Source organism: Aptenodytes patagonicus, chromosome W (assembly GCF_965638725.1).
Source record: "Aptenodytes patagonicus chromosome W, bAptPat1.pri.cur, whole genome shotgun sequence".
NCBI lineage: Eukaryota > Metazoa > Chordata > Aves > Sphenisciformes > Spheniscidae > Aptenodytes > Aptenodytes patagonicus.
In genome coordinates this window covers 48,180,639-48,324,817 of record NC_134981.1, presented here as the reverse complement: position 1 = coordinate 48,324,817, position 144,179 = coordinate 48,180,639, and the positions used below count along the sequence as shown (strand labels likewise).

At 45.7% G+C, this 144,179-nt stretch overlaps 1 protein-coding gene and 1 pseudogene across 4 annotated transcripts; one reads left to right on the top strand and one right to left on the bottom strand.

The window, feature by feature from the left end:
• Window positions 1-24,951: 24,951 nt before the first annotated feature.
• Window positions 24,952-143,469, top strand: LOC143172049 (zinc finger protein 462-like). 4 transcript variants are annotated; one of them, XM_076361270.1, is made up of 13 exons: window positions 24,952-25,050; window positions 61,663-61,914; window positions 62,403-67,867; window positions 69,370-69,534; window positions 70,931-71,034; window positions 83,391-83,509; window positions 96,520-96,711; window positions 120,377-120,638; window positions 123,811-123,947; window positions 130,882-131,105; window positions 134,684-134,810; window positions 141,947-142,061; window positions 143,223-143,469. In XM_076361270.1, exons 2-13 carry the CDS (start codon window positions 61,695-61,697, stop codon window positions 143,425-143,427), a joined length of 7,335 nt encoding a protein of 2,444 aa, XP_076217385.1. In that variant the 5' UTR covers window positions 24,952-25,050; window positions 61,663-61,694; the 3' UTR covers window positions 143,428-143,469. The 4 variants fall into 4 exon arrangements, with proteins under 4 accessions (XP_076217385.1, XP_076217384.1, XP_076217386.1 ...); XM_076361269.1 differs by having other exon boundaries at window positions 70,763-71,034; XM_076361271.1 differs by lacking the exons at window positions 123,811-123,947; window positions 134,684-134,810; window positions 141,947-142,061; window positions 143,223-143,469 and having other exon boundaries at window positions 70,763-71,034; window positions 130,882-130,937.
• Window positions 110,390-111,010, bottom strand: LOC143172157 (uncharacterized; annotated as a pseudogene).
• Window positions 143,470-144,179: the final 710 nt, after the last annotated feature.

Genomic DNA, 144,179 nt, shown 5'->3' with positions numbered 1-144,179 from the left:
TGACCCCAACAATTGGCATATACATTTTACTTAAGGGCCCTTTACAACTAGTTACTACCGAATGGGTTGCCCCGCTATCTACTAAGAAATCTATAACCTCGTTTCCCAGCTTTACGGGAACCAGGGGATCGGCTGGGGAAATCTTGATATTCTCCCCTGGTCCCCTTCATTCAGTATCAGATGTCCCTAACATGATCAGGTTAGCATCTGATTCTTGCCCCGCTTCTCCTGAGGATTCAGCAAATGATTTTCTTCTCTGTGGGCATTCAGATTTCCAGCGTCCTTCCTTTCTACGATAAGCACACTGATTAGGACCCAAAGGAGTACGGTTCGAGGAATTAACTCCCCACCCCACTCCGCTCCGTCCCCCTTTTCCCCTGTCTCTACCTCGGTCCCTACCTCTACCCCTGTTGGGGTTTCCTGCAACTGCTGCTGCCAACAGCGAGGCTTGTAATTTTATTCCTTTTTGCTTTTCTTTAAGTCTTTCCCTCTTCTCTCTCATCTCTATTATTATAAACCTTGTATGCTATTTTTATCAACTGTGATACAGACATTCCTCCAGCTCCATCTACCCATTGCAGTTTCTTTCTAATGTCAGGGGCTGACTGTCCTATAAACAGCATACTAAACAATTTTTTATTGGCCTCGTCCTCAGGATCTAAATCAGTCCACTTGAGGGCAGCCTTGCACAATCTTTCATAAAAGGCCGAAGGGTTTTCCTCTGGCTCTTGTCTTACCTCATACAATTTTGACACATTTTTAGGCTTTGGAACTCCATGCTGGACTCCATATAAAATTAGTTGTTGATATTATTTTAGCATTGTTTTCCCGATTCCTCTATTTGGGTCCCAGTCAGGCTTTGTCTTTGGCATGTATTCATCTACCCTTCCGTTTACATTTCTCCTCTCCCCTTCCTCCTTCACCTTTTCCAACACCATTCGTCTCTCTTCCTTTGTTAAGAAAGTATTCAACATAGCTTGTATATCTCCCCAGTTGGGATTATGAGTCAACATAATAGTCTCTAGTAATTGATACATTCCTTCCGCATTTTCACAATAAGACCCCACTGACTGCTTCCAGTTCAATAGATCTGAAGTAGTAAACGGGACAAGTACTGGTTGTCCCTCCATTTCTATTTCCTGTCTCAAGGGAGCTTGTATAACGGGACACTGTCCCCTCGTTCTCCCGGAGACTGGACTAAAGTTTTCTTTACTATCACCATCATCACTACTATACCTCCCTCTTTCAGCCCTTCTTTCCACATTTGCCGGGTCCCCCTTCAGGGTCAACATCTGCACATCCTCAGCCTCCCCACTGTCCTCAATGCATTTCTTTTCACCTTCTTTGCAACAATCCTTTTTCTTTCCTTTCCCATTAACACTTTCTGCTAATACATACATCCCATCAACATCTTTCATCATCAATCTACATTTTTGACGAATTTCATGATCACGCCTCAGAATGAAAAACAAATCAACATATGCAACCTCATCCCATTTATCCATCCTTCTACAAAACAGCATTAACTGCAAAATAGTGTTATAATTCAATGATCCATTCTCTGGCCATTTTTCTCCATCATCCAGTTCATACATCGGCCACCATTGGGTACAATAAGCTTTTAATTTATCTTCCTTTAGGGAATCCCCTCCAAACCTTCTCCAATTTTTCAGGATGCATCCTAAGGGAGTACACAGGGGCACTTCGATAGAGGCAGCCGCACCCATATAACCAGATGTCCTGGTTTCGGCAGGGATAGAGTTAATTTCCTTTCTAGTAGCTGGTACAGTGTTTTGGATTTAGGATGAGAACAAAGTTGATAACGCACCGATGTTTTAGTTGTTGCTAGGTAATGCTTACACTAGCCAAGGACTTTTCAGCTTCCCATGCTCTACCCACTGAGAAGGCTGGAGGTGCACAAGAAGCTGGGAGGGGGCACAGCCAGGAGAGCTGACCCAAACTGGCCAAAGGGCTATTCCATACCATGTGACGTCATGCTCAGTACATAAACTGGGGGAAAGCTGGCCGGGGGGGCCACTGCTCGGGGACTGGCTGGGCATCGGTCGGTGGGTGGTGAGCAATTGTACTGTGCATCACTTGTTTTGTGTATTATTATTATTATCATATTATTATTATTATTTTATTTCAATTATTAAACTGTTTTTATCTCAACCCACGACTTTTTTCTCACTTGTGCTCTTCCAATTCTCTCCCCCATCCCACCGGGGTCGGGGGGGAGTGAGCGAGCGGCTGCGTGGTGCTTAGTTGCCGACTGAGATTAAACCATGACACCAGATTATGACCCCCTGTCGGAATAAGATTCCTCTGAGCTCTCACTGCGGGCCTCTCTTGGCGCGTCTTATGTAGAGCAAATTTAAGCCACTCGGATACCAGATTCCAACCCCCTGTCAGAATAGGAATAATCTTTAAGCTCCTGCTGCGGGCCTTGGCGCGTCTTATGCAGAGCAATTCCACAAAAGTGGCTACTTACCTCCATAGTCCCTTGCCTCCTTTTAAATATCTCGTATTGGTGTTGCACCGTTGAGTTGCCTGTTGTCTGTCTGCAGAGAGGAACCTGTGGATTGCCCGATCAAAAAGGTCGGTGCGCGCTGGAGTCCTTCCTGGTCCCATCTCTCGTCCGGAGCAGCAGGACAATCCGGGCAAGGCTTAAAATAGCGGTCCCATCTAGGTCGCCAGAAACTGTTGTCCCACAAGTGGAGTCCGGTACCCGGTGTGCAATAAGCCAATCTTACTATCCTGGTTTCGGCTGGGATAGAGTTAATTTTCTTCCTAGTGGCTGGTACAGTGCTGTGTTTTGGATTTGGGATGAGAATAACACCCAGGTCCTTTTCCGACAGGCAGCTTTCCAGCCACTCTTCCCCAAGCCTGTAGCGCTGCATGGGGTTGTTGTGGCCCAAGTGCAGGACCCGGCACTTGGCCTTGTTGAATCTCATACAATTGGCCTCGGCCCATCGATCCAGCCTGTCCAGGTCCCTCTGCAGAGCCTTCCTACCCTCGAGCAGATCAACACTCCCGCCCAACTTGGTGTCACCTGCAAACTTACTGAGGGTGCACTTGATCCCCTCATCCAGATCATTGATAAAGATATTGAACAAGACTGGCCCCAAAACTGAGCCCTGGGGAACACCACTCGTGACCGGCCGCCAGCTGGATTGAACTCCATTCACCACAACTCTCTGGGCCCGGCCATCCAGCCAGTTTTTGACCCAGCGCAGAGTACACCTGTCTAAGCCGTGAGCCGCCAGCTTCTCTAGGAGAATGCTGTGGGAGGCAGTGTCAAAGGCCTTGCTGAAGTCCAGGTGGACCACATCCACAGCCTTTCCCTCATCCACTAGGCGGGTCACCTGGTCATAGAAGGAGATCAGGTTGGTCAAGCAGGACTTGCCTCTCATGAACCCCTGCTAGCTGGGCCTGATGCCCTGGTTGTCCCGCTCATGCCTTGTGAGCGCCCTCAAGATGAACCACTCCATAATTTTCCCCAGCACCGAGGTCAGGCTGACAGGCCTGTAGTTGCCCGGATCCTCCTTCCGGCCCTTCTTGTAGATGGGCGTCACATTGGCAAGCCTCCAGTCATCCGGGACCTCCCCCGTTAACCAGGACTGCTGATAAATGATGGAGAGTGGCTTGGCGAGCACCTCCGCCAGCTCCCTCAGCACTCTCGGGTGGATCCCATCCGGCCCCATAGACTTGTGAGCGTCCAGGTGGCGTAGCAGGTCATTGACTGCTTCCTCTTGGATTATGGGGGGTTCATCCTGCTCGCCGTCCCTGTCTTCCAGCTCAGGGGGCTGAGTACCCTGAGGATAACTGGTCTGCCTGTTAAAGACTGAGGCAAAGAAGGCATTGAGTACCTCAGCCTTTTCCTCATCCTCGGTGACAATGTTCCCCCCCGCATCCAATAAAGGATGGAGATTCTCCCTGGCTCTCTTCTTGTCATTAATATATTTGTAAAAACTTTTTTTGTTGTCTTTAACAACAGCAGCCAGATTGCGTTCTAGCTGGGCTTTTGCCTTTCTCATTTCCTCTCTGCACAACCTTACGAGATCCCTGTACTCTTCTTGAGTCGCCTGCCCCTTCTTCCACAAGTGGTAAACTCAATTACAGTCCTTCCTCTGAGAGGTTTTTTATGGAGGAAATACAGAATGGCAGCGTCGCTACCTTCTTCTATGATGTTTCCTCCTTCATTACAGTAACTCTTCAGTATCTTGATCATCCTTGGGTAGTTAAGATACTTCTATTGGTATCTCTTGGGAATATTGTTTTGGTTTTGTCTAAAGTTGGTAAGCAATTTAAGAATATCATCCAGAGATCTGCCCCAAGGCTGAATAATTATGAGTGGCAGGGTGTGTGGGACAAGATGGGCAAGTACCTAGGCCAATGGGCACCCCCAGTGTTTTGGAACTTCACCCCTGAGCAAGTGCAGAATCCTGAAAAGTTAGGAGAATATTTGGACAAAGTATGCTGTCACCCTGGCAACTCCAGAGAGATGCAGCTCATTGCAACGTGCTGGGGCCTGGCCCATGCCTACCGAGCCCTGTTCAACACCATTCAGTATCCTCAAAGGTAAGAGAAGGTCTCTGGATCTGACGATAAATCGACAGGCCCTGCGGCCACTCCGACCCCAGCGACAGGCCCTGCGGCTGAACCAAAGAACCAGCCTGTGCCGGTATCAGTCGCCCCTATACACAAGAAGAAATTTTGGAAGCGGAAGTCGGCTCATTTAGTAAGGGAGGAAGAAGCTTCTTCTAAAAGGGAGCTGGAGGAAGAAGTGGACGAGGCAGACTACCCTGGAGAAGGGCCAGCACAAGAACAGGGGGAGGAGAGCCGGCCGCTGCTCGGGGAGGAAGAAGAGGAAGAACTCATAAACGAGGCAGTGACCACCCGATCTCTATCCCTGAGTGAGCTGCGAAATATACGAAAAGATTTCAGCTGTCCTCGAGGCGAGCATATTGTCACCTGGCTGCTCCGATGCTGGGATAATGGGGCCAGTAGCCTAGAATTAGAGGGTAAAGAAGCCAAGCAGCTGGGATCCCTTTCTAGGGAAGGGGGCATTGACAAAGCGATTGGAAAAGGGACACGAGTCCTCAGCCTTTGGAGGCAACTCTTGTCAAGCGTGAAGGAAAGGTATCCCTTTAAGGAAGATGTCATATGTCACCCAGGCAAGTGGGCCACCATGGAGAAGGGTATCCAGTTTCTGAGAGAATTAGCTGTGCTGGAGGTGATTTATGGTGACCTGAACAATGAACAACTATCCAAAGACCCAGATGAAGTCAAGTGCACGCGACCCATGTGGCGGAAGTTTATAAGGAGCTCACCATCGTCATACGCCAATTCATTGGCAGTGATGACCTGGAAAGATGGAGAGGGACAAACGGTGGATGAATTGGCTGGTCAACTCTGGCAATATGAGGAAAGTCTCTCTTCCTCCCTCATCTCGGCTGTGGAGAAACTGTCCCGGGAGATCCAGCAACTCAGAGAGGATAGGTCCTACTCCCCACCTGTACGGACCAGTATCTCGGCTATTAGGAGTCAGCATTATTTTGCTCAAGAGAGAGAGTATAAGGGGTACACACCACGGGGCACCCTATGGTTTTACCTGCGTGACCACGGAGAGGACATGAGGAAGTGGGATGGAAAACCTACCGCAGCCCTAGGGGCACAGGTATGTGAATTGCAAGGGAAAACAATCACAAAAGGGGGTTCTTCCAGGAAAATTGCTGCTCCAGTTTCCAGCGGGCAGTTCCCCAGACAAAATAGAAGGGCTGATTTTACTCCTGATCTTAATGAAGAAACTTCTGACTCGTACGTACAAGAAATGAGAAACGAGTACTGTGATGAGGATTAGAGGGGCCCTGCCTCCAGCCAGGGGGAGGAAAGGGACAACCGGGTTTACTGGGCTGTGTGGATTCGGTGGCCTGGCACATCAGATCCACAGGAGTATAAGGCTCTAGTAGACACCGGTGCACGGTGTACCCTAATGCCATCAAGCTATATAGGGGCAGAACCCATCTGTATTTCTGGGGTGACGGGGGGATCCCAACAGCTAACTGTATTGGAAGCCGAAGTGAGTCTAACTGGGAATGGGTGGCAGAAGCACCCCATTGTGACTGGCCCAGAGGCTCCGTGCATCCTTGGCATAGACTACCTCAGGAGAGGGTATTTCAAGGACCCAAAAGGGTACCGGTGGGCTTTTGGTATAGCTGCCTTGGAGACGGAAGAAATTAAACAGCTGTCCACCTTGCCTGGTCTCTCGGAGGACCCCTCTGTTGTGGGGTTGCTGAAGGTCGAAGACCAACAGGTGCCAATCGCTACCACCACGGTGCAGTGGCGGCAATATCGCACCAACCGAGACTCCCTGATTCCCATTCATGAGCTGATTCGTCGACTGGAGAGCCAAGGAGTAATCAGCAAGACTCGCTCACCCTTTAACAGTCCCATATGGCCAGTGCGGAAGTCTAATGGAGAGTGGAGACTAACAGTAGACTATCGTGGCCTAAATGAAGGCACGTCACCGCTGAGTGCTGCTGTGCCAGACATGCTAGAACTTCAATATGAACGGGAGGCAAAGGCAGCCAAGTGGTATGCCACAATTGATATCGCTAATGCGTTTTTCTCAATCCCTTTGGCAGCAGAGTGCAGGCCACAATTTCCTATCACTTGGAGGGGTGTCCAGTACACCTGGAACCGACTGCCCCAGGGGTGGAAACACAGCCCCACCATTTGCCATGGACTGATCCAGACTGCACTGGAGCAGGGTGCAGCTCCAGAACACCTACAATACATTGATGACATCATCGTGCGGGGCAACACAGCAGGAGAAGATTTTGAAAAAGGGAAGGAAATTAAGTTCTACATAATATTATATGCCATACTAATGATATTACAATAAGAATCACCCAGACTAATGAAGAATAACTTCAGTGAAACCAAGCAAAGCACAGTGATGATGGTACCAGAACTGACTTCAACATGAAACAATCCAACACCACATACCATCTCCATCTTTCCTGTCCTGGAAGATTATTATGACAGATGGAGCCCGAAGTCATGGACTAAATGAATTCAACGAACATTTTAAAGGGATGGCCCAGAGACTAAGGGAATGATATCTGTGTGTATATATATCAAAAAACAGGAAAAGGGGTGGTGATTAATGAAAATGTACTGGAAAATATGACACTTGAGCACAACGTAGATGGTATAGAATACAGGGTGGATACTGTCCTGGTTTCAGCTGGGATATAGTTAATTTTCTTTCTAGTAGCTGGTATAGTCCTCTGTTTTGGATTTAGAATGAGAATAATGTTGATAAATGTCATGGTTTAACCTCAGTCGGCAACTGAGCACGACACAGCTGCTCGCTCACTACTCCCCCCCGCCCCTCCGATGGGATGGGGGAGAGAATTGGAAGAGCACAAGTGAGAAAAACTCGTGGGTTGAGATAAAAACAGTTTAATAATTGAAATAATATGATAATAATAATACTACACAAAGCAAGTGATGCACAGTTGTCGTGGTTTAACTTCAGTCGGCAACTAAGCACCACGCAGCCGCTCGCTCACTCCCCCCACCCGGTGGGATGGGGGAGAGAATTGGAAGAGCACAAGTTAGAAAAACTCGTGGGTTGAGATAAAAACAGTTTAATAATTGAAATAAAATGATAATAATAATAATATGATAATAATAATAATAATAATACACAAAGCAAGTGATGCACAGTACAATTGCTCACCACCCGCCGACCGATGCCCAGTCAGTCCCCGAGCAGCGGCCCCCCCGGCCAGCTTTCCCCAGTTTATGTACTGAGCATGACGTCACATGGTATGGAATGTCCCTTTGGCCAGTTTGGCTGTGCCCCCTCCCAGCTTCTTGTGCACCTCCAGCCTTCTCAGTCGGTAGAACATGGGAAGCTGAAAAGTCCTTGGCTAGTGTAAGCATTACCTAGCAACAACTAAAACATCGGTGCGTTATCAACTTTGTTCTCATCCTAAATCCAAAACACTGTACCAGCTACTAGAAAAGAAATTAACTCTATCCCTGCCGAAACCAGGACAATATCCACCCCTTATTCTATACCATCTGCGTCATGCTCGTCTCATATTTTCCAGTACATTTTCATTAATCACCACCCCCTTTTTATATATATATATATATATATATACACACACAGAGATATCATTCCCTTCGTCTGTGGGCCATCCCTCTAAAATGTTCGGTGAGTTCATTTAGTCCATGACTTCGGGCTCCATCTGTCATAATAATCTTTCAGGGCAGGAAAAATGGAGATGGTATGTGGTGTTGGATTGTTCCATGTTGAAGTCAGTTCTGGTACCATCATCACTGTGCTTTGCTTGGTTTCACTGAAGTTATTCTTCATTAGTCTGGGTGATTCTTATTGTAATAACATTAGTATGGCATATAATATTATTAGTATTATTAGTATATCTGTGTATTATTAGTATAACTATTATAACTATAATTAGTACTTAACATCACATAATTCAGATCATTGGCTATTCTCACCCAAAATCAAATCCCCTTGAGGTACACATCGGACTTCCCCATCCTTCCGCATCACCCACCAAGTGCACCCAGGTCCTTGAGCAAAAGCAATCCCACGGATGGGTCTGCCTCTGCCTGAGGCAGGAATAACCCAGACTGTCTTCCCCAGCATATTTTTTATGTGCACTACAGGAACTTTATTCCCATCTACAGTACGTAAAAGTTCTGACTGGGCAGGGCCTGCTCGATTGGCAGATCCCCTAGTGTTGACTAACCAGGTGGCCTTTGCTAAATGCGTATCCCAATGTTTGAACGTCCCGCCACCCATTGCTCTCAGCGTAGTCTTTAACAGTCCATTGTATCGTTCAATTTTCCCAGAGGCTGGTGCATGATAGGGGATGTGATACACCCACTCAATGCCGTGCTCTTTGGCCCAGGTGTCTATGAGGTTGTTTCGGAAATGAGTCCCATTGTCTGACTCAATTCTTTCTGGGGTGCCATGTCGCCATAGGACTTGCTTTTCAAGGCCCAGGATAGTGTTCCGGGCGGTGGCATGGGGCACAGGATATGTTTCCAGCCATCCGGTGGTTGCCTCCACCATTGTAAGCACGTGGCGCTTGCCTTGGCGGGTTTGTGGGAGTGTGATATAATCGATCTGCCAGGCCTCCCCATATTTATATTTCAACCATCGTCCTCCATACCAGAGAGGCTTTAACCGCTTGGCTTGTTTGATTGCAGCGCATGTTTCGCATTCATGGATAACCTGCGCAATAGTGTCCATGGTCAAGTCCACCCCTCGATCACGAGCCCATCTGTATGTTGCATCTCTTCCTTGGTGACCTGAGGTGTCATGGGCCCACCGAGCTAGAAATAATTCACCCTTATGTTGCCAGTCCAGATCCACCTGAGCCACTTCAATCTTAGCAGCCTGATCCACCTGCTGGTTATTTTGATGTTCTTCAGTGGCCCGACTCTTGGGTACGTGAGCATCTACGTGACGGACTTTTACAACCAGGTTCTCCACCCGGGCAGCAATACCTTGCCACAATGCGGCAGCCCAGATGGGTTTGCCTCTGCGCTGCCAGTTGCTCTGCTTCCATTGCTGCAACCACCCCCACAGGGCATTTGCCACCATCCATGAGTCAGTATAGAGATAGAGCACTGGCCACTTTTCTCGGTCAGCAATGTCTAAAGCCAGCTGGATGGCCTTTACTTCTGCAAATTGGCTCGATTCACCTTCTCCTTCAGCAGTTTCTACAACTTGTCGCATAGGACTCCATACAGCAGCTTTCCACCTCCGATGTTTTCCCACAAGACGACAGGACCCATCAGTGAACAGGGCATATTGCTTCTCATTTTCTGGTAGTTCATTATACATTGGGGCCTCTTCAGCACGCGTTACCTCCTCCTCTGGCAATATTCCAAAATCTTTGCCCTCTGGCCAATCCATGATCACTTCCAGGATTCCTGGGCGACTGGGGTTTCCTATTCGAGCCCGTTGTGTTATCAGTGCAACCCACTTACTCCATGTAGCATCAGTTGCATGATGTGTACAGGGGACCCTCCCTCTGAACATCCAGCCCAGCACCGGCAGTCGTGGTGCCAGGAGGAGCTGTGCTTCAGTGCCGATCACTTCTGAAGCAGCTCGAACCCCTTCATATGCTGCTAATATCTCTTTTTCAGTTGGAGTATAGCGGGCCTCGGATCCTCTGTATCCCCGACTCCAAAACCCTAGGGGTCGACCTCGAGTCTCCCCTGGTGCTTTCTGCCAGAGGCTCCAGGTAGGGCCGTTCTCCCCGGCTGCGGTATAGAGCACATTTTTTACCTCTTGCCCTGCCCAGACTGGCCCCAGGGCTACTGCATGAACTATCTCCCGTTTAATTTGTTCAAAAGCTTGTCGTTGCTCAGGGCCCCATTTGAAATCGTTCTTCTTCCGGGTCACTTGATAGAGAGGGTTTACAATCAGACTGTAATTTGGAATGTGCATTCTCCAAAAACCCATGACGCCTAAGAAAGCTTGTGTTTCCTTTTTGCTAGTTGGTGGAGACATGGCTGTTATTTTGTTGATCACATCCATTGGGATCTGACGACGTCCATCTTGCCATTTTATTCCTAAAAATTGGATCTCCTGTGCAGGTCCCTTGACCTTACTTTGTTTTATGGCAAAACCGGCCTTCAGCAGGATTTGGACTATTTCCTTCCCTTTCTCAAAAACTTCTCCTGCTGTGTTGCCCCACACGATGATATCATCAATGTATTGCAGGTGTTCTGGAGCCTCACCCTGTTCCAGTGCAGTCTGGATTAGTCCATGGCAAATGGTAGGGCTGTGTTTCCAGCCCTGGGGCAGTCGGTTCCAGGTGTACTGGACACCCCTCCAAGTGAAAGCAAACTGTGGCCTGCACTCCGCTGCCAAAGGGATTGAGAAAAACGCATTAGCAATATCAACTGTGGTATACCACTTGGCTGCCTTTGACTCCAGTTCGTATTGAAGTTCTAGCATGTCTGGCACAGCAGCACTCAGCGGTGGCGTGACTTCATTTAGGCCACGATAGTCTACTGTTAGTCTCCACTCTCCATTAGACTTCCGCACTGGCCATATGGGACTGTTAAAGGGTGAGCGGGTCTTGCTGATCACTCCTTGGCTCTCCAGTCGACGAATCAGCTTATGGATGGGAATCAGGGAGTCTTGGTTGGTGCGATATTGCCGCCGGTGCACTGTGGTGGTAGCAACTGGCACTTGTTGGTCTTCGACCTTCAGCAACCCCACAACAGAGGGGTCCTCCGAAAGACCAGGCAAGGTGGACAGCTGTTTAATTTCCTCCATCTCCAAGGCAGCTATACCAAAAGCCCACCGGTACCCTTTTGGGTCCTTGAAATACCCTCTCCTGAGGTAGTCTATGCCAAGGATGCACGGAGCATCTGGGCCAGTCACAATGGGGTGCTTCTGCCACCCGTTCCCAGTTAAACTCACTTCGGCTTCCAATACAGTTAGCTGTTGGGATCCCCCCGTCACCCCAGAAATACAGATGGGTTCTGCCCCTATATAGCTTGATGGCATTAGGGTACACTGTGCACCGGTGTCTACCAGAGCCTTATACTTCTGTGGGTCTGACGTGCCAGGCCACCGAATCCACACAGTCCAGTAAACCCGGTTGTCCCTTTCCTCCCCCTGGCTGGAGGCAGGGCCCCTCTAATCCTCATCACAGTACTCATTTCTCATTTCTTGTACGTACGGGTCAGAAGTTTCTTCATTAAGATCAAGAGTAAGATCAGCCCTTCTACTCTCTCTGGGGAACTGCCCGCTGGAAACTGGAGCAGCAATTTTCCTGAAAGAACCTCTTTCTGTGATTGTTTTCCCTTGCAATTCGCGTACCCGTGCCCCTAGGGCTGCGGTAGGTTTCCCATCCCACTTCCTCATGTCCTCTCCGTGGTCACGCAGATAAAACCATAGGGTGCCCCGTGGTGTGTACCCTTTATATTCTCTCTCTTGAGCAAAAGAACGCTTACTTCTAATAGCCGAGATACTGGTCCGTACAGGTGAGGAGTAGGACCTATCCTCTCTGAGTTGCTGGATCTCCCGGGACAGTTTTTCGGACAATTTCTCCACAGCCGAGACGATGGAGGAAGAAAGACTTTCCTCGTATTGCCGGAGTTGACTAGCCAATTCATCCACTGTTTGTTCCTCTCCATCTTTCCAGGTCATCACTGCCAATGAATTGGCGTATGACGATGGTGAGCTCCTTATAAACTTCCGCCACATGGGTTGTGTGCACTTGACTTCGTCTGGATCTTTGGATAGTTGTTCATTGTTCAGGTCACCATAAATCACCTCCAGCACAGCTAATTCTCTCAGAAACTGGATACCCTTCTCCATGGTGGCCCACTTGCTTGGGCGACATATGACATCTTCCTTAAAGGGATACCTTTCCTTCACGCTTGACAAGAGTCGCCTCCAAAGGCTGAGGATACGTGTCCCTTTTCCAATTGCTTTATCAATGCCCCCTTCCCTAGAAAGGGATCCCAGCTGCTTGGCTTCCCTACCCTCTAATTCCAGGCTACTGGCCCCATTATCCCAGCATCGGAGCAGCCAGGTGACAATATGCTCACCTGGACGACGGCTGAAATCTTTTTGTATATCTCGCAGCTCACTCAGGGATAGAGATCGGGTGGTCACTGCCTCGTTTATGAGTTCTTCCTCTTCCTCCTCCCCGATCAGCGGCCGGGTCTCCTCCTCCCGTTCTCGTGATGGCCCTTCTCCAGGGTACTCGTACAGTTCTTCCTCCAGTTCCCTTTTGGAAGAAGCTTCTGCCTCCCTTACTAAACGAGCCGACTTCCGCTTCCAAAATTTCTTCTTGTGTACAGGGGCGACTGATACCGGCACAGGCTGGTTCTTTGGTTCAGCCACAGGGCCTGTTGCCAGGGTTGGAGTGGCCGCAGTGCATGTCGCCGGGGTTGGAGTGGCCGCAGTGCAAGTGCATGTCACCGGAGTCCGAGTAGCCGCAGGGCCTGTTGCCGGGGTCTGAGTGACTGCAGTGCAAGTGCATGTCACCGGAGTCTGAGTGGCCGCAGGGCCTGTCGCCGGGGTTGGAGTGGCCACAGTGCAAGTGCATGTCACCGGAGTCTGAGTGGCCGCAGGGCCTGTCGCCGGGGTTGGAGTGGCCACAGTGCAAGTGCATGTCACTGGAGTCTGAGTGGCCGCAGGGCCTGTTGCCGGGGTTGGAGTGGCCACAGTGCACGTGCATGCCACCGGAGCCTGAGTGGCCGCAGGGCCTGTTGCCGGGGTTGGAGTGGCCACAGTGCACGTGCATGCCACCGGAGCCTGAGTGGCCGCAGGGCCTGTTGCCGGGGTCTGAGTGACCGCAGTGCATGTCGCCGGGGTCTGAGTGGCCTCAGTGCATGTCGCTGGGATTGGAGTGGCTGCAGTGCATGTCGCCGGGATTGGAGTGGCCGCAGTGCATGTCGCTGGGGTCTGAGTGGCCGCAGTGCATGTCGCCGGGGTCTGAGTGGCTGCAGTGCATGTCGCCGGGATTGGAGTGGCCGCAGTGCATGTCGCCAGGGTCTGAGTGGCCGCAGTGCATGTCGCCGGGGTCTGAGTGGCCGTAGTGCATGTCGCTGGGGTTGGAGTGGCCGTAGTGCGTGTTGCCCGGGTTTGAGTGGCTGCAGGGCCTGTTGCCGGGGTCTGAGTGGCTGCACGGCCTGTCGCTGGGGTCGGAGTGGCCGCAGGGCGCGTTGCCCGGGTCTGAGTGGCCGCAGTGCGTGTCGTTTTACTGTCAGAGCCAGAGACCTTCCCTTCCCTTTGAGGGCACTGAATGGTGTTGAACAGGGCTCGGTAGGCATGGGCCAGGCCCCAGCACGTTGCAATGAGCTGCATCTCTCTGGAGTTGCCAGGGTGACAGCATACTTTTTCCAAATATTCTACTAACTTTTCAGGATTCTGCACTTGCTCAGGGGTGAAGTTCCAAAACACTGGGGGTGCCCATTGGCCTAGGTACTTGCCCATCTTGTCCCACACACCCTGCCACTCATAATTATTCACCCTTGGGGCAGATCTCTGGATGATATTCTTAAATTGCTTACCAACTTTAGACAAAACCGAAACAGTATTCCCAAGAAGTATTAATAGAAGTATCTTAACTGCCCAAGGATGTTCAAAATACTGAAAAATTACTGTAATGAAGGAGGAAACATTATAGAAGAAGGTAGTGACACTGCCATTCTGTATTTCCTCCGTAAAAAAACTCTCAGAAAAGTTACTGCAATTGCTAGTTGTCTCCACGAAATGATCTCCGTGGTACAGTAACGGCTTCATTGCAAAGTTTACATACCACACTAACGTCAAGGTCAATGTTCTAAAAACAAACCTCACAAGCGAGACATTACTATTCACTGCAGACCACAGCAAACTGCAAAACCCAACACCAATCTTTAACATGTACAGCAGGAAAAAGAGCGCGATGCAGATTATACAAATCAATATTGAGAACAGAGAAACCAACATTGTGACCCACAACTACTAACAGATATAAGTTCTTTAATACGCTCCAGTTAACCTGTTATTATCTCAAACCCTTCGAGCCCCACGTTGGGCGCCAAAAAGGACTGTCGTGGTTTAACTTCAGTCGGCAACTAAGCACCAAGCAGCCGCTCGCTCACTCCCCCCCACCCGGTGGGATGGGGGAGAGAATTGGAAGAGCACAAGTTAGAAAAACTCGTGGGTTGAGATAAAAACAGTTTAATAATTGAAATAAAATGATAATAATAATAATATGATAATAATAATAATAATAATACACAAAGCAAGTGATGCACAGTACAATTGCTCACCACCCGCCGACCGATGCCCAGCCAGTCCCCGAGCAGCGGCCCCCCCGGCCATCTTTCCCCAGTTTATGTACTGAGCATGACGTCACATGGTATGGAATGTTTCTTTGGCCAGTTTGGCTGTGCCCCCCCTCTCAGCTTCTTGGGAACCTCCAGCCTTCTCAGTCGGTAGAGCATGGGAAGCTGAAAAGTCCTTGGCTAGTGTAAGCATTACCTAGCAACAACTAAAACATCGGTGTGTTATCAACTTTGTTCTCATCCTAAATCCTAAACACAGCATTGTACCAGCTACTAGGAAGGAAATGAACTCTATCCCTGCCGAAACCAGGACAATATCCACCCCTTATTCTATACCATCTGTGTCATGCTCAAGTCTCATATTTTCCAGTACATTTTCATTAATCACCACCCCCTTTTTAAATATATATACACATACACAGAGATATCATTCCCTTCGTCTGTGGGCCATCCCTCCAAAATGTTCGGTGAGCTCATTTAGTCCATGACTTCGGGCTCCATGTTTCATAATAATGTTCCAGGGCAGGAAAAATGGAGATGGTATGTGGTGTTGGATTGTTTCATGTTGAAGTCAGTTCTGGTACCATCATCACTGTGCTTTGCTTGGTTTCACTGAAGTTATTCTTCATTAGTCTGGGTGATTCTTATTGTAATAACATTAGTAGGCCATATAATATTATGTAGTACTTAACATCACATAATTCAGATCATTGGCTATTCTCACCCAAAATCCAATCCCCTTGAGGTACACATCGGACTTCCCCATCCTTCCGCATCACCCACCAAGTGCACCCAGGTCCTTGAGCAAAAGCAATCCCACGGATGGGTTTGCCTTTGCCCGAGGCAGGAATAACCCAAACTGTCTTCCCCAGCATATTTTTTATGTGCACTACAGGGACTTTATTCCCATCTACAGTACGTAAAAGTTCTGACTGGGCAGGGCCAGCTCGATTGGCAGATCCCCTCGTGTTGACTAACCAGGTGGCCTTTGTTAAATGTGTGTCCCAATGTTTGAACGTCCCGCCACCCATTGCTCTCAGCGTAGTCTTTAACAGTCCATTGTATCGTTCAATTTTCCCAGAGGCTGGTGCATGACAGGGGATGTGATACACCCACTCAATGCCGTGCTCTTTGGCCCAGGTGTCTATGAGGTTGTTTCGGAAATGAGTCCCGTTGTCTGTCTCAATTCTTTCTGGGGTGCCATGTCGCCATAGGACTTGCTTTTCAAGGCCCAGGATAGTGTTCCGGGCAGTGGCATGGGGCACGGGATATGTTCCCAGCCATCCGGTGGTTGCCTCCACCATTGTAAGCACGTGGCGCTTGCCTTGGCGGGTTTGTGGGAGTGTGATATAATCGATCTGCCAGGCCTCCCCATATTTATATTTCAACCATCGTCCTCCATACCAGAGAGGCTTTAACCGCTTGGCTTGTTTGATTGCAGCGCATGTTTCGCATTCATGGATAACCTGCGCAATAGTGTCCATGGTCAAGTCCACCCCTCGATCACGAGCCCATCTGTATGTTGCATCTCTTCCTTGGTGACCTGAGGTGTCATGGGCCCACCGAGCTAGAAATAACTCACCCTTATGTTGCCAGTCCAGATCCCCCTGAGCCACTTCAATCTTAGCAGCCTGATCCACCTGCTGGTTGTTCTGATGGTCTTCAGTGGCCTGACTCTTCGGTACGTGAGCATCTACGTTCTCCACCCGGGCAGCAATATCTTGCCACAATGCGGCAGCCCAGATGGGTTTGCCTCTGCGCTGCCAGTTGCTCCGCTTCCATTGCTGCAACCACCCCCACAGGGCATTTGCCACCATCCATGAATCCGTATAGAGATAGAGCACTGGCCACTTTTCTCGGTCAGCAATGTCTAAAGCCAGCTGGATGGCCTTTACTTCTGCAAATTGGCTCGATTCACCTTCTCCTTCAGCAGTTTCTACAACTTGTCGCATAGGACTCCATACAGCAGCTTTCCACCTCCGATGCTTTCCCACAAGGCAACAGGACCCATCAGTGAACAGGGCATATTGCTTCTCATTTTCTGGAAGTTCATTATACATTGGGGCCTCCTCAGCACGCGTCACCTCCTCCTCTGGCGATATTCCAAAATCTTTGCCCTCTGGCCAATCCATGATCACTTCCAGGATTCCTGGGCGACTGGGGTTTCCTATTCGAGCCCGTTGTGTGATCAGTGCGACCCACTTACTCCACGTAGCATCAGTTGCATGATGTGTACAGGGGACCCTCCCTCTGAACATCCAGCCTAGCACCGGCAGTCGGGGTGCCAGGAGGAGCTGTGCTTCAGTGCCGATCACTTCCGAAGCAGCTTGAACCCCTTCATATGCTGCCAATATCTCTTTTTCAGTTGGAGTATAGCGGGCCTCGGATCCTCTGTATCCCCGACTCCAAAACCCTAGGGGTCGACCTCGAGTCTCCCCTGGTGCTTTCTGCCAGAGGCTCCAGGCAGGGCCGTTCTCCCCGGCTGCGGCGTAGAGCACATTTTTTACATCTTGCCCTGCCCAGACTGGCCCCAGGGCTACTGCATGAACTATCTCCTCTTTAATTTGTTCAAAAGCTTGTTGTTGCTCAGGGCCCCATTTGAAATCATTCTTCTTCCGGGTCACTTGATAGAGAGGGTTTACAATCAGACTGTAATTTGGAATATGCATTCTCCAAAAACCCATGACACCTAAGAAAGCTTGTGTTTCCTTTTTGCTAGTTGGTGGAGACATGGCTGTTATTTTGTTGATCACATCCATTGGGATCTGATGACATCCATCTTGCCATTTTATTCCTAAAAACTGGATCTCCTGTGCAGGTCCCTTGACTTTACATTGTTTTATGGAAAACCCGGCCTTCAGCAGGATTTGGACTATTTCCTTCCCTTTTTCAAAATCTTCTCCTGCTGTGTTGCCCCACACGATGATGTCATCAATGTATTGCAGGTGTTCTGGAGCTCCACCCTGTTCCAGTGCAGTCTGGATCAGTCCATGGCAAATGGTGGGGCTGTGTTTCCACCCCTGGGGCAGTCGGTTCCAGGTGTACTGGATGCCCCTCCAAGTGAAAGCAAATTGTGGCCTGCACTCCGCTGCCAAAGGGATTGAGAAAAACGCGTTAGCAATATCAACTGTGGCATACCACTTGGCTGCCTTTGACTCCCGTTCATATTGAAGTTCTAGCATGTCTGGCACAGCAGCACTCAGCGGTGGCGTGACTTCATTTAGGCCACGATAGTCTACTGTTAGTCTCCACTCTCCATTAGACTTCCGCACTGGCCATATGGGACTGTTAAAGGGTGAGCGAGTCTTGCTGATTACTCCTTGGCTCTCCAGTCGACGAATCAGCTCATGAATGTGAATCAGGGACTCTCGGTTGGTGCAATATTGCCGCCACTGCACCGTGGTGGTAGTGATTGGCACCTCTTTGTCTTCGACCTTCAGCAACCCCATAACAGAAGGGTCCTCCGAGAGACCAGGCAAGGTGGACAGCTGTTTAATTTCTTCCGTCTCCAAGGCAGCTATACCAAAAGCCCACCGGTACCCTTTTGGGTCCTTGAAATACCCTCTCCTGAGGTAGTCTATGCCAAGGATGCACGGAGCCTCTGGGCCAGTCACAATGGGGTGCTTCTGCCACCCATTCCCAGTTAGACTCACTTCAGCCTCCAATACAGTTAGCTGTTGGGATCCCCCCGTCACCCCAGAAATACAGATGGGTTCTGCCCCTATATAGCTTGATGGCATTAGGGTACACCGTGCACCGGTGTCTACTAGAGCCTTATACTCCTGTGGATCTGATGTGCCAGGCCACCGAATCCACACAGCCCAGTAAACCCGGTTGTCCCTTTCCTCCCCCTGGCTGGAGGCAGGGCCCCTCTAGTCCTCATCACAGTACTCATTTCTCATTTCTTGTACGTACGAGTCAGAAGTTTCTTCATTAAGATCAGGAGTAAAATCAGCCCTTCTATTTTGTCTGGGGAACTGCCCGCTGGAAACTGGAGCAGCAATTTTCCTGGAAGAACTCCCTTTTGTGATTGTTTTCCCTTGCAATTCACGTACCCGTGCCCCTAGCGCTGCGGTAGGTTTTCCATCCCACTTCCTCATGTCCTCTCCGTGGTCACGCAGGTAAAACCATAGGGTGCCCCGTGGTGTGTACCCCTTATACTCTCTCTCTCGAGCAAAAGGATGCTGACTCCTAATAGCCGAGATACTGCTCCGTACAGGTGGGGAGTAGGACCTATCCTCTCTGAGTTGCTGGACCTCCCGGGACAGTTTCTCCACAGCCGAGATGAGGGATGAAGAGAGACTTTCCTCGTATTGCCAGAGTTGACCAGCCAATTCATCCACCGTTTCTCCCTCTCCATCTTTCCAGGTCATCACTGCCAATGAATTGGCATATGACGATGGTATGCTCCTTATAAACTTCCGCCACATGGGTCGCGTGCACTTGACTTCATCTGGGTCTTTGGATAGCTGTTCATTGTTCAGATCACCATAAATCACCTCCAGCACAGCTAATTCTCTCAGAAACTGGATACCCTTCTCCATGGTGGCCCACTTGCCTGGGTGACATATGACATCTTCCTTAAAGGGATACCTTTCCTTCACGCTTGACAAGAGTCGCCTCCAAAGGCTGAGGACTCGTGTCCCTTTTCCAATCGCTTTGTCAATGCCCCCTTCCCTAGAAAGGGATCCCAGCTGCTTGGCTTCTTTACCCTCTAATTCTAGGCTAATGGCCCCATTATCCCAGCATCAGAGCAGCCAGGTGACAATATGCTTGCCTGGACGACGGCTGAAATCTTTTCGTATATCTCGCAGCTCACTCAGGGATAGAGATCGGGTGGTCACTGCCTCGTTTATGAGTTCTTCATCTTCTTCCTCCCCGATCAGCGGCCGGCTCTCCTCCTCCTGTTCTCGTGCTGGCCCTTCTCCAGGGTAGTCTGCCTCGTCCACTTCTTCCTCCGGCTCCCTTTTAGAAGAAGCTTCTTCCTCCCTTACTAAACGAGCCGACTTCCGCTTCCAAAATTTCTTCTTGTGTACAGGGGCGACTGATACCGGCACAGGCTGGTTCTTTGGTTCAGCCACAGGGCGTATCACTGGGGTCTGAGTGGCCGCAGGGCCTGTCGCTGGGGTCTGAGTAGCCACAGAGCATGTTGCTTGGGTCGGAGTGGCCGCAGGGCCAGTTGCTGGGGTCTGAGTGGCTGCACGGCATGTCGCTGCGGTCGGAGTGGCCACAGGGCGTGTCACCCGGCTCTGAGTGGCAGCAGTGCGTGTCGTTTTATCATCAGATCTGGAGACCTTCTCTTACCTTTGAGGGTACTGAATGGTGTTGAACAGGGCTCGGTAGGCACGGGCCAGGCCCCAGCACGTTGCAATGATCTGCATCTCTCTGGAGTTGCCAGGGTGACAGCATACTTTTTCCAAATATTCTACTAACTTTTCAGGATTCCGCACTTGCTCAGGGGTGAAGTTCCAAAACACTGGGGGTGCCCATTGGCCTAGGTACTTGCCCATCTTGTCCCACACACCCTGCACTCATAACTATCCAGCCTTGGGGCAGATCTCTGGATGATATTCTTAAATTGCTTACCAACTTTAGACAAAACCAAAACAATATTCCCAAGAAGTACCAAGAGTAGTATCTTAACTGCCCAAGGCTGTTCAAAATACTGAAAAGTTACTGTAATGAAGGAGGGAACATCATAGAAGAAGGTAGTGACACTGCCATTCTGTATTTCCTCCGTAAAAAAACTCTCAGAAAAGTCACTGTAATTGCTAGTTGTCTCCATGAAATGGTATCCGTGGTACAGTAACGGCTTCATTGCGAAACTTACATACCACACTAACGCCAAGGTCAATGTTCTAAAAACAAACCTCACAAGCGAGACATCACTAATCACTGCAGACCACAGCAAACTGCAAAAACCAACACCAATCTTTAACATGTACAGCAAAAAAAAGGAGCACGATGCAGATTATACAAATCAATATCGAGAACAGAGAAACCAACATTGTGACCCACAACTATTAACAGATATAAGTTCCTTAATACACTCCAGTTAATCTGTTATTATCTCAAACCCTTCGAGCCCCACGTTGAGCGCCAAAAAGGACTGTCGTGGTTTAACCTCAGTTGGCAACTGAGCACCACGCAGCCGCTCACTCACTCCTCCCCCCCCGCCCCCCCGGTGGAATGGGGGAGAGAATCGGAAGAGTAGAAGTGAGAAAAAACTCGTGGGTTGAGATAAAAACAGTTTAATAATTGAAATAAAATTATAATAATAATATGATGATAATAATAATAATACACAAACCAAGTGATGCACAGTGCAATTGCTCACCACCCACCGACCGATGCCCAGCCAGTCCCCGAGCAGTGGCCCCCCCAGCCAGCTTTCCCCAGTTTATGTACTGAGCATGACGTCCCATGGTATGGAATGTTTCTTTGGCCAGTTTGGCTGTGCCCCCCCTCTCAGCTTCTTGGGCACCTCCAGCCTTCTCAGTCGGTAGAGCACGGGAAACTAAAAAGTCCTTGACCAGTGTAAGCATTACCTAGCAACATCTAAAACATCGGTGTGTTATCAACATTGTTCTCATCCTAAATCCAAAACACTGTACCAGCTACTAGGAAGGAAATTAACTCTATCCCTGCCGAAACCAGGACAATAACACACCGATGGTTTAGTTGTTGCTAAGTAGTGCTTACACTAGTCAAGGACTTTTCAGCTTCCCATGTTCTACCGACTGAGAAGGCTGGAGGTGCACAAGAAGCTGGGAGGGGGCACAGCCAGGACAGCTGACCCAAACTGGCCAACGGGATATTCCATACCATGTGACGTCATGCTCAGTACATAAACTGGGGAAAGCTGGCCGGCGGGGCTGCTGCTCGGGGACTGGCTGGGCCTCGGTTGGCGGGTGGTGAGCAATTGCATTGTGCATCACTTGCTTTGTATATTCTTATTCTTCTTCTTATTATTATTATTAGCATTTTATTTTATTTCAATTATTAAACTGTTTTTATCTCAACCCATGAGTTTTCTCACTTTTACTCTTCTGATTCTCTCCCCCATCCCACCGGGGGAGGGGGGATTGAGCGAGCAGCTGTGTGGTGCTCAGTTGCCGACTGAGGTTAAACTACGACACTTACACACAGAGCCGAGATATTTATTTTGCTCATGTTTGTGCAAAGATGGGTGCTAGGTGGTAATTCCACAAAGCTAGCACACCACACACAAGAACTACAGCGTATTTATCTTGTTACATGATTAGCAAAAACCTGCCTAAGTTCATGCTCATTGGTTAGTTATGTTCAAATTAGCCTCGCTTGCCATGTAAATTAGCACGCATGCTCCTTGCAGGTGTGGGGGGGGAAGTCTTTCCAGTCTTGAACTGAGTCGGTGGTTGCGATCTCTCCCTGTCGCCTTCACCTTTCCCCTAGTTACCACAGTTTTTTGATGACTTCTTGTTTCTTTGGCAATCATCTAGCCTCCGGTGCCTTCTAGGGCTGGATGTTCCCCTTTTATCAGTCTTCTAGTTCTTCTTCAAGGGCATAGTCGTTGTAAGGCATGCGTTGTTTATACAAGGCAATCAGGCTAGAAAAATGAAGACTACAGTCTAGGATAGGTATTAACCAAAACATATGGCTACACCATGGCTCTTGCACATTCCTGTAAAGTTCTTTTAACTTTTCTTTCCTTTTTTTCCACTGTGACTGCTCTTTGGTGGAGCATGGGCTAACAGTGTTCAGAACTAGTGTGAGATGGAAGAAACTCTCCAGAAGAAATTATGGATTAATTTACCCATGTTGAAAAAATTTCCTCCCAATATCCATGAGGAAGTGCTTGGCTTCTGTGAGGGTTTCTGTGAATGAAAACTCCTTGCAAAACTTGACCATGTGTTAAAGGAGAGCTAATGGGCAGATCATGACTGCATTTGATTCCCTGGAACTAGTGGGAGGAAGGGGAGAGAGAGTGTTGAAACATTTCCAGACTACCTCCATGAAGACCTTTTTTTCCTAGGCTTGATGCCAGGTTCTCACAAGAGCCTTCATTTTGAAATGGGATTGTTTCCCTGGAGGGTAGCTTGATAGAAGTCGGGTGTTTTCAGTTTGTGGTTGTGTGTGTGGGGTTTTGTTTGTTTTTTAATTTAAAATGTAATATTAAAAGACAAAGAAGCAAATTATCTGCCTTGGTGCTGATGGTACGTCAAAGATTGCAAAGCCCAGGCGCTCTCTTACTGCGAAGAGGATGATTTATAGAAAATTGCAGGCAGAACACATGCATGTTCTGGCAGCTGTAAAGACAGTCCCTCCTTAAATTTGCTAAATCCAACAGTGCTCCTTCTGTCCAGAAATTATTCTTCCTCCTATTTCTTACAACCCTTCATTGAAGGGAGAGGGAAAGGACGGAAAGGGAAGGAGGGATAAGAATTTGGTCCTGTTTAGTAATCAACTTGTATGGCTCAAAGAAAGATTTGGGAGAGACCCTGTTTGTGTGCTTTGTACTCACTACAATTTGGTCTGTAACTGAGCTGGGATAGTTTTAAGAATAAAGTTCTAATGTACCTGATCTATTCTGTGGCCAATAAAATCTGGGCTCCTTTAAGAAGATTATCTCAGCTTCACCACTCAGATAAAACTTCCTCAGACCAGAGGAGGGATCTTCCCCTTCACTGTGACAGAAGCTTTATGGTTCTACTCTCTCTTCCATCCATATAAATTGCAGTGCTTGAGGGCTCAAGAAATCCCAGCAATGTTCCAATACTAGTCATGCCCTTGTGCTCAAATTGGTTTTTGCCTCACTCCAATACATTGTTTTGGTGAGTATGCATATAACCCCTAATCTCCCCCTGCACACACATACTCTCCAGTGCTAGATGTAAAACTGGAAAGAATTTGATGGTGCTGTAGGAAGAAGTGTGTGTGTGTGAAGATGTTCAAAAGAGGTACCTCGGGACAATGATTATTATCAATGCAAGCAACACTAAATAAAAATTCAGACTAAGGCAGCTTTGTCTTTGCTTTTTTACCTCCATTACCAATGACACCATTTCATTATGAACCTTGATTGTTACTTTCCACGGTTTTAAATGATCAATCACAAAAGTGCAGAAACTTGGGGTTGGAGGGCCTGTTGTTTTAAATAGGATTACTTATTTTATTTTGCAGCCAAACCATTTCACAAATCTAGGAAATATTTTTGGTGCTTGGTAGTATTCCTCTACATGCTTATGAGACAAAAAAATAGAGATGACCCTGTCTTTATTTCTGGTAGAAGACTTCAAAATACATGCCAGAAATGGACAATTTGAGTTTCTTTTCTCTACATCAAATGTAAGTTGGAAGGGGAATTTGAAACTGGCCACATAGTAGATCTGGTTTTATATTTTACAACCTACAGCACCCATTATGCCTCCACCCCATTTTATAGGGTAAAAAACCTTGCTTAGGGAAGATTAGCTTCTAGATGGATGTGTCTGAGGGATCACCAAATGCAGAAACCATTTTTTGCCATGGCTGGAAGAGAGCTATGACCTAGCATAGCGCTCCTCCCGAGCAGCTCCCCCAGCACTGCAGGAGCTGCTGAGTGCCCCTGTGCAGGAAGCTTTGAGAATCTTGGAAGGGGCTCTTCAGATCTTTCCCCCTTCTTCTCCTCCTTCCTGGCCTGTGAGTGACTCAGTGCCCCAAACCTTAACTTTTTGTTAGCATCTTCCTCCTTTTAATCTCCTTCATTTTCAACACCTCCCATCTCTACCATCTTCTCTTACATCTGTTCTGCCTCATAGATCTCTTCCTTGTTTTCCTTCTTTCTTCCCTCCTCTCCCATCTCCTTCCTCCTTTTTATTCTTGCTCTTTCCTCTTGTTTTCTTACTTTTTCCTTCTCTTCCCCTACACGTTGTTGTTAGAAAGGATTCTTGCACCCCCTGGTGCTCTTGCATTTTGTGTGGTAGGAGAGGAGACTGTCTTCTTTCTTTCTCTCCCCCTGGTAGATCATTATTCAGAGACAGAATGTGAGAGACGGATATCTCAGGTCATCCGCAGCAAACCAGTGAAAGCGGGGGGGGGGGGGGATCAGGGAAAAGATGGCGATCCTCCATTGCCTGCCAAGGAGCACGAGACTCACAAAGCAACTTCCACAGCAATAACAAGAAGAGCTAGGCAGAGAGAAGGAGGTGGCAGTGGCGTCGGGATGCTGCTGTAAGTTCTTGCAAGTAAAACCCATCTCTGGTTTGGCATGAGAGAGATTCTCTCATTCGTGTGTGCGTGTGTGTATGCCGTTTTTTCCACCATGTTTCTGTGAAATCCATTCATTCGGCCAGGGGAGGAAAGAGGAAGAGGGGGAAAAAAAAAGCAAAGAAAAAAAAAAGCGGCGTGTTTTGTTTGAGAGAGAGGTCTCTTGCATGAAGGAGGAGGTGCTGGTAGTGGGAGGAGGAAAGCGGTTAATTAATTTTTGTTGTTACATTAAAGGGGAATATGGAGAGATAAGTGAGATACAAGCAGCGCTTTTGGGGTGGGGGTGTTTGCGCGCGCTCGTGTGTGTGTGTGCGCGCGCGCGCGCGCTATGTCTGGATGGTGCTGTGTGTGTGAACTTGGATGAGACGGGAGAGCCACAGAGGAGAGAAAAGCTCCGTGCTAGCACGACTCAGGCAATCGGGTGACCTTCTTTCTGTCTTTGTCCCCGTCCCCCCCCCCTTCCCTCTTGCAAAGCTGGTCCCTCACACAGATATTTATGCTCCCCCCCCCGCCCCGCTCTCCTGACATTGGGATGTGAGGGCTTCTGGCTCCGTCTTGGGTGTGCGGGGGGGGGGGGCAGTGGTTTCTTTGAAGGACATTGTTTGGAGGAGGACGACAGCGTTCAGCTGGAGAGCAGAAGCCATTACACACGCTTTTGCTCCCTTTTCGAGAAAGAGAAGGGAAGGGAAGAAAGGAAGAAGCCCGCTTCTTGTTCGGTCCCCCGATGTCTCTAAGTCAGACAAGGAAGGAGTTCTCTCCCGCGCCTTTCTCCATCACCCGGAGCAATTTTCTCTCTGGCTCTCTCACTCTTTCCATTTCTTTATTTCCCTGTCCTCCATTTGTAAGCTGTTTGCTTTGGTTTCAGTTTAGACTCCACAACACAAATCTTCTCTCCCATACATGCATGCAGTCTACAGTCTTTTTATGTCTTTTGGAGTAAACTCCCCCCCCCCCCAACATTGTGGTTTCTGTCCTACACACGGATCATCCTGGAGTTTCCTATAGATGTGATCTGTTAAGATTCCCACCCCCCGGCCGCCACCAAGGGGCGGGGGGGCTTTGCATTCGTTTTCTAATGTTTGGAAACAGAAAGACCTTCAAGTTTGAGTGCTTCCTACTGCTGCCTTTGTGTGACTGTGTGTGTGTGTCTCATGAAGCTGCTTGCATGTATAAGAGGAAGTGACTAATTTGGCAGAGAGCTGTGATCTGAGTCAGGTAAGCCATGTCATGTTCTCTAGCTCCACCAGAAAATGGAGGAGAGCAAGCGGGCTTCCAATAGACAAAGCTGAGATGGGAAGTGCTCCTAACATTATGGATCTCTCCATTTTTTAATTTTTTTTTTTAAGCTTTGCTGGCAATTCTCCCCCCCCGGATTTCTTCAGTTTTTCACTGTACAAGACTGTGATGGGTATTCTTTCTGATTTCATGCTATCAGGAAATGAGAACTGGAGGAAATTGCCTGGATTGTCCTTCACATAAGGAAAACCTTTTATTTTGTTGTTTTTAACTCTTATGCTTTCATGTTGAGGTCACTTTTCTATATATTTTTCTTTGGTTAAAGTTAATAGGATTTAAGGGTTTGATCGGTTAGCTAAAGAAATAGCATGTGTGCATAATGCATACAATATTTGGAGGCAAGTGCTTGTAGCCTGAGGCTGCTCAGGTTCTTCCGGAGAACATCGTGAAATCTCATTCTTTCTATGTGGTGACGATGGCCTGAGTTTTGGCATTTTACCTTCTGATGCTCAAAAGCATTCTTTTTTTCTGGATGTGCTTTAATATGGAACATTTTCCTTCAGTCACTAGGTTGCATATTTATAATACTGGAAAGCTTTCAGGAAGCTTCTCGGTACCATAAAATGCATAATTCCTTGTGGTGGTGGTGGGGGAATGGCAACTTTCATGGTGCTCTTTTTTGCCATCTTACAATATGCTTTTTTGAAAAACATAACAAGGATGTTGCTGGAAGCTTTTATGTCATGGCAGTTGAACAGGAAGTTTTTTGTTGTGGTTTTTTTTTTTAAACCTACCTTTTCATCTGGAATAGTTTAGGGTGGTCTCACACGTCGCCTTACTTTTTTTCCCACCAACATCAATTTGCACATCGGTTGCATAGTAGATTTGCCAATCTTAGTATGGGCCTAAATCAGCTCCCATTGAAGGAAATTAAAAGTTCCTCACTGAACTGTGTTGGTTTGGGTCAGATTCTAAATGCCCATCCTCTCTGTTATGTATAGAGTATTCTTAGATATTTATCTTTATTTTATATTGTGAATTGCCTCATACTTTGAGAGATCAACTCAGTGCTAGTGCTATAATGTGACGTACAGATGCATTGCACTTGAACATGAAATGTGCTATCCAAGAGCAAATGAGATTTAAGATTAAGATCTTTATGGGAGGGCCTATATATTCCTCGCACCTGGTGACAGACACCCTAGAAAACCAAAGGTCATCACAACAGATATAATGTTTGAGTTGTGGTGAATGTGGTTTCATTTCCATGAGGGTATTCTTCCTTGTTCTCTAAAGAGATTTCAGGATTTCAGTCTCATAATTTCTGCTAATGATGTTGCTTTCTGTAATTATACCCAGACTGAAATTGAAGTTTACCTTCCTGTCAGAAAACTAGCTGAGACTTTTTTTTTTTAAATTTTACAAACCAGTAAGCTAAAGGAACTTTGGAAAGATGGTATTGAAAACTGCTAGTCACTGTTAGCTCATGAATTTTGCAATTGGACATTAATTTTTTGGTTCAAACCAATGGTTTGTAATAGCTTCTGATTTGTGGGCATTCAGAAACTTTCCACAGTGCTAGCCCTTTTAGAAAATTTTCATTCATAATTTATTCTATAGTATATGAACTTGAATTTCTTGATTACCTTTTTTAGGCCCATTAGAAATCAGATCACACTTAAAAACAGTACTTTAAACAATTGATTTCCTTATATGTTACCATTAGACTTGTAATTAATTACATTGTTGAGAAACATCGGATTTAAAAGGTCACACTTAGCATTTATTTCTTCCATCAATTTGAAATTATATTTTGATATGTGGGGGAAAGTAAAAAATGTTGTGTATGGGTGATTAGGATATGAAGAATGCAAGTACATAATTGGATGATGGATGGAAAGTAGAGCTACTGCAAGCAGAAGTGTTGGGGGTTGTTTGGGTTTTTTTTGAATGATTATTATAATTCACTAAAGATAGAATCAAATTTAATAGTGTTGTGGCCTTTGACTTAAAGGAAGATTGATGGTTGGAAGCCATGAGTGGATTGTAAGAGAGCTAGCTAAGAAACATTGGATGGGAATTGTAACATCTGTCAGATGTCCAAACATATATGTAGAGTACATTTGGACGTAAGGAATGGACAAGTTGAATTTTTAGGCTTACAAAGGAAATTGGAAGCACTACAATTTTATTATAGTACAAGCTACAGTTTGAGGAAGGTTACTTAAAAAACCCCGAGATATTTCTTAAAGTTTGGAACTCTCAGGAACAAGTATAAATACTCTATTCCTCTGATGGTTTTTGGTTTACAAATAAAACCTGTAGGATTACAATATTATTTGAGACTGTTCTAACTTGTAGTAACACTTTCTCTGTGTGTTCTGGCAGATAACTTCTCAAATAAGCAAAACACTGCTTTGTAGTATGAAACTGTGGGGGAAAAGGACTTAAATCTGTGAAATTGGTGAATAGCTATGTAATATTCATTAGCTAGCTTTGTGCTTTTATGAAACCATCACTAACCAAACATATAGACAAAAATATGGATGTATAATTTAAAAAAACCCAACCCACTGAAATATTGAAAAAAATAATTTGAAATAATGTAGAGGAAGGAGATCCTCTTTTGACAGATCAGGAACAGTCTACAAAGAATGTTAAGTTGTAAAATGTTTTTGTGTCTTAGTTATTTTGTTGTTCTAGATGTTGTTTTGTACTTACAGTGCATCATAGTAGGAAGTCATATAAACAATATTGGAATATTCTCTCTATTGGACTAAAATAGTCCACTTTGTAAACTTGTTCCAGATAAAAACTATTCTGCTAGTGACAGAACTGAATGGTTTGCTTAACAATTTGTTATGGGTTAGCCTTGGCTAAGGGCCAAACACCCACCCAGCTGCTCACTCACTCCCCCTCCTCAGGGGACAGGGGGAGAATAGGATGAGAAGGCTTGTGGGTCAAGGTAAAGACAAGGAGATTGCTTACCAATTACCGTCATGGGCAAAACAGAATTGACTTGGGGAAAATTAATTGTAAGTTATTGCCAATTAAAATAGATTTGGGTAGTGAGAAACAAAAAGACAAACATTAAAACAACACCTTTCCTCCCCCCTTTCTCATGCCTAGCTTCACTCCTTCATTTCAGACTCCTCTACTCCCCATGAGCAGTGCAAGGGGGAGTATGGTCAGTACATATCATTTCCTCTCTGCTGTTCCTTCCCTTTCACACTTTTCTCCTGCTCTGGTGTGGGCTCTCCCACAGGTTACAGTCCTTCAGGAAAAAAGTCTGCTCTGGTGTGGGCTCTCCACACGGGCCGCAGTTCCTTCACGAAGTATCCATCTGTTCTGGCATGGATCCTCCATGGGCTGCAGTGAATATCTGCTCTAGTACCATGGAGATGACTCTTCCTCCTTCTCACACAGAGGTGCTACAAATTCTTTAATCGAGGTGGAGAAGGTGGTGTGATGCTGCTGGCAGATGCAGTTAACATTATAAACAGTTGAATGTCAGCATAGTATTCCTCCAAACTTGTTGACTGTTGAAAATAAAATGTTCCAGAAGACCTAGGAGAACAGGAAAAGAGATAAAATAGCATGGTTTGTATGCCAGTACTGAAAGAAGAAAAGGGGGAGGAAGTGAGATGATTATCATAAGTTGAGCTATCTTGTTAGTTGTAGTGAAAAGGCTTTAATAGAAGTTTCTGAATGAGGGGATTTGATTTATAAGAATAATTCAGTCTTCATTTATGTCCTGAGCTTTGGAAGTATTATTCTGCCTGTTAAGCTTGTGTTTGAGAAGCTGAATACATGAGTAAATAAAAAGTCAACTGAGATTATTTTGGGTTTTGTACTGTTTTGTTTTTTTAACTTTAGAAGCAGTAGCAAAGATTCCAAGTCTGCTACTTGTGTCTTTAGTTTTATGAAGCTATCCCAGAAGCTTGTTCAACTTGAGATGGTAGTGTCTAATTATTGCAGTATCCTTTAAAATATTCTCGCCTAATCACTTATTGAAGAAACTTTTCTTTAAGTAATGTTTTGAAAAAAAAAAATTTCCTCCCACCATGGGAGGTCGTGTTTGCTCTGTAGTCATTTTTGAGATGTGATGGTTAACTGAACATCAGTCCAAGATACAGCAATAAAAGCCATGCCTTCCGTTTCCCTTTGATCTAGAAACCTCTTCATTTTTGAGTAGTATTCACGATGTAATCATGGACAGTTGGTTTCTAGAAGAAATATATTAAGTGATTGGGGCTAAGTTCATTCTGTGAAGAGGAGGGAAAGGTCCTTCAAGGAAGACAAGCAGTTTGGGTCAGCATTAGTAGAAATAGAAAATAGGCCAAACTCTTCAGCAAAAAGAAGACTAGGATAAGGTATGCCATAATTACATGTATTGGAAACTTGCTGTTAATAGAGTGATTGCATGGGATAGAGAGGCAGGAGAATGATTTTGCAAGAGAAAACAAAGCAGATATTACAAAGATTGATAAAGACAGAATTCAATGTGCTCCTGATAATATGAAAGAGAAGATTTTGTATCGAAAGATACTGAAAATGCTGTAAATCAGATATGGATGTTTCTCTATCATTTCCAAAGATGACTTGTGTTGCATTGGGCAGATTGCTTCTGTCCAGAACTTAGAGTGACCTCTGAATATTTATTTATTTAAACTTAAATTTGAATTCTTCAGGTCCTTTCAGATTCAGCTGGAATTGTGGGCATGTGACTCTCTTCATAATTGGGTTTTAAGGGTATCTGACCAACCACCTAAGAGACTAAAGAAGTAGTGGTCATCTCTGGAAATCTTGCTCTTAATTTGTTGCATTCCTTTAACCCTGTGCTCCCCAGCAGTAAAATAGGCATAATATAGGATTTCAGAGGAATATTGGCAATTAAGGCCATGGTGCTGGATTCTACTGCTTTGTGTGTTGAAATATAAAAGAAGGGGGCAAAAAACCCCCAACCCTTCAGAGTGTGGTTCTGGTTAGTGAGAGTGGCAGATCTGGTCCATTGTTTGCAGAGTACCTGAGAATGGAGAAAACTGTCACTTTTTCACTGTGTCACTTTGGTCATTCTGACTAATTATCAGTTCTCAGATATGTTGCTAACTATGGTGTGTATGGAAGAGGAGACTAATTGTATATGATATCTACATAGTTTAGTTGGTAATGCAGTAAAGTCTAGGAGGGAAATAACCATAAAGCGTGTCTCATCCTACTGGGATCTATTTTTGTGTGTGTTGTATGATGAGCAATAGTTGGAAAATAAATAAATGGCAATATAAATAAATAAGAGATAGTTTGTCTTGCCTAGGTTAATTAGAAACTCCTATCTCACATTCTAGTTTTTTCCTTGCTTTTCTACATTTGTGTGGCTTTGGCTATAGGGTATATAACTTCTAGTGCTGATGTGCTCTGAAATCCATTCTTCTATTATACCCGGTTAAAGAACTTGACAAGTGTAAAAATGTTAACAAATGGCTGATAGAAAATTGAGAGTAGCCAGACAGCTCTCAGTCTAGTTAATTAACTCTCAACTGCTGAATTGTTACTATCCTCTCATACAGTTGTAAAAGCCAGAACTTGCAACAGTGCAAGAAAGGGTTTGAGTTCTTGGCCAGGAGTGCATCTCAAAAGTTAAATTAATGTAATTTGAAGTCAATGTGGACCAATTCCTTTTGGTCTATTGACCTTTTATCTTTGGTGGGAGAAGTAGAGCAGGGAGACAGCATGTTGCCTTTCAGGTCATATAGAGGTTAAGTTTTTTTGCCTATGATCAAGCATAGGGTGTAAAACAGCACTGTCCAATAGTACAGTGACCTAAGGAGAGTAAGACTTTATCAAACCTTCAGAAAGTAAATGTAATGGAAAGCCATTATGTGAATCTGCATATCTGATGCCTCTTGGCTCAGGGATTGTTGGAATCATGCATTTAACCCTTCAAAAGTGGTAGATACCTATGTAAGCTATTAGTTTCCTGGGCCTCATTCTGTTAGGTCAAGAAGAAGCTGTTGTTTCTCAAGAGCACAAGGGTTCTGCCATCAGAGTAATTGCTCTCACATAAGACACTTTGGATTCTCTTACTCTAAGGGCATAACCTTATTACTCAGTAGAGCTGCTGAAAGTGTGAGCCAATATATTTGAGTCTCCCAGCTGCATGAATAAACCTGAATTATTTTTAAATGATCAGATTACAGAGGTGATAATGTACTACAATGAATTTTCCATTTCACACTCTCTCTGCAAATTTTCTGCATCGCTTCCACCCTGGAGGGGGGATACAAGATTTTCCATGTGCTATGCTTCCAAGGAATCATGTTAAAACTGCTGATGTCATAACCAGAAAATGTCATTCAAGACAAAGCTTTGAGTCAGAAGTTGCTTGGTGTAGGATGTTGGTCAAACATTGGAAGAGATTGCCCAGAGAGGTTGTGGAGTCTCCATCTTTGGAGATATTCAAAATCTGACTGGACATGGCCCTGAGCAACCTGCTTTAGCTGACCCTGCTTTGAGTAGAGGGATTGGACTAGATGATCTCCAGAGGTCACTTTCAACCTCAACCATTCTATGATTCTATGACAGGTAGATTGGCCAAACCTTGCATGTGGTGTTTTCTTGCAAATGAATATGAAATGCTGGTTGTCCTCCGTGATTCTTCAGTGCTTCCATAAGTTCACCAATATCACTTCAGTGGTTTATGTGAGTATAATTTATTTGCTGGTGTTCTGGTTGTATCTGTGTTTATTTTAAGAATTCATGTCTACTTAGGTTTGCTAATGTACTGTAAGATCAGATGAGCTGCTAAGATCTCAAGGGAGTGAACAATCTATTTTTAATGTGTTTGAAGGATAGATGATGTTACCATATAGTGATTTTTTTCTGTCTTGTGGCAGTGAAGCCCAGTCATATGATGAGGTAGTAACTTAGATGGGATGTTAACATTTTCTCAGAGTAGGGTGTGTTTTTTAAGATGGATGGAGGTAAAATGCCACGCTGTCTATTTCTATATTTGCTACCTCGACATGCAGCAGACTAATCCTCTTTACAGGTGAAATAAGCAGCCTGCTTATGGGCTGATGGCAATGCCTGCTGATCTGTTGACATCCAAATTGGAGAGAAATTCATGTCCAAGTGATGTTTCTAATAATGGTTAAATTAAAAAAGGATATATTTTTTCTTGAAATTGCCTAAGGGATGCTAAGAGGTTGATTTGTGACCTCTTTTCATGTCAGAACTTAGCCGTGTGGGTGTTGTGGTTTAGGTCAGGACAGACTAAATGCATGCATTAATTTCTACTCAACAATTGGATCCGTGTAAAGGAGTTCGGATATTTATTGCCTCTGTGAAAGAATGATTAATAATGCAAAGAACACTTCAGAGCTACAAAAAAGTGGTTATCTCTACTTCCCCTTTCCTTGCTGACAGGAGCGGCAATTGTCAGTAGGTGGAAAGAGCAGGGTGCTGAGCATGTCGGTTATGACCATATGAGCTTGGTCCCAAGCGTCACTGGAGGGCCTCCACAATCAGGCATCCCTGAAGGTAGAGATGTGCTGCTCCCCTTCAGGTTGAGGTAGATGAGTTTTATGAGGTGGACAGCATCTTCCAGATCATCTGATTTTTATTGGTTGGTGGGTCACTCTGAGCTGTTGCTCGTTGATTGGTGTAACAAGTCATTGGGCAAATATTCTTGTATAAGTTTAATTTTCCTATATCTGCCAATTATGCTTTTTTTTTTCTTTTTCATAACCTATCTAACTGCGCTTAATTACATCTTTAACAACTAGAGAGAAACATACCGAAGGTCAAACTGTGAGCCTCTGACATTGGCCTAACTACTTGACTGATGTCAGCTCAGTAGGCCAACACAGCGGAGGAAACTGGATAGTAGTAGTGCTCTAATGCTTGTTTGAACATGTTTGAGATCCCAGGTCTGCAGAGATTGGGAGCTTTAGGATGAAGAAACCTCGTTTAACAAATGTGTGCTTGCAACAAACTGAACAGTGAATCCAGCACTGCTTTGGAGACACTGCAGGGTAGTGGTAGCCATGAGGAACAGATTTTTATGATTTTTATTATGACTAGATTTTATATGAATTGGCTTCCTATTTTCTTTGGAAGACAGTGAAACTGCAACCTCTACAGGACTCTTCTTACATTTCTGGGATTTTGTTTTGTGGGCAAGTGCATATGCTTTATTAAATTCTTACTGCCACTGTTAGGATCATAAACAAAGACTTTTTATTAGGTCAGAAGTCAGCTACCCTTGTATATTCTTGTTACCATAGTACATTTGGCAGATAATAAAGATAGGGGCCTGAAGCCCTTATCCTGCAAAAACTTATTTCTGTGAATAGTCCCCATGATTTAATTTTGAGTTTTACTGCAATTAATCATGTGATTAAACATTCAGAGGATCAGGTTCTTAGCTACGTGGATTGATTACCTTGAAGTTTTTGGTGAAGCATTTGGAAATAATCTTATGTATGAGATGCCCTTGGTTTTTAACAACTGCCACTTCATGTAAGTGAGGTGCTAGTTTGTGGTTGTGTGAGGGCATGGTTGTAGTTCATTTGTAAGAGACAATGGGTGCTAATGCACTAGATAATTCTTTCACTTCCAAATCTTTCGCTCTCCAAATCTGGAGAAATAAGTGTTCAGTCATGTGGAAGTCCCGAGCTTCAGATGAAGTTTCATTGTAGAGCCTTTTGGCTTTAGCACAGAGATAGCTTGCTCAAAAGCTGTAATCATTTAAGAGCATTGCACTGCAGTTGTGAAACAAAGAATAGTATGAAATTCCGCAAGTGATACTGCATAGACTTTATAATTATGTAGCTACTAAGAAACCATATAAACATGTTGCGGTTGCTTCTGCTTTCTTCTTAGTAGGAATGTCCTATTATTTAGAAATTTTTTTTCTATTTGATTAAAGCTAAATTAACCATGGCACCAGTTTTTATGAGCCAAATACTGGAGTGTCTAAATCTGCAGAGGAAGAGTTCATAAATAAACTTCCCAGGTGTTCTGTGAACTCTTTAAGTCTTAAAAATCCAGTGATTGGTCTTTTGTCAACTTGATGGGAGATGGTGGTGGCAGGTGGGGTTGCTTTTCCCCCAAGTTCAGGGACATCTTCCTATACTTGAAGCTTGGGAAGCTCTAGTATACTAGAACTTGCTCTGTGACAGGCATGCCAGAGCTGGACTTCCTAACCAGAACTCTTGCAATTTGTTGCCTATTTGGCAGGATTTTAAAAGAATAATATTATAGTTCCCCTTGAATGAATTCTCATCTTAAATGCTATTCTGTGATAGCTCTGCAAAAGTATGACTGTCTTCATATGCTCCTAAGAGCTGAATGACTGGATTAAGGAACCCACAGGTGTTTTTTCCCCATAACAATTTGGTGATGGGAAGAGGGAATGCATATAAACAATGTTTTGTCTATGAAGACTGTTCAGATCTGCAGTAACTTCATCCCTATACTTTCCTACTTCCTCAATGGCCCCATTCAGGAGATTTTTGGTTGAAGCTAAGTCTAGCACTTGTGCATATGATGCACTTGCAGTTGTTTTTGAAACTTGCAAAGAAATAGCACTGAAGAGTTGTGTGGAATTTGAACACCGTTTCCCAAGGTAGGACTTTTTCTTGGTTACATAGCTACAAGAACATGGAGTTATCTATTTCAGCATTAGAAAGTATCAAGGGTACCATCAAGATATATTTTTTTTTAATGTATGGTTGCTCTGTTGTGTCTATATAATTTTCCTTGCAGGTTTCATTTTCTAGTAGTTGGTAACCTTGAGGGGTTTTTTTTGTTTGGTGGTTTTGGTTTGTTTTTTGGTTTTGGCTTGGGCTTTTTTTGTGTGGGTTTTTTTTTAGTAGCAGTGTTGGACAATTTTTAGAGGGCACTGGGTTGAACTTTCATCAGAAGTGTTTCTTCATATGTAATGCTTCCAGAATTTGTCTGCACCTTTTCTTAGCCAAACCAGAACATCTCTGTAGTGCAAAGAAAATGCATTGTTCTTGACTTTTCCATACCAAAAAGGTGCTATTTGTAATAAACTATCTTCAGCAAATAACTACTAAGATGATAATCTTATCACAGGAGACTTGGCAGCCTTCCATTGAGTTAGTCTGTCTCAGCAAGGAGCTGTTGCTTAAGGTGCAAAGCAGTCTACAGGAAAATATGATTGTGTGCATACACACACACACACACAAACACACACACTCTGTGTTTTCTCTGTTCATAGATGCATCATCATTTCCTGTCTGATAATTAGGAACTGGAATTATTATTTGGGAGACTAGCAGGATCTAGCACCAGAGAGATGGACCTGACTTCTCATCTCATAAGTATTAGATGCTAGGGAAGTTTTTGGGTTTGGAGACCCTGGTAGGTTTTGTGCAGTAATCCTGTAAGTGAGAACATTGGGCATGTTTTGTGTGTTTCTGTCATCAGGTACTCCAAACCAGTAATGTTTGTTAATGGATATCTTCATGAATGGCCATGTAAACTCCTGGTGAAACTGTGATTTATACCTAATCCCAACATGCTTTCCTGTTAGAAATGATGAGGAAACACAGATCTGCTACCTGCAATTAAAAAAAAAATATAGAGAATTTTTTGTTTGCTTTCTTCGAATAAATAAAACAATGGCTTCAAAATCTGTGGGATTTTAAAATAAAAGTATTACCCAAAAAGAAAGACAATTATATAAAAAGATAAGAGTCCATATCCATCTTTGAGGGCATCAGAAGACCAATGTTAATGTTGTTGCACATTCAAATTCAAGATTTGATTATAGTCTCATGGCTTGATAATGACTTATTTCAAGTTTGAAAAGCGTGGTACTGGTTTGTACCAGAGGCCTTCTAATGTGGGTGACCTTGTAGCTTTAAAGAAAATAATTTGAAACTGTTAGCTTCAACTTTACTGAAGGACACATTCTGAAGAGTTAGCCCCTTAAGCAAGCTTTTGAAGGGTGTGCTCTGCAGAGCAGCTTCCTGTTATTTGGTTAGTGGTTGACCTAGTTCTATTGCCATATGCTTCTTGGAACGCATTCTAATATAAAATATGTGTTAAAACAAGACTGGGATCATAGCAGGAAAGTCAAAGCCTTTATGAAACAGAAACCATATAATAATATTGCATTTTGGAGGGCTTTTTAACTAAAAATATCAATATCTTCATGGAACTACTTACTGATTATAGTTGCAAACCCAGGAGTATTTTTTAGACCCATATATTTAATTGTTTTCACAGATGCCTTGTAAAAAAGGTTTGTATCTGTAATTCTCTGTGCTGTGTATAAAGCTAAAGTTAGTGAAATTGGAGTGAAGTTATAGCTGTGGGGAAAGATTAGATGAGATAAGGTTTAGTTAAAGGCTAGAGCCAAAAGCTGGAACCAAAATTGTGAATTGTGGATTCAGACTTTTACCTGATATCAGATACAATGGAGCACACGCATTCAAGGTTAAATAAAAATACAGGAAATTTGGAAGTCATAGATACAGTGTAACCTCCAACCTGAGTGAGTAACTTTGTGACAGACTGAAGTTCTGAAGAACCTATGGGCTGTTTTCTGGTTAATATGGTTTTGTTTACTAGGAAAAAGGAGGGTGTGTGAAAACAGTTGTTCCCCCTGTTATGGTAAGAGAGGAAGAAGGGAAAAGTAAAGCTATCCTTTGTAACCTTTTGAGAGCTCATAGCAGTATCAGTAGATGTGCTGATTTAGTACTCTGCTGTCAGTGTGGGAAAATGAACTGTTTACTATACTTATTGCTTTGAATATTCATATAACCTGGCAGTGGCTAACCTGTTTCTTCACTTGCAGATGGCTTACAAGCACTCAGTGTGTGAGTTCTAGGCAAAGGTATGTTATCTGACAGGCAGAGGTGCCAGTGTGGGGGCTGCTGGGCCAGCCAAATTCCTAGCTGTGGGAAGAAGTGTGAGCTGGCAGTATCCTTAAAGGCTGCTGTTGCTGATCAGTGTGGGGGTAGCACATCAGATAAATGGTGAGACCTCTTGTAAGTTATTTGTTCCTGATTGGGACTTGTTCCTAGAGCTTCTTTGACTCAGTGATACTCTTCATATGGATCTTGCAACACTGGGCCAGATGAAAATTTTGGTCGATAGGGCCAGGATACAAGTCATGGCTGAGTGTGATGCAGTTTTGCCCTTCTGTCCTTCCCTGATTCTTAACACTGAATGGTATTTTTACCATTTATAGAACTAGTTTTATAGAACTAAGACTAACTGCAAACAAAAAGCATTCTACAGGTTAGACAAGAAAGGAATCTGACAGCATTTAAAGACACTTTTCTTCTCTTTTTTTTTTTTGTCCTCTGTACCAGTAGTTTATATTTAAATGTAAAACAAACTAAGCAGCTCTTCAGTCACCTGAAGGGGCAGGCGACTCAAGAAGAGTACAGGGATCTCGTAAGGTTGTGCAGAGAAGAAATGAGAAAGGCAAAAGCCCAGCTAGAACGCAATCTGGCCGCTGTCGTTAGAGACAACAAAAAAAGTTTTTACAAATATATTAATGACAAGAAGAGAGCCAGGGAGAATCTCCATCCTTTATTGGATGCGGGGGGGAACATTGTCACCGAGGATGAGGAAAAGGCTGAGGTACTCAATGCCTTCTTTGCCTCAGTCTTTAACAGGCAGACCAGTTATCCTCAGGGTACTCGGCCCCCCGAGCTGGAAGACAGGGACGGCGAGCAGGATGAACCCCCCATAATCCAAGAGGAAGCAGTCAATGACCTGCTACGCCACCTGGACGCTCACAAGTCTATGGGGCCGGATGGGATCCACCCGAGAGTGCTGAGGGAGCTGGCGGAGGTGCTCGCCAAGCCGCTCTCCATCATTTATCAGCAGTCCTGGTTAACGGGGGAGGTCCCGGATGACTGGAGGCTTGCCAATGTGACGCCCATCTACAAGAAGGGCCGGAAGGAGGAACTACAGGCCTGTCAGCCTGACCTCGGTGCCGGGGAAGATTATGGAGCGGTTCATCTTGAGGGCGCTCACAAGGCATGAGCAGGACAACCAGGGGATCAGGCACAGCCAGCACGGATTCATGAAAGGCAGGTCCTGCCTGACCAACCTAATCTCCTTCTATGACCAGGTGACCCGCCTAGTGGATGAGGGAAAGGCTGTGGATGTGGTCTACCTGGACTTCAGCAAGGCCTTTGACACTGCCTCCCACAGCATTCTCCTAGAGAAGCTGGCGGCTCACGGCTTAGACAGGTGTACTCTGCGCTGGGTCAAAAACTGGCTGGACGGCTGGGCCCAGAGAGTTGTGGTGAATGGAGTTCAATCCAGTTGGCGGCCGGTCTCGAGTGGTGTTCCCCAGGGCTCAGTTTTGGGGCCGGTCTTGTTCAATATCTTTATCAATGATCTGGACGAGGGGATCGAGTGCACCCTCAGTAAGTTTGCAGGCGACACCAAGTTGGGCGGGAGTGTTGATCTGCTCGAGGGTAGGAAGGCTCTGCAGAGGGACCTGGACAGGCTGGATGGATGGGCCGAGGCCAACTGTATGAGGTTCAACAAGGACAAGTGCCGGGTCCTGCATTTCGGCCACAACAACCCCATGCAGCGCTACAGGCTTGGGGAAGAGTGGCTGGAAAGCTGCCTGTCGGAAAAGGACCTGGGGGTGTTGGTCGACAGCCGGCTGAACATGAGCCGGCAGTGTGCCCAGGCGGCCAAGAAGGCCAATGGCATCCTGGCCTGTATCAGAAATAGTGTGGCCAGCAGGAGTAGGGAAGTGATTGTGCCCCTGTACTCGGCCCTGGTGAGGCCCCACCTCGAATACTGTGTTCAGTTTTGGGCCCCTCACTACAAGAAGGACGTCGAGGTGCTGGAGCGTGTCCAGAGAAGGGCAACGAGGCTGGTGAGGGGTCTGGAGAACAAGTCTTATGAGGAGCGGCTGAGGGAACTGGGGTTGTTTAGCCTGGAGAAAAGGAGGCTGAGGGGAGACCTCATCGCTCTCTACAACTACCTGAAAGGAGGCTGTAGCGAGGTGGGTGTCGGTCTCTTCTCCCAAGTAACTAGCGATAGGACGAGAGGAAATGGCCTCAAGTTGCGTCAGGGGAGGTTTAGATTGGATGTGAGGAAAAATTTCTTTACTGAAAGAGTGGTGAAACATTGGAACAGGCTGCCCAGGGAAGTGGTTGAGTCCCCATCCCTGGAGGTATTTAAAAGACGAGTAGATGAGGCACTTAGGGACATGGTTTAGTGGGTGGTGGTGTTGGGTCGACGGTTGGACTTGATGATCTTAGAGGTCTTTTCCAACCTCAATGATTCTATGATTCTATGATTCATTCAGTTTATATCTTTAATGGATAGAAAATGTGGATCAAACTATTCTCTGACTTGCTTAAGAAATGACTTTACTTTATTTCTTATGTCCTGACTTCTTCATAAATCAGTGATACTGAGTAGCAGTAGATATCATTCAAAATGGCTGGAATGGATAAATGGAATAATGTAGATATGTTCTACAGAAGGAGATATTATCATCTAGCTTACCTATCTGTATATGTGTTCTTCCTGAGATACTGAATCCATTTGTGAAGTCAGCACTTTCTTAAATAGAGGGTGGAAATGTTGGGATTCAGGGGAATGCAATGGTATGAAGCCTGAAAAATCATGCTTCAGAGTAAGAGCCTTCAGCAAGTTCAGTCTCCTTAGCTTTTCAAAGATTTTTTAGAAGTGACATTTAGAGGACTAATGTAGTTACTTTGCCAGTCTGTGCCTGATACTATAGGAATCTGTACTAAGCTATAACAAGATGCGGTAGCTAGAATGTAATACTAGAAAATGGTTGCTATATAAATAGTTCTTATTTAACAGTAGAAGAAAAGTATGAACCATTGGAATAATTTATGGACTCAGAAAAAGTAAGGCATCAAGTAAGGCCGCCAGGTGCCCACCAAGGCGCTCAACTGGACAGGGGAGAGAAAATATGATGAAAGGCTTGTGGGTCGAGATAAGAAGAGGGAGATCACTCAGCAATTACCATCACGGACAAAACAGACCTGACTTGGGGAAATTAATTTAATTTATTGCCAATTAACAACAGAGTAGGATAATGAGAAATAAGAACAAATCTTAAAACACCTTCCCCCCACCCCTCCCTTCTTCCTGGGCTCAACTTCTCTCCTGGCTCTTCTACCTCTTCCTCCCGAGTGGTGCAGGGGGATGGGGAATGGTGGTTGCAGTCAGTTCATTACACATTGTCTTTGCCACTCCTTCCTCCTCACGCTCTTCCTCTGCTCCAGCGTGGGGTCCCACCCACGGGAGACAGTCCTTCACAAACTTCTCCAATGCGGGCCTTTCCCAAGTGCTGCAGTTCTTCAAGAACTGCTCCAGCATGGGTCCTTTCCACGGGGTGCAGTCCTTCAGGAAGGGACTGACCATGGTGTCTGCAGAGTTGTTTATCTCACATTTTCTCACTCCTCTCTCCCAGCTGCTGTTGCACAGCAGTTTCTACCCCTTAAATATGTTATCACAGAGGCGCTACCACCGTCGCTGATGGGCTCAGCTTTGGCCAGCGGCAGGTCTGTCTTGGAGCCAGCTGTCGGACCTGGGGGCAGCTTCTGGCATCTTCTCACAGAAGCCACCCCTGCAGCCCTCCCCTGCTACCAAAACCTTGCCATGTAAACCCAATACACACAGCATCAAGGCTGTCTCTCCAACACCCCCCCCAAAGGCTGGGGGTGGGCAAGAGGCTGGGAGGGGACATAGCCAGGACAGCTGACCCAAACTGACCAAAGGGATATTCCATACCGTATGACGTCATGCTCAGCAATAAAAGCTAAGAGAAGGGGGAGGGGGCATTCATTATTAAGGTGTTTGTCTTCCGAAGCAACCGCTACACGTACTGAGGCCCTACTGAGTCTGGACATCGCCTGCTGATGGGAAGTAGAGAATAAAATCTTTTTGTTTTCCTTTGCTACTGTCCGTGGCCTTTGCTTTTCTTTATTAAACTGCCTTTATCTCAACCCATGAGGTTTTTTTCCATCTTATTTTCTCCCCCCCCGTCCTGCTGAGGAGGGGGAGTGATAGAGCGGCTTGGTGGGCACCTGACGGCTAGCCAAGGTCAACCCACCACAATGCCTAATACTTTAGACTGTTAATGTTAGGTTAGCCATGGACAGCTGTCTAGCTGTTGACAGTTAACATTAGATAAGATGATCATTACCCCCCATATCTTGTGTCAGGTCAGGGATAAGTTGTCTCAAAGAATAGATGATGGAAATGCCATAATATTTGTGGGGTAAGGGGTAGGCAATTGAGGTTTACCAAAAACACACTCTAAATGCCATCTAGTAGCCCTAGTGTAGCAAGGTTTTCCTACCCACAGAAATTGGCTGGATGGCCATGTCCAAAGAGATACAGTCAATGGCTCAATGTCCAAGTGGAAACCAGTGATGAGTGGTGTCCCTCAGGGGTCCGTACTGGGACCAGTACTGTTTAATATCTTCATCAACGACATAGACAGTGGGATCAAGTGCACCCTCAGCAAGTTTGCAGATGACACCAAGTTGAGTGGTGCAGTTGATACGCATGAGGGAAGGGATGCCATCCAGAGGGACCTTGACAGGCTGGAGGAGTGGGCCCATGTGAACCTCATGAGGTTTAACAAGGCCAAGTGCAAGGTCCTGCACCCTGGTCAGGGCAATCACCAGTATCAGTATAGACTGGGGGGTGAATGGATTGAGAGCAGCCCTGCAGAGAAGGACTTGGGGTTACTGGTGGTTGAAAAAATGGACATGAGCTGGCACTGTGCGCTTGCAGCCCAGAAAGTCAAGTGTGGCCAGCGGGTCGAGGGTGGTGATTCTGCCCCTCTACTCCGCTCTGGTGAGACCCCACCTGGAGTACTGCATCCACCTCTGGGGCCCACAGTACAAGACAGACATGGACCTGTTGGAGCGGGTCCAGAGGAGGGCCACAAAAATGATGAGAGGGCTGGAACACCTCTCCTCTGAAGAAAGGCTGAGAGTTGGGGTTGTTCAGCCTGGAGAAGAGAAGGCTCCGGGGAGACCTTATTGCAGCCTATCAGTACTTAAAGGGGGCTTATAAAAAACATGGAGAGAGACTTTTTACCAAGGCCTGTAGTGACAGGACAAGGGGCAACAGTTTTAAACTTGAAAGAGGGTAGATTTAGATTGGACATAAGGAAGAGATTTTTTATGATGAGGGTGGTGAGATACTGGAACAGGTTGCCCAGAGAAGTTGTGGATGTTCCATCATTGGAAGTGTTCAAGGTCAGGCTGGACGGGGCTTTGAGCAACCTGATCTAGTTGAAGATGTCCCTGCCCACAGCAGGGGGGTTGGACTAGATGATCTTTGAAGGTCCCTTCCAACCCAAACCATTCTATAATTCTATATCAAAGTTGAATGAAATAAGAAGTCTAACTGCAGGCTTGTGGTATCTGTTTTATGATTTCTGATTATTTCTCTACCTCCCCATGTAGGCTCAAACCTATAGAAATGATTTGCATTTTGGTCTCAAAGTGGAATCTATTAACATGGTTAGCGAAAGCTGCCTTCCTCATGGATTTATGTGCTTTTCTGTTTTCTCATTTTCATAGTGGAAATAAGAAATAGAACAGGGTATTGGTAGCAGCACTACTGTAGCCTTTCAGATTGTTGTTTCCAAGGACAGTAATCCCCCAAATGGAAGAGACTTCAGGTTTCCTCAGGAGTCTGCAATTGAGCACTTTGGTTATCCCAAGCTTCAGTCTTGCTTTGACAGCTAGGAACTAGAGATTTTGGTCTTTCAGTTATCATAGGTAATTGTTGCATTAAAAACCCAAGTAGAATTCAACAACATGTCAGTTTCCTGGAGAGACCAAACTCTTTTTAAAAAAAAAAAGTATATTAAAAAATCACTTCTATTATCAGAACATTTTGCACATATCTAAAAGACCTGTCAGTTCTAATGTGTTTCAGTTTTCTGTCAGGCATCTCTCAAGGTCTGAGACTTTTGTCTGTTATGAAAGATATCTAGGAAACATAGGGACTAACTCGTCTGCTGTTCCTACTAATCAAGAGCTTTGAATGTGAGTTGGGTCTTCAGATCCTCTCTGTTTTTTTGTTATGTTTTGATTTTCTTGTGTGGTGTTTTTGCTTTTTTTTTAGCAGCTGTTGTGCAATCCAGTCTGTTACTGAGAAAAATGATACATTAGCCTGGTTCTGGAGGTCATGCTGTAGTAAACGCTTCACTCAGTGTGTGTGTTTGCATATGTATATGCATGTGTGTGTGTATCTATATTTTCATTTTTATAAAGCAATTACCTCAGCAGGAGGAAAGAGGGTTATGATTCTCAAATTGACAAAATATTTTGGGGTTTTAACTTGTAGTTTCAATTTTGGGGCATTGTTTTCAGGATTTGGAATATTGTATTGCAGTAGTCTAATTGGAGGAGTTAGAAGGAAATGGGGGAACAAAGGAATTCAGGAATGAAGAAGGGGGAAGAGGTCTGAGTTGTTTCCTTTGTCTTTCTTGGTTTGAATGAGTGATTATTTTAATCCATGAGTAATGCTTGGATCAATGGTTGTCTTTCATTGTGAAATGCAGAATAAGGTTAAGGTAAGCAAGTAAAAACTACTCTTCAACCTATTGTCTCCCTGCTTCTCTTATACTTCTTAATAAAATCTCTACTTTCAGAGAGAAGTTGTAAAGGAATCTTTTTTGTCTTTAACGTTTCCTTCTAGTATGCAAGTCTACAAACATAGCTCCATGTGCTCATCTGAAAAGGAAACCCTTTCCTTTTTTAGACAGCAAAGCTTCATTGCCAAAATGTTCTTGTGCTGCACATGGCTACAGGTATATGATACAAGTTAGTTTGTCAGCTTTGGAACACATTTGAAAGGCAGGTTCTTCAAAGGGGGTGAACTTAGCATCAATACTATGATTAACAGGTCTGGTTCTGCCTTCTTCAGCTTCTGAGACCTTAGAGACCCATTGCAGATTCTACTTTGAAGTAAGGAACAACTTTTTCCTATTTTAATCCTCCACTTGACAATAAAAGGCTCTAATAAATACTGTGCCACTTTACCCCAGTTGAGGATCTGACCTTAACTAGCAGAACTCCATTAAATTTCTAGAAATAAAAATTGGAGAAATCTCTAAAAGCATATCAGTTACCAAGACTTGTAATAATTCTGCAGCTAATAAGGTAGAGGAGCACGAGGGTGGAATGATACTCATGGCTTAATCTTTCAGTGACCTCTTATTTTTGAGGGGAAGAAATGTTTAGGAGAAAATTTTGTTCTTGATCTGCTTGGTGGTATAGGCTTGTGTGACTTTCTTTTTCCTCTGGATACTCTTCAACCATTTTTCAACCTTCAGGATTGGAGCTATTGCATGTGGAGCTTTGCAACAGGAGCTTAAGTTTAAAAATAAAATATCAGGCTGCCTTTCTGAAGACCCAGACATAGCATACACGCACAGACGCGATGTCCTGGTTTCGGCTGGGATAGAGTTAATTTTCTTCCTAGTAGCTGGTACAATGCTGTGTTTTGGATTTAGCATGAGAATAATGTTGATCACACACTGATGTTTCAGTTGTTGCTAAGTAGTGCTTACACTAGTCAAGGACTTTTCAGCTCCTCATGCCCTGCCAGCGAGAAGTGGGGGGGGGGGGGGGCACAGCCAGGACAGCTGACCCAAACTGGCCAAAGGGGTATTCCATACCATATGACGTCATGCTCAGTATATAAACTGGGGGGAGTTAGCTGGGGGAGGGGTGACTGCTGCTCGGGAACTGGCTGGGCATCGGTCAGTGGGTGGTGAGCAATTGCATTGTGCATCACTTATTTTGTATATTCTTTTATCATTATTATTATTCTTATTATTTTCCCTTCCTTTTCTGTCCTATTAAACTGCCTTGATCTCAACCCACGAATTTTACTTTTTTTTTTTTCTGATTCTCTCCCCCGTCCCACTGCGGGGATGGAAGTGAGCAAATGGCTGTGTGGTATTTAGCTGCCTGCCGGGTTAAACCACAACACGCGATATCTTGACTGACTACAGTTATATCCATTACTGAGTTCAGAGCAATGGACAATGAAAGCTGAAGAATCTTGTTCCTCAAAACAAAAGAGGAAGAAATGTAATGCTTCTGCACCACTGGATACCAGTTTGTAAAGAGTGTGAGAGACCCCTCCTCAGCAAGAGGACTGAAAAGCAGTAAAGCCACATGACTGTCAGGCATTCTTCATGCTGTTTTCTGCAGCTCCTGATGTAGGTGCTGTAATCAAGATAAAAACATTCAGTACTCTCCCTTCCTCCACCAAGCCAGTCATTTTATCATAGAAGGCAATCAGGTTAGTCAGGCATGACTGTTCCCAATCATGTTGTTTGTCCTCCATATGTGTGGGCATAGCTTCCAGGAGAATTTGCTTCATAACTTTCCCAGGATATCTAGGGTATTCTTATGCATAAAAAAAAAAAAAGGAAAAAAAAAAGCCAACAAACAAACAACCCCCCCAACACCCCCCCCCAAACCAAAAACAAAAAAACCCCAAAACCCAACCCCCAAAGAAGAACAAAAAGGGGGGGGGAGCTACAAACAAGATACCCCTTTTCAGTTGCTAATAAGTTTTGAATTTTTTTCCCCCCTGGAACTCTGCTGGACAGTAAGTTGTCCAATTGTTAGAAGTTTGAGAACAGAGTAAAAGGATTGAGCAGTTTGGGTACAATGGTTTTGAGAGAAAAGCCTCCCAGAGCCTACAATGTTTTGGGTTTGTTGCTAGCTGTCAGTCCTTTGTAAGAAAACTCTTCCCCCCCATCCCCATTATAAAACTCCCTTTTAAAATTGTGTATCCCTTTTCCATCTTCCTCCTCCCCCATGGGCTCTAATTCTAGGCTCTGCAGACATTTGGTTGAGTTGGCCTAAATTCTTTAGCAAAAGGCCTGGATTCTGTACAGCATACTGAAAATGGCAACTTCATTAAAAAAACCAAACAAAACACAAACAAAAAAACCCAAACAAAAAACCACAAAGAACAAAAGTTGTTACCTTGTGTGTGGTGTATGATTTACCTACCTGCTGCCAAACTGTAAACTTCCAGTGTGCTACAGAAACTTCCATTTGTAACTGTTGCAATGAGTTAATGTTGGGATTTTGGAGATCCAGGCACAGAAAGGTTAAGTGGTGTAACAGGGAGGGGCTGGAATCTGGAATCCCACATTGAGTTTCTGGCTCTGCCAGACACCAGCTGTGTGATCTGGAGCCAGGCCAGTTCACCAGTCTGTGCTTCTGTCTGATTAGTTGAAGGAGTAAGATTCTTCATGGTAAAGATGCTCACTTAGCTTGTTTTTCACACAGAGCCTAACACAAGTGTGGGCTCAACCTATATCATTCAAATAAATGGGTATCAACTTCACAGAATATAAATGGGATATTAGATGTGCTACTTAGAATATATAATTCTGCCTTTTTGTTTCTCACATACTACCAACAGGTTATGAGTCTTCAGATTATGTTCAATAATTTGAAGCTGTTTGAAAACCAGCTTTTGTCTTTTGTCTCTGTGAGATACTAATTTCTGTTGTTTTACTGTATTTTAAATGGTTTATTTGTAGTACGAGTGGAAACTTGAGTTGCATCATATTGTCTTGTTTCCTTTTGGTATTCCATAAACAATTTCCTCTTCCTGCCTCTCTCCTTCCTTCTGTCCCCTGTGGGCTCCCTTTCTCCTTCCCCCTCCCTCCCTCTTGCATGCACGCCCTCGCTCACACATTCTCTTGCTCTCCTGTTCTATCTGGCTGTCCCCCTCACACACCCCCACCCCCCCCCCCCCCCCATTTCTGTCAATCCAAATAAAGCCATGACTAACATGGCAGTGGAGATTGAGAACTACTTAGTCTGCTTTCCAAGTATTGATGAACCTCTGGTAGTGGTGAACAGCATTGACAGCAAAGAGTTTATGTCCAGCAGCACTGTATCTTCTACTACATGTTTGGAGTTGCAGTAAAATAAGGGACTTTCTCAGGCCAAAGCTTAAGAAGACTTTTTCTTGACATTTTATATAGTGCCTCTCTTTAGACTTCACTACATTGCTTCTTCATAAATATATATATAAACAAAATCCTGGTCAAGTTTAGGGTTTTCCTGCCTTTGGACCCTTTGACTTTTCTTGAATTTATCTAAATACCTTGATGTATTTTTGGGGCATTTTTTTTCCTTCTTTTGAGAAGTTCCCATTGTCAAGTAAGCATATTCATGTGAGCTTTCCAAAAAGTCCTTCTTCCTGGGACTCATTCTTTCAGTTTCTCTTCTTAGGCCTGGAAAACTGAAAATCTCTTCCTGTATTTACCTTGCTTTAAGACTAAGTGCTCTCTGGGGAACTGTGTTGGATTCTTTACTTTTTCTGCCTTAAAAATATCAAGGTTTGGGGTTAGTCTCCAGATTACACATTTCCTAAGGTTAAGGAAACTTAATCCAAGACCTTTCTCTGAAGTTCACTGTCCCATGATTTTCTTTTTCCATAATGATGTACCTTTCTCCTTCAGAGAATTTAAATAAAACATATGAGGGTCAGGTTTGAAGTTGGTGATGGCCTGAGGTGGCTAAGATCATTAATGATCCATTTGTAAATTACAAGAAGCTATTTGTTTAGTTCATAGGGTTAAGTAGAAAGTAAGAACAATATATTCTGAATTGGAGGGGGAGGGTACTTCTCTCTTGATAAACTAGTCTTGATCTTAACCCTTCTTGAGACAAGAAAGGTAATTTTCCTCATATGTAGTTTGTTTATTTATACATATTACCAGGAATAAAGTTTTTGGGAAACTGCTGTTAATTTTATCTTTCCCAACTTTTACCCATATTTTGAGGATGAAACCAATGTAGTCCCACTATTCTCAAAGTGAAAGTAAGCCTAAGGCAGTAGAAAACCATTTCTTAATTTTAAATTTATTTTTTCTTACTACTTTGGTTCAAATGCTTGAAATTCTGAAGTATTTATAATGGCAGGAAAAATAAGATGTTATACAATGAATTTGTAAAAAGGGGAAAATAGCCACAATATATTTCTAGTGTCTACATGTAGGGACTGTAGCTTTTTTAAAGACACAATTGGTTATAATTTCTGTCCCCCTAGTTATGGGCCTCATTTACATGAAGAAAGTCTTAGTTGTCTTTTTTTTTTCTTTTTTTTCCTTCTTTGTGATCCATTTCCTGTTTGGTATTTCTCAGGAGGAAGAAAAAGAAAATGTATCTTGGTGATTAACCCTCAAAGAGCTTATTTAAGGCAAGAAGTAATGAACTGGGACAGAAGAACACCATTAGAAGCTTTAACATCTTGCCACTTTTGATATAACTCAGCTTTAATAATAGATCTCTTCTTAATTTGAATGCTGGAAAGAGCAGGAGCCACAAGTTTAGTATGCTAACTATTTGAGAGATGAGATGCAAGGTTAACAGAGGGTTGGTTTGTTTCCTGCATTAAAAAAAAAACCAAACATGCTTCTTTTATAGACAGGACTTTTTCTTGAAGTGCACTGTGGATGTTCCATTTAGTTTCTGCTAGATATGAATATCTGTGTATTGCATAAATGATGACGGTTGAGCCAATATACTTGCCTTATCTTAAATATTTTATATCTAGGCTTGTTAAAAACTACAGAAAATAGTGTTTCTTGAAAGGAGCAAGTGGGTGGAGACAGAAGTTGAGGGGGAGGAGAAAGAAGCAAGGTTATTTCTTCCCAATGTATTGTATTTCAGTGTGTGTATATATGAAATTAAAATTTGGTACAGAGTAAAGAGTTTTGGACAGCATGTAAATGTTAGTGTCAAAGTTCTGTTCCTTCCATTCAGGGATGTCATTGTTCAGCAAAGCTGTGACCAGCAGATTGCTATCACTGTCCCAAATGGACAGAGGCCTTGCACTTGCACAGAGGGAGAGGATCTTTTGGGAGTGAAGGAGTTTTTTTTGCAATCTAGTGATAATCACTGGTGTGAGATAACTGTTAAAGGCAATTTGTCAAATACTGCAGAAGTGTATATTCTCATACCTGGGGCAAAGATGCTGGCAGTGGGCAAATAATAGAATAATAGAATGATTTGGGTTGGAAGGGACCTTTAAAGATCATCTAGTCCAACCCCCTTGCCATGGGCAGGGACATTTTTCACTAGATTGGGTTGCTCAAAGCCCCGTCCAACCTTATTTTGAGCACTTCTAAGGATGGGGCATCCACAGCTTCTCTGGACAACGTGTTCCAGTGTCCCACCACCCCACACCACTTTCAATCTTCTCCCAAATTTTGCTGTTAGTACTATTTGGAAATGACATTGATTAGGGAATGCAAGTTTTATTTAAGTAACTGAAATGCACAGACAGCATGACCTTAGCACATCTCAGTGCACAAATGTGCAAATCTTCCTCTTTGTCTCCTTTATTTGCTGTGTCTTGACACAGAATCACAGAATGGTTGAGGGTGGAAGGGACCTCTGGAGGTCATCTGGTCCAAACCCCCTGCTCAAGTGGAGCCACCTAGAGCCAGTTGCCCAGGATTATGTCCAAATGGCTTCTGAATATCTCCAAGGAGGAAAACTCGACAACCTCTGGGCAACCTGTTCCAGTGCTCAGTCACCTTCGTAGTTAAAAAAGAGTTTCTTTAAGTTCAGATGGAACCTCCTGTGTTTCCATTTGTGTCCATTGCCTCTGGTCCTGTCACTGGGCACCACTGGCTCCCCCTTCTTTGTACCCTCCCTTCAGGTATTTATATACATTAATAAGATCCTCCCTGAGCCTTCTCTTCTCTAGGCTGAACAGTCCCAGCTCTCTCAGCCTTTCCTCATAGAAGAGATGCTCCAGTCCCTTCATCATCTTTGTGGCCCTTTGCTGGACTGTCTCCAGTAGTTCCATCTCTTTCTTGTACTGGGGAGCCCAGAACTGGACACAGTACTTCATGTGTGGCCTCACCAGTGCTGAGTAGAGGGGAAGGATCACCTCCCTTGACCTGCTGGCAACACTTCTCCTGATGCAACCCAGGATATCATTAGCCCTCTTTGTAGCAAGGGCACATTGCTGGCTCATGTTCAACTTGGTGTCCACCAGGACCCCCAGGGCCTTTTCTGCAAAGCTGTTTTCCAGCTGGGTGGCCCCCAGCATACATTGGTGCCTGGGGTTGTTCCTCCCCAGGTGCAGGACTTGGCACTTCCCCTTGTTGAACTACATGAGGTTGCTGTCAGCCCATTTCTCCAGCCTGTCGAGGTCCCTCTGGATGGCAGCACAACCCTCTGTCGTATCAGCCGCTCCTCACAATTTTGTGCCATCAGCAAACTTGCTGAGGGTACACTCTGCCCCATCATCCAGATCATTAATGAAGATGTTGAACAGGACTGGATCCAGTATTGACCCCTGGAGTACATTGCTAGTGACTGGCCTCCAACTAGACTTTGTGCCACTGATCACCACCCTCTGGGCCTGGCCGTTCAGCCAGTTTTCAGTCCCCCTCGCTGTCTGCTCATCCAGCCCATACTTCATCAGCTTCCCTATGAGGATCTTATGGGAGACAGTGTCAAAGGCCTTCCTGAAGTCCAGGTAGACAATATCCACTGCCGACTACACCAGGGAAGAAGGAGGAAGGCGGGGATGTTCATCTACCAGGCCAGTCCCTTCATCGTAGAAGGTTATCAAGTTGGTCAAGCATAACTTCCCCTTGGTGAATCCATGCTGGCTACTCCTGATCACCTTCTTGCCCTTGATGTGCCTGGAAATGGTTTCCAGGATTAGCTGCTCCATCACCTTCCCAGGGATCAAGGTGAGGCTGACCGTCCTCTAGTTCCTTGGATCCTCCTTCTTGCCCTTCTTGCCCTTCTTGAAGACAGGAGTGACATTTGCTTTCCTCCAGTCTTCGGGCACTTCTCCCAGTCACCATGATTGATCAAATACTATTGAGAGTGGCCTTGCAATGACATCAGCCAGCCCCCTCAGCACTCGTGAGTGCATCCCATCAGGGCCCATGGACTTATGTTTGTCCAGTTTGCTTAAGTATTCTCTGACCTGATCCTCGTCCACCAAGCGTATGTCTTTCTCCACATTTTCCCCCTGGTCTCTGGGACCTGGGATTCCTGAAGGTTGGTCTTGCTAGTAAAGCCTGAGGCAAAGAAGGCATTCAGTACCTCAGCTTTTTCCATGTCCTGTGTCACCAGGTCCCCTGTCTCATTCAGTAAGGGGCCCACATTTTCCCTAGCCTTCCTTTTGTAACCTGTGTTCTTAGAGAAGCCCTTCTTGTTGTTTTTGACATCCCTGACCAGATTCAATTAGATTTGAATTTTAACTTTCCTAACTTCATCCCTGGATGCTCGGATAGTGTTTCTGTATTCCTCCCTGGTTACCCATTCTTGCTTCCACCCTCTGTAGGCTTCCTTTTTGTGTTTGAGTTTGGCCAGGAGCTCCTTGTTCATCCATGCAGGCCTCCTGGCATTTTTGCCTGACTTACTACTCCTTGGGATGGAGCTCTCTTGAGCTTGAAGGAGGTGATCCTTGAATATTAACCAGCTTTCTTGGGCGTCTCTTCCCTCCAGGGCCTTATCCCATGGGACCCTTCCAAGCAGAACCTTGAAGAGGCCTAAGTCTGCTCCCCTCAAGTCCAGGTCTGTGACCTTGCTTTTTACCCTCCTCCCTGCCCTCAGGATCCTGAACTCCACCATCTCATGGTCACTGCGGCCAAGGCTGCCTTTGACCTTCACATCCCCAACAAGCCCCTCCTTGTTGGTGAGTATGAGGTCCAGCAGAGCACCTCTCCTCGTTGGCTCCTCTGTCACTTGGAGGAGGCAGTTATCATCAATGCACTCCAGGAACCTCCTGGATTGCTTATGTCCTGCTGTGTTATCCCTCCAGCAGATATTGGGGTGGTTGAAGTCCCCCATGAGGACCAGGGCCTGTGAACGTGAGGCTGCTTCTAGCTGTCTGTAGAAGGCCTCATCCACTTGTTATTCCTGGTCAGGCAACCTGTAGCAGACCCCCACTATGTGCTAGCGAGGTCCTTTGGTCTGCCATGTCAGTGGAGGTAGGGGAATTAGGGCTTCTCCCCTAAAAAAGGTGGCGGGATCAATAGCCCAACTGAAGTGCATCTACACCAATGCACGCAGCATGGGCAACAAACAGGAGGAGCTGGAAGCCATTGTGCAGCGGGAAAACTATGATATAGTTGCCATCACGGAAACATGGTGGGATGACTCGCACAACTGGAGTGCTGCAATGGATGGCTATAAACTCTTCAGAAGGGATAGGCAAGGAAGAAGAGGCAGTGGGGTAGCCCTGTATGTTAGGGAGTGTTTTGACTGTCTAGAGCTTGACGATGGTGACGATAAGGTTGAGTGTTTATGGGTAAGAATCAGGGGGAAGGCCAACAAGGCAGATATCATGGTGGGAGTCTGTTATAGACCACCCAACCAGGATGAAGAGGCAGACGAAATATTCTATAAGCAGCTGGGTTGGGAGAAGTCTCACAATCGCTAGCCCTTGTTTTCGTGGGGGACTTCAACTTCCCAGATGTCTGCTGGAAATACAATACAGCGGAGAGGAAACAGTCTAGGAGGTTCCTGGAGTGTGTGGAAGATAACTTCCTGACACAGCTGGTGAGGAAGCCAACTAGGGAAGGCGCCCCGCTGGACCTGTTGTTTGCGAACAGAGAAGGACTTGTGGGTGATGTGATGGTTGGAGGCTGTCTTGGGCACAGCGATCATGAAATGATAGAGTTTTCGATTCTTGGAGAAGTAAGGAGGGGGGTCAGCAGAACTGCTACCTTGGACTTCCGGAGGGCAGACTTTGGCCTGTTTAGGAGCCTGGTTGACAGAGTCCCTTGGGAGGCAGTCCTGAAGGGCAAAGGAGTCCAGGAAGGCTGGACATTCTTCAAGAAGGAAATCTTAAAAGGCGCAGGAGCAGGCCATCCCCATGTGCCGAAAGACGAGCCGGCAGGGAAGAATACCAGCCTGGCTGAACAGAGAGCTTTGGCTGGAACTCAGGGAAAAAAAGAGAGTTTATGACCTTTGGAAGAAGGGGCAGGCAACTCAGGAGGACTACAAGGATGTCGTGGGGTTATGCAGGGAGAAAATTAGAAGGGCCAAAGCCCAACTAGAACTTAATCTGGCTAGTGCAGTAAAAGACAATAAAAAATGTTTCTCTAAATCCATTAGCAACAAAAGGAGGGCTAAGGAGAATCTCTATCCTTTACTGGATGCAGGGGGGAAACACAGTGACAAAGGATGAGGAAAAGGCTGAGGTACTTAATGCCTTCTTTGCCTCAGTCATTAATAGCAAGACCAGTTGTTCTCAGGGTATCCAGCCCCCTGAGCTGGAAGACAGGGACGGGGAGCTGAATGAAGCCCCCATAACCTAAGGGGAAATGGTTAGCAACCTGCTACGCCACTTAGACACACACAAATCTGTGGGGCTAGATGGGATCCACCCAAGGGTACTGAGGGAGCTGGCGGAAGTGCTCACCAAGCCACTTTCAATCCTTTATCAGCAGTCCTGGCTAACCGGGGAGGTCCCAGTTGACTGGAGGTTAGCAAATGTGACGCTCATCTACAGGAAGGGCCGGAAGGAGGATCCGGGGAACTACGGGCCTGTCAGTCTGACCTCGGTGCCAGGGAAGGTTATGGAGCAGATCATCCTGAGTGCCATCACACGGCATGTACAGGACACCCAGGTGATCAGGCCCAGTCAGCATGGGTTTATGAAAGGCAGGTCCTGCTTGACTAACCTGATCTCTTTCTATGACAGGGTGACCCACTTAGTGGATGAGGGAAAGGCTGTGGATGTTGTTTACCTGGACACCGTCTCCCACAGCATTCTCCTGGAGAAACTGGCTGCTCATGGCTTGGATGGGTGTACTCTTTGCTGGGTAAAAAACTGGCTGCATGGCCGAGCCCAAAGAGTGGTGGTGAATGGAGTTAAATCCAGTTGGCGGCCGGTCACAAGTGGTGTTCCCCAGGGCTCAGTATTGGGGTCAGTTCTGTTTAATATCTTTATCAATGATCTGGACGAGGGGATTGAGTGCACCCTCAGTAAGTTTGCAGACAACACCAAGTTGGGCGGGAGTGTTGACGTGCTTGAGGGTAGAAAGGCTCTACAGAGGGATCTGGACAGGCTGGATGGATGGGCCGAGGCCAACTGTATGAGGTTCAACAAGGCTAAGTGCCGGGCCCTGCACTCAGGTCACAACAACCCCATGCAGCGCTACAGGCTTGGGGAAGAGCAGCTGGAAAGCTGCCTGTCAGAAAAGGACCTGGGGGTGCTGGTTGACAGCCGGCTGAACATGAGCCGGCAGTGTGCCCAGGCAGCCAAGAAGGCCAATGGCATCCTGGCCTGTATCAGAAATAGTGTGGCCAGCAGGAGTAGGGAAGTGATCGTGCCCCTCTACTCGGCCCTGGTGAGGCCGCACCTCGAATACTGTGTTCAGTTTTGGGCCCCTCACTACAAGAAGGACGTTGAGGTGCTGGAGCATGTCCGGAGAAGGGCAACGAGGCTGGTGAGGGGTCTGGAGAAGAAGTCTTATGAGGAGCAGCTGAGGGAACTGGGGTTGTTTAGCCTGGAGAAAAGGAGGCTGAGGGGAGACCTCATCGCTCTCTACAACTACCTGAAAGGAGGCTGTAGCGAGGTGGGTGTCGGTTTCTTCTCCCAGGTAACAAGTGATAGGACAAGAGGAAACAGCCTCAAGTTGCACCAGGGGAGGTTTAGATTGGATATTAGGAAAAATTTCTTCGCCAAAAGGGTTGTCAAGCACTGGAACAGGCTGCCCAGGGAAGTGGTTGAGTCCCCATCCCTGGAGGTATTTAAAAGACGTGTAGACGTGGCACTTAGGGACATGGTTTAGTGGTGGACTTGGCAGTGTTAGGCTTATGGTTGGACTCTATGATCTTCAAGGTCTTTTCCAACCTAAGTAATTCTGTGATTCTATAATGTCACCCTTACCTGTCTTCTCTTTAATCCTAACCCATAAACTCTCAGTTGGCTCCTCATCCATCCCCAGGCAGAGCTCCATGCACTCCAGCTGCTCTCTCACATAAAGGGCAACTCCCCCTCCTCGTCTTCCCAGCCTGTCCTTCCTAAAGAGCCTGTATCTCTCCATTGCAACACTGCAGTCATGGGAGACATCCCACCACGTCTCCATAATTCCAACAAGATCATAGCCCTGGAACTGCACACAGATCTCTAACTCATCGTGTTTATCCCCCATACTGCATGCATTAGTGTACAGGCACTTCAGAGAGGCATGTTGACTAGAAGGGGTTTGGGGGACTTCTCTATAATGGTGCCTTGTAGGCACTTCCTTGGTTACATGCAGTTGCTGGAGGTGATCCCACTTAAGCCCCATTTTTTTGATTTTGTGTTCCATTCTTGTCGCATCACCCCAGTCCCTTTGCTTGTGGACCTTGTCCATCACTCCCTCCCAGGGCTGCTGGTTACTCTCTCCTTCTCCCGTCATTCTTAGTTTAAAGCCCTCCTTATGAGGTCAGCCTTTTTCTTGACAAAAATAGCTTTGCCCTGCTTATTGAGGTAGATCCCATCTCTCCCAAGCAGACATTGATCTGCCAACAGGGTCCCATGGACATAGAACCCAAAACCCTGTTGCCAACACCAGTTCTGCAGCCAGTTATTGACATGCATTATCAGTGCCCCCCTCCTCACACCCTTGCCCCTCACCAGCAGGATTGTGGAGAACACCAGGGCCCCCATGCCCTTGACTACTGTCCCCACTTCTGATACTCTCCAGGTTGCCCCTAGCAGTATCATTGGTGCCCACAGGGAAGAATAGGAGGGGCTAGTAGTCAGAGGGCAGGACGAGCTTTGGCAGTCTCCACAATATCCCGGATCCAGGCCTCCCGGCACGCAGCAAACCTCTCTAGATGATAGGTCAGATATTAACATCTTATCTGAAAATATGCTACCATTCTCAGTTCTGTATGCCACATGGACAAAAAGGAGGGGAGAAAAAAAAGAGAGAAAGGCACACGTGTTTCAGTTTCTTTTGATAGTATAGCTCAAACTAACAGTTTCTGTGTTTCTCTTTTGAGCAATATCTGAATGTTACAGAAAAATGTGCAAATATTAAAGTAGAATTCCTTACAAAATGCTTCATCCTGACTTCAACATGGTGCTTGGTAAAAATGTGAAATTGAAGGCTATTCAGCTGTACCTAATATTTGTTGCTCTTAGCTGCTGTAAGATTAACCTCTTCTATGATTCTGCGCTGCTTTTGTGGGAGATATTGTTGTGACATTAAAGCTAGAACTCATTAGAAAGGTGTTTTTTTTATAATCAGTAGCTATTACTGATCTCTTAACTCTTTGTTTTACTTTGTAGCAGAAGGGTTAGAGATTTTTCTGAAGTTATCCTCGAGGTTGCTGGCTTTTGTCTCGACAGTGTCAGAATATTAAAGAATGTTAACAGCATACACTAGCGATGGTTGTTGTTTTTTACCTCTTATTGTGCCAGGCTGAAGCAGTTATGTTTATCCTTTTAAAAACCTGAATTTCTTTTTTTTCCTCCCTCCTTCTGGTTCTTATTTTGTAAACTGGCTTAAAGTTTCCCTAAAGACACACAGAAAGGTTTTTGTGTTGTTTCTAAAGGGGCCGAAGTTTAAAGAGGAGAGATTCCCCCCCTCTTCTACATAATGGAGCTTTCAGGTAACCTCTTTTAAAAGGCATGGTTACAGCCTTTGTGTTGAAAGGTGTATCTGCTGCCGGGGTTTGCTGATGCAGACAGGCTGGCTGGTGATTAACAAAGGTCATTAGACTTTGGAATCTGGCAGGGGAGTGGGGTGTCTTCTGTGCAAAGAAAGACGACTCCCAAGGGACGAGGACAGGGCAGTCTGGAGGGGGTCTTCCTTTCTGCTTCCCCGTCCTCCTGCTGGGAGGTTACTGTGTTTTGATTAAGTCCGTAGAATTGTGTAAGACTGTGTTGCTGGAATTAATAAACGCATTTATCATTCATGAGTTAAAAGAACTTTTGGAGATCTTTGCAAATGATTGTTCAGGAAGAAAAGGTTCTGTTTTGACAGCACATGAGAACAGATACTATTTGTGTGTGTGTGTGTGTGGAGGTAAATCATACAAAAGAGGGAGAGTCCTGTTCTTAGATGATGGGTTTTTTGTTTTGTTTTGGCTTGGTTTTTGTATCATCCAAGGGAAAAAAAAAAACCTTGTATACCTGAGATGAATCTGAGAGATAAGTGAGGCCATGTTGTGCACAGGCAAGAAGCTATGAGCCACTGAGTGCAGTTGTCTGAGCTAAAATGGCTGCTCCGAAAGATCAGAGGAGTAGGGCAGCTTAGTGAGTCTTAAAGCTTCAGTGGCGCAGGGGATCATACCTCTTGAAAGTGCGATAAACACATTCAGCAGAGCTGTGGCTTGTTTGGTTGAGATGAGAATGTTGTCCCACAAGCGGGGTCCGGTACCCGGTGTGCCGTAAGCCAATCTTACACACAGAGCCGAGATATTTATTTAGCTCATGTTTGTACAAAGATGGGTGCTAGGTGGCAATTCCACAAAGCTAGCACACCACACAAAAGAACTACAGCGTATTTATATTGTTACATGATTAGTAAAAGTCTGCCTAAGTTCGTGCTCATTGGTTAGTTGTGTTCAAATTAGCCTCGCTTGCCATGTAAATTAGCACGCATGCTCCTTGCAGGTGTGGGGGGGCAAGTCTTTCCAGTCTTGAATTGAGTCAGTGGTTGCGATCTCCCCCTGCCGCCTTTACCTTTCCCCTAGTTACCGCAGTTTTTGCTGACTTCTTGTTTCTTTGGCAATCATCCAGCCTCCGGCTCCTTCTAGGGCCCTTTTATCAGTCTTCTAGTTCTTCTTCAAGGGCATAGTCGTTGTAAGGCATGCGTTGTTTATACAAGGTAATCAGTCTAGAAAAATGAAGACTACAGTCTAGGATAGGTATTAACTCAATCATATGGCTACAAGACTAGGCTTGGGGAACAGATAGTGAAAAACGGATGATCTGCTTTTCTGTGAAGTGCTCTAAATGCAGGAGTCATTTGCTCCATGGAAAAAAAAAATGTTTTCAGGTCTAATGGACTGTGCTACAGGAGACATGGAGTGGGGCTTCTCTCACTACTGTAATTTGGTCCCAGAACAGATAGTAACCTCTTCCACAGTGTTTGATCTGGTGCTTGCAAATAAAAGCTCGAGTATCTTAATCATTGCAGCTTTGCTAGCTGAAAAGAAGCTGGTGCACCATTTGTGCTTTTTTTGGTTGTTTTTTTTTTGTTGTTGTTAGAGGTGGTGGGGGACACATATTGCAGTGAGCACAGTAATGTACATTAAACATGTGGAGTGTCTGTGCTCGCTGTCCAGAAATAGACTTGCCAGAAGTTTATTTTAGCAGGCTATAAGACAAAGCATTATTTTATGCAGTGTCCTCTCTTTGTGCCCTAGTGTTTTTGGGTTTTATATTGGGCATAAATGGCTGGGTTTTGGTAGCAAAGGGCTGCAGTGTGGGAGGAGGCCATGAACAGCCAGTTCCAGCCAGTTCTGAAACAAATGGAAAGAACCCATTGCGAGCCAAACTTTCAGAGAATCAGAGGAGCATATGGTGCCTCTGCTCAAACATATTTAAGAAAGGGTGGTTGCCAATAGGGGTAGGAGGCGCACTCTTGGAAGGAGGTGTTCCACACGGGAGCGGTGACGCCCTCAAAAGGGACTGTGGCCCATGGTGGAACCCACACTGGAGCAGAGCAGTAAGAAGCAAGGAGCAGTGGAGGAAGATGAGGAGGGGCAGAAAGAAACCATTATGTGCTGACCCCAACCTCCTGTGCTGCCTGTCACCTCACTGAAGGAATTGGAACTGATTGGGTGTAATGTGTGGCAAAAACAAGGGGAGTTGAGACTAAGGGGGTGGTGGATGATAAGTGTCTGGCTTATAGTTGACCCTGGGGAAGGGTGAGGAAGGGTGTTTCCCTAATTGTTTGTTTCACTGTTTTCTTTCTTTCTCAGTATCCAAATCAGTAATTAAAAGTTCATGTTAGTTGACAATAAACTAAATGAAGTAAAATTCCCTGAGTCAAGACTGTTTTGCCTGCGGCAGGTTTTCATCTTGCTATAGAAGTAGTTTTACATTCTACAGTAAATACATGGAATTTTCACAGTAAAATGTTTTTGTCTGCTATTGCATCTTGGACCTCTGGAACTCCTAGGTTATCTTGGCCCAGTGCAATGTGTGGGAAACTTAATAAATGAGTTATTACTTTAAAATAATAGGTTGCTTTTGTGCCCAATTGCTGTAAAGGGCAGGAGGGTCTCAGCCTTTTGCATTTCTTGTGTTTTGTGTGTCCTCTTGTTTATGGCAGTACATAAACTAAGAGCCTAGTGATAAATTCCTCCCCAGTGTTCTGTGATGCGGGATTAATTGGTCACATACTGAACTCGATCTTACCAAATTTTGTTACTTTGTACATTACAGTATACAGAGGTTTGGGATTAATCAATGAAGTCATGAAGTGTTTAGGGAAGATCGCTGTTACTTATGTTTCCATTGTACTTTTGCAGTATTCCTATTCTTCTTACTGCCCATCGCTTCCTCTAACTCCTATCCCACCAAAGATATGTCCCCAATGACAGACCATAATGGAACTCTGTAAGAGTTATAACAAAGAGTGGAGATGTTCTCGGTGTTTGGTGGAATTAATTCCAATGCACAGTATTCTATTCTGGATACACATATTTAGATCTCACTTTGCAATTATGCTTATGTTTTCCACTGAAGTCAGGAATTCTAGGATTTTGAAAAGAAAGACAAGTGTTTCAATTTTATGGGTTTTTTTAATTGCTGGTAATGAAACTGGCAGGACTTTCTCAGCTTCCAAGAAGGTTAGAGTGGATCTTCTAGAAGCAGAAACCACTGTCATCTGTTTGTAAGTTTCAGTGCATGAATGTTTGGGAGTAATGTGGTGGTGGTTCTAGCATATAGCTGCTAGTCTCTGAATGAGACAAACTTCCTAACAACAGCTCTCTCCTGAGTAATGGAAAAGCCTAGAGGACAAAGTCCATTGAAACAGTAGTCATTTGTCAGAAGGTTGACTGTAGCATTGATAACAGCAACGTGTAAGTTACCTAGATAGGGCTTTCTTTGAATCAGAATTGCCTTGATGACTCTTAAATGTTGAGTTTTAAGCTGCAGTAATTATGGAATTTCTGGAAATCATTAAGTCATGCGATAAGAAGCTTGGTGTTAATATATTTTCAGAATTCACTGAATGGCATTTCTGTAAAAACAAAACAAAAAAACTCCCAAAACCAACCAGAGAAAAACAAAACAAAACAAACCCCTGCTTCTTTCCTTCTCCTTTTCTTGTTTTTCTTGCAGAATTTTCTAATGCAAAAGATCATTCCTGAACCATGGAGGTGCTGCAGTGTGATGGCTGTGATTTCCGAGCTCCATCCTATGAAGACCTAAAAGCTCACATTCAGGATGTTCATACTGCTTTTCTGCAGCCAACAGATGTCTCTGAGGAAAACCCTAGCCAGCCAAGGTCTGGCTCCATGAATGCTAGCAACCAGACTGAGATTGAATTTTCTTCTGTAAAGGATGAATTTACAATTGCAGATGAAATAGCAGGTAAACCTCAACCCTAAGCCCCTATCTCACATGTGACTTATTTCAGTGCATTTTAATTGGTATGTTTCAGTGTGATTTTTAAACTGTTATCTTTATCACTATGGTAGTGAAGTGAATGATGTTTAGTTACAGCCATATTTTTTCTGTAAATGCAAACGTGTGGATTTGTCATCTTGCTATTTTTCACATGCTTCTTCATATTGCTTCTTTTCCTTGTTTTACACCACCATGAGCTCTAGAAGAGTTTTGAACTTTATTAGCATACCTTTTTACGTCAAGAAGCTTATTTTGGAAATTGTCTATCCCAAATTATGTACCATCTTGGTATTCTGACCATTCTCGTATGCACAGGTCTAATCATAAATGAGGGAATCCTGGTGTGATTAACATGCTCAGGATGTGTGTGTATTTATATGCATACAGGGTAGATGGGGGGGAACTGTCTAATTTTACTTATTTACATATTTACTTTTTAATTCTTATTTTAGGGCAAAATACAACAACTCAGATGGGGACTGGAAGTTATTATAGCCAGAGCCAAAGTTTTTATGGTCAACATATGGCTCCAAATCCTAAACCAACCAACAAGTTTTTCCAGTGCAAATTCTGTGTGCGTTACTTCCGATCTAAAAACCTCCTCATAGAGCACACCCGCAAGGTTCATGGAGCACAAGTTGGGGGGAGCTCAGTAGGGTCACACACTGCTGGATCCTTAAATTACAACATCATGATGCACGAGGGGTTTGGCAAAGTTTTCTCTTGCCAGTTCTGCACCTACAAATCACCAAGGCGCGCAAGGATTATTAAGCACCAGAAAATGTATCACAAAAACAATCTGAAGGAGAGTTTGACTCCTACTGCTACCTCTGCTGTATCTGAATTGACATCTGCTTCTGCGCCAGTGCAGGAACCCTGCAAGGAATTGCCTGCAGAGGTGGTAGAACGGAGCATTTTGGAGTCCATGGTCAAGCCTCTAACAAAGTCCAGAGGCAACTTTTGCTGTGAATGGTGCAGTTACCAGACACCTCGAAGGGAGCGCTGGTGTGACCATATGATGAAGAAGCACCGCAGCATGGTAAAAATACTGTCAAGTTTGAGGCAGGAACAAGACAGAACCAGTGCACCTGATGTGCAGAGTAAGAGTGCCCAGAATGCCTCCCCAAACTCTAATTACATCTCTATGAATATAACAGGACGTGATATGTTGAATGCTGATGTCTCAAACTTCAGAAGCTCTATGGGCAATTCCCTTATCAGGCCCAACTCTTCTATATCCTCTAAGTTTTCTTCTGTGTCTTATCCTCAAATGAAGTCTAAATTACCTCACAACTCGGGCATAGTTAATTTGTCTGACAGATCCCGCTATGGAGTTGCTGACATGACAAATTCTTCTGCTGACTTGGAAACAAACAGTATGCTAAATGACTCCAGCTCAGACGAAGAGCTAAATGAAGTGGACAGCGAGAATGGCTTGAACTCTGTGGACCACCAGACTTCAGGAATATCTGCAGAGCAACTGATGGGATCTGATGGCAACAAGCTGTTGGAAACGAAAGGGATTCCCTTTAGAAGATACATGAACAGGTTCCAATGTCCTTTTTGCCCTTTCCTCACAATGCACCGCCGAAGCATATCCCGTCACATTGAGAATATCCACCTGTCTGGGAAGACAACTGTATACAAATGCGATGAATGCCCTTTCACCTGTAAGAGTTCATTAAAGCTTGGAGCTCATAGGCAATGTCATGCAGGTACAACATCAGACTGGGACACTGTGAATTCTCAGAGTGAAAACATTGTCTCCTCTTTGAATGACAACACAGTTTCTTATGAAAGTGGAAATATAAACGGAAGGAAGTCAGCTGGGATGATGGAAACAGTGCAGCAGCAACAGCAGCAGTTGCCTCAACCCCATTCACAGCATCCTTATAAGTGCACAATGTGTAACTATTCTACCACTACTTTGAAAGGCCTCAGAGTTCATCAGCAGCACAAGCACTCATTTTGTGACAACTTACCAAAATATGATGGACTGCCATCCAACATCCCACAAGAGAGCGAGGCAGATGCTCTCACCTCTGTCAGCACAGTGAAGAAAAGCCAGACCTCAATTCTTGGTCTCTCGTCTAAAAATAGCTTTGTTGCTAAGGTCACTCGGAAGTTATCAAATGACTGCCCTTTGGATCTCTCACCAGTGAAGAAAAGAACTAGAATTGATGAAATAGCAAGCAACCTGCAGAGCAAAATAAACCAAAACAAACAGCAAGAAGATGCTGTGATTAATGTAGAGGATGATGAGGAAGAGGAGGAAGATAATGAGGTGGAGATAGAAGTGGAATTAGACAGAGAAGAAGAACAAACAGAACCAATGGTGGAGGTTTCTAGTTCTTATGCACCCCAGCAAATGTGGGGGAGAGAGACTAATGATTCCCAGAAGGATGCAAACTTCAGAAACATGCATCATGATTATAATTCCACCAATGGAGCAGAGATCGAGCTCACTTTATCTGAAGATGAGGAAGATTATTTTTCTTCCATTAACATGAAAGACCAACAGAGCCCTAATGCCTCTGTTCTGGGAAGCCAGACAAATATGTATGGCCCTGATCAGAACAACGAAAATGTGGAGATTAACGACTCTGGCAGGCTTTACTATTGTAAACACTGTGATTTTAGCAACAAATCTGCCAGGAGTGTTAGCACCCACTACCAACGGATGCACCCCTACATAAAATTCAGCTTTAGGTATATCTTGGATCCCAATGATCACAGTGCAGTATACAGATGTCTTGAGTGTTATATTGACTATACGAACTTTGAAGACCTGCAGCAACACTATGGAGAGCATCACCCTGAAGCTATGAATGTATTGAACTTCGATCACTCTGATCTGATCTACCGCTGTCGCTTCTGTTCTTACACTAGCCCAAATGTTAGAAGCCTGATGCCGCATTACCAAAGAATGCATCCAACAGTGAAAATTAACAATGCGATGATATTTTCAAGCTATGTTGTTGAGCAGCAAGAGGGGCTAAACACAGAGTCTCAGACACTGAGAGAGATCTTGAATTCTGCTCCAAAAACTATGGCAACCTCCACCCCTGTGGCTCATGGGACTACTGTGCCAGCAAGTTTTAACAAAAGTGCCACAAAGAGTTTTAGTCCTGAATGTGAAAATCAGAAGGCACCTTCGGTCAATTCTGTGGTTGTTTATGACTGTGATGTGTGCTCATTTGCAAGCCCTAACATGCATTCAGTTCTGGTGCATTACCAGAAAAAACACCCTGAAGAAAAAGCATCATATTTCAGAATTCAAAAGACCATGCATATAGCTTCTGTTGATAGGGGCTCTGCCCTGGCTCAAATGTCTTTTGAGATGGGGGTGTCTGTCTCCTCAAAACTGTCCAACTTGGCTTCTCAACCTCCACCTCCCCCACCACTGCCCCCAGACCTTGCTCCTGAACTCTACTATTGCAAACACTGTTCATACAGCAACCGTTCAGTTGTGGGAGTGCTTGTCCACTACCAGAAAAGGCATCCAGAAATAAAGGTCACTGCCAAGTACATCAGGCAGGCACCCCCTACTGCGGCAATGATGAAGGCTGATGAGCTGCCACCTGGGATTCAGAAACTGCCAGTATCAGTGCAGCAGTTGAGCCGGGGCAGTTCTGAGAGCTCTGTGAATCCCCTTGAGAACGAAATGTTCTTCTGCCAGCACTGCGATTATGGAAACCGGACTGTGAAAGGTGTGCTCATTCATTATCAAAAGAAGCATCGTGATTTCAAAGCCAACGCAGATGTGATTAGGCAGCATACAGCCACCATTAGAAGCCTTTGTGATCATAACCAGAAGAAATCATCTGGCAGCATGCCTGCTCACACCTCCAGCACTGAACAGGACAAGACAAAGTTGAGAGCCCTCAAATGCAGGCAGTGTAGCTACACATCACCTTACTTCTATGCGTTAAGGAAGCATATTAAGAAAGACCACCCGAATCTGAAGGCCACGGTCATGTCCATTCTGAGATGGGCATTTTTGGATGGCTTGATAGAAGCTGGTTATCACTGTGAATGGTGCATTTATTCACATACAGAACCAAGTGGTTTGCTTGTGCATTACCAAAGGAGACATCCTGAACATTATGTTGACTATACATATATGGCAACTAAACTCTGGGCAGGTCCGGATCCTTCCCCTCCTACCCTAGTGATGCCAACAGAGGCAAAGACCTATAAATGCAGAGACTGCATTTTTGAAGCATCTTCCATTTGGGATATTACTAATCACTACCAGGCTTTTCACCCTTGGGCTATGAATGGGGATGAATCTGTATTGTTAGATATCATTAAGGAGAAAGATGCTGCTGAGAAAATTGACACACAGCTTGATGAAGTTAGGGCCAGGATTAATTCTGAAAACCAGGTAACATCACAGATGGACCAGGATGTGGAGGACCCCAGCCTTTCCCAGGAAAAAACTGTTCAGCTGGCTTCTGCAAACCCTGCCATCTCCTCCACTCCATATCAGTGTACAGTTTGCCAGTCTGAGTACAATAACTTGCATGGTCTCCTGACACATTATGGCAAAAAGCATCCTGGCATGAAAGTGAAAGCTGCTGACTTTGCACAGGACATAGACATTAACCCAGGGGCTGTGTACAAATGCAGACATTGCCCATACATTAACACACGCATTCATGGTGTCCTCACACATTACCAGAAACGGCACCCATCAGTAAAGGTCACTGCTGAAGACTTTGTGCATGATGTGGAACAGTCGAATGACATCGCCCAGAATGACATAGAAGAGACCAGTAGAATTTTCAAGCAAGGCTATGGTGCATACCGGTGCAAACTATGCCCTTACACCCATGGCACACTGGAGAAGCTCAAAATTCACTATGAGAAATACCATAATCAGCCTGAATTTGATGTTTTTGCTCAGTCACCGCCAAAGGTGTCTGCCTCAGTGGAGCCAGACATGGTAACTGAAATCAAGGCCTCCCCAGAAATTGCTGCTGATGGTGTTGGAGAAGTCTCTATCTCAGCACCTCATTTCTCCAGTTCTCACTTAGTGTCTCACACAGTGTTCCGGTGTCAGCTCTGCAAATACTTCTGTTCTACCCGGAAGGGGATAGCCAGGCACTACCGCATCAAACATAATAACGTTCGGGCACAACCAGAAGGCAAGAACAACCTCTTCAAGTGTGCTTTGTGTTCCTACACCAACCCTATCCGCAAAGGGCTTGCAGCACACTACCAGAAAAGGCATGACATTGATGCTTACTACACTCATTGTTTAGCAGCCTCCAGGACAGTAAGCGACAAACCCAATAAAGTGATCATTCCATCTCCTCCCAAAGATGACACTCCTCAGTTAAGTGAGGAGCTGAGGAGGGCTGTGGAAAAGAAGAAATGCTCGCTTTGTTCCTTTCAATCTTTTAGCAAAAAAGGTATTGTGTCCCACTACATGAAACGTCACCCTGGTGTTTTTCCTAAGAAGCAGCATGCGAGCAAGCTGGGGGGTTACTTCACTGCCGTGTATGCTGATGAACATGAAAAGTCAACTCCAGCTGAGGAAAGGAATGACTTTGAAAAGCCTGAGGTGGAGAGCGAGGCTCAGGAAACTGAGTGGCTTCCCTTCAGATGCATAAAATGTTTCAAGCTATCCTTCAGCACAGCAGAGTTGCTGTGCATGCATTACACTGACCACCACAGCAAGGATTTGAAGAGAGACTTTACCATACTGGGAAGTGGCACCCGCTCTCATAATGCTGTCTACCAGTGCAAGCACTGTGATACTAAATTGCATAGCATGGCAGAGCTGACCTCACACTTGAATAGTCACAATGAGGAATTCCAGAAGCGTGCCAAACGTCAGGAGAGGAGGAAACAGCTTTTGAGCAAGCAGAAATATGCAGATGGTGCTTTTACAGATTTCAAACAAGAGAGGGTAAGGATCTGTGTGTCTGGTCTCCTTCTCTGCTTCCTCTCCCCAGGGAGAAAAACAAACCAAAAGCCGTTCTTCTATACCCCAAGAGGCTCCTTATTACTAATACCCACTTGCATGTTAATGAGTGACTCAGCGTGTCAATGGGCTCTATAAGTTGGTTACATATTCTGTTTTAATTTCCTTTATTCTTCACCTATTCCTAGGCTCCATGGGAAGCTCTGCTCCTTCCAACTGTTTCAGGATTTTCCCTATCTTTCTTCCTTCCTCCCACCCTTATGGATGGCTATCTGTATCTGACAGTTATTTATTCTATTGCAAGGCTGTTGTTTGCTTTCTCATAGATTCTTTAGCAAATGTCCCATTCTACTGCTCATCAATATACCTTGAAATAACACACCAATTTCCAATTCAAGTTTATCTATTTCAGTACATTTTCTGATAAAGAACCTGATGTTTATGTGCATCTATCCAATAACTTCAAGCTTTGGGCAAGTGTTCCTGTGAACAGAAGACCAAATTCTGCTACTCTTTTCTGTACCCTTCTCCCCATCTGGAGTAACTCTACTTGCTGTAGAAAAGCATACAACTGGGGGGGGGGGAACTGTGAAAGAGCATGGTTTGGTCTTGTAAGTTAAAACTGAACGGTCTTATAGGGGACTACTATTATGCAGAAACTCAAGGTTTTTCCTGTGCACATGTCCTGTCCACCTATTTTGAGGGCTTTAATAGAAGTCAGTGCAAATTGAGGTTGAAGTTTTCACAATAGCATGTTGTAGTGGGTTGACCTTGGCTGGACGCCAGGTGCCCACCAAGCTGCTCTATCACTCCCCCTCCTCAGCAGGACGGGGGGGAAGAAAATAAGATGGAAAAGAACTCGTGGGTCAAGATAAAGGCAGTTTAATAAAGCAAAAGCAAAGGCCGCACATGGAAGCAAAGGAAAACAAAAGTTTTATTCTCTACTTCCCATCAGCAGGCGATGTCCAGCCACTTCCCTGGAAGTAGGGCTTCAGTACATATAGCCGTTGCTCCGGAAGACAAACGTCGTAATAACGAATGCCCCTCCCTCCTCCTCCTTTCTCTTAGCTTTTATTTCTGAGCAGACGTCATATGGTATGGAATATCCCTTTGGAGAATTTGGGTCAGCTGTCCTGGCTCTGTCCCCTCCCAAGATCTTACCCACCCCCAGCCTACTGGCCTTTGGGGGTGAGGGGGGGGATGTTGGAGAGACAGCCTTGATGCTGTGGGAGCACTGCTCAGCAGTAGCCAAAACACTGGTGTGTTATCAACACCTTTCTAGCTACCAATACAAAGCACAGCACTACGAGGGCTGCTATGGGGACAATTAACTCCATCTCAGCCAGACTCAATACACATGTGTACACTAAATGCAATTTCCCTTAAGGTGCAAAATCTGGTCTGGGTATATTCCTAAAAGTGAGATATCAGAAGCGTGTTTTAGTATTACATTAGTATAACTGATTAATACTCATGTGCTTCAATAGGCTTTTGGACACTTGGAAGATGCTTCAAAACTTAAGGAGAAGAAAGTAGTTGGCTACAAATGTAAATTTTGTGTAGAAGTTCATCCAACACTTCGAGCCATCTGTAATCATCTCCGTAAGCATGTCCAGTATGGGAATGTTTCTTCTGTGTCAGCTACAGTAAAGGTGAGAATTCTGTGAACTGACAGCGTTTTTCGTTTGATATTAAGGCCTAACTGAAAGCCCGTAGAGGGCTCCCATGGAGTCAAATGGGTTTTGGATTGGATATTCTGAACAGTTAAGCATGACATTCTAATCTAATTCTTCAGATTTCTGCAGCACGTTTTGTTTTGACTTTCTTCTGCTCTTTATCTGGGGCACAAAAACTATTTAATTCTCATTTCTTATTTGCCACAAAGGAATTGATATCACAGATGACTGAAAGGCTTGATTTATGAGCAGGAGCTTCTCCCTCAGCTGTTCTGGGCTACTTTTCTGCTTTCTTAGACCCTTAAAGTGTGGGGTTTTTTTTCTTTTTTTTTTTTCTCCAACCCATATGCAAAAGTGAAATTATAGTGCTGCAAACACATATTCAAATAGCCAGCTGAGCCAGGGGTCCAATTCAAGTGGTTAATTGTAAATGTGCTGCTGTTTCCTCCCTATGCAAGTGGAGACGACCTAGAATGTCTCAGGACAGGCTGTGCTCCACAGCCAGCTTTACAGGATATCAGCAGGGGGAGTTCAGGTGCAGTAAGGTTGCAGGAACTGGTTATGCACTTCTCCTTTTCTTGCCGCAGTGAGTACTCAGCAAAATCTCATTCTGCAGTCCTCAGAATGTGACCTAAAGCATGCCTATTTCATGACATCAGCTGTGTGCTGTGTAAAGTAGCTGAGTCCTTCAGAGTCTAAACGGTTCTACCTAAGAGCTTTCATTGTCCTTCCACTGACCTTCCTTTAGCTTATCCAACACTACTGACAGAATGGGATGATTCCCTTCTATCAAATGATACCTGCTCTTTCCCTGCTTCTTAAGTAAAGTTTATGTGGGGTCAATACCATCTTTTGAGCAAGTAGATACTAAACAGCAGGGAACAAAAACTAAAATCCAAGACCCAAAAAACATGATATAAATATACTTTTCATTTTTAATGTTGCTGCAAAATGCATGCTATGCTAATTAACACTTAGGAAAGGGACCAAGAGATGGGTTGTTTGTTTTTTAATGTATATACATATATATATAATTAAAGACTAGGCTCTCTTTATACAGAAAGTCATTAGTGTAGTATGGTAGGGATACCTTTAGAAAGTGAATGCAGTGGGAAACCTAGATATTAAAATTAATACATAGGAGAGACTGAGGGGCAGAAGGGAGAGAGAATTGATGGCTTTGGGGGGGGTATGTGTTTTTTAGCAGGAAGCTGAAGATTCTTCAAGCACAACTTTGGAGGGTTTTGAGGGAGCCAAAGACCCTGGCACTGTGGAATTTACAGAAGCTGAATCTGGAGCATCCTTGGAAGATGAAACCAGGCCTGGGGGCTACCACTGCAGCCAGTGTGACCGGGTTTTGATGTCTATGCAGGGTCTGCGATCTCATGAGAGGAGTCACTTGGCTCTGGCCATGTTTACCCGGGAAGACAAGTACAGCTGCCAGTATTGCTCCTTTGTCTCTGCTTTCAGGCACAAGTAAGTTATGGTTTGTTTTCAACAGAAGCACAGACTAGCATGACTGTTTTTTATGTTGGTTGACATTGAAGGAGAGCACACTCGATTTCAAGCCACGTTTTTCTCTTTCTCAGGATTTAGGTATTTTGTATGCCCCCAAACTTTTTGCCATTGCCTGTGACTATAAAAAGTCCCATTTTTATGTCTTCTTGAACTCAAGTTCTCTTTTTGTTGTGTGTAGGGGAAATACACACCAAGCAAAAGATGCCCACCACTTACGCAGTCCTGTCAAATACATGAAATTAAAAAAGCCATAAAGAGGAAAAAGTATTTTTCACTAGTCTTCCATGTAACTACCTTATTTTTAAATAGTACTGTGACTCTTATTTGATTGAGATGTCATTTCTAGTGTTGAACAGTTATCACAAATCAATCTTAAAGTTAGATTTTTTTTTTCTTATTTGTGTTATGCAATTTCAGTCTCTGAACATGGTCTTCACATCAGTGTGGTATACTTGAAATGGGTTGAGGAAATCACCCTTATCTGATGTGACCCATGAAAAATGCATGGTCATAATAAATAATCAAGTTCCTCATGACTTATTTCTTTGCCTACAGCTAGGAAGCTTTAGAATTCTTTTAATCATATTTATTCATGGCTTGCCACAAAGAAATGAGGTTTATTGGATTTTTTTTTTTTACTGGCATCCTAGACTGACAAACGCATGTACATGTTTTCTGTAGCTTCTGGGGGGAGAACTGTCCCGTCCCCCCATCCTGTGTCCATCCCCCTTCCCCCCAAAGAAGAGAGATCCAGGTGCTCATTTAACATAGGCATTGATAGCACTGTCAGTGACACCCTTAAATTGGGTGAAGTTGTCACTGTTCTGTAATTAAAAGCATGTGGGAAAGAAAGCATGATATAAGAAATATTTATAAACCCTTGTGTTAGAAAAGCAGCATTTCTGTCAGTATCACAGCATGGTTCCTATGTGGATGAGCAGCAGGGGATAATAGTCCAAGGGCTGAGCAGGCCTTGGCAGTGTCTCATTAACATCCTGGATCTGAGCTCCTGGCAAGCGACAAACCTCCCTGTACAGCAGGTCAGGTCTGCATCTCCCCTGCAGAAGGGAGTCTCCCACTACTATCACTCACCACTTCCCCCTGGTGCTGTTGCATGGTTCAGGTGCAGCCAGCTCTGATGCTTCATTGGACAGAGCTCCCAGCCCCTCATCTGCAACCAGATGCAGAACCATAGAACCTATTCTATAGTTGCAGATCTGCTGGTGAAGCAGGAGCCGTCCTCCCAGTGCCAGATATCACAAGCTTCCAGCCTTTGCCATCTTGGTAGTCTCCATTTCCCAACCTGATAAACACAGACACTGGCTGCCCCTCCTTCAGTACAATTGGGAGTTTGGGCTCTTGTCTCTGCAGGATCTCTGAGAAGATCCTGTTAATCTTTTTCTCATTATCTCTGATGCTGTGCAGTTGTCTGACCTCCTGCAGCTCCTTTAACCTGGTAACACAGCTTCTCCACCAGTGCAAGGTGGTCCACTGTAGGCAAGGAGACAGTTTTCCTCTGCCCCATCCTCAGTGAGAAGCCTCAGACATTCCCTGTAGCCCCAGACATAGAATAGAATAGAACAGAACAGAACAGTTGGAAGGGACCTACAACAATCATCTAGTCCAACTGCCTGACCACTTCAGGGCTTACCAAAAGTTAAAGCATGTTATTAAGGGCATTGTCCAAATGCCTCTTAAACACTGACAGACTTGGAGCATCGACCACCTCTCTAGGAAGCCTGTTCCAGTGTTTGACCACCCTCTTGGTAAAGAAATGCTTCCTAATGCCCAGTCTAAACCTCCCCTGGCGCAGCTTTGAACCATTCCCACGTGTTGTGTCCCTGGATCCCAGGGAAAAGAGATCAGCACCTCCCTCTCCACTTCCCCTCCTCAGGAAGCTGTAGAGAGCAATGAGGTCACCCCTCAGCCTCCTTCTCTCCAAACTAGACAAACCCAGAGTTCTCGGCCGCTCCTCAGAGGACATGCCTTCCAGCCCTGTCACCAGCTTTGTTGCCCTCCTCTGGACGCATTCAAGGACCTTCACATCCTTCTTAAATTGTGGGGCCCAGAACTGCACACAATACTCAAGGTGAGGCTGCACCAATGCTGTATACAGCAGGATAATCCCCTTTCTTGACCGGCTGGTTATGCTGTGTTTGATGCACCCCAGGATGCGGTTTGCCCTCTTGGCTGCCAGGGCACACTGCTGACTCATATTGATCCCTTTCTGCAGGGCTGCTCTCCAGCCACTCCTTTCCCAATCTATACTTGTGCCTGGCATTACTCCATCCCAGGTGCAGAATCCGGCATTTTGACTTGTTAAATTTCATGCCGCTGATGATTGCCCAATGCTCCAATCTATCTAGATCCCTCTGCAAGGCCTCCTGTCCCTCAAGACAGTCAACAGTACCTCCCAGTTTGGTATCGTCAGCAAACTTGCTAATGGTGCATTCAACTCCTGCATCCAGATCATTGATAAAAATATTGAACAGAACTGGCCTAGGAGGAACACTGCTGGTGACCGGTTGCCAGCCAGATGTAGCCCCTTTCACTACAACCCTTTGAGCTCTGCTCTTCAGCCAGTTCTTCACCCAGCTCACCGTGTACCTGCTCATCTCAGAGTTGGACAACATGTCCAGAAGGATGCTGTGAGGGACAGCATCAAAAGCCTTACTAAAATCCAGAAAAACTCCATCCACCGCCTTCCCTTCATCCACAAAGCGGGTGACCTTATCATCAAAGGGTATCAAATTGGTTAAACAGGACTTTGCCTTTGTGAACTCGTGTTGACTGTGCCTGATGATTGCATTATTCTTGAAATGCCTTTAAGTAGTACCCAGTATAATCTTCCCCATAATTTTCCCAGGAACTGAGGTTAGACTAACAGGTCTGTAGTTTCCTGGGTCTTCCCTCACGCCCTTGTAAATTGGAATAACATTGGCTAGCTTCCAGTCAGCAGGGACCTCCCCAGACTCCCAAGACCTTTGGTAGATGATCAAGAAGGGTCCTGCTGTAACATCCACTAGCTCCCTCAGTACTCTGGGATGAATCCCGTCAGGCCCCGTGGACTTGTGAACATTCAGCTGATACAGCTGGTCCCTTACAATTTCAGTGTCCACAAATGGAAAGTCACTGTTCCCACACTCGTGGTCCTTCAACTCAGGGGACCAGGCAGCCCAAGGTCTATCAGCATTAGTAAAGACTGAGGCAAAAAAACGCATTAAATGCCTCTGCTTTTTCTTCATCCATATTAGTCAGGTGACTATCTTCAACAAGTATCAATCCAATGTTTTCCTTGGACCTCCTCTTGCTATTAACATATTTTAAAAAAGCCTTTCTTCTCTGAAACAACACTGTCCAGTTTCAACTCTAGTTGAGCTTTGGCCTTTCGTGTCTTCTCCCTGCATATACGAACTGTGACTCTAATCTTCCTGCGAAGCCTGACCTCACTTCCGGAGATCATACCATTTCTTTTTCCTCTTGAGCTCCACGAGGAGTTCCCTGTTCAGCCAAGCTGGTCTTCTGCCCTGCTTTCTTGACTTATGACACAATGGGATTGCCTGCTCCTGTGCTTCTAAAAGGTGGATCTTAAAAACTGAGCAGCACTCGTGGACTCCTAAGCCCTCAAAAGCAGATCCCCAGGGTACTCTGCTAAATAGCTCCCTGAATAGCTTAAAGTTTGCTCTCCTGAAGTCCAGGGTAGCAACTCTGCTGTCCTTTTTTCTCATTACACTGAAAATTTTAAACTCAACCATTTCATGATCACTGTGGCCAAGACAGCCACCTACCATCACATCTCCCACGAGTCCTTCTCTATTCACAAACAGCAAGTCTAGGAGGGCACATTTCCTAGTTGGCTCACTGAGTACCTGTGACAAGAAGCTATCATCTTCCACAAGCTTCAGGAATTTCCAAGACTTGCTCATCACAGCAGTATGGCATTCCCAGTTGATGTCTGGGAAGTTGAAATCTCCCATAAGGACAAGGGCTACTGATCCAGAGATTTCTCCTAATTGCCTATAGAATAACTCATCAGTGCTTACATCCTGGCTGGGCAATCGGTAGTAGACACCCACTACAACATCTGCTTTGTTTTCCATCCCCCTGATCCTCACCCAGAGGCTCTCAACCACATCATCGCTAACTGTAAGGGCTGTACAGTCAAACCTCTCCCTTACATATAGTGCGACACCTCCACCTCGCCTGCCCTGTCTATCCCTCCTGAACAGCCTGTAGACCTCCATCCCAGCACTCCAGTCGTGGAACTCATTCTACCAAGTCTCACTAATACCAATGATATCATAGTTCTGGGAACAGACCAACGCTTCCAGTTCATCCTGTTTGTTTCTCATACTGCGTGCGTTGCTGTAGAAGCATTTCAGATGTGCTCCTAAACCCTCCGTGCTCCCAGGAGCAGCGTAAATGTTCCCACTAGCACTGCCACCCTCAGACGATGCCATGCCAACCCATGGCTTACTTCCGCTCTCCTGATGGTATCCCCTTCCCCCATCGATCCTAGTTTAAAGCCCCAATTGGTCCTAGAATCATAGAATCATTGAGGTTGGAAAAGACCTCAAAGATCATCGAGTCCAACCGTCAACCCAACACCACCATGCCCACTAAACCATGTCCCTAAGCGCCTCATCTACACGTCTTTTAAATATCTCCAGGGATGGGGACTCCACCGCTTCCCTGGGCAGCCTGTTCCAATGTTTCACCACTCTTTCAGTAAAGAAATTTTTCCTTACATCCAATCTAAACCTCTCCTGCCGCAACTTGAGGCCATTTCCTCTCATCCTATCGCTAGTTACTTGGGAGACGAGACCGACACCCACCTCGCTACAACCTCCTTTCAGGTAGTTGTAGAGAGCGATGAAGTCTCCCCTCAGCCTCCTTTTCTCCAGGCTAAACAGTCCCAGTTCCCTCAGCCGCTCCTCATAAGACTTGTTCTCCAGACCCCTCACCAGCCTCGTTGCCCTTCTCTGGACACGCTCCAGCACCTCAACGTCCTTCTTGTAGTGAGGGGCCCAAAACTGAACACAGTATTCGAGGTGCGGCCTCACCAGTGCCGAGTCCTGCCAGCTTACGAGCAAAGAAGCGTTTCCCCCATCAGGACAGGTGGATCCCTTCAGGCCCCAGCGTACCTTGTGTCTCACAGACTCTTCCATACTTGTAAAAACCGAAGTTCTGGTGGAGGTACCAGTCCTGGAGCCAGGTATTGATGTCTTGGGCACGCCTATTTCTTCCATTGACTCTCCCCATTACTGGGAGGATTGAGGAAAACACTACCTGCGCTCCTGAATCTTTTAGCATTCTTCCCAGGGCCCTGAAATATCTTTTGATTGACCTTGGCCTTCTTTTTGCAATGTCATTAGTACCCACGTGAAAGAGCAGGAATAGGTAATAGTCTGAAGGCTGTACTAAGCTCGTCAGTCATCTGGTTACATCCCTGATTTGGGCCCCAGGGAGGCAGCAAACTTCCCTGAAAAGAGGATCCAGTCTGCAAAAGGGTGCCTCCACTCTGTTCAGGAGAGAGTCACAGATGACCATAACTTGCCATTGTTTCATAGAATCATAGAATCATTGAGGTTGGAAAAGACCTCTAAGATCATCGAGTCCAACCGTCAACCCAACACCACCAGGCCCACTAAACCATGTCCCTAAGCGCCTCATCTACACGTCTTTTAAATACCTCCAGGGATGGGGACTCCACCACTTCCCTGGGCAGCCTGTTCCAATGTTTCACCACTCTTTCAGTAAAGAAATTTTTCCTTACATCCAATCTAAACCTCCCCTGCCGCAACTTGAGGCCATTTCCTCTCGTCCTATCGCTTGTTACTTCGGAGAAAAGACCAACACCCACCTCGCTACAACCTCCTTTCAGGTAGTTGTAGAGAGCGATGAGGTCTCCCCTCAGCCTCCTTTTCTCCAGGCTAAACAACCCCAGTTCCCTCAGCCGCTCCTCATAAGACTTCTTCTCCAGACCCCTCACCAGCTTCGTTGCTTTCTTTGGATACACTCCAGCACCTCAACGTCCTTCTTGTAGTGAGGGGCCCAAAACTGAACACAGTATTCGAGGTGCGGCCTCACCAGGGCCGAGTACAGGGGCACGATCACTTCCCTACTCCTGCTGGCCACACTATTTCTGATACAGGCCAGGATGCCATTGGCCTTCTTGGCCGCCTGGGCACACTGCCGGCTCATGTTCAGCCGGCTGTCGACCAGCACCCCCAGGTCCTTTTCCGCCAGGCAGCTTTCCAGCCACTCTTCCCCAAGCCTGTAGCGCTGCATGGGGTTGTTGTGACCTGAGTGCAGGACCCAGCATTTGGCCTTGTTGAACCTCATACAGTTGGCCTGGGCCCATCCATCCAGCCTGTCCAGGTCCCTCTGCAGAGCCTTCCTACCCTCGAGCAGATCAACACTCCCACCCAACTTGGTGTCGTCTGCAAACTTACTGAGGGTGCACTCAATCCCCTCATCCAGATCATCAATAAAGATATTGAACAAGACCGGCCCCAGTACTGAGCCCTGGGGAACACCGCTCGTGACCGGCCGCCAACTGGATTGAACTCCATTCACCACAACTCTCTGGGCCCGGCCGTCCAGCCAGTTTTTGACCCAGCGCAGAGTACACCTGTCTAAGCCGTGAGCCGCCAGCTTCTCGAGGAGAATGCTGTGGGAGGCAGTGTCAAAGGCCTTGCTGAAGTCCAGGTAGACCACATCCACAGCCTTTCCCTCATCCACTAGGCGGGTCACCTGGTCATAGAAGGAGATCAGGTTGGTCAAGCAGGACCTGCCTTTCATGAATCCGTGCTGGCTAGGCCGGATCCCCTGGTTGTCCCGCTCATGCCTTGTGAGCGCCCTCAAGATGAGCCGCTCCATAATCTTCCCCGGCACCGAGGTCAGGCTGACAGGCCTGTAGTTCCCCGGATCCTCCTTCTGGCCCTTCTTGTAGATGGGCGTCACATTGGCAAGCCTCCAGTCTTCCGGGACCTCCCCCGTTAACCAGGACTGCTGATAAATGATGGAGAGTGGCTTGGCGAGCACCTCCACCAGCTCCCTCAGCACTCTCAGGTGGATCCCATCCGGCCCCATAGACTTGTGAGTGTCCAGGTGGCATAGCAGGTCATTGACTGCTTCCTCCTGGATTACGGGGGGTTCATCCTGCTCACCGTCCCTGTCCTCCAGCTCAGGGGGTCGAGTACCCTGAGGGTAACTGGTCTGCCTGTTAAAGACTGAGGCAAAGAAGGCATTGAGTACCTCAGCCTTTTCCTCATCCTCAGTGATGATGTTCCCCCCCGCATCCAATAAAGGATGGAGATTCTCCTTGGCTCTCTTCTTGTCATTAATATATTTGTAAAAACTTTTTTTGTTGTCTTTAACGACAGCGGCCAGATTGCGTTCTAGCTGGGCTTTTGCCTTTCTCATTTCCTCCCTGCACGACCTAACAAGATCCCTGTACTCTTGTTGAGTTGCCTGCCCCTTCTTCCACAAGCGGTAAACTCTCCTTTTTTTCCTGAGTCCCAGCAAGAGCTCCCCGTTCAGCCAGGCCGGTCGTCTTCCCCGCCCATTCTTCTTACGGCGTATGGGGACAGCCTGCTCCTGCGCCTTTAAGACTTCCTTCCTGAAGATCGTCCAGCCTTCCTGGACCCCTTTGCCCTTCAGGACCGTCTCCCACGGGACTCTCTCAACCAGCGTCCTGAACAGGCCAAAGTCTGCCCTCCGGAAGTCCATGGTTGTGGTTTTGCTGCCCCCCCTCCTTACTTCACCAAGAAGCGAGAATTCTATCATTTCATGGTCGCTAAGCCCAAGACGGCCTCCGACCACCACATCTCCCACCAGTCCTTCTCTGTTTGTAAACAGCAGGTCAAGCGAGGCACCTCCCCTAGTAGGCTCCCTCACCAGCTGCGTCAGGAAGTTGTCTTCCACACACTCCAGGAACCTCCTAGACTGCTTCCTCTCTGCCGTGTTGTATTGCCAGCAGACGTCCGGGAAGTTGAAGTCCCCCACGAGAACAAGGGCTAGCGATTGAGAGACTTCTGCCAGCCGCTTGTAGAATGCTTCATCCGCCCCTTCATCCTGGTTGGGTGGTCTATAACAGACTCCCAGCAGGATATCTGCCTCGTTGGCCTTCCCCCTCATCCTTACCCATAGACACTCAACCGTACCATCATCACAATCGTTGAGCTCTATACAATCAAAACACTCCCTAACATACAGGGCCACCCCACCGCCTCTCCTTCCTCGCCTGTCCCTTCTGAAGAGTCTGTAGCCATCCATTGCAGCACTCCAGTCATGAGAGTCACCCCACCATGTTTCTGTGAGGGCGACTAAGTCATATCTCTCCCGCTGCACAATGGCTTCCAGCTCCTCCTGCTTGCCGCCCATGCTGCGTGCATTGGTGTAGATGCACTTGAGCTGGGCTATCGATTTCGCCCCCGGCATCGGCACGCCACCCCTCGGCTCATCTCTAGCGAGCCTGGTTTTATCCCCTTCCCCCTTCGAACCTAGTTTAAAGCCCTCTCAATGAGCCCTGCCAATTCATGAGCCATGATCCTTTTCCCCCTGTGAGACAGCTGGACTCCGTCTGTCACCAGCAGGCCCGGTGCCATGTAAACCTCCCCATGATCAAAAAAACCAAAATTCCTCCGATGGCACCAGCCCTTGAGCCACCTGTTGATCAGGTGTGTTTTCCTGTTCCTTTCAGTATCCTTCCCTGCCACTGTAGGGATAGAGGAAAACACTACCTGTGCTCCCGATCCTTGAACCAGTCGCCCCAGTGCCCTGAAGTCCCTTTTGATCGCTGCAGGACTTCTCTCTGCAACCTCATCACTGCCAGCCTGTATAACCAGCAGCGGGTAGTAATCAGAAGGCCGTACCAAACCAGGGAGCTTCCTAGTGATGTCTCTGACCCGGGCCCCAGGGAGGCAGCAGACTTCCCTGTGGGACGGGTCCGGTTGGCATATCGGGCCCTCTGTTCCCCTCAGAAGGGAATCGCCTATGACAATTACCCTCCTTTTTTTTTCTTAGCAGAGGCAGTCATAATGCGTGGGGCTGACTGCCTCACCCTAGGCGACCCCCCGGATGGACCTTCGTCTACATCCTCTCTTGCCTCGCCCTCAAGTTCCAGGGCCCCATATCTGTTGTGTAAAGGCAACCGGGAAGGTGAGGGAGGCCGGGCAGGGGTTCGCCTGGCACGCCGAGCAGGGACCCGTTTCCATCCCCCCCCTGTTGCTTAGGTCCCCTCTTTCTACCTGGTGGCAAGAAGGCAGGGGATCCTCTGCTTCTCACGGAGCCTCCTTCTGCTGCCTCTGCCTCAGGGATGGTAGGGTGCGGCTCCACCAATCTATCTCCCTCTCACACTCCTGGATACTCCTCAACCTTTCCACCTCCTCCTTCAGCTCTGCCACCAGGCTGAGCAGATCATCCACCTGGTCACACCACACACAGGTGTTGTCTCTGCTGCCCTCCGGCACAGCTGACAGGCTCAGGCACTCCCTGCAGCCAGAGACCTGGACAGCTGTATGCTTGCGTGTGAGCTCCATCTGGGTCACCACATTCCTTCTGGCGACGGCTTTCGGCCGAGTGGAAACCATAGCCGGTCCTCTTCTTGGAAGCCGACGATTACCAGTTGAGTTGGCCTCTGGAGCCGGGAGCGGGGCTGTGCCCTGCCCGCTCACCTTCCCTGCACGCCCTGCCTGCACAAACTGCCACGCAAACTGCCGCACCACGCCCTTCATGACACGCCACGTCCTGTTTGCCCGCCCTGTTCACCGCGCTCCGGGTCGCTCGCGCTCCCTGGAGCTGCTCTTCTAAGTGAGGGGGTTTGGCTGCCGCCCCTCTTGTCCCCGCCCACGCTGAGTCAGAGCTGCCGCTCGTCAGGAACGCCCTCCTCCGGCTCGGGGAATGGCGGGGCTGGGGCTCCCTCTCGCTCCCTGCGCTTTTGCTTTTCGCGGGTTTGGCCGCGGTTTTGCCGCTTCAGGAAGGGTCCCCCGTCGCGATCCTCCGCTCCGGAGCCCTTCGCCTCGGTGGTTTCTTCTTGGCGCTGGCCTTAATGCAGGTCTTGATGTGAGGGTTTGGTTGATCTGACCTTGATGAGAGTACTTACACAGATTCCTCCTCTTCTATCTCATCATGTCCTTCATCTACCATACCCAGAGCCTCATACTTATTCTGTAAAGGTAGCTGAGAGGGTAAGGAGGGGTTCCTCTTAAAGCTCCATGCAGTAACTTGCTTGTAACATGGAAAGCTGCATCCTTCCTCAGGAGCTCTTTGAGTACAAGCTTCTGATGTGCCAGGGGTAGTTGTTCCAGTCAGTGCTGAGCTTGAGATATGCATTGTATACATCTTTGATAATCTGTTTTAGTTTTATACTAGCTCATTTTCTATCATCTATTTAAAATGTGGGTTTTTTTAATGAAATACTGACCACAAATGTTCAGCCTCTCTTATTTAGGAGACATACTAGTGCTCCAGAGAAATGGGGAAAAATTATCTTACCACAAACTCCCTGTTAGATTTATGATAATATTATGTTTCTATGAAGTAGCCCTGAAATTGGATATATGGTCTGGTTTTTGGTTTTGCTATCATTAGATCTTTGAATACACAGACTTTGGTGTTAGCACTGGTAAACAGGGATTTTCTTGGCTCAGGCTCTGTCAGCGTGAGACTAAAGATCCTGTGAGGCCCTCTGTAGTGTGAAGGGCTGGAGTAGACTCCATTTGATCTAGATCTTGATATCCAGTAGAAAAAAACAGGACAATTTAGATCAATTAATAGGAAATAAAGCTAAAGTATGCCTGGAACTATTAGGATGGTGGTTTGGGGGGGATGTGTCATGGTTTAACCCCAGTCCGCAACTAAGCACCACACAGCCACTTGCTCACCCTTCCCTCCCCCGATGGGATGGGGGAGAGAATCGGAAGAGCAAAAGTAAGAAAACTTGTGGGTTGAGATAAGAACAGTTTAATACTTGAAATAATAAAACAATAAAAATAATAATAATAATAATTTGTAATGGAAAGGAAAACAACGAGACAGAGAAACAAAACCCAGGGGAAAAAAAACAAGTGATGCCACCGCTCACCACCCACCGACCGATGCCCAGTCAGTCCCCGAGCAGCGATCGCTGCCCCCCGGCCAACTCCCCCCAGTTTATATACTGAGCATAACATCATATGGTATGGAATAGCCCTTTGGCCAGTTTGGGTCAGCTGTCCTGGCTGTGCCCCCTCCCAGCTTCTTGTGCACCTCCTTGCTTGCAGAGTATGGGAAGCTGAAAAGTCCTTGACTTAGTATAAACACAGCTTAGCAACGGCTAAAACATCAGTGTGTTATCAACATTATTTTCATACTAAATCCAAAACACAGCACTATACCAGCTACTAGGAAGAAAATGAACTCTATCCCAGCCGAAACCAGGACAGTATGATAAATAAACCAACCCTCTCCAAACTTGTCCATACTTTCTTTTTGTTTCACTGCTGCGCATAAACAGGCTCAGACTACTCATATCACAAAGCATTAATGTTCCCAAAGAAGAGGCTGTATTGGGAATGTCTCCATCCTGATCGGAAGCCATGGAGATGGGTGATGAATTCTCCCCCCCTTCAATGTCAGGCTTTCTGTTGCTCTGATTTCCCCTGCAGAAAAATAGCATCTGGTCTTTTCCACCCCTTCTTCTGTTGTTGAACTTCATGCAGGGTCTCCCAGTCCATTATATCTGAAACTCTGCCACCTTTTACTCCTAAAACTATTGACTATAGACAGCTTGCTGGTACCTTCCTCCCAGAGTAGGCTGTCTAATCTGCTTTTGCTACTGTAACCAAATGAAGGTTTCTTCAGTAGAGCTAGAAAAATATTTTACTTTCCTTAGGAGGAGAAAAGGGGGCATATTTTCACAAAAACACTTCACAGAAAAATCCCGTACTAATATTTTTATTGTTCTATTTGGGGGTTTTCTTGTTTGTTTTTTGTTTTTTCCTCAAATAGCCTTTATCCTATAAGTGACTCTCTTGTTAGTCTGGATCGGGTATAATTTAATTGATAGTAATTTTGCCCAATTGAGTTTAAGTGGCTTGCATTCTGTGTGATAAAATTGGTCACAGGTCTCTTTCTTCCTCAGATTAGATTCTGCCTTGTTCTGTAAGCAGACCTGTTGGATATAAAGAACCAGCATGAGAAGGATAGCTGAGCCTGGCCTGCTCTTATTTAAAATTTATTTTTGTTACTACGTTTTTGGCTTGCATCTGAAGGAATAGCTAAAATGATTTACTATTTTGTTTCCTTTTTTTTGTCTGTCTTTTGATCAGTCTGGATCGCCATATGCAGACTCATCATGGACACCATAAGCCATTCCGTTGCAAGCTCTGTCCATTCAAGTCCTCTTACAATAGCCGCTTGAAAACCCATATACTCAAAGCTCATGCTGGTAAGTCAATCAGTTCCTTGCTCGCGCTCTCCCTTGTCCTCTCTCGATCTCTTTCTCTTGCTGTCAGGCACACATACTTGCTCTTGTGTGCTCCCTCTTGCTCAACCTCACACACAGTCTCTCTCTCTCTCCCTTGTGGGCAGTCACACGTGCTCTCTGCACTCTTTTGTGTGGTCACAAGCTCTTCTTGTGCGGTTGTGCACTCTCCCTCTCTCACGTGTGGTCACGTGCTCCCTCTTACTCTTGTGTGTCCCCTCTCAATCAACCTTGTGCGTGGTTGCACTCGCTCTCCTGCTTTCCCTCTCCCTCACATGCAGTCACGCTCGCTCTCCCTCTCTATCTAGGTTGTGATCTCCCTCTATCACATGTGGTCACGTGTGGTCTCTGTCTGTCATGTGTTATCCTTCTCTCTTGCTTGCTCACTCATGATTGTGCTTGCGCTCCCTCTTCATGTGCGGCTGTGCTCTCATGAGCTGCTTCTTGCTTGCTTCCTCTCACTCTCACAGTCATGTGCTCCCTGTTGCTCCACCTTGTCATGCTCACTCTCCCTCTCTAGGTTGTGCATGCTGTTCCTCTCTTGGGTGTGATGGCACATGCTCTCCCTCACTCGGTCACAAATTCTTTATGTCTGTGGCTCCCTCTCTCACAGACGTGTGTTCTCTCTCACAGACCATTGCATGCTCTCCCTCGCACACAGTCATGTTTGCTCTCCCTCTCTGGGTCACGTTCTCCCTGTATCTCATGTGTGGCTGTGTATGCTCCCCCTCTCTCCATGACGCATTCTCCCTCTCTGTTGCACTCTCTCGGGGGACATGCTTGTTCTCCCTCTCTGTTGCTCCCTCCTGCGCTCCCTTGCGCCTGGTCACCTGCTCTACATTTCTCTCCGAGTCGGGCTAGGTTTCTCTTGCTTGTGGTTTATCCCTCTCACGTGCTCCCTCTAGCGGTCATGTGTTTGCTGTTGCTAGCTTTCCCTTCTCTTGGTCAAGGTCTTGCGCTCTCTTTCTTGGTCATGCACTCTGTTTCTTGCAGTCACATGCTCTCTATCGGTCACATCTTCTTTTCTCTGTCTCTGGCATGGTCATGCACTCTTTCTCTCTTTGGAACACAGTCTCTCAGTCTGGGACTCTGTCATGTGCACTGGCTCATTCTGTCTTGTGTGCACTGGGTCATGCTTTCTGGGTCGTGCTCTCGTGCTTGCCCACTCTGGGTCACATGCACTCTTGCTCTTTCTTTGGGTTGTGCACTCTTGCATGCACATGCTCTCCCTCTCAGTGAGTTGCATCCTTGCTCCCTCTCCCCCCCCCCCGCCCTGGGGCACGTGTGTGTGCATGTGCTTTCTCTCCCTGGGGTGTGCACACATGCGTGCTCTCTCCCTGCATTGCATGCTCCTCTCTCACTGCATTTTGCACTCCCCGGGTTGCACACTTGTGTTCTCTCTCTGGGTCTTGCATTCTCTCCCTGGGTTGTGCTCTCATGGTAATTCATGCTCTCTCCGGATTGCACGTTTGCTCTGTGGGTTGCATGGTCTCACACACTCTCTCTGGGTCTTGTGCTCTCTATGCCTTGTGTGATCCTCTCTCGATCTGTGTCGCACATGCTCTCTCTGGGGTGTACGCTCTCTCTGTCTCTTGGTACACTCTTGGTTGTGCACTCTGCATTGTACGCTCCTTTAGGCCCTGCTCCCTTTGGGCATGCACTCTGTCTCCTGGGGTTGTGTGAGCACTCTTGCATGATCTCTCTGGGTTATATGCTTGTTCTGTAGGCCATGTGAGTTCTCTGGGATGTGCACATGCACTTGCTTTGGGTTGTGCATGTGCATTCTCACTCTGGGTCACATGTGCTCTCTCTCTCTCCCCTGGTCACGCACACGCACTCTTGCACGCTCTCGGTCTAGGCTGCGATCTCTCTCTTGCTCTGGGTTGTGCGTGCTCATGCTCACTCTCTCTGGGTGGCAGGTGCCTGCTTGGTCTATCTGGATCATGTGCACGCTCACTCATTTTGTCATGCATGCTTTTCTCAGGGTCACACTCTGGGGCACATGTCCTCTTTTGCTCTCTGGAGCATGCATTCTGTCTTTCCATGGGTCACAGAGAATCATAGAATCATAGAATAGTTTGGGTTGGAAGGGACATTTAAAGGTCATCTAGTCCAACCCCCCTGCTGTGGGCAAGGACATCTTCAACTAGATCAGGTTGCTCAGAGCCCCGTCCAACCTGACCTGGAATGTTTCCAGGGATGGGGCATCCACCACCTCTCTGGGCAACCTGTGCCAGTGCCTCACCACCCTCATCGCAAAGAATTTCTTCCTTACGTCCAATCTAAATCTACCCTCTTTCAAGTTTAAAACTGTTGCCCCTTGTCCTGTCACTACAGGCCTTGGTAAAAAGTCTCTCTCCATGTTTTTTATAAGCCCCCTTTAAGTACTGATAGGCTGCAATAAGGTCTCCCCGGAGCCTTCTCTTCTCCAGGCTGAACAACCCCAACTCTCTCAGCCTTTCTTCAGAGGAGAGGTGTTCCAGCCCTCTCATCATTTTTGTGGCCCTCCTCTGGACCCGCTCCAACAGGTCCATGTCTGTCTTGTACTGTGGGCCCCAGAGGTGGATGCAGTACTCCAGGTGGGGTCTCACCAGAGCGGAGTAGAGGGGCAGAATCACCTCCCTCGACCTGCTGGCCATGCTGCTTCTGATGCAGCCCAGGATACTTTCTGGGCTGTGAGTGCACATTGCCGGCTCATGTCCATTTTTTCATCCACCAGTACCCCCAAGTCCTTCTCGGCAGGGCTGCTCTCAATCCCTTCATCCCCCAGCCTGTATTGATACTGGGGGTTGCCCTGACCCAGGTGCAGGACCTTGCACTTGGCCTTGTTGAACCTCATGAGGTTCCCATGGGCCCACTTCTCGAGCTAGTCCAGGTCCCTCTGGATGGCATCCCGTCCCTCTGGCGTGTCAGCTGCACCACTCAGCTTGGTGTCATCTGCAAACTTGCTGAGGGTGCACTCAATCCCACTGTCTATGTCACTGATGAAGATATTAAACAGTACTGGTCCCAATACGGATCCGTGCGGGACGCCACTCGTCACCGATCTCCATCTGGACATTGAGCCGTTGACCACTACCCTCTGGATGCGACCATCCAACCAATTCCTCACCCACCGGACAGTCCACCCATCAAATCTATACCTCTCCAGTTTAGAGAGAAGGATGTTGTGGGGGACCGTGTCAAAGGCCTTACAGAAGTCCAAATAGACGACATCCGTAGCTCTTCCCGTGTCCACTGATGTAGTCCCTCCATCATAGAAGGCCACTAGGTTGGTCAGGCAAGACTTGCCCTTGGTGAAGCCATGCTGGCTGTCTTGAATCACCTCCCTGTCCTCCATGTGCCTTAGCATCGCTTCTAGGAGGATCTGTTCCATGATCTTCCCAGGCACAGAGGTGAGGCTGACAGGTCGGTAGTTCCCAGGGTCCTCCTTGCTACTCTTTTTAAAAATGGGTGCAGTGTTTCCCTTTTCCCAGTCACCAGGGTCTTCACCTGACTGCCATGACTTTTCAAATATCATGGAGAGTGGCTTGGCAACTACATCAGCCAATTCCCTCAGGACTCTGGGATGCATCTTGTCAGGTCCCATAGACTTATGTATGTTCAGGTTCCTCAGGTGGTCATGAACCTGATCTTCTCTTACAGTGGGAGGGACTTTGCTCCCCCAGTCCCTGCCTTGAGGTCCATCCATCGAGAGGTGTAGGAAGAGAGGTTGCCAGTGAAGACTGAGGCAAAAAAGTTGTTGAGTACCTCAGCCTTCTCCTTGTCCATTGTTACCAGTTTGCCAGTCGTGCTCATCGGGGGGGGTACGCTTTCTTTGACCTTCCTTTTCTGGCTGACATACCTATAGAAGCCCTTCTTCTTATGCTTTGCATCCCTTGCCAAGTTCAGCTCCAGCCGCGCCTTGGCCTTCCTGACCCCGTCCCTACACAACCGGGCAACATCCCTATACTCTTCCCAGGATACCTGTCCCTGCTTCCACTGCCTGTGCATTTCCTTCTTGCCCTTTAGTTTGACCAGCAGGTCTCCACTCATCCATGCTGGTCTCTTGCCTTCCTTTCCTGATTTCTTACGCTTGGGGATTGAGAGCTCTTGCGCTCTATGGAAAGCATCCTTAAAGATCTGCCAGCTCTGTTCTGCTCCCTTGTCCCTGAGGGAAGTTTCCCAGGGGGTCCCACTAACTTGAACAGCTGGAAGTTTGCTTTCCTAAAATTCAGGACTGTACTCTTTGCCTGACCCATATCCCTCAGGACTGCCAACTCCACCGGTGCATGATCACTGCAGCCCAGGCTGCCTCCAGTCTTGACGTCACCAATTAGCTCGTGTTGGTGACCATCAGGTCCAGTAACGTATCCCCTCTGGTAGGGCTGTCTATTACCTGGCTTAAGAAGTTATCCTCGATGCACTCCAGGAGTCTCCTGGATTGCCTACAGCTCGCTGTGCTACTTTTCCAGCAGATGTCAGGGTGGTTGAAGTCCCCCAGCAGGACGAGAGCCTGCGAGCACAATGCCTCCTGTAGCTGGAGTAAGAAGGCTTTGTCAGTAGGCTCCCCTTGATCGGGCAGCCTGTAGTAAACACCAACCACAAGGTTCCCTTTGTTGCCTCGGTCTCTAAGTCTTACCCATAAGCTTTCAAGCTGCTCTTGGCTATTCTTCAGAAACAGCTCTTTACAATCTATCCATTTCTTGACGTAGAGGGCAAACCCTCCGCCCCTCCTTCCTTGCCTGTCCCTTCTGAACAGCCTGTAGCCATCGATAGCTGCACTCCAGTCATGGGATTCGTCCCACCAAGTTTCAGTAATGGCAACTAGGTCGTAGCTTTCTAGCAGCACGGTGGCTTCCAACTCCTCCCGTTTGTTGCCCATGCTGTGTGCATTGGTGTAGAGGCACTTCAGCTGGGCTGTCAGCCGTGTCACCATTTTAGAGGAACACACCTTAATTCCTTTGAGGTATTTCACCGGTGTTTCCCTGTTGGCTCCTATTACCTCAGGAGCCCCTGGCTCATCTCCGTAAGACTTGCAAGTGCGCTGCAGTGTACCCAGCACGTCTCAGAGCAGCAGGCTGAGGGCCCTCGCTAGCACCTCATCCCTCTAACCTTGGCGTGTTGTCCCACAGCTTGTCATGGGCAAGCCTGATACTATATTATAATTATATATTATTATGCTTGAGCTCTCCCTTGAGAGAGAGTGCACTCTTGCTCTCTGGGTCAAATGCTCACTCTCTCTGGGTCATAAGCTTTGGGTTGCATGCACACACTCTTGATCTCTGGGTCACATTCTTTGGGACCTATGCAATCTTTTGCTCTTTGGGTCATGTGCACTCTCTGTCTCTGGGTCACACATGTGTGCACTCTCTCTCTCTCTCTCTGGGTTATGCTCTCTTTCTCTGGGTTATGTGTTCTATTTGTATCTCTGGTTCAAGTGTGCGCTCTCTCTCCCTCCCTCTCCCTCACTGAGTTGTGCTCTCTCTCTCTGGGTCATGCGCTCTCCCTATGGGTCAGTGTCTCTGTCTCCCCCCCTGGGGTTGCCCCCCCGGTCTTTCTCTCTCCCTCCCTGCCTCCCCTCCCCCGGTCATTCTCTCTCTCAGGGCGACATGCTCTCTCTCATTTTCTCTTTCTGGGTCACACCCACACACCCCGGTCACCCTCTTTCTCTTTCCCTCTCTGGGTTGCGCTCTCCCCCCCTGTCTCTCTCTCTGTTGGGGTCACACTCTCTTTCTTTTTCTGGGTCATGTCTATTTTTCTCCTTGGGTCGACTTTTATCTGTATTTCTCTCTTTGTTGCTCCCCCATCCCTCTCTCTCTCAGGGTATATATGTATCCCTCTCCCCCTGCCCCTTTTGTCACTCTCGCTCCTCTCCCCCCCCCCCCCCCCCCCCCCGTCTCTCTTTCCTTTTCTGGGTTGCACTCCTTCATTCCCTCTGTGAGTCGCCCTCTATGGGTTGCTGCCACCTCCTTTGGGCTGTCCTCTTGCTCGCTTTCTCTGGGCCAACCTCTCTCGCTTTCTCTGGGCTGGCCTCTCTCTTTGTCTCTTGCTGGGTCGTTGCTCCCTCCCCCCCGTTGGTCACGCTCTCTCTGTCTTTGGTCAAACTATCTGTGTCTCTGCATCCCTCCCTCCCTCTCGCCAGGTTACATGCGCTCTGTCTCTTTCTCTGGGTTATGCATTCTCTCTCTCTAGGTTCACACCCCTTCCCATGCCCTCTCTCTCTCTCTCTCTGGGTCATGTGTGTCATCACCCTCCTGTCTCTTTTTCTCTTTGGGTCAACCTTTATGTGTATTTCCCTCTTGGTTGCCCCCCCCCCCCCGGCATCTCTCTCTCTCTCTGGGTTGACCTCTGTCACACCCACTCTCTCCCTCTTTGGTTCCTCACCCCCTTTTTGGCTCACCTTCCTCCCCCCCATCTGTCTGTCTGTCTGATATTCTTGGCTGACCTCTCTCTCGCTCTCGATTCCTCTCTCTTTCTCTCCCTCTCTGTGGGTTGCCCTCTATGGGTTGCCACCCCCCCCCCATCTTCCTCTTGCTCGCTCCCTCTGGGCTGCCCTCTTCCTCTGTCTCTCTCTTTTCTCAGGGTTGATGTCTCTCTCACACAGTTTGGGTGTCTCTCTCTCCATTGACACACACACACCCCGGGGTAACACGCTCTCTCTCTGGGTTGCCTTCTCTCGCACCTGCTCTCTCTGGATCCATACCACCCCCTCCCCCACTGCCCCCCCATCCTCTCTTACTCCCCCCCTCCCCTTCTCTCCCCATCTCTCTTTCTGTCTCTCTGCCACCCGCGCTCTCCCTCTCTCCGTCTCTTTCTGGAGGGGCGCTCGCTCACTTTCTCTGTGGGTCGCCCTCTCTGCATCGCTGCCACCTCCTTTTGGTTGCCCTCTCACTCTTTCTCTCTGGGTCAACCTCTCTCGGGTTCTCTGGGTTCGCCCCCCCCTCGATCACACCCACTCTCTCAGTGGGCTATGCTCAGTATCTCTCTCTCTGGGCCACGCTCTCTGGGACAGGCTTTCTCTCTCTTGGTCATGTAATCTCTCTCTCTCTGTGGATTATGCGCTTTCTGTCTTTGGGTTGCTGCCTCCCCTTTGGGTCGCCCTCTTGCTCACTCCCTATGGGTCACCCACCCTCTCTGTGGGTAACCCTCTCCCTCCCTCCCTCAGTCTCCCCCCCTTCTCTCTCTGGGTGTGTCATGTCCGTCCGTCCCCCCCGTGTTGACCTCCCTCTTTCTTTTCCTCTCTGGGTTGACCTCTATCTCTCTTCCTTTGGTTCCCCACCCCCTTTTTGCTTGCCTTCTCTCTCCCCCCATCCCCCATGCCCTACCCCCCCCGCTTGGCCGACCTCTCTTGCTCTCGCTTCATCTCTCTTTCTCTCCCTCTCTGTGGGTTGCCCTCTCTCTATGGGTTGCCGTACCCCTCCTTTGGGTCATCCTCTCGCTCTTTCTCTCTGGGTTGACCTCTCTGGCGTGCTCTTTGTGTCTCTCTCTCGGATACCCTCTTTCTCTCTCTGGGTCTCATTCTGGGTCCACCCGCCCCTCTCTTTTTCTCTCTGGGTTGACCTCTGTCTGTCTTTCTCTCTTGGTTGCCCCCCCCTTCTGGGCTGACATCTCTCTCGTCCCGTCCCCCCCTTCCCTCTCTTGCCTCCCCTCTCCCTCTCCCCCCCCATCCTGTCTCTCTGTGGGTCTCTTGCTTCCTCTCTCTCTGGGTCACCACACCACACCTGTGTCATGCGCACTGTCCCTCCCTTCGGTTCACGCCCCCCCGTCTCTCTCTCTCTCTTTCTCTCTCTCATATTCTTGGCCAACCTCTCTCTGTCCCACAAGCTCTCTCTTCCTTGGGATCTCCCCCCCCTCTTTGTGGGCCGCTCTCTCTCTTTTTCTGGGTTGAGCTGCCCTTCTCTCTCTTTCTGCGCACACTCATTCTCTCTTTGAGTTGCCCCCTATGTATTGGTGGTTGCCTGCTCCGGGCAGTGGTCTTTTTTTCTCTCTCACTCTGGATCACTTTCTCTGGGCCACACTTGCTCTCTCGCTGGGTCATCCTCTCCATCTCTCTCTCTCTGGGTCAAGCTCTCTTTCCAAGTCATGTGCGTTCTCCCTCTCTGGTTCACACTGTCTCTCCCTCTGTGGGTCATGCTTGCTCTCCTCACACTAGCGCTCTCTGAGTCATTGCCCCCCTCCCCTCCCCCGACTCACATGCTCTTTCTCTATGGGCCATTCTCTCTCTGTGGTCACACACACTCTCTCTCTGGGTCACGCCCCCCCCCCCCCCCTTGCTGGGTCATGCTGTCTCCCCCCTCTAGGTCACACTCCTCCCTACCCCCCAACACGTTCTCTCTGTCTCAGTCTCTGTGGGTGACGCTTTTGGTCACATTCTCTGTCTCTGGGTCACTTTCTCTGGGTCATGCTCTATGTCTTCCTGGGTCACACACTCTCTGTCTCTTTCTCTTGGTCGCACTCTCTCTCTCTGGGTCTCTCTCTGTCTCAGACTCTCTCTGTGTCTCTGTCTCTGGGTCACACTCGCTTTATATCTTTCTTTGGGTTGCGCTCTATCTGGTTCACGCTATCTCTCTGGGCCATGCTTACGTTCTCTCTGGGTCACGCTTGCTCTCTGTCTCTCTTGGTCACACTCACTTTCTCTGTCTGTGTCATGCTCTCTCTCTCGGGGTCATGCACTCTCTCTCTTTGGGTCACATGCTCTTTCTTTCTCCCTCTCTGGGTGTCTCTCTCTCTCTGGCTTGTGCATGCTCTCTTTCTCTGGGTCGCACGTGGTCTCTCTCTCTCGGTCGGTCACATGCTCTTTCGCGGTTTCTTTGTCGTGTACACTCTTTCAGAGCATGTGCTCTCTATCTGTGTCACATGTACACTCTGCATTGGGCTCATGCTGTGTCTTGGTCAGATGCTTGCTTGCTCTCTGAGTTCAGAACACTCTCTCCCTCTTTGTAGCGCGCTCTTTCTCTGGGTCTCTCTTTTTCCTGTTTTGTTTCCAGTAAGTTCTTTAGCAATATATCCTATTGAATAATAAACTTGTGGATCTTTTTCACCAGTCTTCCAGTAATACAGTATTTCTGTGACTTTCAGTTGTTAAAAGTTTTTTTTCTCTTTCTTGTAGATATTCTGTTATTTTATTTATTCTTAGAGATGTGCAGCATGCCCATACATCTGTTTAAAGTGCCTTGGCAGTTGTAAAAATCCAGGTGTCTTTCACTCAGTCTTCTTGTGTCCGTTATCTTTTGGGGAGTGGTCAAACTCCTTTTATTATAAAATGTGTTCTTGCATAATAGCTAGAACTGTTAAGGGATGTTAGGAGCAGCTGCCTCCTCCAGCTGTTCCAGCCCAGGACTTCCTCCTGCCTGGCCACTGGGACCAGTGGCTAGTCCAGCTTGAAGTTTGCTAGCGAATACACACACCCCCCCACGCACACTCAGTTTGGGGAAGCCTGGCACCAGGCATACAGGCTGTGACCCACAGTCCCGCTCCAGCCACTGGCGCAGAGCCCCTCACTCGTCTCACTCATACCAGTCCCTCCCAGTAGCTGGTTGTCGAGACACACACCGTTCCTGCCCCAGTGACTGAAGGTTAAAGACCCCCACTCATGCCAGTATATGACACCACAGGCCAGGGGCACCTACACCACCAGTCTGACTCCAGTAGCTGGCACCAGATTCCACTCACACAGGTCTCACCAGTAGCTGGCACTTAGTCCTTGCAGCACACATGCGCACAGGATAGAGTGAGATTACGCAGAGAAATAGTTAAGAAAAGATTTAATAAGAAGATAGAAGACAGGACAGACTGTGGTGATCAGGCGCAGGGCTCAGACAGGCAAGCATACCGACTGGCCCCATTTTACATGTGACTGGTCCCTTTTATACCCCTTTCTGTCTACCACCCTTTTTGTTCCTCCCTGCTCCCCCTTCCCCCTGTATGTCACCTCATGAGTTTGTATAGTTCTATGGATTCCTGCACCCCTCCCAGTCCAGTATCCGGGATGCCCCCTGGTTTACAATCTTATCAGTTGCAAAGTCCATGTTGATCTTCCTGGAAGTGGCACCTGTGGTTTCTTGGTAGCCCATCAATTAGTGTGACTGGAGAGGTTTGTTTCTTGTCATTGTCTCCATGCTTGTTCTGTCAGGTCTCTTTCTGTATATTTTTGTTTCTGGTTTCCCCCTTTTTCCCTTGGTTTCCCAATTGACAAGGTCCTTGATCAGATAACCTTGCTGGAATAAACATTCTCACACTCTTACACATCCTCATCGATTATTGTGACTGACCAGGTTTGATTCTCATCACTGCCTCCCTTATCATTTTTCGGCCAGGTTTGTGTCCCTGGATGTTCTTGTTTATGGCTTCTTCCTTTTCTTATTATCCTTTTTTATGTTGAAGAAGGCCCTTGACCAAATACCCTTAAAGGAACAGATGCTTTCCTTCCACATACCCTTACAAGAACCATTTGGTTCTTGTAAGCATCTAGCATTTGTTCTCATTCAGTATGTGTTGCTTCCTTTGGCATAGAGCAGAACTGTATGTAGTATCTCTGAATGTGCTGTAATTTGTTTTCACTTTGAATCAGACTGTAACCTAGAGTTTTTGCCTAGTCTCTAAATTATCTGGGACACGATGCTTTGGATACATCTCAGGTGTTGAGACAGTCCCATGGAAAAATTCTGAAGATACACTTATTTATATATTTCAAAATAATAATTATGAGATGCAAAACTAGCAGTAGAAAATTTCCTAACTTTTCTGTGGATTCACACTAATGAAAACTATAGTTTTGCCTCTGTCATGGTTTAACCTCAGCCAGCAACTGAGCACCACACAGCCGCTCGCTCACTCTTCCCCCGCCCCGGTGGGATGGGGGAGAGAATCAGAAGAGTAAAAGTGAGAAAACTCGTGGGTTGAGATAAGAACAGTTTAATAATTGAAATAAAATAAAATAATAATAACAATAATAATAAAAGAATATACAAAGCAAGTGATGCATGATGCAATTGCTCACCACCCGCCAACCGATGCCGAGCCAGTTCCCGAGCAGCGGTCACCACCACCCCCGGCTAACTCCCCCCAGTTTATATACTGAGCATGACGTCATATGGTATGGAATACCCCTTTGGCCAGTTTGGGTCAGCTGTCCTGGCTGCGCCCCCTCCCAGCTTCTTGCTGGCAGGGCATGAGGAGCTGAAAAGTCCTTGACTAGTGTAAGCACTACTTAGCAACAACTAAAACATCGGTGTGTTATCAACATTATTCTCATGCTAAATCCAAAACACAGCACTATACCAGCTACTAGGAAGAAAATTAACTCTGTCCCAGCCGAAACCAGGACAGCCTCTGAAACCAAACGCATTTTCACATGGTGCTGTCCACCTCAACTGTTATTGATAAATAGGGAATATAGTTACTAGCTGTCTTCTAATTTCTTAATTTGTAGTAGTCTTCAGTTTTCTTTAATTTCTTATTGTGATTTTATGTTAAAAGTCAACTGGTGCCTGCCAGGAATTGCTTATATTTAGCAAATTGTGGGGGTTTATATCTTTTTATCTTTAGTTCATCCTTTCGCATTAATCAGTCCATCATACATCATGTCTACATACATACCATTTTCTTTATCTTTGTAAACCGACAATACCTCTGTGGCAATAATATTCAGGTGCAGAATGTAATTTGAAAAGAAACCATGTGTGACATTTTGTTTCACCATTTCAGACTCTGATCTTTTTCAGATACACCAATGTGGGTTTCTAAGAGTCCGTATTTTGTCCCTGTGATTAGCATAGGAGTTTTGTGGTGTGTATGTGGGGGGTATTTTCATGTAGAATGGTTGCTAATCTCTATGTGCTTGTTATGACTGGCTGTGATACTTTTCTTTCTCTTGTTCTCTTTTTGTTCACTTATTTCTGATGTTTGAAACCATTCTGTTCTAGAACCTTGTTTGTTAAATTTGTTGAGAAATGGAAAACATTTTTCTGCCTCTTTCATAACCAGAGCTCTTATCCTTCCATTAGTGTTCATTAATATTTCACTCTTGTATTAGTTTTGTCATTTTATGTACAACTTGCATGTCAGTGTAGCCCTTTTACCTGGAAGCGGCACTTCCAGAACAATTACTTGCCACACATATAACATCACATCACTTACGTTGGACATTTCACTTTTTCTTTCAGGTGCCTCCATGCTTAACACAGAACAAGTCTTGTCTTGGGATTGTTTCCTATTGTATTCTGTCTTTATGACCTGGAATGTATTTGGAACCAAATTCACTACTGTTCATTATTTCTCTTCTTTCACTTCTTTTAATATTTTTCTATAATATGCTTTCCCATAGCCCTATAAATATGTACCGCTCTTGGTATTGCCATGTCCACTTCTTGTAGTAAACCAACCTTGACTTGGTTACTAGTTCTATGGAGCTCATTCCTGCCTGGAGGCAGGTTTCATATAAGGAAAATGGGATCTTCCTCAAATTAAGTGTGGGGGGAGGCAGTGGATGGTTTGTTTGTTTCTTTTTTAAATTTTGAGTTGCTTTTTTTTTTAAGAACCTTAATTAACATTTTGTAGTCTTCTTCTGGTTTCTTTAGTAATGATTATGGATGTGTTGCATGGAAAAACAGAGGACTTCACCCTTGCTTTCCTCCCAAAGAAATTTGGAAATGCTCTAGTCAAGTGGCTCTATTTTCATCCAAGATTCTGTTTTCTTCTTATACCATACAACACAGGCATGCTAAGAGTCTGGTCTTTGTTTTCTGGCATCAGTCATTTAACAAGGATCTAGAGTTGTCAGAAAGCAAAACTTTGGTCCCAAAGTGGGTGTCTGTACCTGCAGACTCCAGACTGTTTCAACAGGGAGATGCACATAGTTTGTTCTCTTTGGAATAAGTCTCACGCTGAAGGAGGCTATAGGAATTTTACTGCTGAGTTCAGCAGGAAAAGAATGGGGATCCCATTTTGTTTCTTTTGTGAGCTGATGACTTGCCTGTATTTCGCTCACCCAGGTGAACATGCCTACAAATGTTCTTCCTGCGCATTTTCCACCATGACAATCAGCCAGCTGAAAGAGCATTCCTTGAGAGTGCATGGGAAAGCACTGACACTACCAAGACCCCGTGTTGTCAGCCTCTCAGCCTCACTTGGCTACCATACCTCCAAGAACCACACTTCTGCTGAAGAGGTGGAGGACTCTAATGGTAAGAGGTGCCTCAGAGCAAGAATTTAATTGTCTAAAATACTACTTAATATTTTATTTTTAAAAAAATTAAGGCAGCAATTAAGAAAAATCCAAAGTTGCATGAAAAGCAAGAATAAAGGTGGTGTTCTAGTGCTTGACCTGCAGTTGAATCTCACCAGTTTATTCTTTACCAACTTATACTGCCAATGGTTGGTCTTTGGAATAAGTCAAGCTGACCTTACTTTTCAGCAAAGATTTACAACATAGGAAATTTTCAGTGGCAGAGCTCCCATTAAAAGTCAGTGGGAAAGAGAGCATCTAATTCTATTTGCACTTCTGAAAAACATCCTTTTATCTTATTAGCAGAGCAATTTAGTGAAGCCACTAAAGATTAAGCGTAAAAAGTAGAGGGAATAGCTAAGCAACTTTCTATTTTATGCTTTTTATGGAAATGGGTGTGTACACAGATCCTGATGTTTGAAATACGTACAGATGGCTTATTTTTAAGTTTTGCCTTGTATTTACGCTACGGAGTTTTATTGTTTGTGCAACAAATGATGAGAATACAGGATTGAAACTTGACTGATAGAAACTGGTCATACAGTTACATGCATGGCAGCAGACTCTTAGCATGCAATGTTCTTACTTTAAATAGATGACAGTGAACAGAGATACTGCAAATGCCAGGAGAAGGGGAACGTACTGCACTCCACATGGATCATCTGTGTTGTGAGGAAAAGCAGCAGTGGACAAAGCAGGCTGTAGGAAAGAATGCCATACTGGCCTGGAGTTACTGTTATAAAGGAAGCAAATGGCAGAACAGCTGTGGCTTTGAAAGAGAGTATTGTGCTCAGCATAAAAGTAACTATATTTGGGGCAAATTAGCTGAAGAATTGTAGGAGAATGTATTGGGATTAAGTGGCAAGGTTTTGGTAGAGGGGTGCTGCAGGGGTGGCTTCTGTGAGAAGAGACCAGGGGCTGACCCTGTGCCAAACAGAGACAGTTCCAGCTGGCTCCAAAACAGACCCAAAGCTGAGCCCATCAGCGATGCTGCTGGTGCCTCTGTGATAACATACTTAAGAAATGGTAAAAAACACTGCACAGCAGCTGTGAGAGAGAGAAGTGTGAAAAATGGGAGAGAAAGAACCCTGCAGACACCAAGGTCAGTGAAGAAGGAGGGGGAGGAGGTGCTCCAGGTGCCAGAGCAGAGATTCCCCTGCAGCCCATGGTGAAGACCGTGGTGAAGCAGGTTGTCCCCCTGCAGCCCATGGAGAGGACCACACCGCAGCAGGTGGATATTCCCTGAAGAAAGCCGACTGAAGTGCATCTACACCAATGCACGCAGCATGGGCAACAAACAGGAGGAGCTGGAAGCCATTGTGCAGCGGGAAAACTATGATATAGTTGCCATCACGGAAACATGGTGGGATGACTCGCACAACTGGAGTGCTGCAATGGATGGCTATAAACTCTTCAGAAGGGATAGGCAAGGAAGAAGAGGCAGTGGGGTAGCCCTGTATGTTAGGGAGTGTTTGGACTGTCTAGAGCTTGACGATGGTGACGATAAGGTTGAGTGTTTATGGGTAAGAATCAGGGGGAAGGCCAACAAGGCAGATGTCATGGTGGGAGTCTGTTATAGACCACCCAACCAGGATGAAGAGGCAGACGAAATATTCTATAAGCAGCTGGGTTGGGAGAAGTCTCACGACCGCTAGCCCTTGTTTTCGTGGGGGACTTCAACTTCCCAGATGTCTGCTGGAAATACAATACAGCGGAGAAGAAACAGTCTAGGAGGTTCCTGGAGTGTGTGGAAGATAACTTCCTGACACAGCTGGTGAGGAAGCCAACTAGGGAAGGCGCCCCGCTGGACCTGTTGTTTGCGAACAGAGAAGGACTTGTGGGTGATGTGATGGTTGGAGGCCGTCTTGGGCACAGCGATCATGAAATGATAGAGTTTTCGATTCTTGGAGAAGTAAGGAGGGGGGTCAGCAGAACTGCTACCTTGGACTTCCGGAGGGCAGACTTTGGCCTGTTTAGGAGCCTGGTTGACAGAGTCCCTTGGGAGGCAGTCCTGAAGGGCAAAGGGGTCCAGGAAGGCTGGACATTCTTCAAGAAGGAAATCTTAAAAGGCGCAGGAGCAGGCCATCCCCATGTGCCGAAAGACGAGCCGGCGGGGAAGAATACCAGCCTGGCTGAACAGAGAGCTTTGGCTGGAACTCAGGGAAAAAAAGAGAGTTTATGACCTTTGGAAGAAGGGGCAGGCAACTCAGGAGGACTACAAGGATGTCGTGGGGTTATGCAGGGAGAAAATTAGAAGGGCCAAAGCCCAACTAGAACTTAATCTGGCTAGTGCAGTAAAAGACAATAAAAAATGTTTCTCTAAATCCATTAGCAACAAAAGGAGGGCTAAGGAGAATCTCTATCCTTTACTGGATGCAGGGGGGAAACACAGTGACAAAGGATGAGGAAAAGGCTGAGGTACTTAATGCCAGTCAGCATGGGTTTATGAAAGGCAGGTCCTGCTTGACTAACCTGATCTCCTTCTGTGACAAGGTGACCCGCTTAGTGGATGAGGGAAAGGCTGTGGATGTTGTTTACCTGGATACCGTTTTCTACAGCATTCTCCTGGAGAAACTGGCTGCTCATGGCTTGGATGGGTGTACTCTTTGCTGGGTAAAAAACTGCCTAGATGTCCGAGCCCAAAGAGTGGTGGTGAATGGAGTTAAATCCAGTTGGCGGCCGGTCACAAGTGGTGTTCCCCAGGGCTCAGTATTGGGGTCAGTTCTGTTTAATATCTTTATCAATGATCTGGACGAGGGGATCGAGTGCACCCTCAGTAAGTTTGCAGACAACACCAAGTTGGGCGGGAGTGTTGATCTGCTTGAGGGTAGAAAGACTCTACAGAGGGATCTGGACAGGCTGGATGGATGGGCGGAGGCCAACTGTATGAGGTTCAAAAAGGCTAAGTGCCAGGTCCTGCACTCAGGTCACAACAACCCCATGCAATGCTACAGGCTTGGGGAAGAGTGGCTGGAAAGCTGCCTGGCAGAAAAGGACCTGGGGGTGTTGGTCGACAACCGGCTGAACATGAGCCGGCAGTGTGCCCAGGTGGCCAAGAAGGCCAACAGCATCCTGGCTTGTACCAGAAATAGTGTGGCCAGCAGGAGTAGGGAAGTGATCGTGCCCCTGTACTCGGCACTGGTGAGGCCGCACCTCGAATACTGTGTTCAGTTTTGGGCCCCTCACTACAAGAAGGACGTTGAGGTGCTGGAGTGTATCCAAAGAAAGCAACGAAGCTGGTGAGGGGTCTGGAGAAGAAGTCTTATGAGGAGCGGCTGAGGGAACTGGGACTGTTTAGCCTGGAGAAAAGGAGGCTGAGGGGAGACCTCATCGCTCTCTACAACTACCTGAAAGGAGGTTGTAGTGAGGTGGGTGTCGGTCTCGTCTCCCAGGTAACTAGTGATAGGACGAGAGGAAACGGCCTCAAGTTGCGCCAGGGGAGGTTTAGATTGGACATGAGGAAAAATTTCTTTCCTGAAAGAGTGGTTAAACATTGGAACAGGCTGCCCAGGGAAGTGGTTGAGTCCCCATCCCTGGAGGTATTTAAAAGACATGTAGATGTGGTGCTTAGGGACATGGTTTAGTGGTAGACTTGGCCATGTTATGTTTGCGGTTAGACTCAGTGATCTTAAAGGTCTTTTCCAACCTAAATGATTCTATGATTCTATGAAAATGTTCCAAAAGCAGACTTGATAGTACTAAAATGACTTCTTACAATGCATATTCAACAAGACTTTTAAATTCTTCTTTTAAATGTGAATTGTATTCAAGGGGGTTATTTTCTTTCTATTGTGATTGCTCTCATTTTTCTTTTTTGGAGTGTAAAAACAGTCAGGACATAATACTCTTTTCCATTACAGCTTCTTTCCATCATCCTAGCAATTGAAAGTATCCTTAGTATAAATCAGAATTAGGTTCAAAGTTTGTTTTTAAATGCGCACCCATTAGTACTTCTTTATACAGTATGGTTCCCTAAGCTCGCTCTTCAACGTTATGTTGCATCATTCTGAATCTTGTTCTTTTCTCTGTCCTCCCCTTTCCCCCAGTTTATTTTAATGCCAGAATGTTATATTCCAGGTCAGTGATGTGTGGCATAAAGTGAACAAATGTGTATAGTCTTGGCAGACTTTGTATGACACTCCACTTTTTCACCTTCCCACTCTCCAAGCTGTTGCCACTCATGACTATATGCTTTTCCACCGCTGTATGAGATGGTAATTTTGAGTCCCATTGAATTTCAATAGACTCATATGCTCCTAAATCTCATAGACTTCTATTAAATCTCTCCACCCTTAGCATTATCTTATTTATTTTTAAAATTATTATTATTTGTACAGTCCTACTTGCTTTTGGACATATTTTGTGGGTTTTGGTGTGGTCCTGCATCTTGATTTGTCTTCACGAGTATACTTTTATCAAAAGAGGAAACCTTTTGTCTCCTGCTTTTTTTTCTTGATGTTTCTCTGACATTCTTTTTGTGATTATCTCTTTATGTGAATCCATGCATACTAAATTAAATAGCATTCCAGATATTTTCCTTTCAGTCTCTTTAGGACTTCTTCTCACAGATCTGTAATGCCCTGGGTTTCTACTTGATATTACATTCCCATTTTTCCCCAAAGAGGTTTTAAATACTCATTGAGATTTTCTGTGCTCACTCCATGTTTGCTCTGAACTCAGGAGTTAAACATCTCCTTGATGAGTTTCTTTTGTCATATAGATGCTGATCTATCTGACTGTAGTTGATGTTCTAGTACGGATTTACCAGGAAAGTGTGATGTTTTCAATTTTATCTGCCTTGCTCCCTGTGGTCATTGAGATATTTCTTTATTAATACTTTGCAGATATAATATGCTTACTTTTCAGTGCACTCAAACCAGCAAGTCTATTGCTTTTCTTAAGTAATATTTTTCCCTTCAACCACAACTCTGATTTTGCAAGCATTTAAATGCTTGTATTAGATTTGTCTAGTTATGGGGGTTTTATAATACTTTTTTTCCCCTCTAATTTTTCAACTGCTGCTCTGTTTCTAATACTTAAACATTTACATGTGTTGTTCTGATTTGTTCTTATTGCTTGTTTTAGGTGGGTTGTTTTTAGTGTTTAGCTGTTGTGTCCATGTCCATTGATGGCTCTTAAAGTATCTACAAATAGCTAGAGCATAATTTGACTTCCAAATAAGTTTTATGTAACTGGATGAGAACCTTAATTTTAAATATTTTTTTCTTTCTGAAAGTATCATGGTTTCTCTTCTGTTAGGACTCTGACACACATTTCATAGTTTCTATGTAGCATATAAAACTTGAATGTTCATTTTGCTTCAGCAGGGGGGTTTCTTTATATATTTTTCCCCTGTGTATGATCCTATGGTATCCAGGCGCGTATGAAACCAACATTTTCTGTGTTCCATTGTAGTGGAGACCATGAGTTCCTTTCATATATGTAGGCTCTTTTCAAAGAGATGATGACTTTCAGCAGAGTTGACAGACAGTTTGTGTGAGTCATTGTGCCTATACTCTGGATAAATTTTTCAGAATGGCAAAATTGCTTTTTAGGCACTTCTGGAAATATTGTCTCTCTCCACCCCTTACTGAGTCACTAAGACTTCCTTTGGCTTTCCAGTAAGCATACCAGCAAACTGCAGTAATTCATTGTTGCAGTTCGAGACCGAATTGACAGTGTGGAGACTAAATGGGCTCAGATACTAAAGCACTTTTAGTTGCAGATATAATTGATGTTAACAAGTGATACGATTTCCCTGTTCTATGGGAGGGACAACATAGTCCAGGAGAGAAGCTGGGTGGGTGTTACGACCCAGACTGGGTGACTCAGGGGGTCGTAGTGGTTTCGTGATTCCCTTGGGCTAAATTAAGGTGAAACGACACCAGGCAATCAATTAAACGCTTTATTTATGGCACATGCAACTTAAACTTGGAAAGCATAATAATAGGCGGCGTGGATTCTATTGAGGCATTTATACAAAGAAAAGGAAAGAGAGGAAAAGGAAAAAGAGAGAGAGAGAGATCACCACCCTTGGATCCCACGATGACGATGACGGACGTGGCAATCCTCCGGTGATGGGCGTGCGCGCGGCTCCTTGGAGTTGTGCCTTTTATAGTCTAGTCCCCGCCTCTCGGGGAGTTATGTAGCTCCTGTTCCTTTGTGCAGGTGCCATTGTGGGGGTGGTCGTGAGCCCCTTCCTCAAATAAACTCTGTATGACCTCTGGCCGTATATGGTGCGTTGTCATGCTGGGCCTATCAGAACATGGAACTGCGCACCCTCCGGTACGCCCTCCGTGTCCTGTGTTATCTGACCTCTCATTTAAGGTTTATCGCTGCTGTGCAGACCGTGACTTGTTTCACCACAATGTTTGAGACATTAACTCTTTCAGTCTCTCACACCACCCCGTGGCTCAAACATTGTCTATATAATCTTCATCCAGGGTGGTCATTTTCACATAACGGATAGAGGATAGAGAAGATAAAAGTTGCGAAATCATACATTTTACAATAGCAAGGCCAATCATCAAAAACAAGAACCCACAGCCCAACGTCATAGCAATATTTAAAAGCCATTTTCCCCAACCTGTAAGTCCCAGTGAATTCGGGAGAGAGTTGAACCAAGATCCAGGGCTCCAGCCGTTAAACCAGTCCTTTGGCTGCATTGCTTGGAAAAGCTCTCCGGTCCGCTCCGACACCTCTCTCATCTTCTTTCACGCTTCTTCTATGGTGGTAGTTGCGTTGTGTATGGTGAGACAGCATTCTCCATCGGTGAGATTTAACATTCCACATACCCCGTGCTCTTTTAACAATCACATATCTAAAGCTAATCTGTTTTGTAAAGTCATTTTAGATGCCTGTTGAATCTGTAAATTCATTTCCTTGAAGGCACGATTGGTCCAATTTCTTAGCACATGTATTTGCCAGGTCAGATTTTCTAAGACAAACTGGTGTCTTTTAAGGGTCATATATGGGGTAAATATATTTTCTAACATCAGAGATGTTGTCATGCCCCAGGTATAATAATTGGGTACTCGGATTCCATGCACTGCCCACTCGGGTCGCGCCTGGGACCCATCACTTTCCCGGCGCCTTCTGTTTTGATGAGGCACTGAGAAATTGAACACTCTAGAAGGACACATTGTAGGAACTCCTATTCCACACTGTAATCTGGCATGTTGTCTCACACTAATATGGGAATATAATTTTCCATTCGAGCATCCCCATAACATTCCTTGTGGGGCAGGGTACCATGTTGTACTACATTGGTAACCATCATTTCTGGGTACCCAAGTACCCTGTAGGTCCCTATCCCACACCTTTCAGTGTTCCGGACCATGGCTTGTGGGAATACCGCACCTAATCGCAGTTCTTCCCATTTTCCAGGTTCCATTGCACCTGTTGTCCAAATTTCGGAAACCCCGGGAAGGGTATCCCCAACAAGTACACATATCCCGTATAAAGGTTCAGAGTTCAGGGATATACCATGTCTCACGCTCACAAGCCCTGGTCCTCATGGGGGACTTCAACCACCCCGACATCTGTTGGAGGGACAACACGGCAGGGCATAAGCAATCCGGGAGGTTCCTGGAATGCATCGATGATAACTTCCTTCTCCAAGTGGTAGAGGAGCCAATGAGGAGAGGTGCTATGCTGGACCTTGTTCTCACCAACAAGGAGGGGCTGGTGGGGAATGTGAAGCTCAAGGGCAGCCTGGGCTGCGGTGACCATGAAATGGTGGAGTTCAAGATCCTTAGGGCACCGAGGAGGGCGCACAGCAAGCTCACTACCCTGGACTTCAGGAGAGCGGACTTTGGCCTCTTCAGGGATCTGCTTGGTAGAGTGCCATGGGACAAAGCCCTGGAGGGAAGAGGGGCCCAAGAAAGCTGGGTAATATTCAAGGATCACCTCCAAGCTCAGGAGCGATGCATCCCAACAAAGAGGAAATCAGGCAAAAACACCAGGAGGCCTGCATGGATGAACAAGGAGCTCCTGGACAAACTCAAACACAAAAAGGAAGCCTACAGAGGGTGGAAGCAAGGACAGGTAGCCTGCGAGGAATACAGAGAAGTTGTCCGAGCAGCCAGGGATCAGGTTAGGAAAGCTAAAGCCCCGATAGAATCACATATGGCCAGGGACGTCAAGGGCAACAAGAAAAGATTCTATAGGTACGTCGGGGATAAAAGGAAGACGAGGGAAAATGTGGGCCCTCTCCGGAATGAAACGGGAGACCTGGTTACCTGGGACACGGAGAAGGCGGAGGTACTCAATGACTTTTTTGCCTCGGTCTTCACCGGCAAGTGCTCGAGCCTCACCGCCCAAGTCGCAGAAGGCAAAGGCGGGGACTGGGAGAATGAAGAGCCGCCCACTGTGGGAGAACATCAGGTTCAAGACCATCTAAGGCACCTGAAGGTGCACAAGTCCATGGGACCCGATGAGATCCATCTGCAAGTCCTGAAGGAACTGGCAGATGAAGTTGCTAAGCCACTATCCATCGTATTTGAGAAGTCATGGCAGTCCGGTGAAGTTCCCACTGACTGGAAAAGGGGAAACATAACCCCCATTTTTAAAAAGGGAGAAAAGGAAGACCCGGGGAACTACAGGCCAGTCAGTCTCACCTCTGTGCCTGGGAAGATCATGGAACAGATCCTCCTGGAAGCTCTGCTAAGGCCCATGGAGGACAGGGAGGTGATTTGAGACAGCCAGCATGGCTTCACCAAGGGCAAGTCCTGCCTGACTAACCTAGTGGCCTTCTATGATGGAGTGACTACATCAGTGGACACGGGAAGGGCTACAGATGTCGTCTGTCTGGACCTCTGTAAGGCCTTTGACACGGTCCCCCACAACATCCTTCTCTCTAAACTGGAGAGGTATGGATTTGATGGGTGGACTGTCCGGTGGGTGAGGAATTGGTTAGATGGTCGCATCCAGAGGGTAGTGGTCAACGGCTCAATGTCCAGATGGAGGTTGGTGACAAGTGGCGTCCCGCAGGGGTCCATATTGGGACCGGTACTGTTTAATATCTTCATCAGTGACATAGTGGGATCGAGTGCACCCTCAGCAAGTTTGCAGATGACACCAAGCTGAGTGGTGCGGTTGACACACCAGAGGGACGGGATGCCATCCAGAGGGACCTGGACTAGCTCGAGAAGTGGGCCCGTGTGAACCTCATGAGGTTTAACAAGGCCAAGTGCAAGGTCCTGCTCCTGGGTCGGGGCAACCCCCAGTATCAATACAGGCTGGGGGATGAAGGGATTGAGAGCAGCCCTGCCGAGAAGGACTTGGGGGTACTGGTGGATGAAAAGCTGGACATGAGCCAGCAATTTGCACTCACAGCCCAGAAGGCCAATCGTATCCTGGGCTGCATCAAAAGAAGCGTGGCCAGCAGGTCGAGGGAGGTGATTCTGCCCCTCTACTCTGCTCTGGTGAGACCCCACCTGGAGTACTGTGTCCAGCTCTGGAGCCCTCAGCATAAGGAAGACATGGACCTGTTGGAGCGGGTCCAGAGGAGGGCCACGAAAATGATCAGGGGGATGGAACACCTCTCCTATGAAGAAAGGCTGAGAGAGTTGGGGTTGTTCAGCCTGGAGAAGAGAAGTCTCTGGGGAGACCTTATTGCAGCCTGTCAGTACTTAAAGGGGGCTTATAAAAAAGATGGCGGCAAACTTTTCAGCAGGGCCTGTTGCGACAGGACAAAGGGGAATGGCTTTAAACTAAAGGGGGGTAGATATAGACTAGATATAAGGAAGAAATTTTTTACGCTGAGGGTGGTGAAACACTGGCACAGGTTGCCCAGAGAGGTGGTGGATGCCCCATCCCTGGAAACATTCAAGGTCAGGTTGGAGGGGGCTCTGAGCAACCTGATCTAGTTGAAGATGTCCCTGCCCATGGCAGAGGGGTTGGACTAGATGACCTTTAGAGGTCCCTTCCAACCCAAACTATTCTACGATTCTATGATTCTATCTCCTCTTCCCTCACCAAGGATGGCAAAGGCGAGGAAGAGGGTTTTCCAAAGCATCATGTTTTGCTATAACATACAAAAACAATAAAGAAAACTACACAGATGATGCAAATAATCACTAGGGGTCATAATGTACACATATGGTCCATCTGCGACGACCTGCAAATACATAGAACAAGAACAAAGCAGGTTCAAAAGGACGGCACAATCCATCTAGTATTAATTTGATGATACCTTCCGTGGGCGTCGGTGGCTATCCAGGCATAGAGGTTAAGCGGAGTTTTCAGAGTTAAGGGTACTTCTCCTACCCTTGGTAAGTCTAACAAAACGGGTTGTGTTGGGTAGTGGAGTGGTTTTACCGGGTCCTTCGTTTCCCTCTTCCCCGGGAGCAGGGAGAGGGGTTTGGGGCAAAATGCGGTGAGCCTGGGACATCCATTGACCCCCCAGCGACTGCTCACTTTTGCTATGGCATCGGGGAGTTGTGCAGGCCATCTGGAATTGTGGGGCCTAAGGACACATTTCAGCAATCCGTTTGTCCTTTCCACTATCCCATTAGCTTGAGGATAGTAGGGGGTGTGAAATATCCATTGTATTCCCTCGCCTTTTGCCCATTCCTGAACCACCTCGGCAGTAAAGTGGCTACCGTTATCTGATTGGATCGACTGGGGTTTAGGTAGATAACTAAACCATAGCTTCAACCCTTTCACCGTGTTGTCCCCAGTTGCTCTCGCAACGGCCTCAGCCTTGGTAAGTCCCGACACCACTTCCACCCGGACAAGAACATCCTGCTTCCTGTCTGACTTTTTAAAAGGTCCTATGTAATCAACTTGCCAGGTCTCCCAGAGGCCCTTCCCGTCCCGTAAGTGGAGAGGGGGTTCTTGCAAGGGGTGCCTCTCTAATCTGGTACAGCACTGACTACAAGCAGAAATGATCGTGTTACACAGTTCCCGAGTAACAGGCCAGCCCCTGCCACCAGCTTCTTTGAAAAGGTCTTTAACCCCTGAATGACCGTGTTTCACGTGTAACCAGTCTAACAGATATTCCCACTTTTCTTCTTCAGCTTCTGCTGCCACTGTAGCTAAACGGGTTAGCGAATCTACCTGGTTATTCCAAACGTGGGCTGGGTGATTCCCCCTTTGGTGTGCAGCTACCCATCCCACCAAGAAAGTCCCCTGTTAAGCAGCATTTAAGATTTCCTCCCATTTTTCCCTTTGCCACACGGGTACCCGGTTAACTTCCCACTGATTTTGTTCCCAGAAGGGGAGCCACTCAGTACATCCTTTAAATACAGCATATGAATCCATATAAATAAATGTTGGTTCTTTGCTCTCAGCCTCTCTTTTTCTCACACTCCAAACTGCTATCAACTCCCCTACCTGAGCACTTCCCTCCCCCTCCATTACAATTCTCTCCTCCGAATCAACATGTAAGGCTGCTGCCCGGTATTTCCATACCTTTCCTTCTCTTTTTGAAGATGCATCAGTAAACCACGCATTCTTCAAGTGAGGTTCAAACGGGGGAGCTGGTTTTATAAGGGAAGGGGGGGTCTCCTGGTATCTGGGGACTCTTGTATCTGAAGTACCTTAGGTGTTCCTTCTTCTCTCTTACGTGCATGACAATAGTGATCCAGTTGTGCATACCATTTTCTGACTGTTTCCCCGCTGTGCAACCCCTGCGGGGGGTGGGGTCCCAGCCAATACGGGTTTCAGGACCTTAAAGGGCCCTCTCAAAATAATTGATTGTTGCCTTATGATTTTTTCGGCTTCCTGCAGGGCTAGATTAACTATAAAAAGGCCCTTTTCCCAAACTGAATATCATTTTTCTGCATCTTTGAAACTGCGTGAATAAAACCCGATGGGACGAGTCGGACCCTCAGGTCTGCGTTGCCATGTGTATTGATAGTCCGTGAATGGCAAAACCCCATTCGATATGGAGGGGATCAGTCAGGTGTATTGGCCCTAAGGCCTGATATACCCCAGCCTCAAAAATCAGCAGCTTTAAGGCTTCCTTCATGGATGGGGGTCCAATCCCAAGAGGCCCTTTTGCGTGTCAGATCGTATAGGGGTCGGGCTATGATGGAAAAATCTGGAATGTGTTTCCTCCAAAATACCAACAGGCCTAAGGCATGTTGGTGTTCCCTTTTGTTTCCGGGCATTCCCACTTGTTCAGGGGTAGTCAAGGTTTCAGGGGGAATACACACTATCCCACCCCTCCACCAGATACCCAGGAACTTTACCTCCGAGGATGGGAGCTGTACCTTCTCTGTCTGGATCTGGAGTTCTAAACTTTCCAGGTGAGTGATTATTTTTGTCTGGGTCTGTCCCACTACGCTGGTATCGGGGCCGCCAATCAATATATCATCAATATATTGGTATATCCTAACTCCCTTCTCAGGGGTAATCCAGGCAAGCTCCTGTGCCAGTGAGTAGTGGGCAATGGTCGGTGAGTGGTGCTATCCCTGAGGAAGACGTGTAAAAGTAAACTGCACCCCTTCCCTGGTAAAAGCAAAACGATCTCTATCTGCTTCCTGCAAGGGAACCATAAAAAACATGTCTTTCACATCAATAGTTGCCAAGATCTGGTGGGCTTGTTCCTGTATGGTTGCAATCAGCTCGGCCATGTTAGGCACTGCAGCTGTTAAGGGACCTGTATTGGCATTCAGGTGCCGATAATCAATTGTTAATCGCCACTTTCCATTTGGTTTATGGACTGGCCACACAGGGGAGTTATAAGGTGAATGAGTTGGGATAATTATCCCCTGTTCCTGCAACTCAGTTATTACAGGGGTAATTCCCTCCCTTGCCCCTAACGGCAAGGCATAGGGTTTCACATTGACTATCTTTGAAGGAGGGAGTGCAGGCGCCGACTGTAACAGTCTCACCGAGGCCGCAGGGAGTCCGAACTTCCCTTCCTTTCCCTTTGAGTCTACCCACACTCTTCCCTTTAATAAATCCAGTCCTAAAATGTTTGTGAGCAATGAGCCTAATATCATTGTGACTTCAACAGAGGATGTATCTCCCAGCAGCCAGCACCTGACTCGGGCGGTTGGCTGTGACTTAGAATTTCCAAAAGCATCTGTGACCCAAATTTGTTTTTTGTCAGCAACTATTCCATTGTGGTTAGCAACATCTGTCCGGAGAGCTGACATCTGAGCCCCTGTGTCTACTAAAAAGGTGACTGGAGTCTTGGAAGGGGCCCAGGGGAAAGGTAATCAACAAGTCCCCTTTGTCACTTTCCGTGAGCCTTCTTAAATAGATCCACCGGCCATCCCCCGGCTCACTGATTGGGGATGGCGGAGGGGGTTTCCCGACTCGGGGACGCTCAAATCAATCAACTCAGTCTCCCGGGGGGCGGACGGGGTTATTGTTCCGGGTTCCCGGGATAGGAGAGAAAGATCCTTGGGGTCCGAGGGAGATGGGGTTCCCTTTATTTTGTCCCAGCCTTTCACCAAACTTTCCAGGTTGGGAGTGGGCAACCCATCCATCACCTCCCGGGGAATCCCTTTTGAAATGCCCTCTGCCCATAGTGTATATCTTCTATTATCAGGGGGTCACGTCGGTCTGGCCGGGGCGGGGGGTTGAGGATCGCGCGAGGGCATAGCTTTTATTCCCCCATTCCCTTCCACCCTTCTAAAGTCCACCTTGGATTTTGTCTCTCCCGGACCGGTAAATCCCATTCATCTCCCGTAATTAATCAATTCCTGTGCTACTTCTCCCCATGTCATCTCTGGGGGACCTCCCCTTCTCCAGGGTCGGGGTGCCCTCAACCGATCTTGTAGTTGCACCGCGTATAATTTCAAGGCATTGGGTCGTCCCCTTATAAGAGGGTGCAACCTGTCAGGGTCTGCCACATATTGCATGGGAGAGGGCTGTTGCGGAACCAGTAATCAGTCATGCATCAACTGGAGACACGCAGTTTTCTGTACGCTCTCTAAAATGTGACCCACTGTAGGCATTTTAATCGAGAAGGGGTCTCCCCTTTCCATAGGATCCAATCCACCTGCCCAATATGCTACCCTTTGGGTCAGGAACCAGGGCTCTCTATTGTCATTTGTGGTTATAAAAACCCCTGGTCCCCAATACCCTCTTGCCTCATCCTCGCTCAGCAAGATATGATCCCCCCCCCCAGTAAGAGGTACTCTCCATACATATTCAGTTTCCGTTTCTCGGGGTCCCCGGGAATATTTTTCCTGAATTTTAGCCAAATCAGTAGGGGAATAGGGAATGATGTGGGTAGTAACTTGTTGGGCTCCTCCTTGACCACCATCTACAGTCTCGGTCTTAATTAAAGGTCGCATTATAGCTTCCTCCCTTCCAAGGGAAAATATTTCTCTTACATGTTCTAGATCTTTAAGAGGGTATAACAATTTTGATTCTTTTCCCTCGTCAGAATCTGCATCCATATTTCCTACACCGATTTGGGAGTGGGTTTCATCTAATTGCTCCTGTAATATTCTCTCCTGCTCCAGAGCCTCCGTCAAAGCGGTATGTAGCCTTTGGTTAGTCACCCGCTCGGCGGCAAGCTGATCGGAGAGACTTTTTGTTGTTTTCTAGTTGTTCCTGCAGAGCCTTCACTAGATCTTGAAGGGATTTTATTCCCTCCCCTTCTGCTTGTTGGACCACGTGTTTATCCCGTTGTGCTGCCACCAGGGCAGCTCCTAAAACCGCACAGACCAACGCTTTCCCCTTTCCTAGCTTCAACCTTTGCTCCTTAGCTAAAGTGGAGATTCTGTCCGCTACCGCTTCCAGATCATGCCAATTACTATGGGCCCAAGTCATACCAGGGGGAGAAGGTCGGGCGTTATAGCCCTCTAATTTCTCCAGGAGAGGGGTACAATCTACAGTCGGACCTCCCAGGGAGGCCATAATGAGTATACAATTATAGGGATTAGATCCCTTGTTAGTCCTCTGAGGACTGTCTCCCCTGGTGTATGACTCCTCTCAGAGAGGGGCTTCAGTAAAGGCCTGGTCCCAACGATCGCTTTAGCACCAACAAGGAAATCCCATCCTCGTCGCCAATAAAAATGTTACGACCCAGACTGGGTGACTCAGGGGGTCGTAGCGGTTTCGTGATTCCCTTGGGCTAAATTAAGGTGAAACGACACCAGGCAATCAATTAAACGCTTTATTTATGGCACATGCAACTTAAACTTGGAAAGCATAATAATAGGCGGCGTGGATTCTATTGAGGCATTTATACAAAGAAAAAGAAAGAGAGGAAAAGGAAAAAGAGAGAGAGAGAGATCACCACCCTTGGATCCCACGATGACGATGACGGACGTGGCAATCCTCCGGTGATGGGCGTGCGCGCGGCTCCTTGGAGTTGTGCCTTTTATAGTCTAGTCCCCGCCTCTCGGGGAGTTATGTAGCTCCTGTTCCTTTGTGCAGGTGCCATTGTGGGGGTGGTCGTGAGCCCCTTCCTCAAATAAACTCTGTATGACCTCTGGCCATATATGGTGCGTTGTCATGCTGGGCCTATCAGAACATGGAACTGCGCACCCTCCGGTACACCCTCCGTGTCCTGTGTTATCTGACCTCTCATTTAAGGTTTATCGCTGCTGTGCAGACCGTGACTTGTTTCACCACAATGTTTGAGACATTAACTCTTTCAGTCTCTCACAGTGGGTCAGCATAATTGTTTCTAACATGACCTCCCTGTCCCACAGGGGAGACAGCATGATCCTGCATGAACCAGTAGGAAGTTGGATCGGTCAGTGTAGCAGATCCAGCTGCACAATATACAGTCTGGGTGCATGGCTGGGTGTCCCCACTGTTTGCTCTCAGGTGCTCCTAAGGCCTCTTGTGGGGTCTCTGTCAGGTCTCTCCCTGAGCAACTAACTGCACACCATGTCAGTTATAGGATTGGGTAGAGAATGCCCGATTCCAATTGGTTGAAATTCCTGCAGTTCCTAACAATTGGCTGTTGCCTCACTGGAGCTCACTGCCCATCTGGAAGGGCAATGGTGCACATGTGGACAGTCATTTCTATTGCTTTCTGTTCAGAGAGCTACTTTCCCTTTTGGGTATGAGAACACTATTGTATTCAGATGCTGAAGTCTTTTAGGACCATAGTGTAGGCAGGAATTTAACATCTTGGTAATCTTGTTACTCTTTCTGTACAGGTAATCTGTAGGTAAGTTTTATAGTTAAAATTTCAGTAATGAGATTTGCAGCTTCCCTGTTGTTATTCTGTGTTTTTCGGCTGCAGTTACAGCTAATTTTGCCTCTTGACATGTCTGTGGGTACCCTTTCTTTTACTTCAGACTGTGCCATGGTGTTAGCTTGCTCAGTACATTTTTGAAACGGCCACCTAAGTTCCTCATGTTCGTTCTATGTAAAATTCTTTATAAAAACAGATCTCAGTGGTATTCCTTTTCTTTGGCAATCAGGACCAAGTATTCCATTTGTTCCTCCTTATAACTTCCCCACATCCCTCCCTTCTTCCCAGGCTCAACTTCACTCCTTCATTCCTGACTCTTCTATCTCCTCCCCCCAACCCTGAGCATTGCAGGGGTACAGGGAATGGGGGTTGCCATCAGTTCATAATGCTTTGTCTCTGCTGCTCCTTCCTCGTCATGATGTTCCACTGCTCCAGTGTGGGGTCCCTCCCACAGGATACAGTCCTTCATGAACTGCTGCAGCATGGGTCCTTTCCATAGGGTACAGCCCTTCAGGAATGGACTGCTCCAGCATGCCCCCCCCCCCCCCCGGCCACAGTTCCTGCCAGAAAACCTGCTCCTGCATGAGCTCTTCACAGGCTGCATCTTCCTTTAGGGAATATCCACTTGCTGCAGTATGGGGTCCTCCATGGGCTGCAGGGGGACAACCTGCTTCACCATGGTCTTCACCATGGGCTGCAGGGGAATCTGCTCCGGCACCTGGAGCACCTCCTCCCCTTCCTTCTTCACTGACCTTGGTGTCTGCAGGGTTCTTTCTCTCCTATTTTTCACACTTCTCTCTCTCACAGCTGCTGTGCAGTGTTTTTTACCCTTTCTTGAATATGTTATCACAAAGGCGCCATCAATGTCACTGGTTCAGCTTTGGGCAGCTTTGGGTCCATTTTGGAGCCAGCTGGAACTGGCTCTGTTGGACATGGAGGCAGCCCCTGGTGTCTTCTCACAGAAGCCACCCCTGCAGCACCCCTATGCTACCAAAATATTGCCACAGAAACCCAGTATACCTGGCTAAAAATAAATCCTCTTTATGTTCCCATACCAAATTTGTGCTGGCAATTTGGGCCAAGTGGTTGGCCTGGTTATTTTGTTTCTTTTCTTGAGTTGCCTTTGAATTTGGGATATGTGAGTTAATATGATGTATTAAAGAAGGTCTTTGTTTCAGTAGCTGTTGTATTGCTTTCCATTCTTCTGCTGCCCAAATTGGTTTTCCTTGCCACTACAAGTTATCAGAATACCATTCTTTGAGCCATTTTCACACCACATTAGCCACCATCCATATGTGTGTGTACACGCTGTCAGAGTCCAATACTCTCTGACCAGGTTCTTTTAGATATTCCACATGTGGAGGGTAATGTTTAATATCAAATTTACTTATTTAGAGACAGTTGATGTTACGTGGGATTTCTGATTTAGAAGAGTGACACAAAATATAGAATCATAGAATCATGGAATAATTTAGGTTGGAAAAGACCTTTAAGATCATTGAGTCCAACTGTTAACCTAACACAGCCAAGTCCACCACTAAACCATGGCCCTAAGTGCCACGTCTACATGTCTTTTAAATACCTCCAGGGATGGTGACTCAACCACTTCCCTGGGCAGCCTGTTCCAATGCTTGACAACCCTTTCGGTGAAGACATTTTTCCTAATATCCAATCTAAACCTCCCCTGGCGCAACTTGAGGCCGTTTCCTCTTGTCCTATCACTTGTTACTTGGGAAACTGATGCCCACCTCGCTTCAACCTCCTTTCAGGTAGTTGTAGAGAGCGATAAGGTCTCCCCTCAGCCTCCTTTTCTCCAGGTTAAACAACCCCAGTTCCCTCAGCCGCTCCTCATAAGACTTGTGCTCTAGACCTTTCACCAGCTTTGTTGCTCTTCTTTGGACGTGCTCCAGCACCTCAATGTCTTTCTTGTAGTGAGGGGCCCAAAACCGAACACAGTATTCGAGGTGCAGCCTCACCAGTGCCGAGTACAGGGGCACGATCGCTTCCCTACTCCTGCTGGCCACACTATTTCTGGTACAAGCCAGGATGCTGTTGGCCTTCTTGGCCACCTGGGCACACTGCCGGCTCATATTCAGCCGGCTGTCGACCAACACCCCCAGGTCCTTTTCCGCCAGGTAGCTTTCCAGCTGCTCTTCCCCAAGCCTGTAGCATTGCATGGGGTTGTTGTGACCTGAGTGCAGGGCCCGGCACTTGGCCTTGTTGAACCTCATACAGTTGGCCTCCGCCCATCCATCCAGCCTGTCCAGATCCCTCTGTAGAGCCTTTCTACCCTCAAGCACGTCAACACTCCCGCCCAACTTGGTGTCGTCTGCAAACTTACTGAGGGTGCACTCGATCCCCTCGTCCAGATCATTGATAAAGATATTAAACAGAACTGACCCCAATACTGAGCCCTGGGGAACACCACTTGTGACCGGCCGCCAACTGGATTTAGCTCCATTCACCACAACTCTTTGGGCCCGGCCATCCAGCCAGTTTTTTATCCAGCAAAGAGTACACCCATCCAAGCCATGAGCAGCCAGTTTCTCCAGGAGAATGCTGTGGGAAACAGTGTCAAAGGCTTTACTAAAGTCCAGGTAAACAATATCCACAGCCTTTCCCTCATCCACTAGGCGGGTCACCTTGTCATAGAAAGAGATCAGGTTAGTCAAGCAGGACCTGCCTTTCATAAACCCATGCTGACTGGGCCTGATCACCTGGGTGTCCTGTACATGCCATGTGATGGCACTCAAGATGATCTGCTCCATAACCTTCCCTGGCACCGAGGTCAGACTGACAGGCCTGTAGTTCCCTGGATCCTCCTTCCAAAAACTGAAAACACAATGCAAACATGTTACACTTAGCAAAATATAGCAATTGCAGTACACAGTTCAATCACAATACCAATGTGATTCCCATTACCGATCTCTTTAATATGACCACCGTCATGACAATGGGCATCCCCAGTCGCCAGGAAGGAATATGTGGGTTGAAGCCAGCTCAAGCCTGTTGCTCTCTTCGACATTCTTTTGCTAGTTGTTTCATTTTTATATTTTTTGTTGGGCTGAGCCAGGTATTCACTCCCCCCATGCCAGTCTGACTAACTAAGGGAGACATTCACACCCTTTTAATGAACTGGGGAGAAACATTTACACCACCAGTTGATCCACTCAACTGACTTAGTTAACAACTAACCCTTGAGTTAGCTGTTTATTTAAAACAAAGGCCTCCCTCCTGTCCTCTTTATGTTGAGATAAAGTCAGCTTCTTTGCATTATTCTCTGAGCTTCATGGGCACATCAGCCTTGCCCATCTCCTCTGAGCCTTCTTCCATTGTAGAGGTTTATTGGTCAGTCACACACACACTTTGAGCATGTTCCAAGATGATCCTCAAGACTATTACCTCTGCAAACTGATTGGAACGTCCAGTCCCTTTGCAAGTTGCAGCTTCTCCTGTGGAGGGGTTCCAGGAAGTGGCTTGTCATCTCCTATTTCCCGCTGTGATGTTACAGGATCTGTCAGTAAATGAACTCCATCATTTATTTTTTGCACTTAATTCATCATACACTGGGGCATCAACTGTCCAAGGAGTTCAGTGTTCCTTCTACTGTTGATTTGCTGGCCACTGACTAACAAGCTGAACTAATCCTGGTCTGGAGCCTTAACCGGTATGTGCCTACTGGGTAAGAGCCAGGATCCATTTTTGCCACATAGCAGTGGTTGCTCTTCCCCCAGTGGGTTTTGAATCCTTGAACATAAAATTCAGGACCAGCAGTCTGGGGCATAACCACAGTGCCTGCTCTGTGCCTAATACTTCAGTGGCACTCAGAACACCTCCATATGCAGCTAGGACTTCTTATTCCGGAGGGATATAATTATTTTCTACCCCTTTGTAACTTTGGCTCCAGAATCCCAATGGCCACCCTCCCATCTCGAGGGGCTCATTGCCACAAGCTCCATATGATGCTGTTTTTTCCTATGCTGGTATACAACAAATGTTTTACATCACTACCTTCCCAGTTAAGTCCTAATGCCATCACATGGGCTATTTCCTGGTTGATCTGCTCAAAAGCTTGCTGGTGTTCCTCTGCCTGTTCAAACTGACTCTTTCCAGGTTACTTGATATAAAGATTTGGTCAATTTGCTATAACCAGGGATGTGCATATATCAAAACTCAGGGTTTTTTTGCATGATGAGGGCAGTGTGTGCTAGGGCATAATACTGTTGAGGTACCCAGATAGTCCAATAGATTCAGTTATCCCCATTTGCTGCCAGGCCAGTGGTGAGGCCCCTATAATGCAGTAAATTCAGTTCAGCTACCCAAACAGTATGTGTCCTGGAGGTCAGAGCAGGAGGAGCCAATTGTTTAACTGAGCTCTGACCTTTGCCTTGCACTTGCAATTCCTTGACTCACAGTGCTAGATATCTAATGGGGATTTTTCATCCCACTCAGTCATATTCTCCCCCTTTTCCTTCAGGACCATCCATAAGTCCTAGTGTGTAGGGCAGGAGCATGGAGAATTCCCATACCTTCCTGATGTTTTTTTCGAGGTCAACCAGACCACTGGACTTTAGACGTTACCAACAATGCTCTTCCTAGTACATTACATATAGGTCACTCGTTGATCAACAGGGCATCCCACCGAGCTGTCAGGTGATACCAGAAGGGCATTAATAACTCTGTCTAACCATCAGAGCTATTGGTCCATGGCATCAGTGGCCACAGCCTTATTGGGGTCCCTCCCCCCTTGCCTGTGAACACATTCCATCAACCCAAGCAACTGCAGTTGATTACCTCCTTCCCAGTCCCTCCACAGGGATATCTTATTTTTGGGATCAGCAAGATCAGACCATTTCTTAACATATCCCTCCGTCAGCTGATCCCCAAATCCACCCCCATTACATAGGGCAGTGTTTACAAGTGGCATAGGACCCAAACCCCCAAGAGCTTTGCTCTGCTGAGCCATGAGCTGTATTGCACCTCCTCTGGTTTCCCAGCACCTCCATAGCCACTGCAAGGCAGTTTCCTGAGGGTGTTGACTGTAAGTTTCCCACGCAGCCTTAATCTTGCTCTGAGTAAAGGACCTGTTGAGTGATCATGTTCTGGGGAACAATGCCACTGTTTGCATAGGTCTACTTAATTACAGTAACTAGGGGCTGCCTGATAAGCTTCTGTTATTAATTCATCATTAGAGTCCCAAATATCATCATCCCAGGTTTCAGGATCCCAGTCCAGTCAATGGCAGTCACACCAGACATTTTGTGCTCACTGACTGTTCCTGTAGTGGCTCAGTGCATAGTCTTTAATCTGGCTAATTAGTGCCACTAGCTACTAAAGTCTGATTAAGGCTCTCCCTTTCACACTGAGCATTTATTACTGCTTCCTTTAGCAAACCATTACTCTGGGGGAGAACGTCAGCTTGATTTGCAACCTCTGTTGCAAATATTTTTGGAGCTCCACTTGAAGCCTACCTACAATATGTGCTGGCATACCTTCACAGAAAACAGAACATCTCTCTCCTAGTGTTTTATATGTATCCTCTTCTGTCTGCAAGGCCCAGGCTAATTTTCTTGGAGTCTGTACCGGGAGGTCGTCCAGGTTCCAGGCAACTAGAACATGGGCTTGAAGCAAGCACCATCCCATCTCCTGCCAATCATCTTCCCATCCCAGTACCATTTTCTTGGGTCCCTTTGGACTCTTCTTTTCCCACTCACCCCCAAACACATAACGGGCCCACCACTCACACCACAGTACACCACCACAAATTCCCAATAGCAGAATCAAGGCTCCTTCTGGAGACTCAAAATCATTCCAATTATTCCAGATCCAGCCCATGACAGTTCCTGGTGTTGCCCACATTCTCTGTTAATTACTGTCGTGGGCAAAACAGTTTAAAGTTGGGGAATTTTGCTTGTGTTAATTTATTGCCAACCAGCACAAACCTCCCATCACTGATTTGGGCACTGAGAAAAAAAGAAGACAATTAGACAAACACATAAACACCTATCCTCTCCCCTCCCCAGTCTCATCTTCCCTTATTTTCACAAGTTACATTCTGTCAAAATTCCTCTAATAAGGAAATGGGTGGTGTAGAAGGTTGAAGTGATATGTGTAACAGTTTCTGCCCTGTGTGCCTGCTCCAGCATCAGTTGCCCACAGGCTGCATTCCCTTCAGAGATGTATGTACCACCCACACACACAAAGTGCCTCCCCAGCCACCACTGGCTGCCTGTGTATTTCTTAAATATGTTTGAGCAGGAGTGCCATGTACTTCTTTTATTGGATAAAATTTTGGTGTGAAGTATGTTGTTTTTCTTTCCCACAGTTGCTTTCATTTGCCTCATGGCAGGCTGGAAGCAGCTGAGAGTGACACAGGGCCTTAAGATTTGAACAGGTAGAACTCATTGTGAACCTCCTGTGGTGAGCAAACCTGCTGTAGAAGTAATGAGAACAAAGAGGATAAATATATTGTGATCCAGTCTCTGCTCATGTGACTCAGATAGAAGAAAGAAAAAAAAACTTGAATCGTTTTACCAGAAGCTTTCATGTCTGCTGTACACCTGATGATGAAGCTGGGGAGCCTGGAGACATTTTCCTCCCTATGTTTTGTTCTTTGTTTGGTACTTTTTGTTGTTGCTGTTGGTTTGTTTTTCATTTCTAAAGCATATATAACTATCTCTATGGCAGTGAGAAAAGAAAGCAACCATTTTACTCTCTTGAAGACAAATGAAGTCCACACACTGAATGCTGTACAGGCCTGTTTGCCTTTTGTTTCTCTTTACTAATTGGTTAGAATGGATGGTATTAATTTCCAACAAGTATGTGTTTTAGAGAATTCATACATATGCAGCCTCAGATAATTATACTTTGGAAAAGAAGCACCCATCAAAACAGGAGGTGGCTGGTACACTTTGTATTCTGACTTTTTTTTTTTTAATCATCTTTTGTTTTCCTTTTCAAAAAGCTTAAGAAAAGAGCCTTTTATTATCTTTTCAGGAATGTCACGCTGAAATTCATCTGTGCTTTGTCTGCTTTCATTTGTACCATTCATGGGCAGTTGTGGATTATATAGGACAAAGTAGCTGAATTCCTAACTTCCACATTCAGATCAACGTATTAGGAAACTTCCAAGACTCCCCTCCCTTTTTTTTTTAATAAAGTATTCTAGTTTTCAGTTTGTGTGCTGAAACATATCTAGTCTGTGTTTTTTTAAATGTCATTAAAATGGTGTTGGGTTGTATAAGGGGGAGGGAAATATTGTATCCATTTCCTTTTTCTTTCTGTCTTTAATAGGTTACTCTCATATATTTATCCCTCCCCAGATCAGATTTTAAAAGCCTAATCTCAACTGACCACCTTTTACACTGTAGAATGCAAATCAGGTTAGATGAAGAAATGGTAATCCTCTTACCTCTTCAGAAGGCTGCCTGCTGGAGCAGGCTTGGAATCTTTAAATTTCATTGACCCACCTGCAATGACAACTTCTCTCTCTCTTTCTTTATAGACTCTTCATACTCGGAACCTCCTGATGTTCAGCAACAGTTGAACCACTACCAGTCTGCAGCTCTGGCCAGGAACAATAACATCAGCCGAATCCCACTTTCTGGGAATGCTGCAGGAGTGGAAAAAACAGAAGCTATCCTTAACTGTGAATTTTGTGAATTCTCCTCGGGTTACATACAGAGCATTCGACGTCATTACCGTGACAAGCATGGAGGGAAGAAACTCTTCAAGTGCAAAGATTGTTCCTTTTATACAGGCTTTAAGTAAGTATTGTGCAAAACAAACTTCTAATGGGATTCTTTTAGCACTTCAAAAGACTTCTGAAATCTTTGTGAGAACTGGCTGTAGCTAAGAGAAACATGACCAATGGTGACCAGGGAAATGCCATACCAGATCACAGCAGCATCCATGTAATTCTTTTTCTTCATTCCTACAACAGCCTGTACCATCTACTGAAGAGAAAAGCATAAGAAACACTTGCAGTAGGTTGTACTCACTACAGTAAATAGTACAAGGAGTGGGGTTTTTCCCCCCCTCACAATTTGTAATTAGATGCTGGTCCTCACCATCAAGTATGAGGAATTTTCTCTCCAAAAATAAGGCATATTTTTGGAACAATTAGCATGAAGCATGGGGCAGTCAAATGTTCTAGGTAGGTTATAGAATTTCTATTCCCTCTATGAAGAAAGCTCTCATAATGCCTACCCCCCCACCCCCCGCAATTTATATGGCTGAAATATAAAGCATACTCCAAAGTGTGTGTGGGGGGTGTTTCACCATGTTCCCTAAGGAAAAAAAGGTTTATGCAGTTGTGCTGTTTCTCAGTTTCCTTCTGATATTTTGAACCCTCAGTCATAACCCCCTTAGCTGACATTCAAGGTCTCAAAGCTATTATGTCCTTAGGAGATTTGTGAAAATAGATAGTGTGGTTGGGTAAAGGAGAGAGGTTCTGTTAAAGAATTATGCTTAACCTTTCCTATTAGAATCATAGAATCATAGAATATCCTGAGTTGGAAGGGACCCACGAGGATCATCGAGTCCAACTCCTGACTCCACACAGGGCAACCTAAAAGTTAAACCATATATCTAAGAGCGTTGTCCAAACACTTCTTGAACACTGACGGGCTTGGGGCCATGACTACTTCCCTGGGGAGCTTGTTCCAGTGCTTGACCACTCTCTCAGTGAAGAACTTTTTCCTAATATCCAATCTGAACTTCCCCTGACTCAGCTTTAAGCCATTCCCTCGCGCCCTATCACCGGACACCAGCGAGAAGAGATCAGCACCTCCCTCTCCGCTCCCCCTCATGAGGAAGTTGTAGACAGCAATGAGGTCACCCCTCAGTCTCTTCTAAGCTGAACAAACCTAGTATCCTCAGCCTCTCCTCATAACTCATGCCCTCTAGTCCTTTCACCATCTTTGTTGCCCTCCTTTGGACACATTCTAATATTTTTATATTATTCTTATATTGTGGACCCCAAAACTGCACACAATACTTGAGGTGAGGCTGCACCAATGCTGAGTATAGTGGGACAATCACTTCTTTCGACTGGTTAGCTATACTGTGCTTAATGCACCCCAGGATACAGTTGGCCCTTTTGGCTGCCAGGGCACATTGTTGACTCATCTTGAGCTTGCCATCAACCAAAACCCCCAGATCCCTTTCTGCAGGGCTGCACTCCAGCCTCTTGTCCCCCAGTCTACACATACATGCAAGATTACACCATCCCAGATGCAGAATCCGGCATTTGTCCTTGTTAAATTTCATACGGTTGGCGATTGCCCAGTGCTCTAATCTATCAAGATCTCTCTGTAAGGTCTCCCTACCCTCGAGGGAATCAACAGCTCCTCCTAATTTAGTATCGTTGGCAAACATACTTAGTGTGCACTCAACTCCCGTGTCCAGGTCATTGATAAAAACACTGAGGAGAACTGGCCCTAAAATTGAGCCCTGGGGAACTCCACTAGTGACTGGCCACCAGCCAGATGTTACCCCATTTACAACTCTTTGAGCCTGACCCTTCAGCCAATTGTTCACCCATTGTATTGTGTACATGTCTATCTATATGCTGGACATTAGACATGAGAGACCTCATACAAGAGCAACCTCAAGTTATACATCCATAAGGGATCAGGCTTTGTTGCTTCAGCTCCTTGCCAGTTACATGGCATAACTTGCTGTTTAATTCCAGATTACTATTACTATCGCTGCTCCAGATTATTATTTGTTTTAAGCATTTCCAACTCTTGACAGGTCCAATGTATCTTTTCACATTTTCCTATTGCTCTTTTCTCCTAACAGGATTAAACAAAATTGCCTTAAATCAAGCTGTAATTACATATCTTCATATTTACATAAAGAGAGTTGTGTTCTTTATTGTGGTGTCTCAAACTTTCTGGGATTAAGTCTTTCCTCTTTAAATGTACAACATACACACGTGAGCTCTCTCTAAAAAAAAAACTTCCAGTCACCATAGAGAATTAAACACACGAAAGCATCCACTGAAGTTGATAAAAACTCACCTATTGGCTTCAATGACCATTGGATCAGGCCCAAAGCCAGTTGTGTTAGTAAGTTGTTTTGCATTCAAGCTAACAGACTTGGAGAACTTTCAAAGGGGCTTTAAATTCTGTAATTTAATGCAGCCAGCAGCTTAGCTCTTGCAAGCTTTAGCACTACCCCAGGAAAAAAAATGACCTAATTCCCCCAAGTTTACAAACACCTCTCATTTTAGTACTTGACCTTGTGGCTTGATAGGTGTGTAGTTAATTTCTTCTGCATGTATGTCTCTTGTATCTTTTAAGTATGCAGCTAATGGTATGAGATTTGTTGTGCAAAAGTACTGTTCATTTGTGGAGTATTCTCAGTCTTGCATTTTCAGGTCCTCATAATTGAAGCTTTCAAACTTATCAACTTGGTGTCAAACTTACTGTAGGTGCAAGTCTATTTCATATCTCGAATCTGAACATTTCAGCTGTTGTGGGGCTAGTCCTACAAAGAGAGAGGTTGTTGAGGATTTTTTTTTTTTTTTCCGTCAGAAATAAGTTTATTTTCACCCTTCAAAGTCTAGGACAATTGAAAGGATTTTACTCAACTTGCTAAAATGTCTCTCTTTGCCAAAGGCAAGCAAATAACAAGCACAACAGTTGGAAATACTTTTGCCATCTTAACTATAGCAATGTGACTAGAGCAATCACTGCAAAAGAGTATCTTGTGCAGAATGTGTGTTCAGTTACTTAGGTATATGAGCCTGCAAATAACTATGCTCATGTGATATCCATGTGAGTAGTCCTGAAATGCCGTGTGGCTTTATGAAGAGAAGGCTGAGTGGTATCTTTACCATTTTGTACAACACTTCTGTAATAGAGCTGTGACACTTCAGTGTTCCATACACACCTCTTCTGACTGCTTCCATGTCTCCCTCCCATTTCACAGATCTGCTTTTACTATGCACGTGGAAGCTGGGCATTCGGCAGTTCCTGAGGAAGGACCCAAAGACCTTCGTTGTCCTCTTTGCCTATATCACACCAAATACAAATGTAACATGATTGATCATATAGTTCTGCACAGAGGTAAAATGTCCCTGTATATATCTATATCTGACAAAGAGAATGCTGAACAGAACACCACTCTTTCAGATTGATCCATTAAGTTTTTTCTCTGTATGTGAGCTCAGATATGTTGAATAGATCAGGCCTAACTACATCTTACTTCTTTTCTGTGAAATATAAAGTTTTCCAATGTAGAAGTGGGCAGATTTAAAATTCTTTTTAAGCTTTTCCTCTAGAGAGGTCAACAGTTGTCAAGTACCTATTTAGCAAGAGTTAGACTAATTTACAACTTGGACCTAGGCCAAGGTTGTTTCCTATGTATGTGTTTCTAAAGTGCTTGCTATCATAAACACTGTGGTAGGATGTATCAATTAACTCCAGAGGCTTAAAAATATCCCTTCACTGCTTGCTTGAAATTTCTCTCTTCATAACATCTTCCTCACCCATTCTTAGGAACAAGACAAAAATTAGAATGTTTATTTTTTTCTTTAAGACTCCCCCCGCTTTTTTTCTTTTAATCCAGCTAAAAGCAGGATTAGGGATTCCTATTCTATTAACTACAGGCAAGCTCAGAAGAGACATCTTTTGGGGCGCTCTGGGATGAGATTCCTGCTGTTGTGGGTTAACCCTGGTGGGCAGCTAAGTCCCACACAGCTGCTCACTCACTCCCCCTCCAGTGGGATGGGGGAGAGAATCGGAAGGGTAAAAGTGAGAAAACTCGTGGGTTGAGATAAAAGCAGTTTAATAGGCAAAGCAAAAGCCATGCGCACAAGCAAAGCAAAACAAGGAATTCATTCAGTACTTCCCATCGGCAGGCAGGTGTTCAGCCATCTCCAGGAAAGCAGGGCTCCATCACGCGTAACGGTTACTTGGGAAGACAAACACCATCACTCCAAACGTCCCCCCCTTCCTTCTTCTTCCCCCAGCTTTTATTGCTGAGCATGACGTCATATGGTATGGAATATCCCTTTGGTCAGTTGGGGTCAGCTGTCCCAGCTGTGTCCCCTCCCAACTTCTTGTGCACCCCCAGCCTACTCACTGGCAAGGCAGTGTGAGGAGCAGAAAAGGCCTTGACTCTGTGTAAGCACTGCTCAGCAGTAACTAAAACATCCCTGTATTATCAACACTGTTTTCATCACAAATCCAAAACATAGCCCCATACTAGCTACTATGAAGAAAATTAACTCCATCCCAGCCAGACCCAGTACACCTGCCCACAGCTATCACACTTAATGCTTGTAGGTCTGTTGGCTGCCAAAATTCAAACCTGTGTGTTGGGATAGTACCCTGCCTGCTTGCAGGTTGGGCAGAGTTTTTGAGTATTGTATTGCTGGTGAGCAAACACATTTCACATGCCATCTTTTTCTTGGAGCAGCTTCTGGTGTTGCAACCACTGTCATAATCCCTTGTAGCAAACCACTTTTCAGTGCTGGTTATTTAGAGTCCTTCCTGTACCAAGGCAGTGAAGTAGGCATATATCATTCAAACTTCTTTCTGCTGTAAAGGCTATTTTGAAGGAGCATTTGAGAAACAGGCTAAGGACTGTTCAAGGACCCAAAAGGCATATAACGAAGCTGTCTTAGTAAGTGTAAGGGTTCAAGAGGTGCTTTTACTTAGGTGCAAGCTTGTCCTTGAAATTATAGTGTATTTTGTCCAGCTTTAGGACATGCTCCAGGATTACTCCTCTGGAGAAAAGGTGAGTTTAGAAGGCGGGGGGGGGGACGGGGACACAAACCCTGGGGCTCCAAACACTAGCTTAGGTACATCTTGTGAGATAGTGTTCTCTGGTTTGTGGTTGTGCCCAAGACCAAGTGGAGAAGGTCTGACAGTTCAAATGCAAATAAACAGAGAGAGGGAGATCTTGCTGGGCCTAGTTAGGCAAACTTCCAGCAATGCTAAGAATGTCGAGATGCAACAGTGGAATAACACTTCATGGGTTCAAGCAGTTGTGTTGGCTTTACAGAGCTGTTTCTGACTAAATGCTAGGAAGCAGGGGTGGTTACCCCCTGAATATGTGACACCGGATCTGTTCTTTTGTATAGCTGTAGCTTCAGTTGCACAAAGCACCCTTGAGCCCTTGTGCTGCTGATACAAAACTGTAGTAGGAAGGGATGTGATTATACACTCACTAGAGTGTTGGGGGAGGTAAAACAGAATAAAGGCTTTAATGCAAATGAAAATTTAGCCTTTAAAGAGTTTTATAGGCCCCTGAGGAAAGGGCAAGGATTTTTCTCAGGCATGCAGCACCCAGACTGTAAAGGAATTAAGGTCCTTTCTTAAACTTTTTCTTTCTGGTGTATATATCCAGATTAAAACCTATTGTTGTGTCTAATTGTGGCAGCTAAAGCAGAGGATTTTGATGGGGTTCAATGTGCACAGAAAGAAGGTGCTGCTGTGCAGACAGGACTGAGGGATGTTGCACAGTCTCAGATAGCCTTCCTTACTTGTAGCCATTTGGATTGATAAAACAAGGACAGTCTCAAGCTGTGGTCTAAGCACATTTGTTCTCCAGGTAGAGGAAGCAGTACATTGTATAAAGTCAGAAGATTGAAGGTTTTGATCCATTTTCTGTATTATCTTCTCTCCTATGCAAAAATCCCTCCAGCAAAGTGAGAAAACAGTTATAGATCTCTAATTTTACATTATAGCTTTCAAAAGTCCCTGATTTGGCAGCATGCAGTTGAAATGAAGACTATTTGCGTCTTAGTGAATAGCTACAGAAGTTAATTCTTACCGAGCTACAACATTATTAAGTGTTATGGCCAGCAGGATGTTGCCAGTTTGCCACCGAGAGCCTTCTGTCGTGTCACCTACTCTGCTCAATCCGTTCCTCTGAGTGATTTAACTTTGATTCATAGAATCATAGAAAAGTCTTCATTGGAAGGGACTTCTGGAGATCATCTGGTCCAACCATCTGTTGGAAGCAGGATCTTAGATTAGATTATCCAGGGCCCTGTCAAGCCAAGTCTTTAATATTTCCAGCAAGGGAGATTCCACTTCTTCTCTGGATAACCTATTCCGATGTTTAATTGTTTTCATGGTGATGCATTTTCTTATATCCAGATGGAATTGCCCCTGAAGCAACTTGTGCCCATTGCCTCTTGTCCTGTCACTACACATCCTTATGAAGGGAGTACCTCCATCTTCTCTATAACTACCTTTTAGGGATTGGTTTGCCTTCATTGTTACCAGGGCACACTGCTGTCTCATATTTAGCTTGCTGCCCACCAGGATCCCCAAGTACTTTACAGCAGAGTTCCACCCCAGCCAGTTAGACCCCAGCCTATACTGCTGCTTGGGATTATTCTGTTCCAGGTGCAGGACTTGACATTTATCTTTGTTAAACCTCAATCAATTCTTGTTGGCCCAGTCTTCCAGCCAGTCAAGGTCTTCCTTCTGGTGTATCTACCTCTCCCCCCAGTTTGGTGTCATCTGCAAGCTTGGTGAGGGTGTATTCAATACTGTCATACAGATCATTTATAAAGATATTGAATAGTACCGGACCCGGAATCAACCTCTGAGGAACTCCACTTGTGACTAGCTGCCAGTCTGACTTTTCTTACCTCAAAAGGTGGTAGTTAATGGCTCAGTTTAGCCAGTTTTCTACCCATCTTGCGGTCCATCTTTCCAGTCCAAATCTTGCCAGCTTGTCAACAAGGGTGGTGTTGGAGACCATGTCAAAGACCATGCTAAAAATCAAGGTAGATGATGTCCACAGTTCTCCTCTCATCCACTGAGCAAGTTATTTCATCATAGAAGGCAGTCAGGTTGGTCAAGCACAATTCATCCTTTGTGGGCTGAAGCTAGGAGTGAGTATGGAAATTACAAAGTCAGTAGCTACTTTACAGGCAAACAATGAGAAGAGATTTGGCTCTTGAGTTCCTCTTAGCCTTCATAACAGGCAAATCTTGTGAGCTCTTGAAAGTTCCATAATGGAGACTGAACTCCTGCTCCATGCCCAGCAGAGCTGCTGGCCTTTCATTTAGTCCAGGTAGTGCAATTAGTTTTTATTATCCTTTCCAGCAAATTTTCCCATCATGAAATGCCTCGATATTTTTCCAGCACTGAACGCAACCCACCAAGATCAATAGTAGGGCTGCTTGTTTATAATCCTCAAGGCATTTGTTTTTTAGTAATTATTTTACTTTTTTTTCTTCGTATAAATAATTGTTTTGTCCTTCCATTTCATAGAATTGTCATCTGTTTCTCTGGAATAGTAAACTTTCATATATAAGGGCTTTAGAGTATTAATGCTTTTTTTTTTTCCATGTTGTGAGCGAAACATATGCCTGCTTTGACTTTACATACTATAGATATTTAGCGCATTAATTGCTTTTCTTTTTAATCTTAGATCTGTATTACAAATAGCCCAAATGTTTCAGTCTAAAGCAGTGATTAAATTTCTTCAGAGATTATGCTGGGGGAGGGCAGAGGTCCCCTTAGTCCTTTTGCTAAACTGTTCCACAGCATGTAATCTTTTTACAGTGCATACATGGTAGCCTTTGTAGGCACTGCTGAACTTCAATGAAATTTGTGTACAGAAGCCAAAGCTAAGTTTCACAATTTCTCGATAGGACTCACTATTTGTTGCAATTTTGCCAGTTGCTCAGATACAATAAGTGTATAAATGAGTAGCCAAATATAGAGAATGGGGGGGGGGGGGCGGGTGATGAGAGACAGCTATTAAAGTGGTCAGAGATTATTAGAGCATCACCTTGCTAAATATGATGTTTTAAATTCAGATCACTTTGCAATTTTTAAGTTAATTGTTTGGATAAAGCTCACTGACATGAATACATGCACATTTAAGTTTTAAGTCATTACTGTCATGGAGCAGCAAGGACCAGTTGCTCCCCAAGGTCCAGGGAGTAGAGGAGGATAACATGGACAGTAGGGGTGGAGCCTTGCTGGCCAGGGCCCAGGCCCTACAGTACCTGAGCAAGGCAAGCAGGGCAGACCCAGAGATGATGGCCAGGTTCTACCAGGAGTCCAGATCATCAGGCAAATTTGCAGCGATGATACAGATCCAAGATCAAGCCAGGAAATTAAACCACAGGTCAGAACCAGATCCAGTGATTGCCAAGCAGGTCCATGGTGATAAGGCAAGTCCAAGATCAGGCTGGGAAGTCAGTCTATGTTGTGTTGCCTGTGATTTGGCAGGTGTGTGTGGGGGGGTGATTGTCAGTGAGATGATGGGTTTTACTGATATGAATTAAGATGATGCATTGCTCCAAAGTGGTGGATAAAACCTTTTATACCATCCCCTGCTTTAGTGTTTTTTAAAATATGTGTCATGTGCTAGAGAAAAATCTAATTTTCAAATGCTTTAAATAGTGTTGCTCTTTTAAAAACTTTTTGTTGGAACTTTTTTCACTTTTAAAAACAAGTTACCTTATTTCAGTGAATTCAATTGCACAGAGCTGTAAATACCTTTTAAAATATTCTTGTTATGCATTCAAAATCACAGCTTTAACTTCTGTTATCTCTTAGAGCATGTGCACCCCTGTCCCTTTTCCCACTTGACCCTGAATGGACACAACTTAGCATTTTTTTTTGCAACAACTTCTTTAGCTGGAGAGGAACCACAAGTTTTCAGGGTCTCACTCAGATATAGCTTTGGGGGGAACTTCCACTTTTTAAAGTGCACAAAGAGAAAGTTCTGAGGTAGGAAAACTTCCATGTTCAAAAAAAGGGGAGGACAAGGAGGAGAACAAACTGAGGAGTGTGGAATATTTAGATGGGCTGTGGAAAATTAGGCTCATGAGCAGTGGGGGTTATGCATTGGCCGAAGACAAATGGATGAATTCTGTAGCTCTTGCCTCCCTATAGGAATTATAAGAGATGTGTCAATGCACACAAGTCCCCTACCCTTCATGTTTACCCTCTAAGAATCAGGCCTGGGATTGTTTTTGTTTGGTTTTTTGTTTGTTTTAAGATATCATTAATTATGATCTTCATGAGGAAGATCAAACTCTTCCTTTAATCTGCAGTCCATAAGGAATAATAGTACTACATTTCAGTGTCCTACTTCAAAAGGACAGTTGAGTAACAAAAGCCGTAGTGAAGATCTTCTGGTGACCCTCTGCTGAAAGGTCAAATTTCGGATTTCCCCTGCATGCACAGCTCAGAGAACCACAGTGGATGAATGTTGCACACATCAGGATTCTGGCTCTATAGAAAGACTGAAATTAATTGTGCTGCCCTATTAAAAGTGTGTGTTTTGTATGAGAGGAAGGAAGTAGAGAGTTTAATAACTCAGTGAGAGCATTTTCAATATATGCTTGTAGCATAAACAGAATTGTGGGAAGCATGAAATTAAGTATGTGTGGATTTTGAATCTTAACTATTAAAAAGCTGAGGGTGTATTGAAAGTTTCTGCCCCTGGCTGATCTCTGCACAACCACCTTCAGGAGAAGATACTGCTGCACACAACCTCTCACTCCCCCAGTGAGTAGCATTAAATGTGATGGTGAGAATACCAGTTCTGATCATCAGAAGCTGGGAGGGTGATGTATTGGGAATCACCCTACATGCTCCCTGTTTATTACAGTTCTAGCACCTTTTACTGGCTTCTGTCATGTATTGAACCAGAATGGAGCTTGGTCTGACTGATTTATGTCTGCTTTTATATTCCTAGGCTCTGCTACTCTGTCTCACAAATCTGCCCCAACACTCTTATCTGCCCCAAGTCTCTTCTTCCCATCCTGTTCACCTAATGAGTGGTTACATTTGCAAGGACACCTGCATTTGTAGTCATGTAGGGTTAACCCTGTCTATACAGAAAGGGAATTTTCTTGTATTTCTTTGTTGGTCCAGTTTTAGCTTGGTAGATGGATTGCATACACAAATAGCAGATCCTGTTTCTTGCGTGGGTGGTATGTTGCAAGCTGTTGACACATATTGCCTGATGGTTTTTATTTCTTAAAACTTAATAAACATTCCCCTCTCCCCACAGAAGAGCGGGTTGTTCCTATTGAAGTTTGCCGTTCCAAACTGTCAAAATACTTGCAAGGAGTTGTTTTCCGCTGTGATAAGTGTACCTTTACCTGCTCCAGTGATGAGAGTTTGCAGCAACACATAGAGAAGCACAATGAACTTAAACCTTACAAATGTCAACTCTGCTACTATGAGACCAAACACACAGAGGAGCTGGACACTCATCTTCGAGATGAGCACAAGGTAACATCCAAAGGGATTTAATTTGTAACAATCTACTTCTTGCAAATGCTATATCTAGTTTATTTGCATGTCCACTCTGAATAGCCAACCCACATTTTTTTTCCAAAATTTGGAGAAGGCTCCTGTGCTGGACTTCAATTTCTCTCAAGTTCTGTATTTTTTCAGAAAAAGCATTTGTATATATTGTGAGATTTTTTTTTTTAAGTTATGAAACAACATTAAGGCTGTGTGATTCAGACACACTAAGACACAGGAGCTTCCAAAGCGTAAGATTGCTCTGGCAACTTGGGCAAAGTGACATGCCATGCATATTTTAATAACACAAGGCAGTACATTCCAGTTTACATTTAACAAGAGAAAGATAGAAGCTTGTTATACTTTCTGCTTAAGTTAAGGCTGCTTTGGTGTTTGTGTGGAAAGCTTTCCACAGACTTCTGTCTGCTTTGGCTTTCTGTAGTTCTCAGCTGTGTTGCTGTGAGAGTAGCAAAATTCTAGAACTGAGGCACATTTAGAGAGTATTTTTTTTGTCAGTTTGTGGGGAGGGAACTCATTGAATCCAACTATCAGGAGCTGAGCTGCCTGATTCTCACTAAAAACTTGTTCACACTTTGTTAACTGAACAACATTTTGGCCCCCCCCCAAAAAAAAATTTGACAAAATGAGTGTCAAAAGTACCAGCAAAACTGACTGCATTTTAAAAATGAACACTGTGAACTTATGTTGGCTTGGTATGCTTGTCTTCCTTTATTGCTCCTTGTTGCTACTTGAGAATCTTTCTACAGTTTAACTGGTATCTGAGATGTTGCACATCTCCCAGTGACCACAGCAAGAGTCCTAGGAGATCCAAGAAGCACTATTCCCCACCCCTCTGAGTGAGTGCATCAGGCTGGGAAAATTTTCCCTCTACTTGGGTCTCCCTTCTCTCCAATAAAATCTTGAAGTGATTCCTCCCAGTAGTAAGGGTTATTTCCCCCCTATCTTTCTTTAATCGTTTCTAAATGTTATCTATCGATCGGGCTAATTTGTGCCCACTCTCTGGGCTCAGGTGCATGATTGGCTTACTGCATCTTAAAGAGTTTCTGTGCATGAGCTGAGTCACAATAAGTGCCATGCATGTGGCCTTCTTTGCTTAAATCTAATAGGTAACTTGTTAAGTCAAAGCACCTCAACACAGCTGTCAGTTCTAGGAACATACTAACACACTGCTGTATTTAGGGTAGCTTGCTATTTGCTGATATGCCACTGTGTGGTGGGTTGATCTTGGCTGGCAGGGAGAGGCCCACCCAGTCACTCTCTCACTCCCCCTCCTCAAACAGGACAGGGGGAGTGTTGTGGGTTAACCACAGCAGGCAGCTCAGCGCCACCCAGCCGCTTGCTCACTCCCCCTCCAGTGAGATGGGGGAGAGAATCGGAAGGGTAAAAGCGAGAAAACTCGTGGGTTGAGATAAAGACAGTTTAATAGGCAAAGCAAAAGCTGTGTGCACAAGCAAAGCAAAACAAGGAATTCATTCACTCCTTCCCATGGGCAGGCAGGTGTTCAGCCATCTCCAGGAAAGCAGGGCTCCATCACACGTAATGGTTACTTGGGAAGACAAACGCCATCACTCCCAACGTCCCCCCTTCCTCCTTCTTCCCCCAGCTTTTATTGCTGAGCATGACATCATATGGTGTAGAATATCCCTTTGGTCAGTTGGGGTCAGCTGTCCCAGCTGTGTCCCCTCCCAACTTCTTGTGCACCCCCAGCCTACTCGCTGGTGGGGTGGGGTGAGAAGCAGAAAAGGCCTTGACTGTGTGTAAGCACTGCTCAGCAGTAACTAAAACATCCCTGTATTATCAACAGTTTTCATCACAAACCCAAAACATAGCCCCATACAAGCTACTATGAAGAAAACTAATTCTGTCCCAGCCAAAACCAGTATGGGGTGAAAATATGATGAAAAAGCTCATGGGTCAAGATAAAGACAGGGAGATCACTTGCCAATTACTGTCAGGGGCAAAACAGACTTGACTTGGGGAAAATTAAGTTAATTTATTGACAATTAAAATAGAGTTGGATGGTGAGAAACAAAGACAAAAAAACCTTAAAGACCTTCCCCCCCACCCCAGCCTATTTTTCCCAAGCTCAACTTCATTCCTTCCTTCCCAACTCCTCTACCTTCTCCCCCCACCCCGAGTGGTGCAGGGGATATGGGGAATGGGGGTTGCAGTCATTTCATAACAGTTCCTCTCTGCCGCTCCTTCCTCCTCACACTTTTCCTCAGCTCCAGTGTAGGGTCCCTCCCACAGGGCACAGAGTCCTTCACAAACTGCTCCAACATGGGTCCTCTCCACAGGTTGCAGTTCCTGTCAAGAGAACTTGCTTCTGCGTGGGCTCTCCACGGGCCACAGTTCCTTCAGGGAATATCCACCTGCTCCGGTGTGGTCCTCTCCACGGGCTGCAGGAGAATCTCTGCTCTGGTGCCCGGAGCACCTCCTCCCCCTCTTTCTTCTCTGGCCTTGGTGTCTGCAGGGTTGTTTCTCATACTTTTTTTTTTTCCTCACTCCTCACACTGCCATGCAGTGTTTTACCCTTTCTTAAATATGTTATCATAGAGGGACCACTGGCTTCGCTGATTGGCTCAGCTTTAGCCAGCTGTGGGTCCATTGCGGAGTTGGCTAGAATTGGCTCTGTCTGGCACAGGGCAGCTCCTGATCTCTTCTCACAATATGTACTGTCTTAAGTTATATGTTTGTATTGGGTGGACGTGGCAAGGTTTTTGTAGCGGTGGGGGGGGGAGCTGCAGGGGTGGTCTCTGTGGAGGGAGTTCAGGGGCTGCCCTGTGCCGGACAGAGATGGTTCCAGCCAGCTCAGTAATGGACCCACCACTAGCCAAAGCTGAGCCCATGAGTGAAGCTGGTGGCACCTCTGTGAAAACATATTTTAAAAAGGGCAGAAAATTATGGAGAGAATGGGTGGGAATGCAGAGAGAACGAGGAAACTGAGAGGGGGAGGGAATCAGGGGAAACAACAGAGGAGTAGGAGGTGCTCCATGGTGGAGCAGATACTCTCAAAGGAACTCCAGTCCATGGAGAACCCACACCAGAGCAGCTATTCCCCCATTCCATGCCCCCCAACCCCCAAATGTCTATAAGAACAGTTGATGACTTGGGCTCTGTCTGTCAAAGTGGTCACTCAGGTCCCATCTTTTCACACATGAAGCTGAATAAAGCATTCACAAAGGATTTTTCTGCAGTGATGGTGTGCAATAGTGATGCTTGATCCTATCAGTTTTACACTCCCATGAAAGGAGGAATACAAGAGTGCTTAGCATTGCTTGGATTTTTTACTTTCAATACCTCAAAATGAGGGAAGCTTCTCAAATAATAGGTTCATTTTGAGAAGCAAAATGGAGAAATTTAGTATAAAAAATGAAAGAAGAATCATTAACAGTGAATGTAATTGTGTTTGAAGGGAAACGAGTATTAATTTGACTAGGTGCCTGATAAATTTCCCATTTCAGCCTATAGCTTTGTTGATGGGTTGTTTTTTTCAATAGTTGATGATGGTGTCTATTGTTGACAAAACCATTTCTTTTAAGGTGAGTCGTAATTTTGAGCTGGTTGGACGGGTTAACTTGGATCAGCTGGAACAAATGAAGGGAAAAACAGAGAGCTCCAGCAGCGATGAGGAAGAAAAAGAGTTAAGCCACAGGACTGAAGAAAGAGGTCAGTATAGTTGCTTTTTCTTTTATGCTGGATACTGTAATGGACCCTGCCAATTCCATCAAGCAAGATCAACTGTTGACTCTACAGCAGATTCCTTAAGTCATGGAAGCTTGTCAGTATGGGCAAAATGGAGCTTTTGTCAAGACACTTCCTGGAGGAATTTTGTGTTTCTAATGCTTATGGCAAGATTTCTGTTTAAGAAAACCAAATCATGCTCCAAAAAAAAAATGTTATGAGAAAATACTGGTGACATCTGTGACTGTGCAGATAACATCTATGAGGGCTTAGAAAAATACATAAGTGGAGTATTTTAGTGGGCTGTCAGATTATTCTGTGTTGGTAATCCATGTTCAGTTTTGCTGCTCCACATTATACCAGTGAGGGATATAGTTCAGTGGCCAAGCTTATTTTGGGGCTACTGTCTGCCCACTGTCTGCCCAGTGCTTACAAAGCATTCCTTCCCTCCTCTTTGTGAGAGTTGACCCTTTTGCCATCACTTTGGTCGGCAAATCTGAAGCCAGGGTAGTTCCATTCCTTACCTCCAAATCACCGTTCCAACTGTGTACTTTACATTTGTGCCTAAATTCACATCTATGAATAATCCCACTGAGTTCAGTAAGTCTTATTCATGTGTTTATTGTTCAGATGGTTAGCTGAGTAGGGATAAAGAAAGGTAGTTCTTGGTGAATTGGACTAGGGGGGGGAGTGTTTTTGTGTTTGTTTGGGGGTTTTTTGCCTTTAATATTAAAATCATTTTAGTGCAAATATCTGGTCCTGACTGGTATACTCCATGTATTCTCACAATCTGCTCTATAGTGCATAACTTCATCAATCGAATGCAATATGTTTGCAATTCTTGTTAAACAGTAAAAGGAGCTTGATTTGAACTAACTGCAATGAGCCGTCATGCCTAATCATCAGGTTCCAGGGGTCATCCGACCTCCTGATGCTGAGTGCAGGCTGCCAAGTTTCTATGTACTTATAACTAAAAGCATGCTGCCATGTTTACCTTTTTCCTTCTGAAATTTCGGTTTTCAATTGAAAACTCATTTCAAGTTCGTTCAAGAATTGTTCACAAAAGAAAACATGTCTCCCCAGGTATTTTCAAACCTGTAAAAGTTAAGATCGCTAAATTCACAAGCAGTTTACGGAACATGAAGGGGCCATTAACACTTCACTTTGAGTGTGACTGGTGATATCTTTATTTAATGAGGAAGAGAGTGAGTTAGATAGGAAACAACTTTTATTGAAAAACATCCTCCATGAAATCTTTCTTAGCAGCCCTAAAAGAAATCAGGAGAGGAGCAGGAGGGATGTTGGTTTCACACATGTTCCAAAGTTTGACATTATTAACTCTGCACCCTCATGTGGAAGTTTGTTCAAGTGTCTGTTCAGTGGGGGATGTGACCCTAAGAGCTTCAGAGCTGAAAGAATCAGTCTAATGCTTTGACTAAAGGACCAACTTCCCCTAACTTGCAACTGTAGCAGACATTAATGTTTTGTGTAGACCAGCAGCTAGAAGGGGATGAAGAGTCATGCTGTCTTTGTGAGGATTACATCAGCACTAACACACAAGCACAGGTACTGAAATGACCCTGGAAACCATGGTATCCAGACAGAGAAAAAGAAGGTACTATCAGCCGAGCCTCATAAATCCCTATAAACTCTACCATGGGAGAAAAAAAATAAAATTAAGATCATCATTTAAATTGGCTTCAGGATACTTGAGATTTTTGATACTTATTATGAAAATGTAAGAATACCACCTTCTAGGTTGGAGATTTAAATTTGCAGGGAGAAACAGACATAACCGTTCTTTGTGTGATCAGTAATTAAGCTAGGTATAACATTTTAGCAATTTTTTTTATATTTTATTTTTTCACCTGCAGTCTTCTTTAATATATGTGATTGGCTGAAAAATCTCTATTTGACTGTTCAAATGAGTGATCTAAAAATCATGCTTATTTCCCAAATTGTATTTCACTGCTGTTCTTTCCCAGCTTCCCTTTAGAAGTGATAGTTGTTAATTTTTCTCCTTTTCAAGTAATATCAGTTCTAATTTTTAATTTTTTTTTTACTAGAGTGGATAAAAATATGGAAAGTCCTTATGCCATCTACCTTTATAAAAGTCCAAGTTCTATTGACTTTATCTTTTGTGAAATGGTATCTTGCACCTTACAGTGGTGGTCTTCAAGTGTCCAACTGACACAGGTGCTGAAGACATGGCTACGTGGCTTGGGTGCAGTGTCACATGTTAACATCATCTTCTAGTTGATATTCAGAAGCTGCTGCCAATTCAAAAATATTTTCACCCTATTAGGATAGGACTATACCCGTGCTCGTAAATATTGCCTGTAACAGTAGCTAATGTTGTCACAGCTTTCAAACTGCACCAAACTGTAATGTCTTATACCACTTGGATGCTTTTGCTGATTTTACTCTTCATGGTGTTACCAGGAGGTGGGATTTGCCTAGAACGTATCTTCAGTCTCTGAGTATCTGGGAGGAAATGCTGGCTCAACCCTCTGAAGTCCATGACTTCAGCAGAGCCAGAATTTCTTCCTGTGAGTCAAGCTGTGGCTTAGATTGACAGCTTAAGACTGATGTATGCTATACTTAGGTACATTGTTGCAAAGAATGGGTTTTGGACGCTGGACCAAAAAATCATTATTCCTCCTTGGAGAAGGAGGAGTTGGGTGTGCCATCTTAGCAGAGCTGAACTGCTGTGTCAGTTGGGAAGTTGTTGTGTGTTAACCCCAGTGGGCAGCTAAACCCCACACAGCTGCTCACTTGCTCCCTCTGCAGTGGGATGGGGGAGAGAATCGGAAGAGTAAAAATGAGAAAACTCGTGGGTTGAGATAAAGACAGTTTAATAGGCAAAGCAAAAGCCGCACACGCAAGCAAAGCAAAACAGGGAATTCATTCACTGCTTCCCATCGGCAGGCAGGTGTTCAGCCATCTCCAGGAAAGCAGGGCTCCATCACATGTAACGGTTACTTGGGAAGACAAAACGCCATCACTCCCAACGTCCCCCCCTTCCTTCTTCTTCCCCCAGCTTTTATTGCTGAGCATGACGTCATATGGTATGGAATAGCCCTTTGGTCAGTTGGGGTCAGCTGTCCCAGCTGTGTCCCCTCCCAACTTCTTGTGCACCCCCAGCCTACTTGCTGGCAGGGCAGCGTGAGAAGCAGAGAAGGCCTTGACTCTGTGTAAGCACTGCTCAGCAGTAACTAAAACATCCCTGTATTATCAACACTGTTTTCAGCACAAATCCAAAACACAGCACCATACAAGCTACTATGAAGAAAACTATTCCAGCCAAAACCAGTACAGAAAGGAAAGGAATGGCTGGTTGCTGGTAAAGGACAAAAGAAAATATTTGGACCTAGAAGGAAGAAGATGCACATGGAAAAGGATTAATTTATTCATCTGAGATACTCTAGGGAAAGAGTAGCTGTTCTTGCTAGAAGTTATTTCGGCCCCCCGAGCTGGAAGACAGGGACGGCGAGCAGGATGAACCCCCCCATAATCCAAGAGGAAGCAGTCAATGACCTGCTACGCCACCTGGATGCTCACAAGTCTATGGGGCCGGATGGGATCCACCCGAGAGTGCTGAGGGAGCTGGCGGAGGTGCTCGCCAAGCCGCTTTCCATCATTTATCAGCGGTCCTGGTTAACGGGGGAGGTCCCGGACGACTGGAGGCTTGCCAATGTGACGCCCATCTACAAGAAGGGCCGGAAGGAGGATCCGGGGAACTACAGGCCTGTCAGCCTGACCTCGGAGCCGGGGAAGATTATGGAGCGGTTCATCTTGAGGGCGCTCACAAGGCATGAGCGGGACAACCAGGGGATCCGGCCTAGCCAGCACGGATTCATGAAAGGCAGGTCCTGCCTGACCAACCTAATCTCCTTCTATGACCAGGTGACCCGCCTAGTGGATGAGGGAAAGGCTGTGGATGTGGTCTACCTGGACTTCAGTAAGGCCTTTGACACCGTCTCCCACAGCATTCTCCTAGAGAAGCTGGCGGCTCACGGCTTAGACAGGTGTACTCTGCGCTGGGTCAAAAACTGGCTGGACGGCCGGGCCCAGAGAGTTGTGGTGAATGGAGTCAAATCCAGTTGGCGGCCGGTCATGAGCGGTGTTCCCCAGGGCTCAGTTTTGGGGCCGGTCTTGTTTAATATCTTTATCGATGATCTGGGTGAGGGGATCGAATGCACCCTCAGTAAGTTTGCAGGCGACACCAAGTTGGGCGGGAGTGTTGATCTGCTCGAGGGTAGGAAGGCTCTGCAGAGGGACCTGGACAGGCTGGATGGATGGGCCGAGGCCAACTGTATGAGATTCAACAAGGCCAAGTGCCGGGTCCTGCACTTCGGCCACAACAACCCCATGCAGCGCTACAGGCTTGGGGAAGAGTGGCTGGAAAGCTGCCCAGCAGAGAAGGACCTGGGGGTGCTGGTCAACAGCCGGCTGAACATGAGCCGGCAGTGTGCCCAGGCGGCCAAGAAGGCCAATGGCATCCTGGCCTGTATCAGAAATAGTGTGGCCAGCAGGAGTAGGGAAGTGATTGTGCCCCTGTACTCGGCACTGGTGAGGCCCCACCTCGAATACTGTGTTCAGTTTTGGGCCCCTCACTACAAGAAGGACATTGAGGTGCTGGAGCGTGTCCAGAGAAGGGCAACGAGGCTGGTGAGGGGTCTGGAGAACAAGTCTTATGAGGAGCGGCTGAGGGAACTGGGGTTGTTTAGCCTGGAGAAAAGGAGGCTCAGGGGAGACCTCATCGCTCTCTACAACTACCTGAAAGGAGGCTGTAGCGAGGTGGGTGTCGGTCTCTTCTCCGAAGTAACTAGCGATAGGACGAGAGGAAATGGCCTCAAGTTGCGGCAGGGGAGGTTTAGATTGGATGTAAGGAATAATTTCTTTACTGAAAGAGTGGTGAAACATTGGAACAGGCTGCCCAGGGAAGCGGTGGAGTCCCCATCCCTGGAGGTATTTAAAAGACGAGTAGATGAGGCACTTAGGGACATGGTTTAGTGGACATGGTGGTGTTGGGTTGACGGTTGGACTCGATGATCTTAGAGGTCTTTTCCAACCTCAATGATTCTATGATTCTAAGTTGCATCCCAGAGGGACTGTCTGTCTCTACTGACCTTTATATCTTACTTTTAAAAGAAACCTGAATCTTCTTTGTTTTTTTCTTCAGTAGATAAAAATAAGTGTGCGTGTGTGTGTGTGTGTGTGTAATGCGGGAAAATCAAATGCAAGTCTATGCAATATGTTACCCCTCTTTTGTAGACCCCAGGTAAGTGCATGACGTGATTACTCTTTCTGGGAGGCAGTCTGAATTCACAGTCCAAGAAACCAAACTAATCAGGGACTCATAGGGAAGTAGGTGGGAACATATAATGTATTCAGAAGGGACAGTAGAATTATTAGGGTAGTGCTTGTTAATGGGAATTATAAGTATAAATTCTCCCTATTCATTTGAGCAAAATAGGCTCTATTATGTCTGCACAGTCCTAGAATAAATTTCCTACTGTCTACTGTACTCTGGATTTGTTCTTGTACAGAAGAGCAGCTGTCACCTCCAAAACTTCTACCCTCCGTAGGTGTTGGATTCATGGTACAGGGGCAATGTGTTTCAGTGATATTTATAACTTTGGACCATGTATATGGTATTAACTGTCGGAGTCAGATCCAGATGTAAATGGAGCCCACGGCACTGACTTTCTGTTGCTCATATCAGGAGGGGACTGCTTTGTTGTTGTTTAACCACATAGTAAATCACTGATGCTAAGAAATATGAAATAAGTGTTTTTCTTCTAGATGGAAGGGATTTAAAAAAGAAAAGTGTAAAGAACCGTTCCATCTAGACCTTTATTAAAGGGCAACCAGTGGGAAACGTAGCAAAAATACCTTTATAAGATTTAACATATGGAGAAGAAAAGTGAGCATATGGGTGGTTCTGAGTTTATAGGTTGATCTCTAATGGAGTAAATTTGAGAGTGAAGAAACCAAGTGAGCAGATATAAGAACTGAAATGAAGCAAAATCCCTTTTCTTTCATTATGTAATTTGGGAGGAGTCAGAAAGACATTCTGTTGATTTCTTACTTAAGATAATTCCTGCTAAGAAATTAATGCTCTGAGTTTATGCTGTCTCATTTCCAGTGAAAAGAATGAAGCAAGATGGTCCATGCAATTATTTGTAAAGGCTTATGTGGTGATCTTAATTTATTAGAAAATGTTTCATCTTTTGTTAAAGCTGGCTCTTTTCACATGGGGATTGGCTTTCAGAAATGCTGTCCCCTCAGCTGCCAGTGACTTTGGATGTAAAGCTAGGTGCTTGACACTTCTGCAAATGAGGCCCTAAATGTTTTGTATAAATTATTAGGATCAGATGAAACACCTGTGCAATTAAGATACCATCCTTTCAGTGATATTCTCTTATTCATGAGACTTCATGTTGAGGGGATGACAATTTCTTATGAGTATCGGATGCCAAGTATACCAAGTCTCCATTTCCTAAGATTTGCACCACTGATTTGAAAATTACATATTGACTCAAGTGTTCTCTTTTGGTTTTGCTTTCAAGCTATTTCCACACTAAACTCTCAGTGTTGGTTTTGACATAAAACCCCACAATCTCTTCACTTGTTCAAATACAGGGAGCAATAAAACATCTCTTCAAATAGATATAACAGACTTAAGATGGAGGATGGGATTTTTCAGCTGCAATGTGTGTTGTGACTTTTCAGGATGGCTCTGTAGCTTCTTGAAATCCTGGTCACTTCAGAGAACCTCAGTTCACTTTTAGGTATTAATACAAAACCTTGGCTGTTCATGTAGGTGTCTAAGTGGGAAGCACTCCATTATTTTGAAAGTCTCATTCCCCCCCCCCCATTTCCATATTGTAGTTAATTGACCTTTTCTCATAGTGGTGGTTATAGAATTTTCACACCTTGCATTTTTAGGATAGGGAGGACAATTTCAGAAATTCCTTTTTTAAAGGAAAATCTTTTGCTTCTTTGGGATATATTTTTTCCTCCCTGAAGGGCAGCAGGGAAGATCAGAGTATAATCATAAAGGTCCCTCTTGCCCTGATGCTCATGAATGTGCAGATAATTTTGTTCTCTCTCAGAGTCCATGATGTATCCTGACAGTGAAGCTCCAGAGAAGCGCTTTCCATGTGAGTTCTGTGGCCGATCATTTACAGAGGGCTCTGAGTGGGAACGACATGTGCTGAGGCATGGCATGTAAGTTGGTTTGCAGACTCCTTTGCATAACAGCCAAATGTAACAGCTGATCTTTGTGCATCTCCCCATCCATTCCTCCCTTCCCCCAAAAAAACCCTGTAATGAAAGCAAACACAGGGATATGACAGATTATTCTAACAAGGGAAGAATTCTGTCTAACACAAACATTGTTGGATGCAATTATCAGATGTATTTACTCAACTAGATGCTTCTGTCCATCCTGTTTGACCCAGGAACTCAGAAATCCAAGGTAACTGTTGTTTTTAAACCTATACCTGAATATCTCCATATGTCCAAACACTCTTCCAGTTTCAGGTCTAGATCAAACCTCAAACTGAAAGAAACTTTTATCTACAGATGGCCAAGGGTTTCCGGAATACAGATCGTTCCAGAAATTCCCTCTGTTTGGGAGTTAAAATCTAGTGTTATCAAATCCAAATGTAGCACATAAATGTTCTTTACTGTGATCCTAAAGCTTAAACTTCATTTCAAGGTGAATACCAGTTTGTTGGTCCAAAATTAACAATACTTGAGTCTATTGTTGATGTTTGCTTGCTAGTAGAGCAGCATGGAAATGGCAGCGAATTATATGGAATCTGGGTTTCTTTTGGCCTTTTCTCTTCCTTATTATTTCTCTTTAGCATGCTTGCAACTAAACTTGGAGTTCCAGTGCAAAGAGTTATGTACAGAGAAGTGTTAAGGGCTTCAAGTGAAGGAAAATCTCAATAAGTGTGCTCTCTCCCCTAAAAGCACACGGTGAAGTTAATAGCAAAGATCTTTTCCTTTCATGCTCATAAATATCAGTCCATGCTGTGAAATAATAGGCATCTCTGGAACATTCATTTTCCTTCTCTTGACAAAGATCTGTTCAATAGAACAGATGTCTGCTGGCTAGAGTTTCTTCAAAGAGGAGATCTCAGCCAGGATTACTGGCATGTGGAAGACATTTGAAAGTAATATTGTAGCTAGACTGTGGAGGGATAAAGGGTAAGAGAAAGTATTATTTCTTGTCTGTTTAAATAAAAGTACTTGAAATGTTGCAAGCTTTAATAAGATTTATTGGTTTGTTAACTGTTTGGGAGAAGTACTCTCCCTATTTCCTTGTATCCAAAGCATGTTTGGATTGTAAAGGTTTCCATTTTCTGCTGCTTGGATTTTCAGGGCTCTGAATGAAAGTAAGCAAGGGACCAGAGAGGACAGCAAACTGAAGGAGAATACAGAAAAGACTGTTAATACACTGACAGTAGAAGAAAAGGAAAGCACTGAGAAAATGGTGGTGGACTTGTCCCACAACAGTGAAACTGCAGTCAGTGTTGTAGCTGCTGACAAACCCCTCCAAGAGACCTCAGAGGCCAAAAATGAATAAAAATTTGGTGTGATTTTAATCAACTTACTTGAACAGTGGTAAATGGGAAGGGATGGGCAGGTGGGGTGGGCAGAAGGAAGAAACAAAGCTGCTTTTAGGAACGAATGATCTATTTTCAAAGCACTGGTACCTATGTGAGTGTGTGTGTATATTAAAGTTATTTAAATGATGGAATAAGTGGTTCCATTATATCACTGCATCTTTTCTTCTAGATCTTGAAAATGGGAAGTTACATTCATATTGGACTAATGAAACAACTTCCTGTGTCTCTACATTACACAATATGCTTTGCAGTGGAGACTTGTATTGTTTGCAAACAGAAGCATAATGACCATGGTTGGGGGGTGATGTAACTTTTCAACACGCAAATTTTGGTGTTTTTCTAATTTCAATACATTATGATTTTCCAGACTGAATGCAACTGCTTTAGAAAAGAAAACAAAAACAAGACAGAAACTGCTTTGCTTAAAACAGCCAACTGTTTCCTAATACCTCAAAATTAACAAAGGGACATCTCTGCATTTGTTAGTACTGCCTGTTGTCATTATGATTAAAGTAGAGAGACTGCTGGGCAAGGTGGTGAAAGGAGGAAGAAACAAAGTTTTAAAAAAAGGAAAACAAATTGTGCTTAAAATCCCACTGTGGATTTTATTTCTTAAAATACTGTGATTTTTTTTTAATTATTTTAGTAAATAAAAAAAAATTAAAAAAAGAGAGAGTCTTTAACTTCTAGATAATGGTTTGTGAATTGC

What these genes read in the sequence shown, in the direction of transcription:
- LOC143172049 (XM_076361269.1), top strand. Translation starts at nt 61,695, where the DNA reads ATGGAGGTGCTGCAGTGTGATGGCTGTGATTTCCGAGCTCCATCCTAT. An exon ending in GTCTCTGCTTTCAGGCACAA is followed by an intron (nt 71,035 to 83,390) that starts GTAAGTTATGGT and finishes TCTTTTGATCAG; the next exon opens with TCTGGATCGCCATATGCAGA. An exon ending in AGAGGTGGAGGACTCTAATG is followed by an intron (nt 96,712 to 120,376) that starts GTAAGAGGTGCC and finishes CTTTCTTTATAG; the next exon opens with ACTCTTCATACTCGGAACCT.